The 144,179-nt window shown below is 43.1% G+C and overlaps 2 protein-coding genes and 1 long non-coding RNA gene across 3 annotated transcripts in view; 1 reads left to right on the forward strand and 2 right to left on the reverse strand.

Annotated features, from left to right (window-relative positions):
• ttc3 (tetratricopeptide repeat domain 3) overlaps nt 1–12,069 on the forward strand; it is a 190,832-nt gene extending 178,763 nt beyond the window's left edge. The window contains exon 48 of the mRNA XM_034177494.1: nt 11,532–12,069. Within this exon, the coding sequence (XP_034033385.1) occupies nt 11,532–11,642 (111 nt within the window). The 3' untranslated portion in view covers nt 11,643–12,069. The remainder of the gene's footprint in view (nt 1–11,531) is intronic.
• A 15,476-nt stretch (nt 12,070–27,545) lies between these two features.
• Nucleotides 27,546–110,262, reverse strand: vps26c (VPS26 endosomal protein sorting factor C). The gene is given in 10 exon segments (XM_034177492.1): nt 27,546–28,402; nt 31,170–31,216; nt 31,219–31,320; nt 51,099–51,249; nt 51,328–51,402; nt 56,857–56,937; nt 66,861–67,010; nt 77,072–77,215; nt 110,078–110,178; nt 110,212–110,262. Coding segments are annotated over 9 exon segments (891 nt in total). The 5' UTR covers nt 110,135–110,178; nt 110,212–110,262; the 3' UTR covers nt 27,546–28,318.
• Nucleotides 43,474–49,272, reverse strand: LOC117516661. The gene is made up of 3 exons (XR_004562513.1): nt 49,242–49,272; nt 47,634–47,635; nt 43,474–43,557 (listed from the first exon to the last, which is right to left on the reverse strand). It is a non-coding gene; the product is annotated as an uncharacterized LOC117516661 (long non-coding RNA).
• Nucleotides 110,263–144,179: the final 33,917 nt, after the last annotated feature.

Consider the following 144,179-nt stretch of genomic DNA (forward strand, 5'->3'; position numbering starts at 1 on the left):
CGCTGTTCTTCTAACGGTTTACTTTGTTATGGACATTAAAAGTCATGAGCCGCGTTTTTCCTCCAGTAATCGTGCATTAAGTGGAGCTAACGGGTTACGCGTCCAGCTGCTACAAATGCTAACGCCATTAGCATTCAGACAAGAGTTTAACTCTGTCTGCGAGTCAAACCACCAGATTAATGAATTTGAGCAACGGACTAAATTTTGTTTCAGGTGAGTGAGTGAAAATAATACGTGACGTTTGTGCTCTGCTAAAGTTTATCAGCTAAATTAGCTTTTAGCTGCAGAATCAATCACTGTCGAGCTGAGTTTTCTAATGTAAGAAAAGTTTTTAACTTCAAGATGTACAGTAATCAGAAATTGTTGAATTAAAAATGTATTTGTAAGGATTTTTAGGTGGCCAAGAATTTGAAAACAGAGATCATCAGTAGCTCCAAAGCTCCTGCCAGAACTGGGAAAACTCAGGAGTGAGTGAAGGTTGAACAAATTGATGCATTAATGTGCCATAAATACTCCTATTGTTCCATTTGCATTGATACTGAGAATTATTATTTTTGAGTTCTTTGAACTGTCATTTCTATTACGATGTAGTTTTCTGAACCACAGTGTATGTTTTTTGGATTAAAGTCTGGTAGCACAGTACAAGTTGTCTGAAAAGACGGCGTAGAAAAATTGACCTGACCCAACAAAAAAAAAAAAAAGTATTTATTTATTTATTGGTGGGTAAATGGACCAGAAACTGAACCAGAATGCATCTGAGATCTCACATCTTTCTGGGGGAGGACCCCCAGACCCCCCACCAGGGGCTTCGGGCCTTTGGCACTTGCCAAAAATTAAATTTTCAGGGTTTTTTTTTTTTTCTTCCATGGCCCACTTTGATCACTGATGAAGTGGAAGTTATATTCCATAGTAAAGGAAAGATATTCTGTGGTGGAGTTTACATCAGTGAAAAATTGATGTAACTCATGGAGTGTGTCCTTCCATATTAAGAGGACATCATCAGCACAGCTACGCCACCAAGAGATTTTGGAATGAAAAGGGTCGTTTTCCATGTTGGAAACATGTTTTTCTAACTGGAAACACATCACTAAACAGGCATACGATGGAGCAAAGGCATGGACTCCCCGTGGCAGTCCCTTGGAGTTGTAAATAAAATTGGAGTTTTTTTTTTAAAAGTTATTGATAAACTAATGTCAACATTTAGCAAGACAGAAAGACGCGACTTGTAAGCCTCTGTGGTGAGGTGAAGACACAAGGATATCATCACGTGCACAGCTCCAATTATTAATTCAGTTGAGAGCATCAGTTTTATCCCCAAGTTATGATGGTAGACTGTTAAGAAATTTTCTAAGAAAGAAACCAACACATTGTGAGAAGCTCAGGGAGACTCCCAAGGATGAAAAATCTGCTTTTTTTTTTTTGCCCGTTGCCTGGGTCATTTTTGAGATCAGAGTTGTTCAGTAGGAAGGTTCAGTAGGACTTTTTTTCCAAGAGGCAAGATGGCGCCTGTGTGTTTGGCATGCCGTCAGCCCTGTCTTTACCACTCGTCCAGGTTTTTGTTATTTGTTGCTGTGTTTTTGCTCTGTGTGTTCTGCTGGGACATCTCTGCCTTGCTTGTGTATAATCGTCAGTCTCTCTTGGACATTAATGCTCTTTATGAGCCGCTGCTGTCGTCTGGGTCCGGGCTAGGAGGGCCCCGCCCTGGTCTGCCACCTGTGCTCGCGGAGGTCCCGCTCCACCTGCTCCGTTTTCCTTGCGCTCCTCTCCGGAGGAGGCACCTTAGAAGGCACGGAAAGCGGAGCGGTGCATCAGTGAAATTTAAGTTTTACCTGGCAGCCTTCACTAGAGGGTCTGATCCTCGCCTCCTGTGGGATGGACGATATTTTTGGGCGTGGGAGCGCGCGCTGCGCACGAGAGGCTGCTGGATTCGTCCTGTTGTTCTTGGACTGTCCTCTCCGATGACCGGACCGGCTCCGCTAAAGCTGTGCCCGTTTGTGCCGCAGCTTCCTGCTGCTGCCTCTTGCCGGGCTGTGGAGTTTTTATACCGGTGCTGTCGTCTGCGGGCTCGCAGACGCGGCGTTTCACCTGAGCTCCTCCGGCCGCTGAAACACGCTGCGTCACTGGCTGCTGAGGAGCTGAACTTCCGCATGACTTCATTAAAATCTGTTGATCCCACCGAGATCCTTAGTTTGGGTCTCATTAACATCAGATCATTGTCTCTGAAGTCACTGCTGGTGAATGACTTAATTGTGGATCATCACCTGGATATGCTTGGATTATGTGAAACCTGGATTAAATCCACAGCTGTCCTTCCTCTGAATGAGGCCTGCCCACCGGAGTACACTTTTAGTAACGTTTCACGTGATGTGAGGAAAGGCGGGGGTGTTGCTTTTATTTATAAATCCAGGTTTACTTTAGTAACTGTTGGGGATCAGAAATATAATTCATTTGAGCATCTGATTCTCCGTTATGTCCATGATGCTAAGTACTGTCAAGGTCATAAAACTGGAAATCAGCTATGTTATATTGTCACTGTCTACAGGCCTCCTGGCCCATGCTCTGATTTTTTTAGACGAATTTGGCGCGTTCATCTCTAGTTTTTCAACTAGTGTAGACAATATTTTGATTATTGGTGACTTTATCATTCATATAAATAAGCCCTGATCCCCTCGGTAAATCATTTATGGAAATCATGGATGCACTAGGATTTCAGCAGTTCGTTCATGGTTCAATGCATATCAGTGGTAATACTCTGGATTTGGTTCTTGCACGTGGCCTTGCTGTCACAAATATCGACATCCTGCGTCTTGCATCAGCGGTCTCTGACCACTCGCTTATTAGGTTTACAATTACGCTGCCGCATTTAGTGGAGCAACAACCTTGCCTATCATTGCGGCGACGTATTAAACCATCAACTTTGACTGAACTCAAAGCGAGACTGCCAGAAATCTTGACTTCAAGCTTGATGAATTTTCAGTCGGTAGACAGCCTTGCGGATAGCCTGAATTTAGTGCTAAAGACCACACTTGATAAGACTGCGCCTCCTCTATTAAGGCCATGCCTTCCCAAGGCACAGACTCCTTGGTTCAACAGTTATTTGCGTGACCTTAGGCAGAAGGCTAGAGGGTTGGAACGGAAATGGCGTAGTTCCAAACGAGAGGTGTTCCACTTTGCATGGCGTGATGCTGTCTTAGATTATAATCATGCACTACTGGCTACAAAGCGTGCCTATTATTCTGATTTGATCAATAAAAACAAGCATAACTCAAAGGTTTTGTTTGAAACTGTGGCATTTCTCATTCATGGACAGCCATCTGTTATTCACTCTCCCTTTTCAGCACAGGATTTCTTGGACTATTTTGAGAAGAAAATTGAGGATATTAGGTTGAGCATATCTCAGCAGGCTTTGGTCCAACCACCGCATACTGCTATGGAGGTGGATGCACCCACTGAGGTGTTACCCAGATTTACAGATTTTGATGGTATCTCGCTTGGCGTGCTGACAAAGCTCATGACGTCTACAAAAAGTACAACTTGTTTACTTGATCCTATACCAACAAAACTATTTAAGGACCTGTGGCCCATTCTTGGACCGACTGTGCTGGAAATTATAAATCTCTCATTAACTTCTGGATCTGTTCCTAAATGTTTCAAGTCTGCAGTGATCAAACCATTACTTAAGAAATCCAATCTCGACCCTAGTGTATTGAAGAATTATAGACCGATATCTAATCTATCATTTTGTTCTAAAATCCTGGAAAAAGTGGTTTCGCAACAGCTCGTGGACTACCTCACTGAGAATAATCTTTTTGAGCCACTGCAGTCTGCTTTTAGAAAATATCATTCTGCAGAGACAGCACTTACTAAAGTAGTGAATGACCTTTTGCGAGCAATGGACTCAGATACCACTACAGTCTTGGTGCTGCTGGATCTTAGTGCTGCGTTTGATACTGTGGATCATCATATTTTACTCAATAGGCTGGAAAATCACTTTGGGATTACTGGAACTGCTCTTGACTGGTTGACGTCATACCTGTCCAGTCGCTCTTAGTGCGTATTGTGTAATGGCATCTCCTCTGATTGTAGGGACATGAAGTTTGGGGTTCCTCAGGGATCTGTTTTAGGCCCCCTGCTTTTTCCCCTTTATGTAGCACCTCTTGGGAATATACTGCGGCGCTTTGGGATTTCCTTTCATTGCTGTGCTGATGACACTCAATTGTACATGCCAGTAACTGCTGGTAATCTCACTCGCATAAAATCTTTGGAAGATTGCCTTGCATCAGTAAGTTGGATGTCTAATAACTTCCTACTTTTAAATTCTGATAAGACTGAAGTTATGGTTCTTGGTCCAGCGAGGTATCGGCATAAATTTGATCAGCTAGCACTTAGCTTAGGTCCGTGTGTTATACATCATACGGATAAAGTGAGGAACCTTGGAGTAATTTTTGATTCTACGTTGTCCTTTGATCTCGACTTTAGAGACATTACGAGGACTGCTTTCTTCCATTTGCGAAATATAGCGAAGATTCGTCCCATCCTGTCTATGGCTGATGCTGAGACTTTGATTCATGCATTTGTCTCTTCTAGATTGGACTATTGTAATGCTCTATTTTCTGGCTTACCGCAGTCCAGGATTAGGGGTCTTCAACTGGTTCAAAACGCTGCTGCCAGACTCTTGACACAAAGCAGAAAGTTTGACCACATTAAACCCGTTTTGGCGTCCCTGCACTGGCTTCCTGTTCCTGCAAGATCGGATTTTAAAGTACTGTTATTAGTTTATAAAATCGTTCATGGACTTGCACCTCCCTCTCTGGTTGACCTGGTAAGCCCTTATGTACCAGCTCGGGCCCTGCGTTCTCAGGGTGCAGGACTTCTGTGTGTTCCCAGGGTGAATAAAAAGTCTGTCGGTCACAGAGCTTTCTCCTACCATGCCCCAGCTGTGTGGAACGATCTCCCAGCACACATTCAGCAGTCGGATACTGTGGAGTTTTTTAAGTCACGTTTAAAGACTCATTTGTTTTCTCTGTTTTATCATTAGTATTATGAAGTGTTTTTATTCTTGTATTCTTTTATGGTTGTCTTTCTTTTAGGTCGTTTTTTTTTTGTGTGCGTTTTAAATTTTTTAATTGTTTTTGTGTGAAGCACCTTGAGACGATTTTATCCTAATTGGTGCTATATAAATTAAGAAATTTGAATTTGAAATTTGAGGAAGCGTTTAGTGCTGAATTTAGTGCTTTTAACATCAGGCACCTTGTTGGGCAACGACAGGGCCCTCAGGATAATAATATTGAGCCGTTGGCGCACTGTGATTCACTTGACTGACTGCATTTGTGATGAAGGTGAGTAAAAGGGCCTTTCACACTGCACGCGTTGAGGGCATTAGACGCGTTGCGGATCACTCTAAAAAGCACCATTTTCAATTAGATGCTTCCGGGAGCGCGCATTGCTGCTTGTCAAGTTGCTGGGGTCAAAGTTCAACCCAATCCAACTTTTGCTGCTGTGCGCTGTGACATAGGTTCACACTGTCCAATAGAAACAAGGCATCAGACCAAAACACAGAAGAGTACAGAAACGTCTCACAGAACAGCTCATTTCTACACAGCAGTTTTCTGAAGAAAATCCTTGCAAATGTTTTTTTTTAATAACCTCAAAATTAATTTCTGATTACTGTAAAAAAGAAAAAGTTTCTTATATCAGAACACTTGTAATTAAAATAGTAAAAAACCTTGATCTGGTAACCTATGTAGTGAATTTACAGGTCCTTCACACAGGCGCACCAGAATAATGTAGCGAAATTCTAACTGGAGAAAACGCAGTTAAATTAGTGTTATTTCTGAATCTGTAGGTAAAATAACAAAGCTTTTAACTGGAAAAGATGCAGTTAATCAGTGTTATTTTTGCAGCTTCAGGTAAAATAATAAGCATTTAACTGGAAAAGACAGTTAATCAGTGTTATTTTTGCAGCTTTAGGTAAAATAACAAAGCTTTTAACTGGTAAAGATGCAGTTAATCAGTGTTATTTTTGCAGCTTTAGGTAAAATAACAAAGCTTTTAACTGAAAAAGATGCAGTTAATCAGTATTTTTTCAGCTTTAGGTAAAATAAAGCTTTTAACTGGAAAAGACGCAGTTAATCAGTGTTATTTTTGCAGCTTTAGGTAAAATAAAGTTTTTAACTGGTAAAGATGCAGTTAATCATTATTCTGTAGCATTGGAATCAGTGGTTTAATTTCTGGAGTCGCAGAAATAAACTTGAGTCCAGACGAAAAGTAATTATGTGGAAAAGTCGCACTATAAATACTTTCGTTAAAGGCCTTAATACGTTTCCATGCACGAAATGAAATAAACGCTTAATTCATTCATAGAAATTTAAATTTTGTGACTGTTTCATTCAGAGAAAAGATTTTAAGAACGTCTCATGAGGGGTTAATCTGTGTCAGTCACAGAAACAAATGGTCAATTCTAGTTCAGCTCACACGGGTGAACCAGAATAATGTAGCAAAATTCTAAATCACCTCACACGGGGGTGTTACCAAAATACATGTAACAAAATTAAATTAAATTTAATTATTTGGAATGAATGGCACCTCACACCGAGGCACCAATGTAACCAAATTGATTTAGATTGGCCTAGACTTTATTTATTGGGTCACCAAAATAATTAACAATTTTAGGGTAATTTTAGGGTAATTATTATTTAATTTGAATAAATCTAATCCTCAGGGCACCACCTATCTATAACATATACAAGAAATGAACAGTTTACTGGCATTTTTGTGGACAGTGATTAAATAAGTTCATTTATGGACACAATTCGCTCACTCATGAGACGTTGAGAGAAAGAGAGATGAAGCTTAAAGACTTTAAATAAATCTGATTAGAATTTATTAATAAAATTTGAAGCCAATTATTTTTAAGATTATTATTATTATTAAACAAACATATGAATATGTTTAAAAAGAAGAAGCCAGTTTGTATCCATTGACAACAAAACCCTTTTTCTGGAACCTTTAACTGGGTCACTTAGCTGATCCGTTGAAGAGATGGTTCTCCATCCATCAATGTGTTGATGCTCTTTGCAGCGTGAGCTCACTTGGGTCAGGGGTTAACTCAGTGGTCTCCCTGCGTGATCCCAAAGGCTTGTGTTGGCTGGTTTTACCGACAGGATGGTTTCTGGTAGCTTTTAAAAAGTTTGTTGGAGCCAGATTAAAAGTCTTTGTGAATTTAGAAAAAAGTAAAAACTTTAAAAACAGCGTACAATTACAAAAAATAGGAAAGTCACTTTTCTGTAAATTCGCTATTATTTTGAAAAGTTCAGATCGGAAGTTCTCTTAAACTTTGAAAGACTTGACGCACCTTAAAGCGTCAGGTTAAAATTCTCAAAATTGAAACAAGAATAAAGCAATGAATGAATGCCACATGGTAGCTTTAGGTTAGCTTCGCGTGGGGACTTGTTGACCCAAAAATAAAATTGTTTTAGAGAACTGTTTTAGAGAAGAGGGAAGGCAGGCACTCCGAGAGGTTGCAAGAGAGATTGAAGAGAGAGAGCAGGCACAAAGGGGGCTTATGTCATTAAACTCTGCCCATTTAGGGTGTGTAACTTCACAGAAAACTTCATGTGCTCAAAGGCAGACAAAAAAATGATTCAATTATTTAAACACATGAACTATTTTGGCATAGTATTTGTTCTGAGACATTTTTGAGATGACTATAAAGTTATTAAAGGCTTAAACACATCCTACACACACCACTTGGTTAACAGAATAATCCCCGGTTATAAAAACATGGATAAATCAAACACATCACATTTAACACACATCAGTTACAAGGAACACGTGTCAATTAAATGGAATACATGCAAAGCATTTGCTTGAATAATCAGTACAAAAAAAAGTTTTTATACAAGTATATGAATAAAAGAATACTGATGCATTTTTTTTTAAGCAAAGGTCTTTCTTTTCACTTAGACCAAAGATAATAGCTGGTTGTCAAGCCTCAAAGTTTTATGCAATCAATCAATCAATCAACTTTTTTCTTATATAGCGCCAAATCACAACAAACAGTTGCCCCAAGGCGCTCCATATTGCAAGGCAAGGCCATACAATAATTATGAAAAACCCCAACGGTCAAAACGACCCCCCTATGAGCAAGCACTTGGCAACAGTGGGAAGGAAAAACTCCCTTTAACAGGAAGAAACCTCCAGCAGAACCAGGCTCAGGGAGGGGCAGTCTTCTGCTGAGACTGGTTGGGGCTGAGGGGAAAAAACCAGGAAAAAGACATGCCGTGAAGGGGGGCAGAGATCGATCACTAATGATTAAATGCAGAGTGATGCATACGGAGCAAAAAGAGAAAGAAACAGTGCATCATGGGAACCCCCCCACAATCTACGTCTAAAGCAGCATAACCAAGGGATGGTCCAGGGTCACCCGATCCAGCCCTAACTATAAGCCTTAGCGAAAAGGAAAGTTTTAAGCCTAATCTTAAAAGTAGAGAGGGTATCTGTCTCCCTGATCTGAATTGGGAGCTGGTTCCACAGGAGAGGAGCCTGAAAGCTGAAGGCTCTGCCTCCCATTCTACTCTTACAAACCCTAGGAACTACAAGTAAGCCCGCAGTCTGAGAACGAAGCGCTCTAATGGGGTAATATGGTACTACGAGGGTCCCTAAGATAAGATGGGACCTGATTATTCAAAACCTTATAAGTAAGAAGAAGAATTTTAAATTCTATTCTAGAATTAACAGGAAGCCAATGAAGAGAGGCCAACACGGGTGAGATATGCTCTCTCCTTCTAGTCCCCGTCAGTACTCTAGCTGCAGCATTCTGAACCAACTGAAGGCTTTTTAGGGAACTTTTAGGACAACCTGATAATAATGAATTACAATAGTCCAGCCTAGAGGAAATAAATGCATGAATTAGTTTTTCAGCATCACTCTGAGACAAGACCTTTCTGATTTTAGAGATATTGCGTAAATGCAAAAAGGCAGTCCTACATATTTGTTTAATATGCGCTTTGAATGACATATCCTGATCAAAAATGACTCCAAGATTTCTCACAGTATTACTAGAGATCAGGGAAATGCCATCCAGAGTAACGATCTGGTTAGACACCATGCTTCTAAGATTTGTGGGGCCAAGTACAATAACTTCAGTTTTATCTGAGTTTAAAAGCAGGAAATTAGAGGTCATCCATGTCTTTATGTCTGTAAGACAATCCTGCAGTTTAGCTAATTGGTGTGTATCCTCTGGCTTCATGGATAGATAAAGCTGGGTATCATCTGCGTAACAATGAAAATTTAAGCAATACCGTCTAATAATACTGCCTAAGGGAAGCATGTATAAAGTGAATAAAATTGGTCCTAGCACAGAACCTGTGGAACTCCATAATTAACTTTAGTCTGTGAAGAAGATTCCCCATTTACATGAACAAACTGTAATCTATTAGACAAATATGATTCAAACCACCGCAGCACAGTGCCTTTAATACCTATGACATGCTCTAATCTTTATGGTCAACAGTATCAAAAGCAGCACTGAGGTCCAACAGAACAAGCACAGAGATAAGTCCACTGTCCGAAGCCATAAGAAGATCATTTGTAACCTTCACTAATGCTGTTTCTGTACTATGATGAATTCTAAAACCTGACTGAAACTCTTCAAATAGACCATTCCTCTGCAGGTGATCAGTTAGCTGTTTTACAACTACCCTCTCAAGAATCTTTGAGAGAAAAGGAAGGTTGGAAATTGGCCTATAATTAGCTAAGATAGCTGGGTCAAGTGATGGCTTTTTAAGTAATGGTTTAATTACTGCCACCTTAAAGGCCTGTGGTACATAACCAACTAACAAAGATAGATTGATCATATTTAAGATTGAAGCATTAAATAATGGTAGGACTTCCTTGAGCAGCCTGGCAGGAATGTGGTCCAATAAACATGCCGATGGTTTGGACGAAGCAACCAATGAAAATAACTCAGACAGAACAACCGGAGAGAAAGAGTCTAACCAAAATACCGGCATCACTGAAAGCAGCCAAAGATAACGATACATCTTTGGGATGGTTATGAGTAATTTTTTCTCTAATAGTCAAAATTTTGTTAGCAAAGAAAGTCATGAAGTCATTACTAGTTAAAGTTAATGGAATACTCAGCTCAATAGAGCTCTGACTCTTTGTCAGCCTAGCTACAGTGCTGAAAAGAAACCTGAGGTTATTCTTATTTTCTTCAATTAGTGATGAGTAGAAAGATGTCCTAGCTTTACGGAGGGCTTTTTTATAGAGCAACAAACTCTTTTTCCAGGCTAAGTGAAGATCTTCTAAATTAGTGAGACGCCATTTCCTCTCCAACTTACGGGTTATCTGCTTTAAGCTACGAGTTTGTGAGTTATACCACAGAGTCAGACACTTCTGATTTAAAGCTCTCTTTTTCAGAGGAGCTACAGCATCCAAAGTTGTCTTCAAAGAGGATGTAAAACTATTGACGAGATACTCTAACTCCCTTACAGAGTTTAGGTAGCTACTCTGCTCTGTGTTGGTATATGACATTAGAGAACATAACGAAGGAATCATATCCTTAAACCTAGTTACAGCGCTTTCTGAAAGACTTCTAGTGTAATGAAACTTATTCCCCACTGCAGGGTAGTCCATCAGGGTAAATGTAAATGTTATTAAAAAATGATCAGACAGAAGGGAGTTTTCAGTCTTGAGAGGTTCTGGCTCTGGCATGAGGCCATAAAGATGGGTTCTTCAGGCTTGGGAAATTTCAGATTCTGACGTGAAGCCATTATAATGTCATGTAATTCACAGTGAAAGTTATCCAATAAACAGGCAAGGGCTCCTTTTGAAGATCTCTTGAGTTACAGTTCTGTTTTGATCTGGGCCACAGTGTGGAGACCCACGAGGGATGTCTCCACACTCATCTTCAGATCTCCAGATGGACTTAGGAATTTCTCAACTGAGAGTGAAAACACAGTCTGTCTTCAGTTCAAAACTCAGGTTTTTGTTGAGACAGCATTAATGTATTTAGGGCGAACTGAGGCCATGCGCTACACTGAGTAAGAAACCTTTCTTCATCAAGACAAATAAACTAGCATGAAAATGAATGCGTAGATGGTTCATTCATATCTGCATTTCAACCAGGACATAAATACAAATAAATACAAATGTTTATTATAAATGCAACAGGAGATGATGGAACGACTGCAGTGTGTGACATAAACCTCATGATGAAACCATTTTTTAATTGAGTCAACAGGATTAGCGATCCTCTGGCCCTAGCCGCGACTCGGGCTTAGCTGTACTGAGCTGTGATATTTGTTTATAAATACAAATAATACTGATACAAACCAGGAGTTTAGTTTCTAAAAGACTGTTTAAATGACTGTGCTGGTCGGGGACGTCGGTGGGAAAAACTCAGTAGTTTGAGGCCCGAGCACAAACTGGTGCATCACCAAGACGCTCTGTTGCCGTGGGTAACCACAGAGAAGTTGAACGTCCTGAAAGTTGTCCATGAGGCCAGTAAGATGTTGTGTGTTGTTCAGTGCATCAGGTCGTGGCTGAAGGAGCAGAGCACATGTCCAACCTGCAGGGACCATGCCCTGCTGCCCGAGGACTTTCCCGCGCTCTGTGGAAGGAGGCGCAACGCCCTGTGATGTCACACCTGCAGCCGCCAAAATGGAACATCTCTGATGCTCAGCTTGCAAATGATTATTTTTTAAAGGCCACGCATTCGTTTCAAGAGCCAAGTTCTCATTTTCTCTTGTTTTATTTTCAGTGCTGTGATTTGTGTAAATCTGGTGTTTGTGAACATTTTTACCTTCTGCTGGTGCACGTGGAAAGTAGCTTTAGCTGCTAACATTAGCATGGCTGGTCTGGCATTGGCTGTTTGTGTCTGTAACTCCACCCCATGTTGCTGTGGGAAAGTAACGTCATCCATGATGCCGCTGCACATTTAGCTGACAGGAAACACCGACGTGCATGCCGCACAAAGCTAATATCTGTGTTTGTTCTTCATGGCTCAGTTAATAATGTCTGAGGCGGAATGAAAACGTTTCAATAAAGTTCAACCGTGTTTTCTTTGGCGGCCGTGTGTGTTACGTTTGGGTTTTAAATAATCACCTTAAAAGTTCCTAAAGCTACACACACACCTCTGAAAGAGAAACAGTCAGTGATCATGTGACAAGTTTAGCTGTTGGTCAGAGTACAGCGCCACCTGCTGTCAGCTGCTGGAACAGTGGGAGAGTGAATCCAACAGGTGACAACAGACAATTCAGTTTCTTTATACAGCACTGAAAGGTTCCACCATGATCCACCCCGTGACCGAGGGTCCACCCTGACCCGACTCAGCCTGTGACTCGGCCCATCAGTGGGCAAATGCTCACATTTGATGGTGTCTGGCTGCTGATCAACGCTGAAGGAGATGTTTCACTGTGTGAGACCCACCAGATACTGACTGCATTTCTGACCCCACAATAAACAAAAAACTGCACGTTTCATAGTGGCCTTTTATTGTGGCCAGCCTAAGGCACACCTGTGCAATAATCATGCTGTCTGATCAGCATCTTGATCTGCCACACCTGAGAGGTGGGATGGATCATCTCAGCAAAGGAGAAGTGCTCACTAACACACATTGTAGACAGATGTGTCAACAATATCTGAGAGTAATAGGTCTTTTGTGTGTATAGAAAATGTTTTAGATCTTTGAGTTAAGGTCATGAAAAATGGGAGCAAATAAAGTGTTGCATTTATATTTGGTTCAGTGTAGGTACCGTGTCGCATTTTCAAAAAGTATCTCAATGAACTCTAAAGCATGGTTTTACACATAGACGGTTTTGTCGGCGGGTAGTACGTAGAACCGAAGTTCGCAGTAGTTCGGCTGTTTTCGCTGGTGGAAAGGGGCGGAGCATTTCGCTGGCGTTTTGACCACCGTACTAGCCGCATATACGCGGATAAAATGCCGCTAAATCCACCGAACAAGCGGCGTTTTGACGCAGTAGCATCCGGCACACGTCAGGCAACGGGGGTTAATACCCAGTTCTATCCTTTACAATCGCAGGTTAAGACGCGTGTGAGAACGGCGGTGTTCTGCTGCCGCCGATAATGCCCTGTGTACCGCTGGATTTATCCAGGCAAATCCTGCGTTACTCCAGGACTTTTGCATATAGGCACCGCCCCCAGAGTATAATAGGCTGAAGCAGCAGGAATACATGCCTCTGTCACTGCACGGGGAGGGAGATCATACTCAGCCTTTTCTTCTCCTTCCTTTTCCCCTCCTCAACGTGTTGCGTCCGTCTCCACCACAGGGCTACCCTCTGCTTCTGAACCTAGACCTCTTGGTAAGTCCTTGCCGCTGCCATTTTCTTTGAGGAGGCATACTGGAGCTTCTCTGCAAAAATATCTGGAGCTGGCCGCGAGTGAGAGGCCTGCATGCAGCGCGCTAGCATTTTTATACTGACCGCCGCCTATCGCCCGTTTGGAACACCGTTTACCAGGAGGTGGCGTTTAGAACGGCGTACTGTCCGCTAGTGCCGCCGTTTTGTCTGCCTCTGTCGCTGGTTAAAACACCCTTGAGGACGCCGATGTGGGCTCTATCGCCGTTTTACACGCCGTTGATTAGGGATACAAGCCGGCCGGCAATTACGGCGGTATAAACTGCAGCACTACAGGAAGGGGCAGGATGAAACGGTGATTAAAAAGTATCAAACGCGTTGTTCGCGTTGTCTCTGTTGTCACGCGAATTCTCCGGGAGCGCTCCCGGAATTATTCGACATGTCGAATAATTTTTTCAACGATTCCCGGTAAAGCCGGAACTACCCCACGCTCCCTAGTGCCGGCGTTAACAATGGCGTGTGATCCTTAAGACGGCCAAAAACTCTTCTGGGACGCTTCCGGGAGCTCTTACTGTCTTTGTGTAAACGGGGTTTAAGTCCTGCCCGTACTTGGATAAGTAGGATTCAGCATCACTTTATCAGCAGCGTTCTTCAGTACAAACGCTCGGGTTGACCGACGGAAGATCTCAGTCTACGGCTTGAAAGCCATCAGGTCAGTAACCTTTTTCCCTGTCAGTTGATTTTTACAGTCGGGCTTTCCTACATATTAAATGGGGGGGTGGGGGCTTGAGGAAAATTTGACAACATTTTAAGTTTGTTTTTTTAATCAAAGAACAAACATGGTTTGTGATCAAAACAGTGAGTGCAGACTCCCTGTGACCCCGGGGTGCCTCAGAATAAACATTAGTTTGGCTCAAGAGCTTACCCCCACCCCCAGTGCAGCGGGTTTTCAGTGTAAGTATTGTGTGCAAGTGATCGTTCCAAAGGCCAATAAAGGTGCATTTACAGTGGGGAAAATAAGTATTTGAACACAAACCAACCAGCAAGAATTCTGTCTCACACAGACCTAATTTTTCTTGAAGAAGCCCTCTTATTCTGCACTCTTTACCTGTATTAACTGCACCTGTTTGAACTTGTTACCGGTATAAAAGACACCTGTTTACACAATCAATCACACTCCAACCTGTCCACCATAGCCAAGACCAAAGACCTGTCTAAGGACACCAGGGACAAAACTGTAGACCTGCACAGGCTGGGATGGACTACAGGTAAGCAGCTTGGTAGAAGACAACTGTTATGATGATTTATTAGAAAGTGGAAGAAACACAAGATTCAATCAATTTTTTTATATAGCGCCAAATCACAACAAACAGCCGCCCCAAGGCGCTCCACACTGCAAGGCCATACAATAATTATGTAAAACCCCAATGGTCAAAACGACCCCCTGTGATCAAGCACTTGGCTACAGTGGGAAGGAAAAACTCCCTTTTAACAGGAAGGAAACCTCCAGCAGAACCAGGCTCAGGGAGGGGCAGTCTTCTGCTGGGACTGGTTGGGGCTGAGGGAGAGAACCAGGAAAAAGACATGCTGTGGAGGGGAGCAGAGATCAATCACTAATGATTAAATGCAGAGTGGTGCATACAGAGCAAAAAGAGAAAGAAACACTCAGTGCATCATGGGAACCCCCCCTAGCAGTCTAAGTCTATAGCAGCATAAATAAGGGATGGTTCAGGGTCACCTGATCCAGCCCTAACTATAAGCTTTAGCAAAAAGGAAAGTTTTAAGCCTAATCTTAAAAGTAGAGAGTGGTGTCTGTCTCCCTGATCTGAATTGGGAGCTGGTTCCACAGGAGAGGAGCCTGAAAGCTGAAGGCTCTGCCTCCCATTCTACTCTTACAAACCCTAGGAACTACAAGTAAGCCTGCAGTCTGAGAGCGAAGCGCTCTATTGGGGTGAGATGACTGTCAATCTCCCTCGGTCTGGGATTCCATGCAACAAGGTCTCACACAGACTTCCTGTTCCGGAGCACTGCGGTGTTTTTCTGTATCTGTTAGCTGTTTAATCTGCGCAGTTAGATTGATCTAGTTATCTAGATTACGATTTGTTTCCCAGTGTAATCTTTACGTGCCTTAACTAAAGCACTCCTTCTGCTGAATCACCTCTAATTATTTACACATTATTCACTTTGCGTGTTTTTAGGAATCCGCTAGCTTAGCGTAGCTACTAGCTCTTAGCCGATTTAGCATGGCGGCTTCTCCTGTCTCTCCCGCACTTTTCTGCTCTGGGTGTGAAATGTTTAGTTATTCCTCGGCCTCCTTTAGCAGTAACGGTACTTGTAATAAGTGTAGCTTATTCGTAGCTTTGGAGGCCAGGCTGGGCGAATTGGAGACTCGGCTCCGCACCGTGGAAAATTCTACAGCTAGCCAGGCCCCTGTAGTCGGTGCGGACCAAGGTAGCTTAGCCGCCATTAGTTACCCCCTGGCAGATCCCGAGCAGCCGGGGGAAAGCAGGCTGACTGGGTGACTGTGAGGAGGAAGCGTAGCCCTAAACAGAAGCCCCGTGTACACCGCCAACCCGTTCACATCTCTAACCGTTTTTCCCCACTCGACGACACACCCGCCGAGGATCAAACTCTGGTTATTGGCGACTCTGTTTGCGAAATGTGAAGTTAGCGACACCAGCACACATAGTCAATTGTCTTCCGGGGGCCAGAGCAGGCGACATTGAAGGAAATTTTGAAACTGCTGGCTAAGGCTAAGCGTAATTTGGTAAGATTGTAATTCACGTCGGCAGTAATGGACACCCGGTTACGCCAATCGGAGGTCAATAAAATTAACATTAAATCGGTGTGTAACTTTGCAAAAACAATGTCGGACTCTGTAGTTTTTCTCTGGGGCCCCTCCCCAATCAGACCGGAGTGACATGTTTAGCCGCATGTTCTCCTTGAATTGCTGGCTGTCTGAGTGGTGTCCAAAACAATGAGGTGGGCTTCATAGATAATTGGCAAAGCTTCGGGGGAAAACCTGGTCTTGTTAGGAGAGATGGCATCATCCCACTTTGGATGGAGCAGCTCTCATTTCTAGAAATCTGGCCAATTTTCTTAAATCCTCCAAACCGTGACTATCCAGGGTTGGGACCAGGAAGCAGAGTTGTAGTCCTACACACCTCTCTGCAGCTTCTCTCCCCTGCCATCCCCTCATTACCCCATCCCCGTAGAGACGGTGCCTGCTCCCAGACCACCAATAACCAGCAAAAATCTATTTAAGCATAAAAATTCAAAAAGAAAAAATAATATAGCACCTTCAACTGCACCACAGACTAAAACAGTTAAATGTGGTCTATTAAACATTAGGTCTCTCTCTTCTAAGTCCCTGTTAGTAATGATATAGATATTGATCAACATATTGATTTATTCTGCCTTACAGAAACCTGGTTACAGCAGGATCAATATGTTAGTTTAAATGAGTCAACACCCCCGAGTCACACTAACTGCCAGAACGCTCGTAGCACGGGCCGGGGCGGAGGATTAGCAGCAATCTTCCATTCCAGCTTATTAATTAATCAAAAACCCAGACAGAGCTTTAATTCATTTGAAAGCTTGTCTCTTAGTCTTGTCCATCCAAATTGGAAGTCCCAAAACCAGTTTTATTTGTTATTATCTATCGTCCACCTGGTCGTTACTGTGAGTTTCTCTGTGAATTTTCAGACCTTTTGTCTGACTTAGTGCTTAGCTCAGATAAGATAATTATAGTGGGCGATTTTAACATCCACACAGATGCTGAGAATGACAGCCTCAACACTGCATTTAATCTATTATTAGACTCTATTGGCTTTGCTCAAAAAGTAAATGAGTCCACCCACCACTTTAATCATATCTTAGATCTTGTTCTGACTTATGGTATGGAAATAGAAGACTTAACAGTATTCCCTGAAAACTCCCTTCTGTCTGATCATTTTTTAATAACATTTACATTTACTCTGATGGACTACCCAGCAGTAGGGAATAAGTTTCATTACACTAGAAGTCTTTCAGAAAGTGCTGTAACTAGGTTTAAGGATATGATTCCTTCTTTATGTTCTCTAATGCCATATAACAACACAGTGCAGAGTAGCTACCTAAACTCTGTAAGGGAGATAGAGTATCTCGTCAATAGTTTTACATCCTCATTGAAGACAACTTTGGATGCTGTAGCTCCTCTGAAAAAGAGAGCTTTAAATCAGAAGTGTCTGACTCCATGGTATAACTCTCAAACTCGTAGCTTAAAGCAGATAACCCGTAAGTTGGAGAGGAAATGGCGTCTCACTAATTTAGAAGATCTTCACTTAGCCTGGAAAAAGTCTGTTGCTCTATAAAAAAGCCCTCCGTAAAGCTAGGACATCTTTCTACTCATCACTAATTGAAGAAAATAAGAAACAACCCCAGGTTTCTTTTCAGCACTGTAGCCAGGCTGACAAAGAGTCAAGCTCATTGAGCTGAGTATTCCATGATCTTTAACTAGTAATGAGTTCATGACTTTCCTTTGCTAACAAATATTTCCACTATTAGAGAAAATAATTACTCATAACCAGCCCAAAGACGTATCGTATCTTTGGCTGCTTTCAGTGATGCCGGTATTGGTTAGACTCTTTCTCTCCGATTGTTCTGTCTGAGTTATTTTCATTAGTTACGTCATCCAAACCATCAACATGTTTATTAGACCCCATTCCTACCAGGCTGCTCAAGGAAGCCCTACCATTATTTAATGCTTCGATCTTAAATATGATCAATCTATCTTTATTAGTTGGCTATGTACCACAGGCTTTTAAGGTGGCAGTAATTAAACCATTACTTAAAAAGCCATCACTTGACCCAGCTATCTTAGCTAATTATAGGCCAATCTCCAACCTTCCTTTTCTCTCAAAAATTCTTGAAAGGGTAGTTGTAAAACAGCTAACTGATCATCTGCAGAGGAATGGTCTATTTGAAGAGTTTCAGTCAGGTTTTAGAATTCATCATAGTACAGAAACAGCATTAGTGAAGGTTACAAATGATCTTCTTATGGCCTCGGACAGTGGACTCATCTCTGTGCTTGTTCTGTTAGACCTCAGTGCTGCTTTTGATACTGTTGACCATAAAATTTTATTACAGAGATTAGAGCATGCCATAGGTATTAAAGGCACTGCGCTGCGGTGGTTTGAATCATATTTGTCTAATAGATTACAATTTGTTCATGTAAATGGGGAATCTTCTTCACAGACTAAAGTTAATTATGGAGTTCCACAAGGTTCTGTGCTAGGACCAATTTTATTCACTTTATACATGCTTCCCTTAGCCAGTATTATTAGACGGTATTGCTTAAATTTTCATTGTTACGCAGATGATACCCAGCTTTATCTATCCATGAAGCCAGAGGACACACACCAATTAGCTAAACTGCAGGATTGTCTTACAGACATAAAGACATGGATGACCTCTAATTTCCTGCTTTTAAACTCAGATAAAAATGAAGTTATTGTACTTGGCCCCACAAATCTTAGAAACATGGTGTCTAACCAGATCCTTACTCTGGATGGCATTACCCTGACCTCTAGTAATACTGTGAGAAATCTTGGAGTCATTTTTGATCAGGATATGTCATTCAAAGCGCATATTAAACAAATATGTAGGACTGCTTTTTTGCATTTACGCAATATCTCTAAAATCAGAAAGGTCTTGTCTCAGAGTGATGCTGAAAAACTAATTCATGCATTTATTTCCTCTAGGCTGGACTATTGTAATTCATTATTATCAGGTTGTCCTAAAAGTTCCCTAAAAAGCCTTCAGTTAATTCAAAATGCTGCAGCTAGAGTACTGACGGGGACTAGAAGGAGAGAGCATATCTCACCCATATTGGCCTCTCTTCATTGGCTTCCTGTTAATTCTAGAATAGAATTTAAAATTCTTCTTCTTACTTATAAGGTTTTGAATAATCAGGTCCCATCTTATCTCAGGGACCTCGTAGTACCATATCACCCCAATAGAGTGCTTCGCTCTCAGACTGCAGGCTTACTTGTAGTTCCTAGGGTTTGTAAGAGTAGAATGGGAGGCAGAGCCTTCAGCTTTCAGGCTCCTCTCCTGTGGAACCAGCTCCCAATTCAGATCAGGGAGACAGACACCCTCTCTACTTTTAAGATTAGGCTTAAAACTTTCCTTTTTGCTAAAGCTTATAGTTAGGGCTGGATCAGGTGACCCTGAACCATCCCTTAGTTATGCTGCTATAGACGTAGACTGCTGGGGGGTTCCCATGATGCACTGTTTCTTTCTCTGTTTGCTCTGTATGCACCACTCTGCATTTAATCATTAGTGATCGATCTCTGCTCCCCTCCACAGCATGTCTTTTTCCTGATTCTCTCCCTCAGCCCCAACCAGTCCCAGCAGAAGACTGCCCCTCCCTGAGCCTGGTTCTGCTGGAGGTTTCTTCCTGTTAAAAGGGAGTTTTTCCTTCCCACTGTAGCCAAGTGCTTGCTCACAGGGGGTCGTTTTGACCGTTGGGGTTTACATAATTATTGTATGGCCTTGCCTTACAATATAAAGCGCCTTGGGGCAACTGTTTGTTGTGATTTGGCGCTATATAAAAAAATTGATTGATTGACTTTGTGGAGTAAGGATGATTCTGAGAAAGCTCAGAACTACACAGGAGGACCTGGTCAATGACCTGAAGAGAGCTGGGACCACAGTCACAAAGATAACAGTAGTAACACATGATGCTGTCATGGTTTAAAATCCTGCAGGGCAGCAAGGTCCCCCTGCTCAAGCCAGCACATGTCCAGGCCCGTTTGAAGTTCATCAGTGACCATCTGGATGATCCAGAGGAGGCATGGGAGAAGGTCATGTGGTCAGATGAGACCAGAATAGAGCGTTTTGGAATCAACTCCACTTACCATGTTTAGAGGATGAGAACAACCCCAAGAAAACCATCCCAACCATGAGGCATGGGGGTGGAAACATCATACTCTGGGGGTGCTCTTCTGCAAAGGGGACAGGACGACTGCACCGTATTGAAGGGAGGATAGATGGGGTCATGTATTGAGAGATTTTGGCAAACAACCTCCTTCCCTCAGTAAGAGCATTGAAGATGGGTCATGGCTGGGTCTTCCAGCATGACAATGACCCCAAACACACAGCCAGGGCAACTAAGGATGGGCTCCGTAAGAAGCATTTCAAGGTCCTGGAGTGGCCTGGCCAGTCTCCAGACCTGAACTCAATAGAAAATCTTTGGAGGGAGCTGAAACTCCTAATCTGAAAGATCTAGAGAAGATATGTATGGAGGAGTGGACCAAAATCCCTGCTGCAGTGTGTGAAAACTTGGTCAAGAACTACAGGAAACGTTTGACCTCTGTAATGGCAGACAAATGTTTCTGTACCATTTGTTAAGCTCTGTTTTTCTAAGGGGTCAAATACTTATTTTCCCCACTGGAGATGTGACAATTTATTGGCTTCAGACTAATCCAGTGGGATTGATTGATTGATTGGGACAGACCAGACCAGCAACAAATCAGGAGTTGCATAATGGAATGCCAGAATCCTGTTTATTCCCATCAAGGGTCACTGGGAAGCTGGAGCCTGTACCAACCTGGACGGACCGCCGGTCTGTCACAGGGTCTTGATTTATTGAAGTGGCAAAATTATCCATCTGCACTGACAGATGTGAAATCTGGCAGAGCATCATCACCTGTCAGCAGTGAAAAGGGTCCACAGGTGAAGATCAGGGACCCAGGATCAGGGACGCCAACAACATGACGGCCTCGAGGTTTTCCAGGACGGCTTTCAGACTTAAAAAACAACACCCTAATTCTAGAAGTGACCCAGACAGCAGCTCCTGATCCTCCACGTGTTTTGCCGCCTCCAGCTCCTCACTGGAGGCGGCAAAACAAATGAGCAAAGAGCAAGAAAGCACGCGGACTACAGAGGTAACGTCAAGGCCCAGATTCCCAAATGGCAAAAATATTTACAGGAATGATGCCGTCTGCATTATGGACACAACCCGCCGGACATGCGCAGTTACAATAACTGCTGCACATTAACAGTTACCACGATGGCGGTCGGTGCATGCTGCTGGTTGTCTTCTCCAGCTTTGAGTGCTGATCATAAAGGCGTTGGACCTCCTAACCTGCCGTGTGGCTTCCTGCAGTGGAAAAGAGCTCCAGGCTGTAAAATGACCATTTGTAGGACAAAAATCTGAAGTTTACGTTTACTTGTTCACTGGTAATAAATTTACAGAAATATGAAAACTGAATTTGAAGTCAGAGTATTGATACGCCTGTGAAAAACATGTTCATAGTTCTATTTACGTAGATACTTTGATGGCTGTTTCTAGGTATGGTGGCTGGGAAGTGCAAACCAAATGGGCATGCAAGTCAAGAAAGTCAAAACCATATTTACAAGTTAGAAAACAAAATTAGTGTAAATGTGTGTCAGTGATGGGAGTTTTCCAGGAAATCCCACAAATCCAGGTATTAGTTGGTGAACGTTTCCAGGTTTCTGTTTTCCTGTTCTCGCCGGATTTAGTGTTGTGGTCACGATGTTTGTATTTGTAAAATCGTTGGGAAACGTCTCTGATGAGCCACCACGGTGGACATTAAGTCTCAGGTTTTCACTGAAGGATAAATGTCACATGCCGCCGCTCGTCCACACAGCAGCCAATGAGAGACGCCAGTACAGATTTTACCGCGAGCTCCGCGCCACGCTGAAACTACAAAACAAATGGATGAAACGTTCTGCTACTGGGAGACTATCAGGAATAAATACAAATACTAAGTCGATCTTATTATATCATGTTTGTGACGGAATTTGTTGGCAGTTGATGTTAAAATTATTTCACACAAATCAAATTCTGGGGTGAATTTACTTCAAAATGCAAATGTGATACGTTAGCCTGCTGACATGGGTGTGAAATATTCATGTGAATTAAAATATGATAAATGTTTAACTCGTAGAAGTCGGATATTGATGTGGAAAAACGTTTGTGCATCATTCAATTCAATTTATAAAACACCAACTCGCACAGCGTCATTTTGTGTGACATGCAAATTGTCAGTATCGGATGTGTCGGGGATGTTCTGCCTGTTGGTTCCCTCCAGGTTTGATATGGTGAGTGAACTCAAAAGACTGACAGGACACAGACTCCAAAAACCTGAAGTTGGATTGAAAAGTTGCGAACACTGAATGACGGAGTCAACTAAGACAGCGCTGGGGTCTTGGTACAAAACATCACATGCGTCGTGAACAAGCACCTCGACATTAAAGGGGAACAGAAATGCCCACAGATTATTAATAGCACGAATTTTTAAAAAAGCATTCTTTTGATATTTCAAAAAACACTAAAGACCATAAAACATCTACAGCAAACCTTGTTTTAGTTGTGGTCTGAGAGGCTTTGACACTGACTGACTACCGCCATTTATGCAGGTGAGACGAGCCAGGTGTGTTCAGGGGCCAACTGTCATTACACCTGTGAAGTTTCAAGTCAATCAGACTTGAAGGAGTTATCATGACTTGATGTTCCATGGCGAAGGTCCAAAATGGCGGCACCATAGCGGCCACACCCTTCGACATAGAGAAAAGCTTTCGACAACTTTTGATAAGTATCATCTCTGGATGATCTGAAACAAATCTGTAGTGCATTGGACAAAATCCCCAGGAGGAGTTTGTTCAAATACAACGTGGAAATTGCGCCAAAATGACCCGAAAATTCAAAATGGCTGACTTCCTGTTTGGAGTAGACCCATGGTGCAAGACTTTTTGTCTGTGCAAGTCACACGTGTACCAATTTTCATCCCCCTACTCCCCCCCCAAAAAAAAACGTGGAGGGGTTTTTGAACGTTTCAAGGGGGCGCTATTGAGGCATTTGCCCCGCCCATGGACGATGCCCCTATGAATTGTAAGAGGTTTCGTGCTTGACCTGTGTATCAATTTTCATGATATGACAAAATTAAAGCTGTCAAAAGGAAGAATGTAATTTCATGGCAAAGGCAATATTCGGCACGCCGCCACAGACGCTGTTATTCATAACTTCACGGCGTTCATCGCCTACGTTCACCAACTTGTTCTGCATGTTTTAGAAGTGGAATGAAGTTGATGGGGTTAACTGTGACATCAGTACTTGTTAAAGTAAAAATAGGTCATTTCCTGTTACCACCGGGGGAGCGCTATGTGTTAGGTGGAAGGTTCATATATGCAGACGTTTAGGGCGCAGCCCTCATCATGTCCAGCACGTTTGAAGGATCTACGATTAAGTATGTGGGCGTGACAGCCGTTCAAAGTGAAACGCTCGCCAAAGTTTGACGAACCCTAGCAGCCACGCCTTTTGACTTAATTACATTCTTTTGATAACTTTTGATCACCATGGGGTCATGATGATGTTGACCAAATTTGAAGACAATTGGATGAAATCTAGTTCATTCAAATGTAAGTAGTGGAAATGGCCAAAAATGGCAAAAATTACCTCAAAATTGAAACTTAAAATCAAAATGGCTGACTTCGCAATTTCACTGCGTCCATGAGTGTGACCTACAAAATATCAAATTTCGGATCTGGCCAAACAACTTTACAAAGTTTGGTGAGTTTTTGAGTGTGGGGGGAAAGAGGCCGAAATTGGGGCTTGAAAAGTGTGTGTCATAATAATAAATAAATAATAATAAACAGCACAATTACAACCGGGTCCTCGTAGGACTTTTTCCTACTCGGGCCCTAAATAAAAGGGTTGAGTTCCGCTTCCCTGAGCAGACTAAAACTGAATTTAACTGTCTTTTAAAACTTGCCTTGTTGCTAACTGACTAAGAGCTATAAGAAAAATGTCATATTTGATCTGAACAGCTCCAGACGTGTGGGACAACCTCAGCCCCCGAGACCAGACGCCGGCGTTCCATCTCTCGTCTTTTATGGTGACTGTGCCGTGAGGAACAAGGGCTGAATGAAGCAAAATGATGACAGAGTGGACAAAAGCACCAGAGTTTGTGGAGATGTAGTTTTGATATGTGCCACAGAATTAGTCTCAGCTGACGTTCTCATGTGACACGTAACGTGTGTTTGATTTGCTAATGGCTCATTTTTATTGATCAATTTCTTTAATTTTGACAAATTAAAGACAAAGAAATCCAAACAGACTATCGACAAAGAATCTGCATGAAAGAAGAGAAAATGAAGAACATATTTCAAAGTGAGCATGAAGACGACAGATGGCATCAATTATGGTCAACTTGCTCAGATCCATTTGCTTTCTGAACAAGTCTCTGCCAGCAGGTCACCATACAACTGTTTTTTAAAAAATGCACACCAAAGTAAAATCTATAATTAAACAAAATGCACGTTATCTGTCACCATGATCACTGTGTGATTGTCGTCCTGCCATCAGACCACGATGCTGAAAACGACATGCAAACTATCAAAACACCAACATCACTGATCTTCAGAATTATCAGAGGGCCATCTGACAATTTCTCTCAGGCTGTCTGTCCCCCAGAGACGTCCCTTTCATTGGTGTGGACTCCACAGTCATTCTTCACATTTGTAAGTTTACTAAAGTCCATATTGTTTTGTGTTCTTCTTGACATCCACCTGGACAGTCATAAAGTCGACTACTTTTACAGAGTGACCGTCATGAATGAAACCATCACGGACATGAACAAGTGAAGCTCTTCAGCAGCTCACCATGTCATTTAGGGCCTTCAGACATTTTTTTCAGTCAATGCTTCTGGGGAGCATTAGCATGGATAAAGACCTTAAGCTTCGCCCCACAGCCCCTCTATCTACAGCCCTCTTCACCCCGACACTAAGTAATTTTCTTTTTTTTTTAACGTAGAAGTAAATTCATGTTCACCTGAAAGTTCAGCTAATTTGGCCAAAGCCTGACAGTCAGGCTTTGGCCAAATTAGCTGAACTTTCAGGTCTTTTTATGAAAAGCTGTTTATAGTTTTAATTAAATTTATACCAGGTCGTAGAGATTTGCTATTAATGCGAGTTTAAGGAAGATCATTTTAGAAATTAGAAAACGGCCATTGACTCACCAACATAACTAGGAGTCTGTGGTTCAGACGATGTGTTCAAATTCAAAACTGGTTCAAACATTTTTCTTCTTCTAAGGTGGATTAGAACTTTTTTGTGGTAAACAGCACCAACTACTGTACAGGAGGGACCTAGCAGTCAATATGTGTCCCTGATTTCAAAATGGCTCTTCTCAACCAGACGTGTGGTGCTGTGACATGTCAATCATCCGGGTGGCACCTGGGGTGTCCAATCAGATTTTAGGGAAGTCCAGTGCAACCCAGCTACACCTATGCCAGGAAGCAATCAATATTTAACATTTCCTGTTTCACCGTGGACTCAAAATTTGGCACTTCCTGTTTCAGTGTGAGCTTGCCACTGAGTTCCCACAAGATTCCACGCGAGCTTGTCTGTCGATCCAGGAAGTGTTCAACATTTGTCATTTCCTGTTTCACTGTGGAATGTAACTTTTGGCACTTCCTGTTTCAGTGTGAACTTGCTACTGAGTTCCCGCGAGAGTCCACGAGATCTCGTCTGTCAATCCAGGAAGTGTCGATCCAGAAAGTGTTTGACATTTCCTGTTTCACCGTGGACTCAATTTGGCACTTCCTGTTTGGGACTGCCTGTATCATGAGCAAGCTTTGCACCGCTGTGTGCTGCTTCACTCGTATTATTATCTACAGTATTTTCACTATATTAGTCCACAGCCATCCTGAACACTGTGTCATCATTGCAGCCACAAAACCAACACAACATCCGTGTCACTTGGCATTCACATGCAAATCCTTGCACCTGCAAAAGTCCACCCAGTGCCACTCGATCTTTGCCGTGTGTGGCTCATAGCCTGTCAGCGGCTCTTACATGTGAGCAGACTGCTCAACATATTTTCGCCACCACTCCAGATGGAATTCAGTTGACAGTCAGCTGCCATGTACGAACATGTTGGGAGGACCAATTCAGTGAGCTGTTGCTACAATTTGGTGTCTCTGCCAACTCTCCACCAGTAATGCCCCACTGAGATACTACCCTTACCAGTGTTACAAGACCTCCCCAATCCTGTCAGACACACAGTGCAGTTCCACACCTCCTCCCTGTCTGACAGACCCCGTGGTTCCACCCCAAGGCACCCCCTCCGTCCCCCATGGTTCCACTCCACGCCACCCCCTCTGTCCTGTCTAACAGACCCCGTGGTTCCACTCCACGGCACCCCCTCCATCCTGTCTGACAGACCCCGTGGTTCCACTCCACGGCACCCCCTCCGTCCTGTCTGACAGACCCCGTGGTTCCACTCCACGACACCCCCTCTGTCCTGTCTGACAGACTCTATGGTCCCACACTACAATAGCAGCTCCACCCGACCATGAAGTTTTCTACTGACCGTGAGTTCAGTGTTCTGGTCCTTTCCGTTGCTGCTGGCCTGTGAGAGACCTGTACCTTCTTTCTGTAGGGTGCTCCTGATCTGGTTCCTTCGAAGCATTTCTTCCACAGATGAACACCATTGTTGGGTCTTTATGTTTTTTAATGTTTGGTTTTCTGTTTTTTCCCTATTCCACAGCACGTGTTCCTTCCCGTTTCATTATGAACAGCAAACTGGGGCACGTTTTGAAGCATCACAGTAACTTCTTGATTCTTGGTAGGGATGTGAATCGTACAACTCATGATTCAATTCAATTCCGATTCTTGGGGTGACGATTCGATTCAGAACCGATTTTCAATTCAAAGAGCTCTGAAAAATAGTTATAGTACTTAAAAAATGTTTATGTTTAAGAAAATGCAGCTTTACAAGGTTAATCAAGTGATTCTAAATGTAAATTTACTTATCTGCTTTGCTCGTTCAGAGTTGGCTGGCAGTTTAGCGAAGCGCTGGTCAGTAGTCGGCAGATACCGCTGCTCCCCTCTTTTAGCTCCGGGTGATGGCGTAGCATGTGGGCTTGCGGATTTGAAGTGTTTCCAAAGTACATGACTTTCATTTTGTAAATTTTGCACACTGCATAAGTCATGTCAAGCTCCTTACGCAGCAAATAATAAAATCCAAAATGCACCCAAACATTTGCCTTCAGCAAAGACGGTGCTGGCTGAATTAGCTCTTCATCCGCCATGCTAAGCTGCAGCTCACGAATGTTTGAAGCACCCCGGACCCTCCCCTCGCAGGGACGCTGCAGTACGGAAGCCGTTGCCTGACAAACAGTACACACAGCGAGTGAGCAAGAAAAAGTTTTAAAAATGTTTTTAAAAAATCGATTCTTGGACATTTTGGATCAATTCAGAATCATAATGAATAAGAATCACGATTTGGACGTGAATCGATTTTTTCCGGCACCCCTAATTCTTGGTATACACCGTAGTTACGGCCTTCATCGGCACCAGTTTTGAAATCAGGATGAGCTTTTTCAGCTGTTCAAAAATTTTATCCAGATTCACCAAATCGTTGTCATGACGCGTCACTTCCAGGTCTTCATAGTCTTAACAGCTTCAATCATGTACAAACCTCTTTAACGGGTTGTCCTAATGAGTCCAGCTTGATACTTGTTTGTTTGTGCACCATCGAGTTAAAATCTGAAGCAAAGCAGCGTTTGTTGGCCTTTTTCTGGATGGTGGGGGATCGTCGTTGAACGTTGATCGTTGGTGTCCTGTGGAATAGGGGTGTTGGTACCAACAGCATCTGATGTTTCTTTGCCATGTTAGGAACTATTCTCTGGACTGTAGTTCCTGTTAGTGACTGCTAACAGGAACTACAGATTTTAATTCCAACCATTAGAAATCAATGCTAAAGTTGTTTTTTTAATCTCTTGACTGAAACACGAGGAAAAAGGAATCTTTGTCCAAATACTGGTGATACTTCTAAACCTGAAGTCCAGACCCTTACAGTGCTGAAATCCCAACAATCTTGTCTTCGGCCTGCAGCGTGTTCGATCAGTGACCAACTGAAATTTTGTTGATCTGCTGATAATTTAAGAGTCAATGTCTGGCTCCCCGCTGGGACGTCCTGGAGAACAGTTTCACACTCTGCACAGCTTCAGGGAGAAATTCTCCGTGATCAGATGTTCATCCTGCAGGACCACACACAATGTTGACTTCAAACTCTGAAACAAAACAAAAAAAAAAAACACACGATTGTCCTGGTGTGGATCAAAACCAAAGCACAGGAACGACACACATGCACGCACACACACACACCAATTTTTTCACACCAGGACACGTCTCTGCAGAAAACAGTCTCACATAGTTCCTGACACTAAAACTTTAGACAGTGGCCTCTAATGTGACCTCCGACCTTTCACCTTGACATGATTTGCTGTGCATGAGGGAAGTCCACCGAGTTTGACTGAAATTGCTCTTGTCATTCTGAAGATATCACCACAGACAGACTGACAGACTGAGCCCGAGAGACCATCGTCTACAAACAAACTAACCACAATGATTAACTTGTCTCTTTTTTGAGAGATGAAGGACATGGGTCGGCATCTCTGGGTCGGCCGTAGATTGGTTTTTATCTCTCTAACAGGAGTTTCTCAATTGCTGCAGCCATCCATCCATTTTCTTCCACTTTATCCGGAGTCGGGTCACGGGGGCAGCAGCTCAAGCAAAGCCGCCCAGACCTCCTGATCCACACACACCTCCCCCAGCTCCTCCGGGGGAACCCCAAGGCGTTCCCAAGCCAGCCGAGAGATGTAGTCCCTCCAGCGTGTCCTGGGTCTTCCCCGGGGCCCTCCTCCCAATGGGACGTGCCGGACACCTCTCCAGCGAGGTGTCCAGGGGGCATCCGGAAAAGATGCCCGAGCCACCTCAACTGACTCCTTTCGATGTGGAGGAGCAGCGGCTTGACTCCGAGCTCCTCCCGAGTGACCGAGCTCCTCACCCTCTCTAAGGGAGCGCCCAGCCACCCTGCGGAGGAAACTCATCTCAGCCGCTTGTACTCGCGATCTCGTTCTTTCGGTCATGAGCCAAATCTCATGACCATAGGTGAGGATCGGAACGTAGATCGATCGGTAAATCAAGAGCCTTGCCCCCCTACTCAGCTCTCTCTTCACCACGACGGTCCGATACAGCGACCGCATCACTGCAGATGCTGCACCGATCCATCTATCGATCTCACGCTCCATCCGTCCTCACTCGTGAACAAGACCCCGAGATACTTAAACTCCTCCACTTGAGGCAAGGACACTCCACCGACCTGAAGAGGGCAAAGTACCTTTTTCCGGTCGAGAACCATGGCCTCGGATTTGGAGGTGCTGATTCTCATCCCGGACGCTTCACACTCGGCTGCAAACCGCCCCAGTGCACGCTGAAGGTCCTGATTTGATGAAGCCAACAGAACCACATCGTCCGCAAACAGCAGAGACGAGATTCTGTGGTTCCCAAAACAGACCCCCTCTACACCCTGGCTGCGCCTAGAAACATCCCTTTTCTGCAAATCCAGCCTGTGGTGTGCCCCAAGGTTCTGTTCTGGAACCTATTCTATTTGTATTGTACTTGCTGCCACTTGGACGTATTTGAGTTCCATTATGATGTCTCATATCAATGTTATGCAGATGATATACAGCTTTTTTCTCCACAAAATGTTTCTAAGGTATCTGTTTTTTTAAAACTGTATTGACGTCATAAAAAACTGGATGGCTGTTAATTATTTGTCACTTAATACAGCAAAAACTGAAGTACTTGTTTGTGCCCCTGAGGACTTTGTTCCTCAGTAATTAAGAACATTGGCTCTCTGTCCGCTTTTGGTCACTCAGTAGTCAGAAATTGGGTGTTACATTTGACCAAGCTCTCAAATTTGACGCACACGTTACCCGTCTTGTGCGTCATGTTTCTTTCATGCACATAACATTGCCCACTTTAGAAACATTGTGTCTCATGAATCATTCATGAAAGTTAAAGTTGCTCCAGTTTGTAAAAAGTGATGCAAATTAACAGTTGAGTTAATAAGCTTTAAAGGAATAGTTTGCACATGTGTCATGCTTAGTTGTGTTACAATGGGTCACATATGCCACATGTCATAGAATCCAATGGATGTCGACCTTGTTTGACCTTTACTTTGGAGACCATGTTGACCCCCCAAAACGTGAATCTGCTGCAAATCATAAATTATGTGCAAACCATTAATGAACATTAAATAGACTGCATTTATATAGCGCTTTCCATCTGCATCAGACACTCAAAGTGCTTTACAATATGCCTCACATTCACCCCGATGTCAGGGTGCTGCCATACAATGTTCTCACTACACACCGGGAGAAACTAGGGGATTAAGGACCTTGCCCAGGGCCCTTAGTGATTTTCCCAGTCAGGCTGGGATTTGAACCAAAAGATCTTCTGGTCTCAAGCCCGCCTTAACCACTAGACCATCACCTCCATTCCAACATTTACACAAACTGTCAATATCTGTGAACTGTTATGATTTGCTGCAAACCGTGAATAAAATATCCCACAAAACATGAATATCATTTATGATATATTTTCTTTCAGTTTAAGTAGTTTATGGATGTCAGTTTACAGATCAATTACTTCTGAAACCAAAACAAAAGTAAAACACCAGAAATTTCAAAAATAAAGCCGCATTCTGCTGGCAGCGGTACATGGCCACACCACAGTCCGTAGACAAAGTGGGTCAGATCATAACCAGCTGCTTTCATTCTCTGTTTAGTACAGTGACGGGGAAAGAGTGATGCATGCTTCAGTAACAGAGGGAGATCAATATATTACTCGTTTTACTTGTAGATAAGCAACGTTCTTGTACTGCATCACTTAGCCGGTTGGTCATTTTGGGAACTGTGGCACCTCTTCTTTTGGACTTTTCTGTGAAGCTAGAGTTCCACAGTGTCTGCTCACACATGCTTCAGTCTTACTCACCGACTTTGAGTTGGTTGTCTCCAGAGGGGGGCAGGTGAATAGCCGTGAAAGACCATGTAGATGGGAATGGAGAGACCATGCACAACATCACCTTCAGCTATCTGGATGTTTTGGATCTCAGTGGCATCTCTGGCGTATCCTTCAGCGCACCCTAAACACAGTGGACATTAACCCAGTAAGATCAGGCGCAACATACGTGTGTGTCTCCCTTTAAGATGGGTGAGAATGTTGGTGCTGATGGGACCTTCAAGGTACAACCAAACACTATCCCAGTTCCACCTACATGAAGGCTGCTGTACGACTGTAGGAGCTAATAATCAGCAAGCGTTTCTGGAGTCTGGACTTCAAGAATCAACAGAATCATATATTATTATTATGCCCTGCAAAGTGTCAAGTAAGGTGTTGTTTCCACTGGTGTGTGTGTGGTTGGTGGGGGAGGTGGTGTCCAAGATCAAATCATCAATCAAAATGGCTGGACAGACTTCTTTCAAACTTGGTGGAATATATCTAGAGGTGATTAGATTTTGGGGTAGAATTGCTTTAAGGTCAAGAATAACTCGGCCAGATGGGTGTGTGCAGCCAGTACACTCTGAGTCCCAGTCCAAGTCTGGAAAAATGAGCAGGGTTGCGTCAGCAAGGTCATCCAGTGCAAAATGTGCCACAAAAATTATACAGACCACAAATCAAATTTCCATACCGGACAGAGGCCCAGGTGAACAACCACCACCTACTACCCAACAGGGTGCCAGTGGGCTACTGCTGGACAGAGAAGAAGAGGAGGAGAATGTGTCCAGAGACCACGGGACAGGAGGAAATGTAGAAGTGAGAGTCAGGACTTTGAATGGTGGCAGTCTGACTGGTAAAGGGAGAGAGCTGGCTGACATGATGGAGAGGAGAAAGGTCGACATACTGTGTGTGCACGAAACCAAGTGGAAGTGAAGTAAGAGCAGGAGCACAGGAGGTGGGTTCAGGTTGTACCATGGTGAGGACAGGAAGAGAAATGGTGTTGGGTCATTTTAAAGGAAGAGTATGTTAAAAGTGTGTTGGAGGTTAAGTGAGTGTCTGACAGGGTGATGAGTGTGAAGTTAGAAATTGAAGAGATGATGACGATGATGAATGTCATCAGTGCATAGGCCCCACAGGTAGGTGGTGAGATGAAGAAAGAAGATTGTTAGTGAAGGGAACCAAGGTGATGAAGTAATGAGTAGATAATATCAAGGACAAGAATGTGGAAGGACAGATGGTAGTTGATTTTGCAAAGATGGAAATGGCTGTGGTGTATACTTGTTTTCAGAAGGACCACAGCAATGACTGTAAATGTTGCATGTTCTTTTAGTGTATAATGTGAGTGGGATGGGCTTTGAGGACATTTAACAACTTTGAATGAATATGACAGCAGTATGCATTGAAGTATTACTCATGTTGCTAAAATATCAGCTTAGTGTGTGCACTTTTTTCTATTTCTATTTTTGTAGTTTCACTCCAACTCAATGTTGTCATCTTGACTTACTGCTGCATTTTAGAAGTCTCATTAAAGGAGAAAGCATGCTCATGTTCCTGGCTTTTGAAAAGGAGTTTGGCTGGCTGTTTATCTACATTAACACTTCAGAAGTACAACACACAGAACAGCACAGTGAAAAGTCCTAGTATCAGCGGACAAGGAGGAAAAGTTGTCAGCAGTATCCCGTTCTAAGCACACATCCTCCACGTGCTCAGTGCCAGTGCCGCAATGAAAGCCAGAGCCCTACTTGGATCAGTCTGAACTAGAGCCACCTTCACACAAAAGGAACTAGAACTGAAAAAGCAGAGAGCCAGATTAGATCTAGAAAAGACTACACTAGAGGCAAACCTAGACGCCAAAGAACTTGAAAAAGCAGTAGCTGGTTCCAACACAGAAGCTGACATCTTTGAAGCTGAAGCAGGATGTGAGGATACACGGTGAGAGGAGTCACAGCACAGGAGACAAGACCGGAAACAGCGGTTCAGGCGTCTCACCAGGAGGTCTGAGCAGATGGAAAATTCGCCTTAAAACACACAGGGGGCACAGGGGGACTTTGCATTATGGGCTTATAAAAGGCCTTCGTTGTCTGTCTAAATATACCAAATAGCTCTGCAATTAACTTAATTAGGCCATAATATTTTTACCTTTTACATACCATGTTTCCAAAATACTGGACAAGCTCACAATAATGTTCATTCAAACTAAAGCAGTTCCATGTACATTTTTATCATAGATTTGATTAAAGAATGATCAGGCAGTAACGTCAGTTCTTTTATTCATCTTGGCCCAGTTGTTGCAAGCTGAGTGTTTCTGCCTTGTCTGCTTCAGTAGAACTCATGAGGAGGTTGTCCAGGGTTCCTTCTTCCAGTCCATTTCAAAGGGGGGTCTGCTGCTGGTGCCGTGTTGGCAGAAGAGTTATAAATCTCTTCTTTGTTCGCTTCGAGACTGTGACACCAGGAGCAGCGGCCGGGAGCAACTTCACAGTGGGGGGCACGAGGTGAGACGCACGCTGTTGTGTCATCCCACGCAAAGTAAACGGGCCCCGACGGCGACTCCAGACGGGCGCTGAAAGACTGTGCAGACCAGCTTGCTGGGATCTTCAACCGGCACTTGACACAGTCTGCTGTCCCGTCACACCTGAAGACCTCCACCATCGCCCCCCCCCCATCCAAGAAACCCCCTATAACCAGCCTCAGTGATGGCCTGCTGCACTCACACCGCTGGTGATGACGTGTTTTGAAAAACTGGTAAGACGTCACAGGATGTCATTCCTAACCCCACTTCAGACCCAAACCAATTCACTTACAAGGCCAACAGGTCAACAGAGGACGCCGTGACCTCTGCCCTCCACACCACGCTGACCCACCTGGACCAACAGGGTAACTACGCCCATCTTCTCTTCATAGATTATAGTTCAGCGTTCAACATCATCCTCCCCCACGGCCTCCTGAGGAACCTGCTGAACCTCGGTCTGCCTCATTCCACATGTCTCTGGATTAAGGACTTTCTGTCAGATGGCTCACAGAGAGTCAGGATTGGCCCCCACATATCCACAGCTCTCACACTCAGCACTGGTTCCCCTCCAGGCTGCATGCTGAGCCCACTGTTCTTCACCCTCTACAACTCTGACTGCACCCCATCCAAAACCAGTACCCCCTTCACTAAGTATGTGGACAACACCACAGTGGTCGGCTGTATCACTGGAGGAGATGAGTCCACCTACCAGGCGGAGGTGCACCAGCTGACCGTGTGGTGTAGAGAAGATAACCTACTCCTGAACACATCCAAAACCAAGGAGCTAATCATAGACTTCAGGAGAAACAAAAAACATATTCAAGTGCAGGTGACACAATATGCAATGTTTTTGTTGTATTTAAGACTAAAATTAAACAGCAGTTTTAAATTAATGCTTTCCCGGTCTGTTGTTACTGAAGCAGGGCTTGACATAAAATTTAGAAGTTAGTGGCCCACAGTGTGGGAGCACTGGCCCATGGTTTTGTGCGCGAGCGAGTGGGTGTGAATGTGTTTGTTTGTGAAACTGCGACAGAATGGCGTCCTGTCCTGGGTGTACTGCGCCTCGCACTCTTTGTCTGCTGGGATAGGCTCCAGCCCCCCGCGACCCTTGACTGGACTAAGCAGTTGAAGATGAGTGTGAGTGAGTGTGACAGTTCATGATATTCCACCTTGAAATCCTGCAAATAAAACTGCCTATATAATATAAACCAATCCAGAAAAAAACATAATAGTCTGTGGACCATGGAGTTAAAAAAAAAAAGAATTTATCAGAGGGTATTCTCAAGTGTAAAAAAATAAAGTGACTCCCATAAAATTTAGAGGGCATTTTTTTAGCAGCCCTCAGAGTTGGCTAACTCACAGTCAGAAATGTAAAATACAGATGTAGGTCCATATCAAAACTAAAAAGTACTGTATGCCTTGTCTGGATTGGAGTTATAGATCTAAAAATAGAAAAAAAAAATGTTTGGCTCCTTTGCTCATGTTGTCACCGTGGGGTTTCCACAAAGGCAAGCTGGTTAGACTTTTAAACTTCAAAACTTTAGCTTCAAAACAGCCAGGGTCTACCAGGACCAAGCATATACTTTACTTAGTTGTCAGCATACGATGGATAGGCCCTGCAGATTTGGCAGAAAACCTCATTCTTCTCTTGGTCATGACAAAGCCACAACCATTTCTGTGGCCAGGTTGGGACAAAACCTCTCTTCCTCTTGTTTCTTACATACAGCCTGTCTCTCTCCCACGCGTGGAATGTCTTAAACCTAAACCTACTTCTAGGCATCTTATATATCCTTAGACTGGGTCTCATTAACATAAGATCACTGTCCTCAAAATCACTGTTGAGCAATGATCTAATTATTGATCATCACTTAGATATGATTGAGTTATGTGAAACCTGGCTTAAACCTACAGCTGTCCTCCCCTTAAATGAGGCCTGCCCACCAGCTTATACATTTAGTCACGTCCCTTGTGATGCGAAGCAAGGTGGAGGTGTTGCTCTTATTTATAAATCTAGGTTTAGCTTATTAGTTGTTGGGGGTTACAAATATCACTCGTTTGAGCATCTGATTGTCCACTCTGCTCAGGATATTACACATTGCCAAGGTCAGAAGAATAAAATTCAGTCGTATTATGTTGTCACTGTATATAGGCCTCCTGGCCCATATTCTGAATTCTTACATGAATTTGGTGCGTTCATCTCTAACTTGTCAACTAGTGTAGATAACATTCTGATCATTGGTGACTTTAACATTCATATAAATAAGCCTTCTGATCCCCTCTGCAAATCATTTATGGAAATTGTGGATGCATTAGGATTTTAGCAATGCATTCGGGATTCAACGCACATTAGTGGAAATACCCTGGATCTGGTTCTCGCACGTGGTATTGCTGTCACGAATACTGACATCATGCCTCTTACATCAGTGATCTCTGATCGCTCATTTATTACGTTTACAGTATCACTGCCGTGTTTAGTGGAACAACAACCTTATATATCATTATGGCGATGCATCAACTCCTCAACTAAGACTGAACTCGAAGCTAAACTGCCTGATATCTTAGCTTCACATCTGACAAATACCCAGTCAGTAGACAGACTTGTGGATAGTTTAAACTCAGTGCTCAAAACTACACTCGACATGATTGCACCACCTGTGTTAAAACCGTGCTCCCCCAAATCACAGTCACCTTGGTTCAATGATTATCTGCGTGACCTCAAGCATAAAGCAAGAGGTCTAGAACGGAAATGGTGTCATTCAAAATTAGAAGTATTTCACCTTGCGTGGCGTGATGCTATCTTAGACTATAAGCATGCATTACTGGCTACAAAGCGGACTTACTACCCTGATTTGATCAACAAAAACAAGCATAACTCAAAGTTCTTGTTTGACACGGTGGCAACACTTATTCATGGACAACCACCTGTAGTTCGCTTTCCTTTTACAGCACAAGATTTCCTGGATTACTTTGGGAAGAAAATAGAAGACATCAGGTTAACATATCCCGGCATGCCTTAACCCAGCCACTACACCCCGCTATTGAGGTTGGCGCCTCCTTAACTAGCTGACCTAATTAAACCTTACGTACCAGCCCAGGCTTTACGTTCTCAGGTTGCAGGACTACTTTGTGTCCCTAAGGTGAATAAGAAGTCTGCGGGTCACAGAGCTTTCTCTTATCATGCCCCTGTTCTGTGGAATGATCTCCCTGCATCAATAAAACAGATTCTGTGGAGACTTTCAAGTCCAGACTTAAGATGCACTTATTTTCCCTTTCATATGGCTAGCATACTGGTACAGTTTAGTTTTATGCTTTTTACTCTTAATTTATTTATTAGTAATTGGAGCAGCCTGCGGCCTCAACTTTACCTAAATTCTGGGTCTTTTAGTGAAGTTTAGGGCTTGTGGCCGGCAATCACCTTAGTATTTCTCTGTTTTCCTTGCTGTTTAATGCTGGCAAATTATACAGTAGTTTTTGTCGTTCTGATGCCTGATTCTGTTTTTTCTCTGTTTAAGGTGCAGCTCCATCCAAATCAAATCAATTTTATTTATATAGCGCCAAATCACAACAAACAGTTGCCCCAAGGCGTTTTATATTGTAAGGCAAAAGCCATACAATAATTACAGAAAAACCCCAACGGTCAAAACGACCCCCTGTGAGCAAGCACTTGGCGACAGTGGGAAGGAAAAACTCCCTTTTAACAGGAAGAAACCTCCAGCAGAACCAGGTTCAGGGAGGGGCAGTCTTCTGCTGGGACTGGTTGGGGCTGAGGGAGAGAACCAGGAAAAGGACATGCTGTGGAGGGGAGCAGAGATCGATCACTAATGATTAAATGCAGAGTGGTGCATACAGAGCAAAAAGAGAAAGAAACACTCAGTGCATCATGGGAACCCCCCAGCAGTCTAAGTCTATAGCAGCATAACTAAGGGATGGTTCAGGGTCACCTGATCCAGCCCTAACTATAAGCTTAGCAAAAAGGAAAGTTTTAAGCCTAATCTTAAAAGTAGAGAGGGTGTCTGTCTCCCTGATCCGAATTTGGAGCTGGTTCCAAAGGAGAGGAGCCTGAAAGCTGAAGGCTCTGCCTCCCATTCTACTCTTACAAACCCTAGGAACTACAAGTAAGCCTGCAGTCTGAGAGCGAAGCGCTCTATTGGGGTGATATGGTACTATGAGGTCCCTAAGATAAGATGGGACCTGATTATTCAAATCCTTATAAGTAAGAAGAAGAATTTTAAATTCTATTCTAGAATTAACAGGAAGCCAATGAAGAGAGGCCAATATGGGTGAGATATGCTCTCTCCTTCTAGTCCCTGTCAGTACTCTAGCTGCAGCATTTTGAATTAACTGAAGGCTTTTCAGGGAACTTTTAGGACAACCTGATAATAATGAATTACAATAGTCCAGTCTAGAGGAAATAAATGCATGAATTAGTTTTTCAGCATTACTCTGAGACAAGACCTTTCTAATTTTAGAGATATTGCGCAAATGCAAAAAAGCAGTCCTACATATTTGTTTAATATGCGCATTGAATGACATATCCTGATCAAAAATGACTCCAAGATTTCTCACAGTATTACTAGAGGTCAGGGTAATGCCATCCAGAGTAAGGATCTGGTTAGACACCATGTTTCTAAGATTTGTGGGGCCAAGTACAATAACTTCAGTTTTATCTGAGTTTAAAAGCAGGAAATTAGAGGTCATCCATGTCTTTGTCTGTAAGACAATCCTGCAGTTTAGCTAATTGGTGTGTGTCCTCTGGCTTCATGGATAGATAAAGCTGGGTATCATCTGCGTAACAATGAAAATATAAGCAATGCTTTCTAATAATACTGCCTAAGGGAAGCATGTATAAAGTGAATAAAATTGGTCCTAGCACAGAACCTTGTGGAACTCCATAATTAACCTTAGTCTGTGAAGAAGATTCCCCATTTACATGAACAAATTGTAATCTATTAGATAAATATGATTCAAACCACCGCAGCACAGTGCCTTTAATACCTATGGCATGCTCTAATCTCTGTAATAAAATTTTATGGTCAACAGTATCAAAAGCAGCACTGAGGTCTAACAGAACAAGCACAGAGATGAGTCCACTGTCTGAGGCCATAAGAAGATCATTTGTAACCTTCACTAATGCTGTTTCTGTACTATGATGAATTCTAAAACCTGACTGAAACTCTTCAAATAGACCATTCCTCTGCAGATGATCAGTTAGCTGTTTTACAACTACCCTTTCAAGAATTTTTGAGAGAAAAGGAAGGTTGGAGATTAGCCTATAATTAGCTAAGATAGCTGGGTCAAGTGATGGCTTTTTAAGTAATGGTTTAATTATTGCCACCTTAATTAATGGTAGGGCTTCCTTGAGCAGCCTGGTAGGAAAGGGGTCTAATAGACATGTTGATGGTTTGGAGGAAGTAACTAATGAAAATAACTCAGACAGAACAATCGGAGAGAAAGAGTCTAACCAAATACCGCCATCACTGAAAGCAGCCAAAGATAACGATATGTCTTTGGGATGGTTATGAGTAATTTTTTCTCTAATAGTTAAAATTTTATTAGCAAAGAAAGTCATGAAGTCATTACTAGTTAAAGTTAAAGGAATACTCGGCTCAATAGAGCTCTGACTCTGTGTCAGCCTGGCTACAGTGTTGAAAAGAAACCTGGGGTTGTTCTTATTTTCTTCAATTAGTGATGAGTAGTAAGATGTCCTAGCTTTACGGAGGGCTTTTTTTATAGAGCAACAGACTCTTTTTCCAGGCTAAGTGAAGATCTTCTAAATTAGTGAGACGCCATTTCCTCTCCAACTTACGGGTTATCTGCTTTAAGATGCGAGTTTGAGAGTTATACTACGGAGTCAGGCACTTCTGATTTAAGGCTCTCTTTTTCAGAGGAGCTACAGCATCCAGAGATGGGAGTTGTATTCGTGTTGGCGATCCTCCTGTCCTGTGCGGCAATAGCATTTCTTGTATATTCGTCCATGAATTGTTCTGTGAATTGTTTCTGTAATTTATGTTTGTAGCATGGCCAAAGCAGAGGGTCACCCCTTTGAGCCTGGTCTGCTTGAGATTTCTTCCTCAGAGGGAGTTTTTCCTTACCACTGTTGCTCTGGGGGTTAGTAAGGTTAGACCTTACCCATGTGAAGCGCTTTGAGGCAACTCTGTTGTGATTTGGCGCTATATAAATGAAAATAAATTGAAATTGAAACCAAGCTTCCTCTTCTGGCCAATTCCTTTAGCAAAACTCTTTCCTGGTTGTTGTCCGGGTTTGGGTGGATGTAGTTTAAACATATTTCAGTTCGAATTTCAAAGCGTTCTGTTAGATTTGCATCTTGTTCGTCTTCGTTTCCTGTAACTTTCCGCGCATTTAAAGATGCTAACGAACATTGCAGAAGATCGGTGACGGAAACGGCCAAACGCATGCTCCACGCATCGACAACATACATTTCAATATGTGTGGGATTCTGCGGGAGCATGGAGCGTGGTTAGGGATGGGTATTGAAAAGATTTTATTGATATCGATACCATTATCGATTACGTTTATCGATGCAATTCCTTATTGATTCCCTTATCGATACCTCTTGTGAATTTTCTGTGTACTAAAAGTAGGCTTTAAAGGTTATGTATGTCAACATTTTATTGAGTCTTAAAGTAAATAAATATGAAATTGGTCACTGGATCCTTAAACACTGGACCTAAATAAACTCTACATGGTGGATCCTTGATCTCTGGACATAAATAGAAATAAACAAAATCTGTAGTTTTTGTCAAAAGCATTTCCTTTCAGACATTATTGGCATGAATGTCTTTCCATACCTCTGAGCTGACTTCACGTCAGTATCAGTTTAATTCATAAAGAATGCAGGATGTCTAATTTTGGGAAGAAAAAAATGTTTTAGTTGACTGTAGTTTATTTTCTGTATTACAGCGTTTGGAAAGAGGAGTCATTTTATTTAAAGCGGCAATTCGTTTTGAAGTTAGTAATTCCGACCGGACTGTCTCGGCCATGCAGCGTTTGGAGCTGTGCCAACGGAACGGAGGATGATTCTCGTTTCTTGACTGCAACAAGACAAGATCCCACACTTAGCGACTTTAATCTGCACAAAAGTGACTCACAGTCATGACTGTCATATTTTAATGGCTTTTAGAGGAGGTTAGAAGCAGATTTGCCACTTCTGAAGAGTTATTACTATTATTGCTGTTGTTGTTGCTATTATTATTATTATTATTATTAATATATACATAAAAGAAATCAATTAAAAATATTACAATTTTTAATACATTTGACTCTTATGACAACAAGCACTGAGCCATTAATTATTATACAGAAAACAAATGCACACAAACATGCTGAAATACCAACAGCTAATGCTAACTTTAACATTGAAAATGCCGTAGACTTGCTAACACGTTAGCATCGGTCCCGGAAAAATTAAGATAAAGTCCAACAACCCAGCTTCATGCTTCAAAGTGCAGTCGCTCTGCAGAAGCGGTTGATTACAGAGCCGCTGCAGGGTCTGCAATCAACGTAGAGAAATGATAATTTTCCCGACAAAGACCCTCAAAAACAACGGCCACTCTGAAGGACCGATAAGGGAAACGTTAAACAAAAAGACTATTGATAACGGTGGATTGAATCATTTCTTAATGATACCCAACCCGAGATGTGAGATGTGGTCTGTGGTGCGAGACCAACAAACAAAGAAGAAGAAGACCAAAACAAACATGGTGGACTCAGTGAAGTTTGATGACACGGAGATGTGAAGAAATTCGACGTTGCCACTGCAAAATATGGTAAAACCAGTGCTTAATTTGTAAAGTGGGAGGTCCTGGAGCGCAGAGGATGGGTGGCTCCGGTGCAGAAAAAAAAGAAGGGCGGGGGGGGGGGGGGGGGGGGGGGGGCTTGAGAACAATGCTGTGCGCCACACCAAAAATAAACTGGGCATGTATTGTAGTCCTAATAACTCTAGTCACACCAAATCCGGATAGAGTACAAATTCCTGTTTAATGATGTACAGTGGTCCCTCGTTTATCGCGGGAGTTACGTTCTAAAAATAACCCGCGATAAACGAAATCCATCACATTTTCTCACTTGTGTAAACACTCTTTTTTCTTCTGTGCGAGAATATTATAAACAGACACACGCAGAACACAATGCGCAGCTCTCCCTTCGCTCACTGCCTCCAGAGGTACAGATGCAGGACCCGCAAAGAATCCAATCCATCTCTCGGTGGCCACGGAGCTCTGCGGCTACGGTCAACATCCGGATCAAAACAGCGAGCGTAGCCTCTGGACCTGTTGCCAGATTTGGCGCAACTCCGCACAGCAGACAGGAGGGCGGTGGCAGTGAGAGCAATCGCGGTGATTTTTTAAAAAATATTTTGTTAGTCAAGAGAGGTGGCGGATCACCGGAAACAGTATAAAAAGCTGGCAGAGCCAACGTCCGAGGTTCCGGAGCACGCTCCGGCTTGCTCCCTCTCAAATTAAGCCCTGGGTAAAACAAATAGAATTTTGCGTATTTTTGTAGTGGACCTCATTTGATAAATTGTACTGGCCCGTAGTGGCCAAAATGGCGCTGGGCCAGCGGGCAAATTGCTATGTCCAGCCCTGTGAAGAGATAAATGTTCGGATTTTGAACTGCGCAACACTAAAAACCAGGAACGTCTGAGCGAGTCACAACACTGGAAATGAAAGAGGAAGTGACATCAGCGGGAGAACCATTTAATTAACAGCCCCATTTATTTGGTTAGCAATCAGATGTAGTTGTGTGTTGAAGTGCTTCATTTCTGGAGTTATGCCGGCTCCATGTGTTTGCTGCAAGTTTATGAAAACACTGTTGCAGGTGGAGTCCGGTGGTTTCAGTTTCCTGAGGATCATGTGCGGAGGAATGAGTGGATTGTGGACCAGCCCCACTTTATTTTCACACTCGAACACTGCGGCTTAAACAATGATGCAGCCAATTTATGGATTTTTTACAGGCTACTGACAGCCCTGTTTGCAGGATTGTTCAGGATTTTTTTTCCATCATTTTTAGTGATTATTTGTGCACATTTTTTGGTGTTACCTACACTTTCAGCCCATTATCATTGGGGGGACCTGTGCGGAAAGGGTCAGGGACTTCTGTTTCCTGGGAGTCCACATAGAGGAGAAACTGACCTGGGACAGGAACACCACACACTTGGTAAAGAAGGCACAGCAAAGACTCCACTTTCTGAGCATCCTCAGGAAAAATAACATAAACCACGATAGCCAACACCATCCTAAAGGTCTCGTCCCACCCTGGACACTCGCTGTTTGAGCTGCTGCCATCAGCAGACGGTAGAGGACCATTAAACAAGAACAAATAGACTGAAAAACAGTTTCTACCCAAATGCTGTTAGAGCTTTGAATGCCACTGGAACCAAACAGCCAGGTCACATGACACACTTGGAATGAGTGCAGTGTTTATGTGCAATATCCACAGTTTTGTACATACTTTTCTCTTTGTTTTTAATGTAATCTCTTTTTTGCTACTGCATTCTTATAATTTTGTTTTAAATTTGTGCTCTGGACCCACCTCTTTCATTCTGTTAAATTTTATGTTTGTTTTATTTTCTTCTCCAGACCTTTTAAGTCTGCATGTGGTTTACTCAGGTTTATATTTGCACTGAAAGCCTGCACCTTACCTTTTGTTGTACTTTGTTACAATGACACATAAAGTATCTGTGTATCTGTAAATGACTTGAAACTTCAGCCTTGGGCTGAAAGTCTCATCATAGTGCATGTGGACTGAGGCACTACATGTAAATACATTTTGGTTTTGTTTCAAGACGCTAATCATGTTGTCTACAATCTAAATTTCTTTAAGTCAATAGTATATGAACACCAGGTATAATATAATCTACAGTGGGTTGCAAAAGTATTCAGCCCCTTGATAATTCACGCATTTTAATTTGTTTATTTGTTTAATCAGGCTTCTCAATATAAAAATTTCTAAAATTATCTTCCTTAGAATCAAACTGAAAGTAAATCTCTACAACTTGATATAAATGAATTAAAAATATAAAAGCTAAGATGATGGTTTTTAATGCAGTGCCACCTGAGGGATTGAAGGTCACGGGCATTCAATGTTGGTTTTCGGTCTTGCCACTTACGTGTAGAAAGTTCTCCAGACTCTCTGAATCTTCTGATTATGGACTGTAGATGATGGAATCCCTAAATTCCTTGCAACTGAACGTTGAGAAACATTGTTCTTAAACTGTTGGACTATTTTTCACGCAGTTGTTCACAAAGTGGTGATCCTCGCCCCGTCTTTGCTTGTGAACAGCTGAGCCTTTTGGGGATGCTCCTTTTATACACAGTCATGACACTCACAATTAGTGTCCTCAGTTCCCAAATGTTTACTGAGTGTTGTTAGAAGGAAAGGTGATATAACACAGTGGTAAACATACCACTGTCCCAGCTTTTTTGAAACGTGTTGCAGGCATCCATTTTAAAATGAGCAAATATTTGCACAAAAAGTAGAGAAGCTTCTCAAGCTTCTCTACTATGGAAACCACCTGGACAACTGAGAGCCTACACAGAAACATTTGCACAAAAACAATAAAGTTTATCAGTTTGAACATTAAATATCTTGTCTTTATGGTGTATTCAATTGAATATAGGTTGAAGAGGATTTGAAAATCATTGTATTCTGTTTTTATTTACATTTTACACCATGTCCCAACTTCATTGGAATTGAGGTTGTAATGTAATATGCCTGAATGCATGTTTTACTCAATCACTGGTTGGTTGTTTTATTTATTTGTAAAAACCAACACACAAGTTACTGTAATGTGTGTGTCGGTTCTCACAAATAAATGTGTATTTGTAAATATGTAATTTTTTTCATTGTTAAAAAAAAGGGCATTTGCAAAACTGAACATTGTGTTTGTGAAGTATAATTCGCAATGAATAGCGACCAACGGTCACTATTCACACGCCTATCCAGTTGATGGCAGTGTTCTATTCATTTTGATGGAGGAGGGGAAGTGACTGAAAGAGACAGATTTTTCCCATAATGCCTTTTGGTGCACATGTCTGTTAACGCTCAAACCTTCACGATTAGCGCATTACTTTAAAAGATGTGCGATATTTTCACTTTGTAAAAATGACAGTTGCCGTTAATGTTGATAAACTATCAAAATTAGTATTGTTTATAAATGAAACCATGAGTGAAAAATGCTTTGTGTTTCATGTCTCCTGCTGACTGTCTGTGTCGTTGCATGTGGAAAGTAAATGGCACTTTCTTTTCGTTTTTAATTTAATTGTAACAGCAGCTGGCAACTGGCACGTCCCCTTCTGCTGGGGGAGGACTAAGCTCACAGCGGTCCGACTGTTGCAAAACACGCAACAGACAGGCACTAACATGTATGATTTTAGGGTTTACAAATGTTTTTGACTGTTAAGCTTTACTCACTATGCCAGCAAAAAAAATGTTACTGGACTGAAATTTAGCGGATCTATTTGGTCCAATGATGGCTTTCAAAATTAGCTGAAAAGCTAATCTGCTAACAAAAAGTTAGCACAGCTAATTAGCGGTTAGTGGATTATACTGTGCCCACCATCGGCCCTTAGATTGAAAGCATACGTGCACGAACACACACACACGCACACAGTCAGCCTCGTATATTAGATCACAGCCCGCTCACTAGAGCCCTTATTTTCACAGTTCACGTGGTTCTCAGGTCAGGTAGCAGCGTCACACTTTTCTTACTATGTAGTATCGGCTGGCTCGGGTCTGAACGGGCCAGCGTGCACCGTGTAGCAGTTAAAGTGCACATTTTTTCAATTAAAATGTCCCTGCTGTGTGTCAGAGTGTTGCAGTGATCTGACCTGCCGTCACCTTTTTATCATCTTTCACTTGAGTCTCATTAATGTCAATCAATCAATCAATCAACTTTTTTCTTATATAGCGCCAAATCACAACAAACAGTTGCCCCAAGGCGCTCCATATTGCAAGGCAAGGCCATACAATAATTATGAAAAACCCCAACGGTCAAAAATACCCCCTATGAGCAAGCACTTGGCCACAGTGGGAAGGAAAAACTCCCTTTTAACAGGAAGAAACCTCCAGCAGAACCAGGCTCAGGGAGGGGCAGTCTTCTGCTGAGACTGGTTGGGGCTGAGGGAGAGAACCAGGACAAAGACATGCCGAGAAGGGGGGCAGAGATCGATCACTAATGATTAAATGCAGAGTGATGCATACGGAGCAAAAAGAGAAAGAAACAGTGCATCATGGGAACCCCCCACAGTCTACGTCTAAAGCAACATAACCAAGGGATGGTCCAGGGTCACCCGATCCAGCCCTAACTATAAGCCTTAGCGAAAAGGAAAGTTTTAAGCCTAATCTTAAAAGTAGAGAGGGTATCTGTCTCCCTGATCTGAATTGGGAGCTGGTTCCACAGGAGAGGAGCCTGAAAGCTGAAGGCTCTGCCTCCCATTCTACTCTTACAAACCCTAGGAACTACAAGTAAGCCCGCAGTCTCAGAGCGAAGCGCTCTAATGGGGTAATATGGTACTACGAGGTCCCTAAGATAAGATGGGACCTGATTATTCAAAACCTTATAAGTAAGAAGAAGAATTGTAAATTCTATTCTAGAATTAACAGGAAGCCAATGAAGAGAGGCCAACACAGGAGAGATATGCTCTCTCCTGCTAGTCCCCGTCAGTACTCTAGCTGCAGCATTCTGAACCAACTGATGGCTTTTTAGGGAACTTTTAGGACAACCTGATAATAATGAATTACAATTGGACTATTGTAATTCATTGCCTAGAGGAAATAAATGCATGAATTAGTTTTTCAGCATCACTCTGAGACAAGACCTTTCTGATTTTAGAGATATTGCGTAAATGCAAAAAGGCAGTCCTACATATTTGTTTAATATGCGCTTTGAATGACATATCCTGATCAAAAATAACTCCAAGATTTCTCACAGTATTACTAGAGATCAGGGAAATGCCATCCATAGTAACGATCTGGTTAGACACCATGCTTCTAAGATTTGTGGGGCCAAGTACAATAACTTCAGTTTTATCTGAGTTTAAAAGCAGGAAATTAGAGGTCATCCATGTCTTTATGTCTGTAAGACAATCCTGCAGTTTAGCTAATTGGTGTGTATCCTCTGGCTTCATGGATAGATAAAGCTGGGTATCATCTGCGTAACAATGAAAATTTAAGCAATACCGTCTAATAATACTGCCCAAGGGAAGCATGTATAAAGTGAATAAAATTGGTCCTAGCACAGAACCTTGTGGAACTCCATAATTAACTTTAGTCTGTGAAGAAGATTCCCCATTTACATGAACAAACTGTAATCTATTAGACAAATATGATTCAAACCACCGCAGCGCAGCGCCTTTAATACCTATGACATGCTCTAATCTCTGTAATAAAATTTTATGGTCAACAGTATCAAAAGCAGCACTGAGGTCCAACAGAACAAGCACAGAGATGAGTCCACTGTCCGAAGCCATAAGAAGATCATTTGTAACCTTCACTAATGCTGTTTCTGTACTATGATGAATTCTAAAACCTGACTGAAACTCTTCAAATAGACCATTCCTCTGCAGGTGATCAGTTAGCTGTTTTACAACTACCCTCTCAAGAATCTTTGAGAGAAAAGGAAGGTTGGAGATTGGCCTATAATTAGCTAAGATAGCTGGGTCAAGTGATGGCTTTTTAACTAATGGTTTAATTACTGCCACCTTAAAGGCCTGTGGTACATAACCAACTAACAAAGATAGATTGATCATATTTAAGATTGAAGCATTAAATAATGGTAGGACTTCCTTGAGCAGCCTGGCAGGAATGGGGTCTAATAAACATGTTGATGGTTTGGATGAAGTAACTAATGAAAATAACTCAGACAGAACAATCGGAGAGAAAGAGTCTAACCAAATACCGGCATCACTGAAAGCAGCCAAAGATAACGATACATCTTTGGGATGGTTATGAGTAATTTTTTCTCTAATAGTCAAAATTTTGTTAGCAAAGAAAGTCATGAAGTCATTACTAGTTAAAGTTAATGGAATACTCAGCTCAATAGAGCTCTGACTCTTTGTCAGCCTGGCTACAGTGCTGAAAAGAAACCTGGGGTTGTTCTTATTTTCTTCAATTAGTGATGAGTAGAAAGATGTCCTAGCTTTACGGAGGGCTTTTTTATAGAGCAACAAACTCTTTTTCCAGGCTAAGTGAAGATCTTCTAAATTAGTGAGACGCCATTTCCTCTCCAACTTACGGGTTATCTGCTTTAAGCTACGAGTTTGTGAGTTATACCACGGAGTCAGACACTTCTGATTTAAAGCTCTCTTTTTCAGAGGAGCTACAGCATCCAAAGTTGTCTTCAATGAGGATGTAAAACTATTGACGAGATACTCTAACTCCCTTACAGAGTTTAGGTAGCTACTCTGCTCTGTGTTGGTATATGACATTAGAGAACATAAAGAAGGAATCATATCCTTAAACCTAGTTACAGCGCTTTCTGAAAGACTTCTAGTGTAATGAAACTTATTCCCCACTGCAGGGTAGTCCATCAGGGTAAATGTAAATGTTATTAAAAAATGATCAGACAGAAGGGAGTTTTCAGGGAATACTGTTAAGTCTTCTATTTCCATACCATAAGTCAGAACAAGATCTAAAATATGATTAAAGTGGTGGGTGGACTCATTTACTTTTTGAGCAAAGCCGATAGAGTCTAATAATAGATTAAATGCAGTGTTGAGGCTGTCATTCTCAGCATCTGTGTGGATGTTAAAATCGCCCACTATAATTATCTTATCTGAGCTAAGCACTAAGTCAGACAAAAGGTCTGAAAATTCACAGAGAAACTCACAGTAACGACCAGGTGGACGATAGATAATAACAAATAAAACTGGTTTTTGGGACTTCCAATTTGGATGGACAAGACTAAGAGACAAGCTTTCAAATGAATTAAAGCTCTGTCTAGGTTTTTGATTAATTAATAAGATGGAATGGAAGATTGCTGCTAATCCTCCGCCCCGGCCCGTGCTACGAGCATTCTGACAGTTAGTGTGACTCGGGGGTGTTGACTCATTTAAACTAACATATTCATCCTGCTGTAACCAAGTTTCTGTTAGGCAGAATAAATCAATACGTTGATCAATTATTATATCATTTACCAACAGGGACTTAGAAGAGAGAGATCTAATGTTTAATAGACCACATTTAACTGTTTTAGTCTGTGGTGCAATTGAAGGTGCTATATTATTTTTTCTTTTTGAATTTTTATGCTTAAATAGATTTTTGCTGGTTATTGGTGGTCTGGGAGCAGGCACCGTCCCTACGGGGATGGGGTAATGAGGGGATGGCAGGGGGAGAGAAGCTGCAGAGAGGTGTATAAGACCACAGCTCTGCCTCCTGGTCCCAATGTCAAATTGCTCTCTGAAAATTAATGATGACAAGATACACACAATGCAACTTACTACACCTTAACTAAAGGAACATGAAATATACAATGACATGGATACAATTCTTCTTTATTACCCGTGTGTACAACAGGGACCTCAGCTAGAATAATGTAATACAATACCAGGGTAAATAAAGAAAAATAATCATAAATGAACCTCTCAAAATACCAGCTGCTGAAACAGGAATGACAGCAGTTTAGCATTATGTGTTGATGTACAGACATCACTGACTTCACATGGTCGTTAGCAAATGTCAAAAGAAATTGAGAGTTTTCACTTGTAAAATGAGCTTCCAGTACCAGGACAGTTTAGTTGGTGAGGAGTCACGATCACGTTACTGTTGTCAGTTAAGTAAAGTTGGAAAGACGTTCAAAGATTCAGCCTTCTGGAATCAATAACTTCAAAGTGAATCATCGTTTTAAATCAAATGTCACCTCTTTCCAAATGCTGTAATACAAAGTACAATCGATCAAAATCTTTTGTATCCCCACCAAAGTACAACCAGAGGGAGCTCATTGATGTATGATATGAGTTTGTTGACACATAGATGTGACGTTATAGAGTTTTTAATCAAAGCATTTCCTTTCGCCGTGGTAATTTGTTGACGGTCCCTGAGCTCTGGTCTTGCAGCCAGCTGCACATCAAGATCGAAGTAATTCATAAAGAATGGAGGACTTCCCATTTTGTGGAAAACAGTGGTTTTGGTCAGTTGTAGTTCATTGTCTGCATTACAGCATTTGGAAAGAGGTGACATTCAACTTAAAACAGTGATATGCTTTGAAGGTATTGATTCCGGATGGTCGAATCTTTGATTATCTTTTCCAAACTTTACCTGGCAGAAAGCCACAGCATTAGGAGGAAAGAGGTTCAATCAGTCAAGTCCCACAACAACACATGGAGGATATTATTATTACTATTATTATTTTTCCTTTACATTAGGGACAGTAACTTCAGTTTATGAACCGGTGAAGAGGGAGATATTAATAGTCCAGTCCACGCCAGAGAAATTTTTTTAATAAGGAACGAATAAAATGTGTCAGGTGTGAAATGGTGGCCAATTCTCGTTTCTTGGCCACAACAATATAAACGAGTCCTAGTTAGTGACTTTAATCAGCAGAAAGGTGAGCCACGATTGACATGTTTAAATGGCTTTGACAGAGGTTGATGAATAAATTGTAGACCAGTGCTTCTGAATCAGAAGAAGCGGGACCATAGTCAATGTAGAGAAATGATCATTTTCCCGCTACACACCCTAGAAAACAACGTAACAGCCCACTTGCAGCATAATTTTTTCAGGCAGCAGCATAACGGGCCATTACTCTGTTATAACAATAGCAAGAACTATGTGGAACATCAGGCCCAGGTCAACTTCAACCCCACAACATCCAGCCTTCTCTTATTTTATTCATTCGTCAGCTCCTCAAAATACTCCCACTACCTTCTCAACACACTCTTCCCACTTGTCAGCACATTACCATCTGTATCCATTATCAGCCTAATCTTCTGCTCATCTTTGCCAGCTCGGTCCCTCTGTCTGGCCAGTTGAGCTGCACATCTGTATTGTAATTTTACTGGGATATTTTTATCCTGAAATACTGTGAGGAAACAGTGCTAACATGAAATAAACAAAACCAATGGGATGAAAAGCCATCAAGAACTGAAGGAGATGAAGCATTTTGGGTGAATTTCATTTTTTTCACCCCAAAAAGTCCATATGTTACCAAATTTTTAAATTCTGCAAGAAAGAATTGTGAACAACACTGAGACAAAGCAAACAAAACCCATTGGAATTAAAATACATGAAGAACTTAAGAAGAAGAAGCACTTTCTATGAACTACAGACAGAGTACAGACACTTCTCCATGACATTAGCTCATCTTGACCATCCAGATGAGCTAAAAACAAACAAGTTAAATAGTTATAGGTATAGTTGTGGAAAACAAATATAAATAGTGAAACAAAGTGTGAACATACCACAAGTCTCAACTCGTACAAGCTGCAGTTCAATACTCTTGATTGGAACTTCAGAGTCCTCAACCACCACCTCTCCAGTCAGCGGCCGGCTGATTACACAGTTTGTGGCATCTAAATGGCCTCTAATCAAAAACTTTGGCAGCAAATTCCTCTGGAAAAGAAAACCCCAAAACTGTATACTTCAAGTCAAGCAATAAAAATGAAGTTAATGGCTTACTTTTCTACTCACCTCACGGATGTTTTGCAGGGTGTCTGGAGTGATGGTGAAGTCAACTGGAGTGGGCAAAACCTGCACTTTCTGAGGCTGAGACAAATAAAAACAAGAGCCATCAGCTGCTGACATGTCTCCCCACCCACCTCCCATCCCCACAAATCAGTAACATAAAGTGTTGGGTCACTTAATTACACCCTTATGCCAAATGAATCAATTTTTTTTTTAAAGCAAAAAGAGAAAGAAACAGTGCATCATGGGAACCCCCCAGCAGTCTACGTCTATAGCAGCATAACTAAGGGATGGTTCAGGGTCACCTGATCCAGCCCTAACTATAAGCTTTAGCAAAAAGGAAAGTTTTAAGCCTAATCTTAAAAGTAGAGAGGGTGTCTGTCTCCCTGATCTGAATTGGGAGCTGGTTCCACAGGAGAGGAGCCTGAAAGCTGAAGGCTCTGCCTCCCATTCTACTCTTACAAACCCTAGGAACTACAAGTAAGCCTGCAGTCTGAGAGCGAAGCGCTCTATTGGGGTGATATGGTACTATGAGGTCCCTAAGATAAGATGGGACCTGATTATTCAAAACCTTATAAGTAAGAAGAAGAATTTTAAATTCTATTCTAGAATTAACAGGAAGCCAATGAAGAGAGGCCAATATGGGTGAGATATGCTCTCTCCTTCTAGTCCCCGTTAGTACTCTAGCTGCAGCATTTTGAATTAACTGAAGGCTTTTCAGGGAACTTTTAGGACAACTTGATAATAATGAATTACAATAGTCCAGCCTAGAGGAAATAAATGCATGAATTAGTTTTTCAGCATCACTCTGAGACAAGACCTTTCTAATTTTAGAGATATTGCGTAAATGCAAAAAAGCAGTCCTACATATTTGTTTAATATGCGCTTTGAATGACATATCCTGATCAAAAATGACTCCAAGATTTCTCACAGTATTACTAGAGGTCAGGGTAATGCCATCCAGAGTAAGGATCTGGTTAGACACCATGTTTCTAAGATTTGTGGGGCCAAGTACAATAACTTCAGTTTTATCTGAGTTTAAAAGCAGGAAATTAGAGGTCATCCATGTCTTTATGTCTGTAAGACAATCCTGCAGTTTAGCTAATTGGTGTGTGTCCTCTGGCTTCATGGATAGATAAAGCTGGGTATCATCTGCGTAACAATGAAAATTTAAGCAATACCGTCTAAGGGAAGCATGTATAAAGTGAATAAAATTGGTCCTAGCACAGAACCTTGTGGAACTCCATAATTAACTTTAGTCTGTGAAGAAGATTCCCCATTTACATGAACAAATTGTAATCTATTAGACAAATATGATTCAAACCACCGCAGCGCAGTGCCTTTAATACCTATGGCATGCTCTAATCTCTGTAATAAAATTTTATGGTCAACAGTATCAAAAGCAGCACTGAGGTCTAACGGAACAAGCACAGAGATGAGTCCACTGTCCGAGGCCATAAGAAGATAATTTGTAACCTTCACTAATGCTGTTTCTGTACTATGATGAATTCTAAAACCTGACTGAAACTCTTCAAATAGACCATTCCTCTGCAGATGATCAGTTAGCTGTTTTACAACTACCCTTTCAAGAATTTTTTGAGAGAAAAGGAAGGTTGGAGATTGGCCTATAATTAGCTAAGATAGCTGGGTCAAGTGATGGCTTTTTAAGTAATGGTTTAATTACTGCCACCTTAAAAGCCTGTGGTACATAGCCAACTAACAAAGATAGATTGATCATATTTAAGATCGAAGCATTAAATAATGGTAGGGCTTCCTTGAGCAGCCTGGTAGGAATGGGGTCTAATAAACATGTTGATGGTTTGGATGAAGTAACTAATGAAAATAACTCAGAACAATCGGAGAGAAAGAGTCTAACCAAATACCGGCATCACTGAAAGCAGCCAAAGATAACGATACGTCTTTGGGATGGTTATGAGTAATTTTTTCTCTAATAGTTAAAATTTTGTTAGCAAAGAAAGTCATGAAGTCATTACTAGTTAAAGTTAATGGAATACTCAGCTCAATAGAGCTCTGACTCTTTGTCAGCCTGGCTACAGTGCTGAAAAGAAACCTGGGGTTGTTCTTATTTTCTTCAATTAGTGATGAGTAGAAAGATGTCCTAGCTTTACGGAGGGCTTTTTTATAGAGCAACAGACTTTTTCCAGGCTAAGTGAAGATCTTCTAAATTAGTGAGACGCCATTTCCTCTCCAACTTACGGGTTATCTGCTTTAAGCTACGAGTTTGTGAGTTATACCACGGAGTCAGGCACTTCTGATTTAAAGCTCTCTTTTTTAGAGGAGCTACAGCATCCAAAGTTGTCTTCAATGAGGATGTAAAACTATTGACGAGATACTCTATCTCACTTACAGAGTTTAGGTAGCTACTCTGCACTGTGTTGGTATATGGCATTAGAGAACATAAAGAAGGAATCATATCCTTAAACCTAGTTACAGCGCTTTCTGAAAGACTTCTAGTGTAATGAAACTTATTCCCCACTGCTGGGTAGTCCATCAGAGTAAATGTAAATGTTATTAAGAAATGATCAGACAGAAGGGAGTTTTCAGGGAATACTGTTAAGTCTTCTATTTCCATACCATAAGTCAGAACAAGATCTAAGATATGATTAAAGTGGTGGGTGGACTCATTTACTTTTTGAGCAAAGCCAATAGAGTCTAATAATAGATTAAATGCAGTGTTGAGGCTGTCATTCTCAGCATCTGTGTGGATGTTAAAATCGCCCACTATAATTATGTTATCTGAGCTAAGCACTAAGTCAGACAAAAGGTCTGAAAATTCACAGAGAAACTCACAGTAACGACCAGGTGGACGATAGATAATAACAAATAAAACAGGTTTTTGGGACTTCCAATTTGGATGGACAAGACTAAGAGTCAAGCTTTCAAATGAATTAAAGCTCTGTCTGGGTTTTTGATTAATTAATAAGCTGGAATGGAAGATTGCTGCTAATCCTCCGCCCCGGCCCGTGCTACGAGCATTCTGACAGTTAGTGTGACTCGGGGGTGTTGACTCATTTAAACTAACATATTCATCCTGCTGTAACCAGGTTTCTGTAAGGCAGAATAAATCAATATGTTGATCAATTATTATATCATTTACCAACAGGGACTTAGAAGAGAGAGACCTAATGTTTAATAGACCACATTTAACTGTTTTAGTCTGTGGTGCAGTTGAAGGTGCTATATTATTTTTTCTTTTTGAATTTTTATGCTTAAATAGATTTTTGCTGGTTATTGGTAGTCTGGGAGCAGGCACCGTCTCTACGGGGATGGGGTAATGAGGGGATGGCAGGGGGAGAGAAGCTGCAGAGAGGTGTGTAAGACTACAACTCTGAATGAATGAATGAAACTAGTCAACTGGTTCTTGAGAATATCGCTCTACAAGACGGTTTTACAGTAGTGATGGACACACTGATGGCCGAGATTGGACAGGAGTCTTCATGGGCTATGATGTTTGCTGATGACATTGTGATCTATACTCAACCTGCGTAGAGAGCAGGTTGAGTCTAGCCTGGAGAGGTGGAGATATGCTCTAGAGAGAAGGGGAATGAAAGTCAGTAGGAATAAGTCTGAGTCCAGGTGTGTGAATGAGAGGGAGCCCAGTGGAATAGTGCGGTTACAAGGAGTAGAAGTGGTTAAGATAGATTAGGTTAAATACTTGGGGTCAACTGTATACAGTAATGGAGAGTGTGGGAGAGAGGCGAAGACGAGAGAGCAGGCAGGGTGGAGTGGGTGGAGAAAGGTGGCAGGAGTGATTTGTAACCGAAGGATATCAGCAAGAGTGAAGGGGAAAGTCTTCAAGACAGTAGTGAGACCAGCTTTGTTGGATGTCTTAGAGACAGTGGCACGAACAAAAAGACAGGAGGCGGAGCTGAAGATGTTGTGATTCTTTTTGGGAGTGACGAGGATGAACAGGATTAGGAATGAACATATCAGAGGGACAGCTCAGGTGGGACGGTTTGGAGACAAAGTCAGAGAGGCGAGATTGAGATGGTTTGGACATGTGCAGAGGAGGGACTCAGGGTATATAGGGAGAAGGATGGTGAGGATGGAGCCACCAGGCAGGAGGAGAAGAGGGAGACCAAAGAGGAGGTTTATGGATGTGCTGAGGGAGGACATGCAGGTGGTTGGTGAGACAGAGGAAGATACAGAGGACAGGGTGAGATGGAAACAACTGATCTGCTGTGGCGACCCATAATGGGAACAGCTAAAAGATGATTATGATTGTTAGTAATTGGTTCATTGGCTGGCTCAGTTATGATCAAAACCATAATTCTCTAAGGCTCAGATCTGTGTCTGTTACATTACTTAATTTAATTTTAGCAACATCCGGATGCCCCCTGGGCACCTCGCTGGAGACGTGTTCTGGGCACGTCACGCTGGAGGGACTACGTCTCTCAGCTGGCTTGGGAACGCCTCAGGGTTTCCCTGGAGGAGCTGGGGGAGGTGTGTGTGTGGATCGGGAGGTCTGGGCGGCTTTGCTTGAGCTGCTGCCCCCGCGACCCGACTCCGGATAAAGCGGAAGAAACTGGATGGATGTGCAAAATGCAACAAAATAATTTTTAAGCACATTATAAACCCTATTACTCACAAAAGAGCCACTCCGCTCATGCTAACGCTGGTCTGTTAGCACTATGTAATGTGACGCTAGTGAATTTTCACTCTAACTTTAGCCCATCAGCATCACGTTATGTGAAGCCTGTTAGAATTGTGGTATACGTCATGAGCACATTTTCATACTCATATTAGCATCATGTTAAATGATGCCAGTTGTTGTTTTCATGCTAATGTTACCATCACGTTATGTAAGACACCACAAGTGTCTTTTTTAAGCACAATATAAATCTCGTTGCTGACAATGAAGGCGCTCTGCTCATGCTAACGTTATGTGCCATGTTAGCGCCTTGATAGTTACACCTAATGCCAAGCTAGCACCAAACCAGTCATACGATGTATTATATAAAGACTAATTTTATGAAAATAAGGAAACAGTACTGCAACACAATGCCAGCAACTGAATTAAATATATATAATTTAAAACGACCTTGGGATATGTTTCCTCAGTATTTTCCTAATAATTCCTCTAATGAATTATAAAGAAATCTACTAAAATAGTTAACTATTGTTATTTGGGAGATTTTGGTGACTTCATGAATTAAAATTAAAATTTAAGTATTTTTAATTTGGGGAATTTCAACTATATTAGAGGGTATTTATTTGTGAGGATTGCGCTAATATCTTTTTCACAGAGACAAAGTTGTTGTATATGATATTACATTCAGCTTTTCTATTTATATGGACATCCATGTTTTAAATATGCCATTAAGGCTTGAAAATGACATTGTTAAATGTTTGCTTGATCATCACATCTTTGCGACACTTAAAGGACGTGTCTGCGTACAAGGACAAGTAGTCCACATACATGCATACATACAAGTCGTCTAACCCCCTGTCCACCAACATACCTGCTCTACACAGGATACAGAACCAATAAAATGCAGTCAACGCACATCTTACCTGACAGTGGACAATGAACTCACAGTTCCTGCTCAGGTCTTTGGCCAGCAGGGAGCGCTTCATATCACAGCGCAACGTATACTGGGAAGAAAAGCACAAATTCCAACAGTATTTTAACTGACACCACCCATATCTTAGACAAATTCAGTTTTTTTTTTATTAAACATCTTACATTAAAAACAAACAAAAAAGTAGGGCTGCAGCTATCGATTATTTAAGTAATCAAGTATTTTATCGATTATTCTGGCGATTAATTGAGTAATTGGATAAAAGGTACTTCTGCGTTTTTAAACAACAGTCCAGGACTCTCCCTAAGCAATGGCACGATGTTGCTGTGCCAGTGTTGACATTTTGCTGAAATGGCGATGGGATGTGGTTTTTGTTTTGGGGTTTTTTTTCCCCCAACTTGTAAAATTTAACCTTTTTTTTTTTTTTTTTTTAAAGCTTGCAAGACCTGCATTAATTTTTTTTAAAATCCCTTTCTCTGCAATTCAGCAGATACATTTCAGCTGGAGGTTGAATATGCAAGCCTCAAAGTCAGTTTATTATCATCACTCACTCATCACTCATCTTCAACCGCTATTCCGGGTTCAGGTCACAGGGGAAACAGCTCCAGCAGGGGACCCCAGACTTCCCTTTCCCAGGCCACATTGACCACCTCTGACTGGGGTATCCTGAGGTGTTCCCAGGCCAGTGTGGAGATATAATCTCTCCACCTAGTTCTGGGTCTTCCTCAGGGTCTTCTCCCAGATGGACGTGCCTGGAACACCTCCGTTGGGGGGCGCACAGGAGGCATCCTTACCAGATGCGAACCACCTCAACTGACTCCTTTCAATGAGAAGGAGCAGCAACTCTACTCCGAGCTCCCCACGGATGACCGACCTTCTCACCCTATCTCTAAGGGAGACACCAACCACCCTCCTGAGGGAGCCCATTTCGGCCACTTGTACCCGCGATCTAGTTCTTTCAGTCATGACCCAACACTCATGACCATAGGTGAGAGTAGGAACAAAGATTGACCAGTAGATCGAGAGCTTTGCCTTTTGGCTCAGCTCCCTTTTCGTCACAATAGTACGGTAGCGTGAATGCAATACTGTCCCTGCTGCGCCGATTCTCTGGCCAATCTCATGCTCCATTGTCCCCTCACTCGTGAACAAGACCCCGAGGTACTTGAACTCCTTCACTTGGAGCAAGGCCGTATTCCCTACACGGAGTAGGCAATCCATCAGTTTCCTGCTGAGAACCACGGCCTCAGATTTAGAAGTGCTGATCCTCATCGCAGCCGCTTCACACTCGGCTGCGAACTGATCCAGTGAGTGTTGGAGGGCACCTCTCCAGGAACCATCACCTTATCGTGGTGGAAAGGTTTGTGTGCCCCTATGAACCTGAGAGCTGTGTTGTCTGGAGCCTTTGTGCTCCTGGTAGGATCTCCCATGACAAATTGGTCTCAGGCGAGAGGTCAGACAAAGAATGGTTCACAAGACACCATGATGAAATGAAGTAGAGGACCCGGCCCGGAGGACGCCCGGACCCTCATCTGGAGCCAGGCCTGGATGTAGGGCCCATCAGCAAGCACCTGGTGGCTGGGCTTGCCACGGAGACCAGTCAGGCACAGCCCAAAAAAAGCAACGTGGACTTTCCATCTCCACTCTGTGGGCTCACCACCCGCAGGGGGAACCGCAGGTGTCGGGTGTGCTGTCCTTTGGGTGGCAGTGAAAGTCGAGGGCCTCAACGGACCAGACCCGAGTGGCAGGGGCTAGCTCTGGGGGTGTGGAACATCACCTCGCTGTGGGTGAAGGAGCCGGAGCTTATGCGGGAGGTGGAGCGATACCAGTTAGATTTGATGGGTCTCACCTCCACGCAAAGCTTCGGCTCTGGAACCACTCTCCTTGATAGGGGTTGGACCAGTTTATTATCATTATTTTTATTATTATTACTATTTTATTTAAGTTACAGTGTTTGTGTAGCGTTGTGTGCTGCCCAAAAAAGCGAAAATTAAAAAGTCAAACACGAGTCTGAGCAAAACACGGAAGAAAGAGTGGACGTTTGCTGAGAGGATCTTTCAGAAATTGTTTGTCAGTGTGGCCGGGGACAGAGCTGTGACTCGCCCGGTGAGTGCTGAGCCACTCACACCGGGCAGAGAGCGACAGCAGCCGGCCTCCAGGCAAGTCAGTCCCCACGTAGAGCGGACCGTGTGTTTTTTAAAAACAAACGCACTGCTTCTCTTTAAATGCACAGTCAGTCTATTTCAGATGATCAGTGTGGACCCTCTTTCGCTTAAAAGGCTTTATGTTACTCTGTGTGTCACGTTGGAAAGCGGTAGCTTTTGGATTTTGGATTTTTTGGATAAAGTGCTATGCCAAAGGGAATTTTTTGGATCCATACTTTGGATGCCCTACACCCTAAAGGCTTAAATGTGGACTTTAACATGAGTGTCATGTTATGATTGGAGGTATACATTTTGTGTAGTCTTGAAACTGCAGTTTATGAAGTTTTTGCTGATGTTTATGCAGTTATCTTGAACTTATACTGCTGGAATGTACGTGTGTTGACATGTAAATATATTTTTTTGTGGAGGGTAATTCTGTATTGGTGTAGATTTAATGCCTAGCTTCCTTGAGTAGAGGAATTATGAAAACAGGAAGTATGGGAAGAACTACAACTCCCACTACACTTGGACTACAACTCATCGGTGCAGGTGTTACTGAACACCTGATGAGTCTTAATTGATATGTGTGTTGTATGTTCCATTTGTGACTGAGCCCTGAGGAAGGTCTGTTGACCAAAAGCTTGGCCTTTAAATAAATATATAAAGGATTTAAGTATGCAGACATTTTTCTTTCTCTTTTAAGTCTATAAAAATAAGGCTGTAAAAGTCTATAAAAATAAAAGTACTTAATTCATTCACCAAAACATCAAATCTAGGCTTTCATCATAAATACACCACCTGGGACATTGTAGCTCAACTTTCAGGTCTCCTTTTTAAGAAAATCCTCATATGAATGAATGAATGAATGAAGGTTTCTTGTCATTACAAGTGCAATAAAATTATCTTCACACCCGATTACCTCAGACAAAATAATCCATGATTATGACTATTTGAATGTAATAATGGCACACATCAGAATTAAAACAACCGCACATATACATTTGATTGTTTATGTGCGCTAAACTTGAAATAGTCTGTCATCCGAATTGAGGTAGTGTGAGTGTGTGTGGGGGGGGGGGGGGGGGGGCTACAGCAACGGGGGGCGCGTCCATGTGCATATAAAATCAACAATAATGATTATAATAATATTAAAGAAAACAGAGCTCTGGTATCGGATCGGAAAAGTATCAGTATCGGCAGAGGTCCAAATTCAGGTATCGGGGGATAAATACCTTAGTCCTCCCCACTACTCCAGATTCATTTAGATCAGTGGTCCTGCTGAACAGACTTCTCGGGAAAGTCAAGAATGCTTATTTTCTGGAGCAGTGGCCTTTTAGCCAGCTCATCTGCGCATGTTCCTGGAGCGTGATGCTCTGTTCTATGGGCTCAGACTGCACAGAAAAGACATGACAAACACTTTGTCTCCAGTCTTAATTTTTGAGAGATTGTGTTTTTTTTTTGTTTTTTTTTTAAATCCAGAAGTGCGCTGAGTGATTAAAATGGCATTCACTGTAAAACAATGGAGCTGTTCCAGAAATATCTACCGTATGTTATTAATAGTGGACCATTTTCTGTTTCAGCTCTCTGCGTTCATTGTTTTTCTTATTCAGCTCCACCAACTCATTAAGAAAAAACGATTACTCATAACTTGAATAATGCAATCACAAAAAATGTTTGAGGCAAATTCTGTGCCTCGAAGCTTTGTTTAACATTGTAATACATATGCCAGGTCTCTGTGTGGCGCTGTAACGTCCCCAGAAAAAAAAAAAAGAAGACTAGAGCATGTACATAAACCATGTAAAGGCTAATCCAAAAGCTACCGCTTTCCAACGTGACACACAGAGTAACATAAAGCCTTTTAAGAGAAAGAGGGTCCACGCTTTTATAGTTTTTGTTTATGTTTGGCACCTTTTAATCGTGAGTGCGTTGTAATCCGTTTATATATAGACTTAAAAGAGAAAAGACAGCACTTTCTGTCTGTCTGTCCGTCTCTCGCTCGCTTTCTCTTTCACTCCGTCTCTCTCTTTTTCTTCCTCTCGAAAACAGCGGTTTTTGTGCTGCACAAACTTCAAACTATTTGAAAACACAAAGTCTTTCAACTGTAAAATAAATGTATCATCATCGGCGCTCACATGCAGGATTTTAATGGAGACATTTTTCCTTTCAGCAGACAGAGTCTCTGTTCACTGTCCTCCTCGGCTGGACGCTGAGCTGCTTTTCATAGCGTTTTACAGCCTGGGGAACGCTGAAGTGGCTAACATTTTAGCACACATTTTCAGCAACAATTCACTTAATTTTTTTGCTCAACAAACAGACAATTTGAACCCGAGAGCTGAGCAGAAATTTGCCACTAACTGCAGCTAAAACACTACGGCAGAGAGTGCTCTCAAACAGCCCGGCTTCAAAAAACTTTCCCCGTCCTCCTCCCGCTCAGCAAACAAAACAAACAAGCAGAGAGCAAACAACAGCAGTTGAGAGGACAGCAGTTCTCCGGTATCGGAAAATGTCGTGGGTTGGATCTCTATTTTCGGATATGACAATTATGTTGGTATCGGAACCAGATACCGATCCGGGATTGGATCGGTCCCACCCCTAGTTACTGAGGCTGAAGATAAAAAGAGTGCTCTGCAATCACAATATCCCCTGCTGGAAAATAATTTGCATCATTTGCACAAAGTTACATGAAATTATTACTCAAAATGTGAGAGGAGTTAATTTCAGAATGCTTATAACCTTTTTGAAAAAATGTCCTGACATAATCCCCCTTCAGACCTTTGCCAGCCAAGTTTGTCTGGACAAATGCCTGTGGAAATTTAAGGGATTGAAAGCCAGACTGGCATGCTAGCTGGCACCTTTGAGGCGCCTTTGAAGTCAGCGGCGGATGCCGGCAACACAAGTGTCAGGTCAAAGCTTTCACAAGGAGTAGACCCACAGAAGGCGGTTTTGGCAGTAAAGCATTGTGAAGTCTGTGTGTCCCACTCTGGTGTACATGGACCTCAGTCCCATTGCTTTTAAGACAACAAATCAGAGAATGTTCTGGCAGCATCTGTCTCTTTCAGCCACATGAAAGATCACCAGTCTGTGGGCAGGTGGGCTGTCTCACATGCCAGTCCCTTCCATTCACTCTGTTTCTGCCTTTATTCAATTTCTAAGAAGCATCAGTGGCATCACCATTGTCAGATATGTAGAGTGAGAAATAAGAATAAAAACCAAGCTGTTTCATGAGAAAACAGCTGTGAATTAGTCAACATGCACAAGAAACATCAGCCAGTGGTCTTCTATGCGTATCAAATGAATATGAGTGATCCATAATGTTCAGAACATGAAGTCACGTCGTCTGGGAATCAGTGTGAAATTTCAGGGCTCAATCGGGAAACATGCTGTTCCAAGTTCAGGTGAGCACATGAAATTTTAGGAAGTCTCGTCTGTGTGTCGTGGCACGCAGGAACCGCGTTTGTTTTTAAAGATACATTTATGTGCTGAATTAAGACAAAAGAAAAAAGGCCCCTTCACACATAACATGAAGTTGGGTGAATCAGGCCAAAAAGGGCAAAACCTGAAAAATTCCAGCTGCAGTCGGGGGGGACAGATGGTCGGACAGCCTGTATGGATGCCGTACGATCCCACGGTGACAGTTTCGTGCACGATCGTGTGCACGCGCATGAACAGAATGTGACCACGGTGAGAGGTGTGATAGCACATCGCACCGTCACAGCAGCGGAAGCAAATGTTCTTAAATCAAAGAAAGTATGTAAGTTCCAAATAAAGAGGGACTACAGAACATTATGAGAACAATGAAGGTCCTGTTCAAATCTAAGACAATCATGTTACTGGTAATTATGTTTAATTGATACCTGATGACTTGACGCTGGGAATCTGTGCTGGAATTGAGGAAACAAATGGATTTCATTTTGTCTGTTAAAATATCTAATTCCTGTTATAAAGAGCAGAAAATATACAAATCATCATCCGTCTGTTCCTTTTTGTTCATGAACCATGCCCATGGAAGTAAACAAGGAATTAATAGAATGACATGAATCAATCAATCAATCAATTTTTTGTTTTTATATAGCGCCAAATCACAACAAACAGTTGCCCCAAGGCGCTTTATATTGTAAGGCAAGGCCATACAATAATTATGTAAAACCCCAATGGTCAAAACGACCCCCTGTGAAGGAAAAACTCCCTTTTAACAGGAAGAAACCTCCAGCAGAACCAGGCTCAGGGAGGGGCAGTCTTCTGCTGGGACTGGTTGGGGCTGAGGGAGAGAACCAGGAAAAAGACATGCTGTGGAGGGGAGCAGAGATCAATCACTAATGATTAAATGCAGAGTGATGATATGATATGATGCATGAATGATATGAAGTGAAATAAATACATCCTTCCCTCCCTCGCAAACGCAGTGACCAGAGGTCAGGCCAGTGAAGTTCATGGCTGCTGCGGGTCACCCGCCTGGAGCAGCTCTGACTGCACGGACAGGAGGCGCCCACACGCTCACATCATGAACACATCAGCCGGCCACATGGAGGTGAGAGAGTGTCTCAGGCCACTTGCCATGTGGTGCACTGAAGGACACTGTGTCATGTGGATTATATCTTATGTGTTGGACGTAACATTAGTCTCACTAGCTGGCTGATCACTAAGGTCACACAAACAATTTCAGCTGACCCAGTCTGGCTGCATGATTATCAGCGTGCCCACTGGGACGTGGCTGGGGGCGATCCAAAGGTGATCTTGTTTGTTTTTATTTTCCCCCATTCTGTCATCATTTGCAGACACGCATGCACCACCGTGCCTTGTACATAGGTGGAGCATATGAGATGAGATATACTTTATTGATCTCACAGTGGAGAAATTACGTTTACACTCCAGTTACCTCAAACAACAATTAGTCCACAATTATTACTTGTTTACCGTAATAATGGCACACATCAGAATTAAAGGCAGCACAAACACATTTGACATTGTTTATGTGCACTAAGTTTGAAGAAGTCCGTTATCCGAATTGAGGCAAGTGGGTGAAGACCACGCAGCAACCCTGAGATGCGCCGCCGTCAGCTTGGGGGGAAGAACGGGGGCTGCAACTAAAACTCCACCACACCGTAGAAGGGGAAAGGAATGATGTAAGCAGAAGCTGGAGTGGGGACTGTTGTTTGATGGGGTGGGGGTGGGGTGGAGCATGCTTCAGTCCTATGAAAGCAGTTTACTGTCTTTGTGAGGTGATATAAGAAACAGCCAATGTTCCCCAGGCCGAAACAAATCCCTCTGGAGGAAAACAGTCGGACAATTTGACCTTCAGGCTTGATAAGCCTGTAATGTTATGGTTTGAGCAGTGAAAAACACTTTTTAACAGTTCCACTTGAACAACCAAATCCCAATTATGAATTAAGAATATTCACCGGCCTCTGAAATCTTCAGCTTCAACTGGAAGGCACGCATCTGCTCCAAGATGTCATCCAATTTGTGTCTGAGTTCAAGAGTCATCGCAGTCTGAGAATGCACTTCCTTGCCAACCTCGTTAATCACCACGGCCCTGTCTTGCCAATTTTCCGCTAGATCAGGTCAGCACATAAGCCAAAAAGTACCAGCCCTGCTACCATAAGACCAAAAATGAATAAATCCTCGAGGTCCTCAACGGAGAAAGGCGCCAAGCATGCAACACGCCAAGACCCCCAGGAGTCGAGAACATAGCCCACAGGATACGTTCCATCTGGGCAGGTAAGATATCCCGGTCCTGAACTTCTTGTAGAAAAAAAATGGTGTCAATAGCGTTCAGAGACCAGCTGATCAATTCCATGGTTAATCCAATAGTAGTCCAATAGATCCAGTATCCAATATAATTTGAGGAATTCACAGTCTGGTGAAGTAGGGACTTGAAGGTTAAAAGCAGAGAGCAGAGATAAGGGAGAGTGGAGGAGATGTGACCGCCCTCATCGGAGTCCCAAGCTGTAAAGGTGATGTGTGATATGTGACAATATGTGTTCCCCAGCTTTGTGGAGCAGCGCAAGCTGCAGGAATGCAGTCACTGGCTGTGGGCAGCTCCCTCTCTGCTTGATTTCGACTGACATCCAACCCATGACCATGAGAGCACGACACACTCGCATGCCAGTCATGGTGCCTGGAGGGTGGACACGACACACTGGCTGCCTTTTGAGCTGTTGCCACCTCGACAGTGGTGTCCTGGGAACTACATTCATGCTGGCCACAGGAATGGGCCGCATTTTCTAAGTGCCCAGCGACTGCTGTTGGAAGTTCGTGGGGGGCACCTCGACTCTGGCCAAGTGTGGGCCGAATGGCCATTCGTCCGCCATTCGCCCTCATTCATCCACTGGCGTAAAGGCTGGCTCAATCGCGACATTCGGGCAGGGTTTGACATGGCCAATCATTTCGTGCAGCCCCTCGACCATGGTCCACATGGTCTGACCTGTGTACGATAAGCTGTATGAATGGTGCGACCCCGGTCAGATGGCAGTACGAACTCATCTTGACGCTGTTCGATTGGGTTTCCAGCATGAGCGCAATGAGAACGTAGAGCGCATGTGCCAACTGGTTGTGGTTGTGCCAACTGCTGTACGAGGCGTTTGAGTGCGGCTCAGATTTTTCAGGAGTGCCATTCGAATCTTCCTTCATGCGCCATTCGGCCTCATTCATGTCATGTGTGAAGCTCAGTGTTTTATTCATGAGATGTTGATTTGATAACATTTTATTGACTGACGAGATCTCTGTTTGTCACAATAACCACAGACACGAAGAAAATCTATTTCTTCAAAATCTTCAATTTAATTTTTTAAGAAGCCAGGCTTAAAGGACTTCAACAGCCTCCCTGATTTTGACTTGGTGTCAAACAAGCGGTTTCTTAGGGAAGACTGATGAGGAGGATGACTTGCATTGTGAGAGAGTCTCAGATTTAACAATTTGGCAATGTGGTGCATTTCTCTGATCATGATCCAACACACCTCAGTGTTGATGACCCCAGCAGCTGGAGAAGGTCAGCAACACATTCATGCTTCTTCCTGAAGATCCATGGCACCATACAGACCGATGTACCAATGATGTATTTGTTGATATAATGTCAAATTTGGCCTCCCTTCATTCAGGAAAAGACCCAAATTAGTCCGTTCTTTCAGCTTCTCCTTTTCTGCCCAGGGTCAGCACAGCAGATCCAATAAGGATCTCCATGTTGATTCGAAACAGGTTTAATGTCCTTCCTGATGTCACTCCACATTACATGGAGAATGGGCAGGGGTGGACTAGAACCAGGAATCTCCTGTAGTCAACCCAAATGTACAAACCTGGCACAAACTTATTTTAAGTGTCCATCAGATCACAACCGAAAAATTGATGGTCTTTGAAGGCTTCAAATAAAAACATGACATCACTAGCAGGTTGTGGACCAAGGATGAAGCTATTAATGCAAAACTGACATTAAAAGAAGCTTGTTTAATGTCAGTTTTAAGAGTAACTGCTTTCTCCTTGAAGGAGTTGGTGGTAGGAGCTGGACTCTGCAGATATCTCCAATCACAGCCACAGAATGTACCACACAGTTCGTATTTAATGACTGATGGAAATGAAGTCAAAGAAAACTGTCATGTGTCCATCCACCAACTGGTCTAAAGTGGCTGAAAAAGTTAAGACTCACATCAACCATAATCCTTATATTTAGTCTGTCCAATTACTTATGAGCTCTGAAGACGGAGGGATGGGGAATAAAATGGCTGTAATTCCTAAATTCCTAAATCCTTAATGTGACAGGTGTGTTAAAGCCCTTGAATTCAAGCTAAAAGTCAACACTACAACATTTTGACTGTCCATATACTTGTGGACCCAGCTATAATGACAACCCCCGTATGTTTACCTGAATGTTGACAAAAACTCCATGGTAGGTCTCATACAGCTGTTTGTTGACCTTTGTGTGCAGCGGGAACTCAAACGGTATCTCCGTCTTGCCCGCTGGGATCTTTCCCGCCTTTGCCACCTCAATGTTTCTGCTGATCAGCTGAATAGGCTGCAACACACGAAAGGAATGTTCACACAGGAAGACGGCACATATCAGGTTCATACGACATCTCATCACATCAGAGTCACGGCAGGTAAACGCACCATAAACACTGAAATTACTGTTATGTTATCAATATTACTAATATTGTGCCTTCCGGAAAACACAAAGCGCCACATAGAATTTGGCTAAAATAAACACTTTCAAATAACTATATATATATATATATATATATATATATATATATATATATATATATATATATATATATATATATATATATATATATATATATATATATATATATATATATATGCTCTCTTGCTTGCCTCTACTGGTGGTTGGCTCTCACTGCGGTATTGTATCACTTCCTGTTCCGGAGCACAGCGGTGTTTTTCTGTATCTGTTAGCTGTTTAATCTGCGCAGTTAGATTGATCTAGTTATCTAGATTACGATTTGTTTCCCAGTGTAATCTTTACGTGCCTTAACTAAAGCACTCCTTCTGCTGAATCACCTCTAAATTATTTACACATTATTCACTTTGCGTGTTTTTAGGAATCCGCTAGCTTAGCGTAGCTACTAGCTCTTAGCCGATTTAGCATGGCGGCTTCTCCTGTCTCTCCCGCACTTTTCTGCTTTGGGTGTGAAATGTTTAGTTATTCCTCGGCCTCCTTTAGCAGTAACGGTACTTGTAATAAATGTAGCTTATTCGTAGCTTTGGAGGCCAGGCTGGGCGAATTGGAGACTCGGCTCCGCACCGTGGAAAATTCTACAGTTAGCCAGGCCCCTGTAGTCGGTGCGGACCAAGGTAGCTTAGCCGCCGTTAGTTCCCCCCTGGCAGATCCCGAGCAGCCGGGAAAGCAGGCTGACTGGGTGACTGTGAGGAGGAAGCGTAGTTCTAAACAGAAGCCCCGTGTACACCGCCAACCCGTTCACATCTCTAACCGTTTTTCCCCACTCGACGACACATTATTGGTTATTGGCGACTCTGTTTTGAGAAATGTGAAGTTAGCGACACCAGCAACCATAGTCAATTGTCTTCCGGGGGCCAGAGCAGGCGACATTGAAGGAAATTTGAAACTGCTGGCTAAGGCTAAGCGTAAATTTGGTAAGATTGTAATTCACGTCGGCAGTAATGACACCCGGTTACGCCAATCGGAGGGTCACTAAAATTAACATTAAATCGGTGTGTAACTTTGCAAAAACAATGTCGGACTCTGTAGTTTCTCTGGGCCCCTCCCCAATCGGACCGGGAGTGACATGTTTAGCCGCATGTTCTCCTTGAATTGCTGGCTGTCTGAGTGGTGTCCAAAAAATGAGGTGGGCTTCATAGATAATTGGCAAAGCTTCTGGGCATCCATCCCACTTTGGATGGAGCAGCTCTCATTTCTAGAAATCTGGCCAATTTTCTTAAATCCTCCAAACCGTGACTATCCAGGGTTGGGACCAGGAAGCAGAGTTGTAGTCTTACACACCTCTCTGCAGCTTCTCTCCCCCTGCCATCCCCTCATTACCCCATCCCCGTAGAGACGGTGCCTGCTCCCAGACTACCAATAACCAGCAAAAATCTATTAAGCATAAAAATTCAAAAGAAAAAATAATATAGCACCTTCAACTGCACCACAGACTAAAACAGTTAAATGTGGTCTATTAAACATTAGGTCTCTCTCTTCTAAGTCCCTGTTGGTAAATGATATAATAATTGATCAACATATTGATTTACTCTGCCTAACAGAAACCTGGTTACAGCAGGATGAATATGTTAGTTTAAATGAGTCAACACCCCCGAGTCACACTAACTGTCAGAATGCTCGTAGCACGGGCCGGGGCAGAGGATTAGCAGCAATCTTCCATTCCAGCTTATTAATTAATCAAAAACCCAGACAGAGCTTTAATTCATTTGAAAGCTTGTCTCTTAGTCTTGTCCATCCAAATTGGAAGTCCCAAAAACCAGATTTATTTGTTATTATCTATCGTCCACCTGGTCGTTACTGTGAGTTTCTCTGTGAATTTTCAGACCTTTTGTCTGACTTAGTGCTTAGCTCAGATAAGATAATTATAGTGGGCGATTTTAACATCCACACAGATGCTGAGAATGACAGCCTCAACACTGCATTTAATCTATTATTAGACTCTATTGGCTTTGCTCAAAAAGTAAATGAGTCCACCCACCACTTTAATCATATCTTAGATCTTGTTCTGACTTATGGTATGGAAATAGAAGACTTAACAGTATTCCCTGAAAACTCCCTTCTGTCTGATCATTTCTTAATAACATTTACATTTACTCTGATGGACTACCCAGCAGTAGGGAATAAGTTTCATTACACTAGAAGTCTTTCAGAAAGCGCTGTAACTAGGTTTAAGGATATGATTCCTTCTTTATGTTCTCTAATGCCATATAACAACACAGTGCAGAGTAGCTACCTAAACTCTGTAAGGGAGATAGAGTATCTCGTCAATAGTTTTACATCCTCATTGAAGACAACTTTGGATGCTGTAGCTCCTCTGAAAAAGAGAGCTTTAAATCAGAAGTGTCTGACTCGTGGTATAACTCACAAACTCGTAGCTTAAAGCAGATAACCCGTAAGTTGGAGAGGAAATGGCATCTCACTAATTTAGAAGATCTTCACTTAGCCTGGAAAAAGAGTCTGTTGCTCTATAAAAAAAGCCCTCCGTAAAGCTAGGACATCTTTCTACTCATCACTAATTGAAGAAAATAAGAACAACCCCAGGTTTCTTTTCAGCACTGTAGCCAGGCTGACAAAGAGTCAGAGCTCTATTGAGCTGAGTATTCCATTAACTTTAACTAGTAATGACTTCAAGACTTTCTTTGCTAACAAAATTTTAACTATTAGAGAAAAAATTACTCATAACCATCCCAAAGACGTATCGTTATCTTTGGCTGCTTTCAGTGATGCCGGTATTTGGTTAGACTCTTTCTCTCCGATTGTTCTGTCTGAGTTATTTTCATTAGTTACTTCATCCAAACCATCAACATGTTTATTAGACCCCATTCCTACCAGGCTGCTCAAGGAAGCCCTACCATTATTTAATGCTTCGATCTTAAATATGATCAATCTATCTTTGTTAGTTGGCTATGTCCCACAGGCTTTTAAGGTGGCAGTAATTAAACCATTACTTAAAAAGCCATCACTTGACCCAGCTATCTTAGCTAATTATAGGCCAATCTCCAACCTTCCTTTTCTCTCAAAAATTCTTGAAAGGGTAGTTGTAAAACAGCTAACTGATCATCTGCAGAGGAATGGTCTATTTGAAGAGTTTCAGTCAGGTTTTAGAATTCATCATAGTACAGAAACAGCATTAGTGAAGGTTACAAATCTTCTTATGGCCTCGGACAGTGGACTCATCTCTGTGCTTGTTCTGTTAGACCTCAGTGCTGCTTTTGATACTGTTGACCATAAAATTTTATTACAGAGATTAGAGCATGCCATAGGTATTAAAGGCACTGCGCTGCGGTGGTTTGAATCATATTTGTCTAATAGATTACAATTTGTTCATGTAAATGGGGAATCTTCTTCACAGACTAAAGTTAATTATGGAGTTCCACAAGGTTCTGTGCTAGGACCAATTTTATTCACTTTATATATGCTTCCCTTAGGCAGTATTATTAGACGGTATTGCTTAAATTTTCATTGTTACGCAGATGATACCCAGCTTTATCTATCCATGAAGCCAGAGGACACACACCAATTAGCTAAACTGCAGGATTGTCTTACAGACAAAGACATGGATGACCTCTAATTTCCTGCTTTTAAACTCAGATAAAACTGAAGTTATTGTACTTGGCCCCACAAATCTTAGAAACATGGTGTCTAACCAGATCCTTACTCTGGATGGCATTACCCTGACCTCTAGTAATACTGTGAGAAATCTTGGAGTCATTTTTGATCAGGATATGTCATTCAAAGCGCATATTAAACAAATATGTAGGACTGCTTTTTTGCATTTACGCAATATCTCTAAAATCAGAAAGGTCTTGTCTCAGAGTGATGCTGAAAAACTAATTCATGCATTTATTTCCTCTAGGCTGGACTATTGTAATTCATTATTATCAGGTTGTCCTAAAAGTTCCCTAAAAAGCCTTCAGTTAATTCAAAATGCTGCAGCTAGAGTACTGACGGGGACTAGAAGGAGAGAGCATATCTCACCCATATTGGCCTCTCTTCATTGGCTTCCTGTTAATTCTAGAATAGAATTTAAAATTCTTCTTCTTACTTATAAGGTTTTGAATAATCAGGTCCCATCTTATCTTAGGGACCTCGTAGTACCATATCACCCCAATAGAGCGCTTCGCTCTCAGACTGCAGGCTTACTTGTAGTTCCTAGGGTTTGTAAGAGTAGAATGGGAGGCAGAGCCTTCAGCTTTCAGGCTCCTCTCCTGTGGAACCAGCTCCCAATTCAGATCAGGGAGACAGACACCCTCTCTACTTTTAATATTGGGCTTAAAACTTTCCTTTTTGCTAAAGCTTATAGTTAGGGCTGGATCAGGTGACCCTGAACCATCCCTTAGTTATGCTGCTATAGACGTAGACTGCTGGGGGGTTCCCATGATGCACTGTTTCTTTCTCTTTTTGCTCTGTATGCACCACTCTGCATTTAATCATTAGTGATCGATCTCTGCTCCCCTCCACAGCATGTCTTTTTCCTGGTTCTCTCCCTCAGCCCCAACCAGTCCCAGCAGAAGACTGCCCCTCCCTGAGCCTGGTTCTGCTGGAGGTTTCTTCCTGTTAAAAGGGAGTTTTTCCTTCCCACTGTAGCCAAGTGCTTGCTCACAGGGGGTCGTTTTGACCGTTGGGGTTTTACATAATTATTGTATGGCCTTGCCTTACAATATAAAGCGCCTTGGGGCAACTGTTTGTTGTGATTTGGCGCTATATAAAAAAATTGATTGATATATATATATATAGTCATGAATGTCATATATGTCATGAACCATTTGTCCTATTCTCATCAGATTCTTCATAAGAAGCAAGCCTCATTTATTTTTCATTTTAGTTTGTATCTGGCCACCAGGTGGCAGCCTACAGCCAGAATGGCTTGCCATACTGCACTCAAACTTACAGAGGCCCCTTTACCCTGTTATGGGAGCAAATTCTGCAAGTTTCATGAAAATCGGAGGAAGTTGCCAGTTTACCATATCTGGACTCTTCGTGAAGTGGTCCAACAAAAATGGTGCAAAAAGGGTCAATACCAAAACCAGCCACAAAAAACCCTCTACCACTGAAACTAGAGATGCTGAGTGACAATATGAGCCATATTTCATCACTTTTGACTTAAGGCACATGGGGAAATCACATTGCAAAAAAGTGGTAATTTCACATTTTGGCAACAAAAAGCGCCCCCTGTACTTGTGCGCCCAAAGTCAGTTGCCAAAATGTTCATCAAAATCAAAGTAAGAGGTACTAATCTATCATCAAATGCATAAAAGATCTTGGCAGATGAAGGGCGCAGGCCACACCACCCCTGTGAAAATGTGCAGAATGACACAAAAAAAAAAAAAAAAAAAAAAAAAAAAAAACGATTTGCAGTGCCACCTGTGGGCTACGCCCTGAGTTAGCCACCAAACTTTTCACATTTTTGGACAGTCCATACCTGACAGACTAACAGTGATGAAAAAGAAAGAATTTGGCTCACTCAGGGCACTTGGAAATATGAGCATTCAAAAATCTAAATTTTATGATTTTGCCATTTTGACCCCAAATTTCCAGGACCCCATAAAACAGTGGACCTTATCAAGGATACAAAATGTGATTTCTGTTCCTTACTAATGTATGCCATAAACTAATGTAACTAAAAAATAATGTAACCCATAAAATCTTTTTGGGGACAAATGTGAAGGGGCCATGAATCACACTCTAATAGAAACCTGCCTGACACTTCTAAAAACTGGCTCTTAAAATATAAAAGGAAACAGCTTTTCCAAATAATAAAGTTGCTGCTGAAAGAGCCTTTGTTTTATTTATATAAGCGTAGAAGCAAGTGTGAGTTTGCAGAGATGACAGGTGAGCTGGACCCTCAGGACTTTTAACCAGATGAAAGTCTCCTCTGTAGCTTCAACCTCAAATTGATAGAATTTTTGGAGACACTTCCCTCACATTTTGAAGTGCAGAGATGTTCTCTTCTTCTGTCTGGACTTCACATTTTGGTATATTTAGACTGACAAAGAAGGCCTCTTATAAGCCCATAACGCCAAAGCTTCAGGGGGTGGGGGAGCCTACAGTAGTGTTGAGAATAACAGTAGTGCTACGTGACTAAAAAGATTAATCCAGGTTTTGAGTATATTTCTTATTGTTACATGGGAAACAAGGTACCAGTAGATTCAGTAGATTCTCACAAATCCAACAAGACCAAGCATTCATGATATGCACACTCTTAAGGCTATGAAATTGGGCTATTATTAAAAAAAAGTAGAAAAGGGGGTGTTCACAATAATAGTAGTGTGGCATTCAGTCAGTGAGTTTGTCAATTTTGTGGAACAAACAGGTGTGAATCAGGTGTCCCCTATTTAAGGATGAAGCCAGCACCTCATGAACATGCTTTTCTCTTTGAAAGCCTGAGGAAAATGGGACGTTCAAGACATTGTTCAGAAGAACAGCGTAGTTTGATTAAAAAGTTGATTGGAGAGGGGAAAACTTATATGCAGGTGCAAAAAATTATAGGCTGTTCATCTACAATGATCTCCAATGCTTTAAAATGGACAAAAAAAAAAAAAAAAAAAACAGAGACGCGTGGAAGAAAACAGAAAACAACCATCAAAATGGATAGAAGAATAACCAGAATGGCAAAGGCTCACCCACTGATCAGCTCCAGGATGATCAAAGACAGTCTGGAGTTACCTGTAAGTGCTGTGACAGTTAGAAGACGCCTGTGTGAAGCTAATTTATTTGCAAGAATCCTCCGCAAAGTCCCTCTGTTAAATAAAAGACATGTGCAGAAGAGGTTACAATTTGCCAAAGAACACATCAACTGGCCTAAAGAGAAATGGATGAATATTTTCAATCAATGAATCAATCAATTTTATTTATATAGCACCAAATCACAACAAACAGTTGCCCCAAGGCGCTTTATATTGTAAGGCAAGGCCATACAATAATTACGTAAAAACCCCAACGGTCAAAACGACCCCCTGTGAGCAAGCACTTGGCGACAGTGGGAAGGAAAAACTCCCTTTTAACAGGAAGAAACCTCCAGCAGAACCAGGCTCAGGGAGGGGCAGTCTTCTGCTGGGACTGGTTGGGGCTGAGGGAGAGAACCAGGAAAAAGACATGCTGTGGAGGGGAGCAGAGATCAATCACTAATGATTAAATGCAGAGTGGTGCATACAGAGCAAAAAGAGAAAGAAACACTCAGTGCATCATGGGAACCCCCCAGCAGTCTAAGTCTATAGCAGCATAACTAAGGGATGGTTCAGGGTCACCTGATCCAGCCCTAACTATAAGCTTTAGCAAAAAGGAAAGTTTTAAGCCTAATCTTAAAAGTAGAGAGGGTGTCTGTCTCCCTGATCCGAATTGGGAGCTGGTTCCACAGGAGAGGAGCCTGAAAGCTGAAGGCTCTGCCTCCCATTCTACTCTTACAAACCCTAGGAACTACAAGTAAGCCTGCAGTCTGAGAGCGAAGCGCTCTATTGGGGTGATATGGTACTATGAGGTCCCTAAGATAAGATGGGACCTGATTATTAAAAACCTTATAAGTAAGAAGAAGAATTTTAAATTCTATTCTAGAATTAACAGGAAGCCAATGAAGAGAGGCCAATACGGGTGAGATATGCTCTCTCCTTCTAGTCCCCGTTAGAACTCTAGCTGCAGCATTTTGAATTAACTGAAGGCTTTTCAGGGAACTTTTAGGACAACCTGATAATAATGAATTACAATAGTCCAGTCTAGAGGAAATAAATGCATGAATTAGTTTTTCAGCATCACTCTGAGACAAGACCTTTCTAATTTTAGAGATATTGCATAAATGCAAAAAGCAGTCCTACATATTTGTTTAATATGGGCTTTGAATAACATATCCTGATAAAAATGACTCCAAGATTTTCTCACAGTATTACTAGAGGTCAGGGTAATGCCATCCAGAGTAAGGATCTGGTTAGACACCATGTTTCTAAGATTTGTGGGGCCAAGTACAATAACTTCAGTTTTATCTGAGTTTAAAAGCAGGAAATTAGAGGTCATCCATGTCTTTATGTCTGTAAGACAATCCTGCAGTTTAGCTAATTGGTGTGTGTCCTCTGGCTTCATGGATAGATAAAGCTGGGTATCATCTGCGTAACAATGAAAATTTAAGCAATGCCGTCTAATAATACTGCCTAAGGGAAGCATGTATAAAGTGAATAAAATTGGTCCTAGCACAGAACCTTGTGGAATTCCATAATTAACCTTAGTCTGTGAAGAAGATTCCCCATTTACATGAACAAATTGTACTCTATTAGACAAATATGATTCAAACCACCGCAGCGCAGTGCCTTTAATACCTATGGCATGCTCTAATCTCTGTAATAAAATTTTATGGTCAACAGTATCAAAAGCAGCACTGAGGTCTAACAGAACAAGCACAGAGATGAGTCCACTGTCCGAGGCCATAAGAAGATCATTTGTAACCTTCACTAATGCTGTTTCTGTACTATGATGAATTCTAAAACCTGACTGAAACTCTTCAAATAGACCATTCCTCTGCAGATGATCAGTTAGCTGTTTTACAACTACCCTTTCAAGAATTTTTGAGAGAAAAGGAAGGTTGGAGATTTGCCTATAATTAGCTAAGATAGCTGGGTCAAGTGATGGCTTTTTAAGTAATGGTTTAATTACTGCCACCTTAAAAGCCTGTGGTGCATAGCCAACTAACAAAGATAGATTGATCATATTTAAGATCGAAGCATTAAATAATGGTAGGGCTTCCTTGAGCAGCCTGGTAGGAATGGGGTCTAATAAACATGTTGATGGTTTGGAAGAAGTAACTAATGAAAATAACTCAGACAGAACAATCGGAGAGAAAGAGTCTAACCAAATACAGGCATCACTGAAAGCAGCCAAAGATAACGATACGTCTTGGGATGGTTATGAGTAATTTTTTCTCTAATAGTTAAAATTTTGTTAGCAAAGAAAGTCATGAAGTCATTACTAGTTAAAGTTAATGGAATACTCAGCTCAATAGAGCTCTGACTCTTTGTCAGCCTGGCTACAGGCTGATGAGAGTAAAATTGTTCTTTTGGGTCCAAGGGCTGCAGACAGTTTGTGAGACGACCCCCAAACTCTGAACTCAAGCCACAGTTCACAGTGAAGACAGTGAAGCATGGTGGTGCAAGCATCATGATATGGGCATGTTTCTCCTACTATGGTGTTGGGCCTATATATCGCATACCAGGTATCATGGATCAGTTTGGATATGTCAAAATACTTGAAGAGGTCATGTTGCCTTATGCTGAAGAGGACATGCCCTTCAAATGGGTGTTTCAACAAGACAATGACCCCAAGCACACTAGTAAACGAGCAAAATCTTGGTTCCAAACCAACAAAATTAATGCCTCGCAGATGTGAAGAAATCATGAAAAACTGTGGTTATACAACTAAATACTAGTTTAGTGATTCACAGGATTGGTAAAAAAGCAGTTTGAACATAATAGTTTTGAGTGTCAACAGCAGATGCTACTATTATTATGAACACCCCCTTTTCTACTTTTTTTTACTAATAACCCAATTTCATAGCCTTAAGAGTGTGCATATCATGAATGCTTGGTCTTGTTGGATTTGTGAGAATCTACTGAATCTACTGGTACCTTGTTTCCCATGTAACAATAAGAAATATACTCAAAACCTGGATTAATCTTTTTAGTCACGTAGCACTACTATTATTCTGAACACTACTGTATGTATCTCTTGAACCCCCGGCTTTTTAAGGTGATTTTTCCATCCCATTACACTGAGAAAAAAAATCCTGCTATGCATATGTATAATGACAATAAAGGTTCTATTCTATTGTATTTAGATAATGTCAGAAATGAAATCATGACTCGATCTGTTGCTGGCTGTGTGAGCACTGGGTTCACCTTGACAGAGTTGTAAAAAGCCTCAAAGACACCAACACTCTTGGAACTCAGCTGTAGGTTAACCAGCCCCTCCATGGTCAGAGAGATGCCATGATGCTGCAGCACCTCCTTACACACCAACACAATGACACCAGCCACCACCTCCTACACAAAGAAAGGAGAGAAAAAAAAAAGTTCTGCCTGAATTCTGTGACATCGTGGAGCAGACACCTGAGGTAACAAAGCACTAAGCAGCTCTGGCACTGAAATCACACACTTCAATCTCATCACCTCCAACACTGTTGTGTGATGTTTTGTCTTCAACTAGCTTTTTATTTTTATTTTACAATGATAACAATGATTTTGCCTTCTTCCTGGTGTCCCTGCTGAGTGCTAACTGGTTCTTCTTTTTAACTTCTTACCTTAAAGCAGCAACATCTGACACCTAATTTCTTGCACACTGACAAACACATTTCTGGCCACTGCCAAGTCACAGATCGTTTAGTGAGCACTAAATTACAGCCACCGTGACAAAAGATGTTAAAAATAACTAAAAACCCCCGTGGAGGTGCATTCGAGCTCGTCACAGTGAATGTGCTGCTCTGAAAATGTTTGCCAGCTGTGCCAAGTTTAGTTTTGGGTTCCTCTGACTACAGACATGCTGCTGACCGGTGAGAGAAAAAGTTTTTGATTGAAACTTTTTTGGTGATGGACTGATTGTGCGGTAAAGCAGCACAACACGAGCATCAAAAGGTGCAAAGTCCTCTAGGGGAGTCCGCAATAGAGCCCGACCGATATGGATTTTTGAGGCCGATGCCGATAATGATATTTGGATGAAAAAAAATGCTGATAACCGATATATCGGCTGATTTGCTGATAGCCGACAAATCAGCCGATATTATTATTATTTTTTTTTTTTAAATCAATCAATCAATTTTCAATCAATTTTATTTATATAGCGCCAAATCACAACAAACAGTTGCTCCAAGGCGCTTTATATTGTAAGGCAATGCCATACAATAATTATGTAAAAACCCCAAAGGTCAAAACGACCCCCTGTGAGCAAGCACTTGGCGACAGTGGGAAGGAAAAACTCCCTTTTAACAGGAAGAAACCTCCAGCAGAACCAGGCTCAGGGAGGGGCAGTCTTCTGCTGGGACTGGTTGGGGCTGAGGGAGAGAACCAGGAAAAAGACATGCTGTGGAGGGGAGCAGAGATCAATCACTAATGATTAAATGCAGAGTGGTGCATACAGAGCAAAAAGAGAAAGAAACACTCAGTGCATTATGGGAACCCCCCAGCAGTCTAAGTCTATAGCAGCATAACTAAGGGATGGTTCAGGGTCACCTAATACCAGCCCTAACTATAAGCTTTAGCAAAAAGGAAAGTTTTAAGCCTAATCTTAAAAGTAGAGAGGGTGTCTGTCTCCCTGATCCGAATTGGGAGCTGGTTCCACAGGAGAGGAGCCTGAAAGCTGAAGGCTCTACCTCCCATTCTACTCTTACAAACCCTAGGAACTACAAGTAAGCCTGCAGTCTGAGAGCGAAGCGCTCTATTGGGGTGATATGGTACTATGAGGTCCCTAAGATAAGAAGGGACCTGATTATTCAAAACCTTATAAGTAAGAAGAAGAATTTTAAATTCTATTCTAGAATTAACAGGAAGACAATGAAGAGAGGCCAATATGGATGAGATATGCTCTCTCCTTCTAGTCCCCGTCAGTACTCTAGCTGCAGCATTTTGAATTAACTGAAGGCTTTTCAGGGAACTTTTAGGACAACCTGATAATAATGAATTACAATAGTCCAGCCTAGAGGAAATAAATGCATGAATTAGTTTTTCAGCATCACTCTGAGACAAGACCTTTCTAATTTTAGAGATATTGCGTAAATGCAAAAAAGCAGTCTTGCATATTTGTTTAATATGCGCTTTGAATGACATATCCTGATCAAAAATGACTCCAAGATTTCTCACAGTATTACTAGAGGTCAGGGTAATGCCATCCAGAGTAAGGATCTGGTTAGACACCATGTTTCTAAGATTTGTGGGGCCAAGTACAATAACTTCAGTTTTATCTGAGTTTAAAAGCAGGAAATTAGAGGTCATCCATGTCTTTATGTCTGTAAGACAATCCTGCAGTTTAGCTAATTGGTGTGTGTCGTCTGGCTTCATGGATAGATAAAGCTGGGTATCATCTGCGTAACAATGAAATTTAAGCAATGCCGTCTAATAATACTGCCTAAGGGAAGCATGTATAAAGTGAATAAAATTGGTCCTAGCACAGAACCTTGTGGAACTCCATAATTAACCTTAGTCTGTGAAGAAGATTCCCCATTTACATGAACAAATTGTAATCTATTAGATAAATATGATTCAAACCACCGCAGCGCAGTGCCTTTAATACCTATGGCATGCTCTAATCTCTGTAATAAAATTTTATGGTCAACAGTATCAAAAGCAGCACTGAGGTCTAACAGAACAAGCACAGAGATGAGTCCACTGTCCGAGGCCATAAGAAGATCATTTGTAACCTTCACTAATGCTGTTTCTGTACTATGATGAATTCTAAAACCTGACTGAAACTCTTCAAATAGACCATTCCTCTGCTGATGATCAGTTAGCTGTTTTACAACTACCCTTTCAAGAATTTTTGAGAGAAAAGGAAGGTTGGAGATTGGCCTATAATTAGCTAAGATAGCTGGGTCAAGTGATGGCTTTTTAAGTAATGGTTTAATTACTGCCACCTTAAAAGCCTGTGGTACATAGCCAACTAATAAAGATAGATTGATCATATTTAAGATCGAAGCATTAAATAATGGTAGGGCTTCCTTGAGCAGCCTGGTAGGAATGGGGTCCAATAGACATGTTGATGGTTTGGATGAAGTAACTAATGAAAATAACTCAGACAGAACAACCTGAGAGAAAGAGTCTAACCAAATACCGGCATCACTGAAAGCAGCCCAAGATAACGATACGTCTTTGGGATGGTTATGAGTAATTTTTTCTCCAATAGTTAAAATTTTATTAGCAAAGAAAGTCATGAAGTCATTACTAGTTAAAGTTAAAGGAATACTCGGCTCAATAGAGCTCTGACTCTTTGTCAGCCTGGCTACAGTGCTGAAAAGAAACCTGGGGTTGTTCTTATTTTCTTCAATTAGTGATGAGTACTAAGATGTCCTAGCTTCACAGAGGGCTTTTTTATAGAGCAACAGACTCTTTTTCCAGGCTAAGTGAAGATCTTCTAAATTAGTGAGACGCCATTTCCTCTCCAACTTACGGGTTATCTGCTTTAAGCTGCGAGTTTGTGAGTTATAGGCTCTTGCTTGCCTCTACTGGTGGTTGGCTCTCACTGCGGTATTGTATCACTTCCTGTTCCGGAGCACAGCGGTGTTTTTCTGTATCTGTTAGCTGTTTAATCTGCGCAGTTAGATTGATCTAGTTATCTAGATTACGATTTGTTTCCCAGTGTAATCTTTACGTGCCTTAACTAAAGCACTCCTTCTGCTGAATCACCTCTAAATTATTTACACATTATTCACTTTGCGTGTTTTTAGGAATCCGCTAGCTTAGCGTAGCTACTAGCTCTTAGCCGATTTAGCATGGCGGCTTCTGTCTCTCCCGCACTTTTCTGCTCTGGGTGTGAAATGTTTAGTTATTCCTCGGCCTCCTTTAGCAGTTACGGTACTTGTAATAAGTGTAGCTTATTCGTAGCTTTGGAGGCCAGGCTGGGTGAATTGGAGACTCGGCTCCGCACCGTGGAAAATTCTACAGCTAGCCAGGCCCCTGTAGTCGGTGCGGACCAAGGTAGCTTAGCCGCCGTTAGTTACCCCCTGGCAGATCCCGAGCAGCCGGGAAAGCAGGCTGACTGGGTGACTGTGAGGAGGAAGCGTAGCCCTAAACAGAAGCCCCGTGTAAACCGCCAACCCGTTCACATCTCTAACCGTTTTTTCCCCACTCGACGACACACCCGCCGAGGATCAAACTCTGGTTATTGACGACTCTGTTTTGCGAAATGTGAAGTTAGCGACACCAGCAACCATAGTCAATTGTCTTCCGGGGGCCAGAGCAGGCGACATTGAAGGAAATTTGAAACTGCTGGCTAAGGCTAAGCGTAAATTTGGTAAGATTGTAATTCACGTCGGCAGTAATGACACCCGGTTACGCCAATCGGAGGTCACTAAAATTAACACTAAATCGGTGTGTAACTTTGCAAAAACAATGTCGGACTCTGTAGTTTTCTCTGGGCCCCTCCCCAATCAGACCGGGAGTGACATGTTTAGCCGCATGTTCTCCTTGAATTGCTGGCTGTCTGAGTGGTGTCCAAAAAATGAGGTGGGCTTCATAGATAATTGGCAAAGCTTCTGGGGAAAACCTGGTCTTGTTAGGAGAGACGGCATCCATCCCACTTTGGATGGAGCAGCTCTCATTTCTAGAAATCTGGCCAATTTTCTTAAATCCTCCAAACCGTGACTATCCAGGGTTGGGACCAGGAAGCAGAGTTGTAGTCTTACACACCTCTCTGCAGCTTCTCTCCCCCTGCCATCCCCTCATTACCCCATCCCCGTAGAGACGGTGCCTGCTCCCAGACTACCAATAACCAGCAAAAATCTGTTAAGCATAAAAATTCAAAAAGAAAAAATAATATAGCACCTTCAACTGCACCACAGACTAAAACAGTTAAATGTGGTCTATTAAACATTAGGTCTCTCTCTTCTAAGTCCCTGTTGGTAAATGATATAATAATTGATCAACATATTGATTTATTCTGCCTTACAGAAACCTGGTTACAGCAGGATGAATATGTTAGTTTAAATGAGTCAACACCCCCGAGTCACACTAACTGCCAGAACGCTCGTAGCATGGGCCGAGGCGGAGGATTAGCAGCAATCTTCCATTCCAGGTTATTAATTAATCAAAAACCCAGACAGAGCTTTAATTCATTTGAAAGCTTGACTCTTAGTCTTGTCCATCCAAATTGGAAGTCCCAAAAACCAGTTTTATTTGTTATTATCTATCGTCCTCCTGGTCATTACTGTGAGTTTCTCTGTGAATTTTCAGAACTTTTGTCTGACTTAGTGCTTAGCTCAGATAAGATAATTATAGTGGGCGATTTTAACATCCACACAGATGCTGAGAATGACAGCCTCAACACTGCATTTAATCTATTATTAGACTCAATTGGCTTTGCTCAAAATGTAAATGAGTCCACCCACCACTTTAATCATATCTTAGATCTTGTTCTGACTTATGGTATGGAAATAGAAGACTTAACAGTATTCCCTGAAAACTCCCTTCTGTCTGATCATTTCTTAATAACATTTACATTTACTCTGATGGACTACCCAGCAGTGGGGAATAAGTTTCATTACACTAGAAGTCTTTCAGAAAGCGCTGTAACTAGGTTTAAGGATATGTTTCCTTCTTTATGTTCCCTAATGCCATATACCAACACAGTGCAGAGTAGCTACCTAAACTCTGTAAGTGAGATAGAGTATCTCGTCAATAGTTTTACATCCTCATTGAAGACAACTTTGGATGCTGTAGCTCCTCTAAAAAAGAGTCCGACATTGTTTTTGCAAAGTTACACACCGATTCAATGTTAATTTTATTGACCTCCGATTGGCGTAACCGGGTGTCATTACTGCCGACGTGAATTACAATCTTACCAAATTTACGCTTAGCCTTAGCCAGCAGTTTCAAATTTCCTTCAATGTCGCCTTGCTCTGGCCCCCAGAAGACAACTGACTATGGTTGCTGGCGTCGCTAACTTCACATTTCTCAAAACAGAGTCGCCAATAACCAGAGTTTGTTCCTCGGCGGGTGTGTCACCGAGTGGGGAAAAACGGTTAGAAATGTGAACAGGTTGGCGGTGTACACAAGGCTTCTGTTTAGGGCTACGCTTCCTCCTCACAGTCACCCAGTCGGCCTGCTTTCCCGGCTGCTCGGGATCTGCCAGAGGGAAACTAACGGCGGCTAAGCTACCTTGGTCCGCACCGACTACAGGGGCCTGGCTAGCTGTAGAATTTTCCACGGTGCGGAGCCGAGTCTCCAATTCGCCCAGCCTGGCCTCCAAAGCTACGAATAAGCTACACTTATTACAAGTACCATTACTACTAAAGGAGGCCGAGGAATAACTAAACATTTCACACCCAGAGCAGAAAAGTGCGGGAGAGACAGGAGAAGCCGCCATGCTAAACCGGCTAAGAGCTAGTAGCTGCGCTAAGCTAGCGGATTCCTAAAAACACGCAAAGTGAATAACGTGTAAATAATTTAGAGGTGATTCAGCAGAGGGAGTGCTTTAGTTAAGGCACGTGAAGATTACACTGTGAAACAAATCGTTATCTAGTTAACTAGATCAATCTAACTGCGCAGATTAAACAGCTAACAGATACAGCAAAACGCCACTGTGCTCCGGAACAGGAAGTGATACAATACCGCAGTGAGAGCCAACCACCAGTAAATGAATAAAATGTTCTTTGTTGGACCCTTAACAAAAAAGGTATGAGCTAAAAGCTGAAGATTTGTCTTCATATTTAGAGCCTGACCGGTATATCGGCCGATAGAAGCCCTTTTCAAAGTACTCACTATCGGCCAAAATTTTACCAATACAACGCCGATAACTTCTCATAAACAGAACAGTTACTGAAATAATGTTTGTGTCGGCAATGTAAAATGTCCAAGCACCATTTATCCAGTAGATGGAGCTCTGACTCCATTCAACTGAGAGCTGCTTACACCCCTGCTTAAATGTGTTCATCACCGGCCCCCGCCGTCACACTGCACTGATCAGCTGACAAAAGCATACAAGTAAGTTTATAAGGATGTTGTTTGTAATAACTTTGCGATTACATTCACCCCACATTTGTCCCGTTTCAGTTCAACTCAGTTTGATTAACTCAGTTTATGTAGTAATGTGTCAAATGTGCTTCATTGCGTCGGTCACGCTTTTTAGTAAGCCCACGTTGTGTAGACCTTATTTCTAGCATGAAAAACTTTCGTTTACTGCTAAGAGGTTGAAACATTCAGATTCACTGGTCATCTGGAAGGGTTATGGGAATTACTGCCGTTCGCCATTAACCCTCTGGGGCTGACGCCGTCGTATACGATGGCTGGGACCAAGCTTTACTAAATTGTAAATAACTTTTTAATGATATGAGATAGAAACGTACTTTTTTGCTGAAAAGTTAACTCGGTGGACTTTTGATCCACCGTCGGCCATCTTGGTACTCCTAATAGAAGATGTGTGATGACGTGCGCAATGTGAGTGTCAAATTGGAATTGGTTCTCCATCACATGGTTTTCCAAAATCCAATCTTAGGGTAGATTTACCTCATGTGATATGGCAAAGATCATTTTCAGGAGTGATATCTTATAGGTTGACCCATTTGAGTAGCCCCCTAACTGCTCCAATTGCATTTTTTGAACTTGAAAATTCTTCTCTGTTATAAAGTTAATCAATATGAGGACAAAGCTTCAGCTTTTAGCTCATACCTTATTTGTTAAGGGTCCAAAAAGAACATTCTATTAATTAAAAAAAAAAAAATAATAATAATAATAATAATATCGGCTGATTTATCAGCTATCAGCAAATCAGCCGATTTATTGATTATTGGCATTTTTTTTCATCCAAATATCATTATCGGCATCGGACTCAAAAAATCCATATCAGTCGGACTCTACTTATATTGATTAACTTTATAACAGAGAAGAATTTTCAAGTTCAAAAAATGCAATCAAGAATTAAACCTTTGTGAAATTAGCAAATACATATCCTTAAAAACAGTTGTGAAATACATCTGATCTTGTACCTCTTGTTGCTGCAACTTAGATATGGGTTCAGGATAAGGATATAGATCCTTATAAACTTACTTGTATGCTTTTGTCAGCTGATCAGTGCAGTGTGATGGCACACTACGGGGGCCGGTGATGAACACATTTAAGCAGGGGTGTAAGCAGCTCTCAGTTGAATGGACTCAGAGCTCCATCTACTGGACAAACGGTGCAAGGACATTTTACATTGCCGACACAAACATTTCAGTAACTGTTCTGTTTATGAGAAATTATCGGCATTTTATCGTCAAAATTTTGGCCGTTAGTGAGTAATTTGCAAAGGGCTTATATCGGTCAATATATCGGTCGGGCTCTAGTCTGCAAGCATGCCCCCCCACCGAAACCGTTTTTAAACTGGTGCATTTTGGTGCATTCTGGTAGATTCTTGACATACAATTCTTACTTAGAAAAATCAGTGTTCTCCGTTATATCTCAACAAGATATAACCCTAGAAAGTGATTTTTTTTTCCTAAGTAAAAAGTGTATCTTTGACTACAAGAAAAGTTGTATACAGTGATACATAGTACCAGTTTTTATGGTACCACCATTTTCCATTCTGGTGTGGTTACTCATGATTCTTAGTGTGCTTCCATATTGATGGGCAGAAAACATAAAAACAGCCTTGAAGTGCCAGTTATTTCTAAAGTGAGACAATGTTTAGATCATGCATGCCATTGGGGTGTACAAACTATTGGAGATGTAGGCAAGATTTCAAGAAGATTTTTGTCATTCTGACCATCATTACACATCAAGGATTAAGGACGGAATGGCTTTCATGTTCACGAAACTGGCTGTGGTTAGCTCGGATCAACAGAGCTAATTTGAACCCTGGCCCGAGAAAAGGGCATTACAAAATCTCAGAAAAGTGTTTTTGATGGCTAACTGGAATGAGCAAAGAGAACAAAGAATAGAGCCGTTGTCAAAGTATATGTACCTACAACTGTATGTATTGTCCTCTGCATTTAACCATCCTAATTACAGTTAGACACAATACGACCACTAGGGGCAGTAAGCAGCCACAGTTCAGCGTCCGAGGACCAACTGCAGATGTAGAGACGCTGCCTTGGTAAAGCCCCAGTCACACAGCACTGATGAAGGACACCAAAGCCAAAACGAAACAAGAAATCTGGACATACATTGATGATTTTTAGGGACGGTCCATTTGGTCTGCCACACCAGTCCTCATGTGAGCGTGTTGGTGTGTAATTATCAGCACGTGATGAGGGCATGAGCAGCCACCCACACATGTGCATTGTGTGTTCTCCAGCTGAGCTGCAGTACAGCGCACTACGCTGGGCAGCGACCGGACTCCAGGGTATGTCGGGCCGGACCCATGCGCGTATCCTGCCCTGACAAGCATGTCCTGTGAGCGGCGCACCGTAGGACAGACACCGTGTCATGTGGAACATAGCTCACATCAGTGACATTCATATCGCCTGCTGCATGTTCACATGATCTGACGGTCCATTTCACCTGGGACAGCCTGTCAATGTGCACGCTGTGCGCTCACTCCAGCCCATAGCAAAAGCAATATGTTTTTATGCATTTCCATGTGAGGACAGCAAACACACACACACACACACATCATGGTGGACAGTTGTAAGGTCATGACCTTCAAAACACGGTACATGTTCACCAGCTGTGACATCCAGAACCAGAGGTCTCAACAGCGGCTGCTGTTGCCAGCCAGCCATGCCCCCCTGCTCGTTCAGCACCCAGACGAAAGTGTCACTTTCTGTTTCTGTGTTATGTGGTCATTCATTTTAGTTATTTGGCCTGTAATTGTGTATACAGTTATTGTAGTACTTATTTATATACCTGCCCTGGATGTAGTCTCTTTGTTTTTAATGTGACACGTCGTGTGCAATGAGCCATCATTTCCAGCTATCAGTGAGTCCCTGGCCGGTGATCAGCTGGGAGGCGCCTTGCTGTGCTGCGTGCGCTCAGAGGTCCCCATCTGTACATACACAGGGTTCTCTCCAGACAATGGAACAACGGCGCCACACCGTTATACTGTCATCTCATGATATTTTAGTAGGTGACTTGGTGATAATCTAACGGTGTGCAAACCCGCTTTTGCGGGAAATTTCACATAAACAACTTCAGCTCTTTATTTTATCCTGTGTATATCCAGATGACAAAAAACATGACAAAATGCAAGTGTTACATGAAGCCAGATGATCAGAGGACAATCTCGCTGCATTTTTTGTTTCGTCTTGGCGGGACCACAGCCTGTGCGGGGCACAGCGATCGCTGGCACATCTGGGGAGGAGGCACGCCGGCACCGAGGCTCAAAGCTTCGTTTAACGTTGTAGTACATATGCCAGGCCTGTGTGTGGTGCTGTAATGTCCCCAGAAAAACAAACAGAAAAAGACTAACGGTCGTTTTGACCGTTGGGGTTTTACATAATTATTGTATGGCCTTGCCTTACAATATAAAACGCCTTGGGGCAACTGTTTGTTGTGATTTGGCGCTATATAAAAAAAAAAAATAAATAAATACTAGAGCATGCACAGACACGTGCACAGGCCGTGTAAGTGCTAATCAAATTAGCACAAAAGCTACCACTTTTCAACATGACACACAGAGTGAAATAAAGCCTTTTAGGAGAAAAACGGTCCATGCTGATCATCTGAAACAGCTTATTGCGCATTTAAAGCGAAGCAGTGTGTTTGTCTGTTTATAAAAAACACAGTTTTGACTGGGAGAGGCTATTCGCCCAGGAGCCGGCTACTGTCTCTCTCCGCCCGGAGTATGTGGCTCAGCAATCCCCTCAGACTGGGGAAGTCACAGCTCCGTCCCCGGCCACACTGACAAACAGTTTCTGAAAGAAGATCCTCTCGGGGGTTCCAAGATGGCGCGGGTGTAACTGGTCGCACATCTGTGTCTCTCCACTGAAACTGAACAAAAATCCTCATTATTCCCGAAAAAAAAAACAGAAAATACAGGAACGACACGTACTGTGGTATGGCAAGCTTGAGGAAGTCTATGAAAGCAAAAACTTCAATGACATCCAGGCAGCCTAAACTGACGGACTCCAGCCTCCGAGAGAAGTTAGCCCCACAAGCTAACGTTAACATGACGGAGCACACGTCTCCACGCAGCGGACTCAGGAATGAGGGGCCTCCTGCATCCGAGCCTGTGGCTGGGGAAGAGGTGACGAAAGATATGGCGCTGGACAAAATCATGGCTATGCTGGTCGAGCTCAAGGCAGAAATGGTGTCCATCAAAGCTGAACTAGAGACAGAATACAATGCGAGATTTGACCAAATTAACGCGGAGATAAAAGAGCTAAAAGGAGACCTGGGTGGGTGTGATCAGCGTGTAACCGAGACGGAGCAACGTATTTCGGACAACACAGACAGGCTGACTGAGTTGAAAGCTGAGGTGAAATCTCTGCAGGCTGAAAACAATATTATGAAGAGGAAACTTCTGGATCTTGAATCGAGAGGACGCAGGGGGAATCTAATACTTCATGGGATCCCAGAATCTGAGGAAAGGGGAGAGGATACTGAAGATTTTCTCGAGCGCATTATCCCAGAGATTCTGACTGGGCTCCGAGTTACGCCCCCCCCACTTTCACGATAGAGACAGCGCACAGACTGGGGCAAAAAAAGAAGAGAAACAGACCCACCCAGGCCACTGATCATGCATTTCCTGAATCATTGGGACAGGGAACGTGTACTGCAGGCCGCACGGACCAAGAAAGATCTCTTTTACAGAAATGGGAGAGTTTTCTTCACGCCAGACCTGGCAGATGGAGTGTGCCAGCAACACGCAGAATTTCGTCACGTCTGTGAGGAGTTTAAGAGAAGGAACCTCCGATTCGGCTTTGCATTTCCTGCTACTCTTTTGGTAACATTTGAAGGTAAAAAATACTCTCTTAAAACACCGAAGGAAGCAGAGGAATTCGTTAAGAAGATACTGAGTTCAGAGAAGTAGAATGTGACTTTATAACCCAGCAAAGCGCACTCATGGGCTCAGTTTACTGACAAATTTGAAACTTGTGCGTGTTTTTTTTCTATGGATATGGTTACCTATGTAACATTTTTCTTTTTCAACTAAGTTACACTCTATGAGAGACTTAAACTATATTCAATGTTATGCATAAATATATAGTGTTATTATGTTCAGCTCTTAAAGTCTTTCTTTTAAACTAGGGGAGGGGAGGTGATGATCTAGTGGTTAAGGTGTTGGGCTTGAGTCCAGAAGATCATGGGTTCAAATCCCCGCCTGACTGGAAAATCACTAAGGGCCCTTGGGCAAGACCTCTAATCCCCTATTGCTCCCGGTGTGTAGTGAGCGCCTTGTATGGCAGCACCCTGACATCGGGGTGAATGTGAGGCATAATTGTAAAGCGCTTTGAGCATCTGATGCAGATGGAAAAGCGCTATATAAATGCAGTCCATTTAAACTGACTGTCAGTTCAATTTAAGTAAGAGCTCCATGTTAATATCTAGAGACTAACCTAATAATAACTTGTTTCTGATCACTCTACACCAGTTCAAATGCTATACAAATTTGTTTGGGAATATATGAATGAAGTTAAGTGGAAATAGGCTGGAGAGCACAGCAGCTTAGAGAGAGGTTCTGCCAATTTTTTTTACATTTTCACTGAGAACTGCTGAAGGAAGTCTCCCTGGAGGGCCCTTCCTAGGGCAAGGTTTTCCCTCCAACTTTCTTTTTTTCCCTTTCAAACGTTTTTTGATCGGGTTTTGGATTCACAGTTTTTTTTTTGTTTTGTTTTTTTTTTACATGAATCCTTTTTCTTTCTTTTTTCACTATGTTCTACTTATTTACTGTTCCTGTGTTCATGTGTTCTATTTGACTAGAGAGTATCACAATATTGACAGAATAACAAAGGTGAAATTAACACAAGTACATCAATGGCATCTGAAAAAATACATATAGCATCCTTTAATGTCAATGGCTTATTGAGCCCAATCAAAAGGTCAAAAATATTAACGAAAATGAAAAAAAGAAAAGATAGATATCGTATACCTTCAAGAAACTCATCTAAATGAAATAGAACATTCAAAATTAACTAGATTCAGCTATACTAAATTGTACTCCTCCTCATACATGGGTAAACATAAAAGAGTAGTGGCAATTCTGATCTCAAGTCTATTATTTGAACAGAGTTTTATACATAAAGATAAGGAAGGCAGATATATTCTGATTAAAGGGAATATTAATGGAAATTTGATCACTTTGCTAAATGTATATGTGCCACCAGGAAGCGGTATCACTTTCTACACTAATGTTTTAGACTTAATAAGCAACTACTCTGAGGGAATCCTAATATGTGGTGGTGACTTCAACTTACATATTCAACCCTCCTTGGACGTATCAAACTCAAAGGTAACCACAAAAGTAATACATAGTAAATTCCACAAATCAATAAAAAAAAATATTGGGTTAATTGATATTTGGAGGGAAATGAACCCCAATACTCGCCAATATACCCATTTCTCCAATCCACACACAGTCTATACTAGAATAGATTACTTTTTTATTTTTAAAAACGATACAACAAAAATAACAAATGCAACTATACGAACAATAGACCTGAGTGACCATGCCTCAATCTACATTACAATAGAACTGGGAAAAAAAACGAAAAAATACACTTTGGAGGTTTAATACCAGTCTGCTCAATGATCCCTTATTTAAAACAAAAATGACAGAGAATATTAAGACATATTTAAAGGAAAATGATACGGACAAACCACTCCACCCATCCTTTGGGACACAGCAAAAGCGGTGATGAGGGGCCAAATTATTGCCATTGCTGCCACGAAAAAGAAAGACAGAAAAAGCTAAATGAACTGCAGGACAAATTAAAACTGCTGGAGGTTGAACAAGCCAAATATAAAAATCCTCTCTTGCTTCAGGAAATCAAAAAAATCAGAGAAAATTAATGATATATCATCACATGAAATAATGAAGAAAATCCTCTTCACTAAACAGAAATATTATGAAAGTGGGCCTAAATTTTCTAAAACACTAGCCTGGAAACTTCGGAAACAACAATCTTTAAAATAAGAAATAAACAGAATAATGAAATTTTAACTAAACAAGATCAAATACAATCTACTTTCAAAGATTATTACAAAAAACTTTTTTCCAAGATTTCTGCAGGTAAAGAAGATGAAATAAAAACCTTTTTGGGTGGTCTCAATTTACCCTCCATGTCTAAGGAACAGAATAAAAAGTTAGGAGCGGAAATAACGATATTGGAAATACAAAATGCGATTAAAATGTTAAAGAACAACAAGTCCCCAGGGACTGATGGATTCACTTCAGAGTGGTACAAGGCATTAAAAGAACCACTTATACCACTGCTTTTAACAACATTAAATTGGGCACTCAAAAAAATTCAAATCCCTCCTAGCTGGAAAGAAGCCATCATCTCACTTATACCTAAAGAAGGGAAAGATCTACTAGACTGTGCTTCATATAGGCCAATTTTAGTTTTGAATGTGGACTATCGTATATACACCTCAATTATGTCCAAGAGAATGGAAAGGATACTGCCAAATTTAATTGATAATGACCAAACAGGATTCATTTATAAACGACAGACCCAAGACAATATAAGACAAACCCTGCACATAATGAATCACATTCAAAAACAAAAAAACAAAGCAGTAATAATTAGTTTAGATGCCGAAAATGCATTTAATTCAGTAAGCTGGCCGTACTTATTCCAAGTGTTAAAGACATTTCAAATAGAAGACCAAATAATACAAAATATTGGGGCCCTATCATAGCCCAACCTCAAGAATCAAAATTAATGGCTATTTGACAAACACACTGACTGTGGAACGAGGAGTGAGACAGGGTTGTGCCTGGTCCCCACTTTTATTTGCTTTATACATGGAACCATTAGCCCAATATATTAGACAGACAAATACAATCAAAGGTATAGTAATTAAAAGTATAGAACATAAAATTGCATGTTATGCAGAAGACATCCTACTATTCCTGACCAATCCTGACACGTCTATACCCAATGTAATAGATTTCCTTCATTAAATGGGTAGCCAGGCCCCTGTAGTCGGTGCGGACCAAGGTAGCTTAGCCGGCGTTAGTTCCCCCCTGGCAGACCCCGTGCAGTCGGGAAGGCAGGCTGACTGGGTGACTGTGAGGAGGAAGCGTAGCCCTAAACAGAAGCCCCGTGTACACCGTCAACCTGTTCACATCTCTAACCGTTTTTCCCCACTCGACGATACACTCGCCGAGGATCAAACTCTGGTTATTGGCGACTCTGTTTTGAGAAATGTGAAGTTAGCGACACCAGCAACCATTGTCAATTGTCTTCCGGGGGCCAGAGCAGGCGACATCGAAGGACATTTGAAATTGCTGGCTAAGGCTAAGCGTAAATTTGGTAAGATTGTAATTCACATCGGCAGTAATGACACTCGGTTACGCCAATCGGAGGTCACTAAAATTAACATTGAATCGGTGTGTAACTTTGCAAAAACAATGTCGGACTCTGTTGCTTTCTCTGGGCCCCTCCCCAATCAGACCAGGAGTGACATGTTTAGCCGCATGTTCTCCTTGAATTGCTGGCTGTCTGAGTGGTGTCCAAAAAATGAGGTGGGCTTCATTGATAATTGGCAAAGCTTCTGGGGAAAACCTGGTCTTGTTAGGAGAGACGGCATCCATCCCACTTTAGAGGGAGCAGCTCTCATTTCTAGAAATCTGGCCAATTTTTTGGGATCCTCCAAACTGTGACTGTCTAGCGTTGGGACCAGGAGGCAGAGCTGTGGTCTTATACACCTCTCTGCAGCTTCTCTCCCCCTGCCATCCCCTTATTACCCCATCCCCGTAGAGACGGTGCCTGCTCCCAGACCACCAATAACTAGCAAAAATCTATTTAAGCATAAAAATTCAAAAAGAAAAAATAATATAGCACCTTCAACTGCACCACAGACTAAAACAGTTAAATGTGGTCTATTAAACATTAGGTCTCTTTCTTCTAAGTCCCTGTTGGTAAATGATATAATAATTGATCAACGTATTGATTTATTCTGCCTAACAGAAACTTGGTTACAGCAGGATGAATATGTTAGTTTAAATGAGTCAACACCACCGAGTCACACTAACTGTCAGAATGCTCGTAGCACGGGCCGGGGCGGAGGATTAGCAGCAATCTTCCATTCCAGCTTATTAATTAATCAAAAACATAGACAGAGCTTTAATTCATTTGAAAGCTTGTCTCTTAGTCTTGTCCATCCAAATTGGAAGTCCCAAAAACCAGATTTATTTGTTATTATCTATCGTCCACCTGGTCGTTACTGTGAGTTTCTCTGTGAATTTTCAGACCTTTTGTCTGACTTAGTGCTTAGCTCAGATAAGATAATTATAGTGGGCGATTTTAACATCCACACAGATGCTGAGAATGACAGCCTCAACACTGCATTTAATCTATTATTAGACTCTATCGGCTTTGCTCAAAAAGTAAATGAGTCCACCCACCACTTTAATCATATTTTAGATCTTGTTCTGACTTATGGTATGGAAATAGAAGACTTAACAGTATTCCCTGAAAACTCCCTTTTGTCTGATCATTTTTTAATAACATTTACATTTACCCTGATGGACTACCCTGCAGTGGGGAATTGAAGAAAATAAGAACAACCCCAGGTTTCTTTTCAGCACTGTAGCCAGGCTGACAAAGAGTCAGAGCTCTATTGAGCTGAGTATTCCATTAACTTTATCTAGTAATGACTTCATGACTTTCTTTGCTAACAAAATTTTGACTATTAGAGAAAAAATTACTCATAACCATCCCAAAGATGTATCGTTATCTTTGGCTGCTTTCAGTGATGCTGGTATTTGGTTAGACTCTTTCTCTCCGATTGTTCTGTCTGAGTTATTTTCATTAGTTACTTCATCCAAACCATCAACATGCTTATTAGACCCCATTCCTGCCAGGCTGCTCAAGGAAGTCCTACCATTATTTAATGCTTCAATCTTAAATATGATCAATCTATCTTTGTTAGTTGGTTATGTACCACAGGCCTTTAAGGTGGCAGTAATTAAACCATTACTTAAAAAGCCATCACTTGACCCAGCTATCTTAGCTAATTATAGGCCAATCTCCAACCTTCCTTTTCTCTCAAAGATTCTTGAGAGGGTAGTTGTAAAACAGCTAACTGATCACCTGCAGAGGAATGGTCTATTTGAAGAGTTTCAGTCAGGTTTTAGAATTCATCATAGTACAGAAACAGCATTAGTGAAGGTTACAAATGATCTTCTTATGGCTTCGGACAGTGGACTTATCTCTGTGCTTGTTCTGTTGGACCTCAGTGCTGCTTTTGATACTGTTGACCATAAAATTTTATTACAGAGATTAGAGCATGCCATAGGTATTAAAGGCATTGCGCTGCGGTGGTTTGAATCATATTTGTCTAATAGATTACAGTTTGTTCATGTAAATGGGGAATCTTCTTCACAGACTAAAGTTAATTATGGAGTTCCACAAGGTTCTGTGCTAGGACCAATTTTATTCACTTTATACATGCTTCCCTTGGGCAGTATTATTAGACGGTATTGCTTAAATTTTCATTGTTACGCAGATGATACCCAGCTTTATCTATCCATGAAGCCAGAGGATACACACCAATTAGCTAAACTGCAGGATTGTCTTACAGACATAAAGACATGGATGACCTCTAATTTCCTGCTTTTAAACTCAGATAAAACTGAAGTTATTGTACTTGGCCCCACAAATCTTAGAAGCATGGTGTCTAACCAGATCGTTACTCTGGATGGCATTTCCCTGATCTCTAGTAATACTGTGAGAAATCTTGGAGTTATTTTTGATCAGGATATGTCATTCAAAGCGCATATTAAACAAATATGTAGGACTGCCTTTTTGCATTTACGCAATATCTCTAAAATCAGAAAGGTCTTGTCTCAGAGTGATGCTGAAAAACTAATTCATGCATTTGTTTCCTCTAGGCTGGACTATTGTAATTCATTATTATCAGGTTGTCCTAAAAGTTCCCTAAAAAGCCTTCAGTTGGTTCAGAATGCTGCAGCTAGAGTACTGACGGGGACTAGCAGGAGAGAGCATATCTCACCCGTGTTGGCCTCCCTTCATTGGCTTCCTGTTAATGCTAGAATAGAATTTAAAATTCTTCTTCTTACTTATAAGGTTTTGAATAATCAGGTCCCATCTTATCTTAGGGACCTCGTAGTACCATATTACCCCATTAGAGCGCTTCGCTCTCAGACTGCGGGCTTACTTGTAGTTCCTAGGGTTTGTAAGAGTAGAATGGGAGGCAGAGCCTTCAGCTTTCAGGCTCCTCTCCTGTGGAACCAGCTCCCAATTCAGATCAGGGAGACAGATACCCTCTCTACTTTTAAGATTAGGCTTAAAACTTTCCTTTTCGCTAAGGCTTATAGTTAGGGCTGGATCGGGTGACCCTGGACCATCCCTTGGTTATGTTGCTTTAGACGTAGACTGTGGGGGGGTTCCCATGATGCACTGTTTCTTTCTCTTTTTGCTCCGTATGCATCACTCTGCATTTAATCATTAGTGATCGATCTCTTTTTCCTGGTTCTTTCCCTCAGCCCCAACCAGTCTCAGCAGAAGACTGCCCCTCCCTGAGCCTGGTTCTGCTGGAGGTTTCTTCCTGTTAAAAGGGAGTTTTTCCTTCCCACTGTGGCCAAGTGCTTGCTCATAGGGGGTCGTTTTGACCGTTGGGGTTTTTCATAATTATTGTATGGCCTTGCCTTGCAATGTGGAGCGCCTTGGGGCAACTGTTTGTTGTGATTTGGCGCTATATAAGAAAAAAGTTGATTGATTGATTGAAAATGGGTCCACTGTCTGGATACAAACTGAATATACAGAAAACTGAAATTCTTTCCTATTGGCAACCCCCTCTAGACTTCAGAAAAACATACCCTTTTAAATGGCAAACCACATCCCTTAAATATCTAGGTGTGGTGCTCCTTAAGGATCCAAATACAATGTTAACAAAAAACTATACTCCTCTTTTTAACAACATTAAGAAAGATTTGGAAAAATGGAATCTTATCCCTTACTTGAGCCGAAGCCAAAGGATTAAAATTATAAAAATGAATGTCTTCCCCAGATTTCTCTACCTGTTCCAGACCCTTCCAATTTCTATTCCAAATCAGTTATTCGATGAGTGGGACAAAACAATTTCAAGATTCATTTGGCAGGTATTCATTTTGGCCAAGTATTCAATTTAAAACTCAGAGCTCTGATATATTGGTGTGACTCAAAATACGAAGCTCAATGGAAAAACATTGAATGTAATATATTACCGGATGTTCATGTGCAGGCTCTGATGGCGGATGAAAAACAATTGGGTCAGATTGAACAGATTGAGAGTCCCTGGATATACTTAGCACTTCATACCTGGAAAAAAAAAGTAATCAAAACACACAAACTTAACAAGGATGTGAAAATCATAAGCTGGGTTGCTTACGATACAAGTTTTGTGCCAAATAAAACAGATCCAAGATTTAAGTTCTGGATAATGAAAGGCCTAAAAATGTTTTATCAAATTGTTAAGGAAAATTACATAGAAAGCTTTGAAAAGATAAAAGCTTAGAAAATAACGATTTTTACAGGTACTTACAAATAAGAAACTATTAATCAATCAATCAATTTTTTTATATAGCGCCAAATCACAACAAACAGTTGCCCCAAGGCGCTTTATATTGTAAGACAAGGCCATACAATAATTATGTAAAACCCCAACGGTCAAAACGACCCCCTGTGAGCAAGCACTTGGCTACAGTGGGAAGGAAAAACTCCCTTTTAACAGGAAGAAACCTCCAGCAGAACCAGGCTCAGGGAGGGGCAGTCTTCTGCTGGGACTGGTTGGGGCTGAGGGACAGAACCAGGAAAAAGACATGCTGTGGAGGGGAGCAGAGATCGATCACTAATGATTAAATGCAGAGTGGTGCATACAGAGCAAAAAGAGAAAGAAACAGTGCATCATGGGAACCCCCCAGCAGTCTACGTCTATAGCAGCATAACTAAGGGATGGTTCAGGGTCACCTGATCCAGCCCTAACTATAAGCTTTAGCAAAAAGGAAAGTTTTAAGCCTAATCTTAAAAGTAGAGAGGGTGTCTGTCTCCCTGATCTGAATTGGGAGCTGGTTCCACAGGAGAGGAGCCTGAAAGCTGAAGGCTCTGCCTCCCATTCTACTCTTACAAACCCTAGGAACTACAAGTAAGCCTGCAGTCTGAGAGCGAAGCGCTCTATTGGGGTGATATGGTACTACGAGGTCCCTAAGATAAGATGGGACCTGATTATTCAAAACCTTATAAGTAAGAAGAAGAATTTTAAATTCTATTCTAGAATTAACAGGAAGCCAATGAAGAGAGGCCAATATGGGTGAGATATGCTCTCTCCTTCTAGTCCCCGTCAGTACTCTAGCTGCAGCATTTTGAATTAACTGAAGGCTTTTTAGGGAACTTTTAGGACAACCTGATAATAATGAATTACAATAGTCCAGCCTAGAGGAAATAAATGCATGAATTAGTTTTTCAGCATCACTCTGAGACAAGACCTTTCTGATTTTAGAGATATTGCGTAAATGCAAAAAAGCAGTCCTACATATTGTTTAATATGCGCTTTGAATGACATATCCTGATCAAAAATGACTCCAAGATTTCTCACAGTATTACTAGAGGTCAGGGTAATGCCATCCAGAGTAAGGATCTGGTTAGACACCATGTTTCTAAGATTTGTGGGGCCAAGTACAATAACTTCAGTTTTATCTGAGTTTAAAAGCAGGAAATTAGAGGTCATCCATGTCTTTATGTCTGTAAGACAATCCTGCAGTTTAGCTAATTGGTGTGTGTCCTCTGGCTTCATGGATAGATAAAGCTGGGTATCATCTGCGTAACAATGAAATTTTAAGCAATACCGTCTAATAATACTGCCTAAGGGAAGCATGTATAAAGTGAATAAAATTGGTCCTAGCACAGAACCTTGTGGAACTCCATAATTAACTTTAGTCTGTGAAGAAGATTCCCCATTTACATGAACAAATTGTAATCTATTAGACAAATATGATTCAAACCACCGCAGTGCAGTGCCTTTAATACCTATGGCATGCTCTAATCTCTGTAATAAAATTTTATGGTCAACAGTATCAAAAGCAGCACTGAGGTCTAACAGAACAAGCACAGAGATGAGTCCACTGTCCGAGGCCATAAGAAGATCATTTGTAACCTTCACTAATGCTGTTTCTGTACTATGATGAATTCTAAAACCTGACTGAAACACTTCAAATAGACCATTCCTCTGCAGATGATCAGTTAGCTGTTTTACAACTACCCTTTCATGAATTTTAGAGAGAAAAGGAAGGTTGGAGATTGGCCTATAATTAGCTAAGATAGCTGGGTCAAGTGATGGCTTTTTAAGTAATGGTTTAATTACTGCCACCTTAAAAGCCTGTGGGACATAGCCAACTAACAAAGATAGATTGATCATATTTAAGATCGAAGCATTAAATAATGGTAGGGCTTCCTTGAGCAGCCTGGTAGGAATGGGGTCTAATAAACATGTTGATGGTTTGGATGAAGTAACTAATGAAAATAACTCAGACAGAACAATCGGAGAGAAAGAGTCTAACCAAATACCGGCATCACTGAAAGCAGCCAAAGATAACGATATGTCTTTGGGATGGTTATGAGTAATTTTTTCTCTAATAGTTAAAATTTTGTTAGCAAAGAAAGTCATGAAGTCATTACTAGTTAAAGTTAATGGAATACTCAGCTCAATAGAGCTCTGACTCTGTCAGCCTGGCTACAGTGCTGAAAAGAAACCTGGGGTTGTTCTTATTTTCTTCAATTAGTGATGAGTAGAAAGATGTCCTAGCTTTACGGAGGGCTTTTTTATAGAGCAACAGACTCTTTTTCCAGGCTAAGTGAAGATCTTCTAAATTAGTGAGACGCCATTTCCTCTCCAACTTACGGGTTATCTGCTTTAAGCTACGAGTTTGTGAGTTACACCACGGAGTCAGACACTTCTGATTTAAAGCTCTCTTTTTCAGAGGAGCTACAGCATCCAAAGTTGTCTTCAATGAGGATGTAAAACTATTGAGGAGATACTCTATCTCCCTTACAGAGTTTAGGTAGCTACTCTGCACTGTGTTGGTATCTTGCTTGCCTCTACTGGTGGTTGGCTCTCACTGCGGTATTGTATCACTTCCTGTTCCGGAGCACAGCGGTGTTTTTCTGTATCTGTTAGCTGTTTAATCTGCGCAGTTAGATTGATCTAGTTATCTAGATTACGATTTGTTTCCCAGTGTAATCTTTACGTGCCTTAACTAAAGCACTCCTTCTGCTGAATCACCTCTAAATTATTTACACATTATTCACTTTGCGTGTTTTTAGGAATCCGCTAGCTTAGCGTAGCTACTAGCTCTTAGCCGATTTAGCATGGCGGCTTCTCCTGTCTCTCCCGCACTTTTCTGCTTTGGGTGTGAAATGTTTAGTTATTCCTCGGCCTCCTTTAGCAGTAACGGTACTTGTAATAAATGTAGCTTATTCGTAGCTTTGGAGGCCAGGCTGGGCGAATTGGAGACTCGGCTCCGCACCGTGGAAAATTCTACAGTTAGCCAGGCCCCTGTAGTCGGTGCGGACCAAGGTAGCTTAGCCGCCGTTAGTTCCCCCCTGGCAGATCCCGAGCAGCCGGGAAAGCAGGCTGACTGGGTGACTGTGAGGAGGAAGCGTAGTTCTAAACAGAAGCCCCGTGTACACCGCCAACCCGTTCACATCTCTAACCGTTTTTCCCCACTCGACGACACACCCGCCGAGGATCAAACTGGTTATTGGCGACTCTGTTTTGAGAAATGTGAAGTTAGCGACACCAGCAACCATAGTCAATTGTCTTCCGGGGGCCAGAGCAGGCGACATTGAAGGAAATTTGAAACTGCTGGTTAAGGCTAAGCGTAAATTTGGTAATATTGTAATTCACGTCGGCAGTAATGACACCCGGTTACGCCAATCGGAGGTCACTAAAATTAACATTAAATCGGTGTGTAACTTTGCAAAAACAATGTCGGACTCTGTAGTTTTCTCTGGGCCCCTCCCCAATCAGACCGGGAGTGACATGTTTAGCCGCATGTTCTCCTTGAATTGCTGGCTGTCTGAGTGGTGTCCAAAAAATGAGGTGGGCTTCATAGATAATTGGCAAAGCTTCTGGGGAAAACCTGGTCTTGTTAGGAGAGACGGCATCCATCCCACTTTGGATGGAGCAGCTCTCATTTCTAGAAATCTGGCTAATTTTCTTAAATCCTCCAAACCGTGACTATCCAGGGTTGGGACCAGGAAGCAGAGTTGTAGTCTTACACACCTCTCTGCAGCTTCTCTCCCCCCTGCCATCCCCTCATTACCCCATCCCCGTAGAGACGGTGCCTGCTCCCAGACTACCAATAACCAGCAAAAATCTATTTAAGCATAAAAATTCAAAAAGAAAAATAATATAGCACCTTCAACTGCACCACAGACTAAAACAGTTAAATGTGGTCTATTAAATATTAGGTCTCTCTCTTCTAAGTCCCTGTTGGTAAATGATATAATAATTGATCAACATATTGATTTATTCTGCCTAACAGAAACCTGGTTACAGCAGGATGAATATGTTAGTTTAAATGAGTCAACACCCCCGAGTCACACTAACTGTCAGAATGCTCGTAGCACGGGCCGGGGCGGTGGATTAGCAGCAATCTTCCATTCCAGCTTATTAATTAATCAAAAACCCAGACAGAGCTTTAATTCATTTGAAAGCTTGTCTCTTAGTCTTGTCCATCCAAATTGGAAGTCCCAAAAAACAGTTTTATTTGTTATTATCTATCGTCCACCTGGTCGTTACTGTGAGTTTCTCTGTGAATTTTCAGACCTTTTGTCTGACTTAGTGCTTAGCTCAGATAAGATAATTATAGTGGGCGATTTTAACATCCACACAGATGCTGAGAATGACAGCCTCAACACTGCATTTAATCTATTATTAGACTCCATTGGCTTTGCTCAAAAAGTAAATGAGTCCACCCACCACTTTAATCATATCTTAGATCTTGTTCTGACTTATGGTATGGAAATAGAAGACTTAACAGTATTCCCTGAAAACTCCCTTCTGTCTGATCATTTTTAATAACATTTACATTTACTGTGATGGACTACCCAGCAGTAGGGAATAAGTTTCATTACACTAGAAGTCTTTCAGAAAGCGCTGTAACTAGGTTTAAGGATATGATTCCTTCTTTATGTTCTCTAATGCCATATAACAACACAGTGCAGAGTAGCTACCTAAACTCTGTAAGGGAGATAGAGTATCTCGTCAATAGTTTTACATCCTCATTGAAGACAGCTTTGGATGCTGTAGCTCCTCTGAAAAAGAGAGCTTTAAATCAGAAGTGTCTGACTCCATGGTATAATTCTCAAACTCGTAGCTTAAAGCAGATAACCCGTAAGTTGGAGAGGAAATGGCGTCTCACTAATTTAGAAGATCTTCACTTAGCCTGGAAAAAGAGTCTGTTGCTCTATAAAAAAGCCCTCCGTAAAGCTAGGACATCTTTCTATCATCACTAATTGAAGAAAATAAGAACCACCCCAGGTTTCTTTTCCGCACTGTAGCCAGGCTGACAAAGAGTCAGAGCTCTATTGAGCTGAGTATTCCATTAACTTTAACTAGTAATGAGTTCATGACTTTCTTTGCTAACAAAATTTTAACTATTAGAGGAAAAAATTACTCATAACAATCCCAAGACGTATCGTTATCTTGGCTGCTTTCAGTGATGCCGGTATTTGGTTAGACTCTTTCTCTCCGATTGTTCTGTCTGAGTTATTTTCATTAGTTACTTCATCCAAACCATCAACATGTTTATTAGACCCATTCCTACCAGGCTGCTCAAGGAAGCCCTACCATTATTTAATGCTTCGATCTTAAATATGATCAATCTATCTTGTTTAGTTGGCTATGTACCACAGGCTTTTAAGGTGGCAGTAATTAACCATTACTTAAAAGCCATCACTTGACCCAGCTATCTTAGCTAACTTATAGGCCAATCTCCAACCTTCCTTTTCTCTCAAAAATTCTTGAAAGGGTAGTTGTTAAAACAGCTAACTGATCATCTGCAGAGGAATGGTCTATTTGAAGAGTTTCAGTCAGGTTTTAGAATTCATCATAGTACAGAAACAGCATTAGTGAAGGTTACCAAATGATCTTCTTATGGCCTCGGACAGTGGACTCATCTCTGTGCTTGTTCTGTTAGACCTCAGTGCTGCTTTTGATACTGTTGACCATAAAATTTTATTACAGAGATTAGAGCATGCCATAGGTATTAAAGGCACTGCGCTGCGGGTGGTTTGAATCATATTTGTCTAATAGATTACAATTTGTTCATGTAAATGGGGAATCTTCTTCACAGACTAAAGTTAATTATGGAGTTCCACAAGGTTCTGTGCTAGGACCAATTTATTCACTTTATATATGCTTCCCTTAGGCAGTATTATTAGACGGTATTGCTTTAAATTTTCATTGTTACGCAGATGATACCCAGCTTTATCTATCCATGAAGCCAGACGACACACACCAATAGCTAAACTGCAGGATTGTCTTACAGACATAAAGACATGGATGACCTCTAATTTCCTGCTTTAAACTCAGATAAAACTGAAGTTATTGTACTTGGCCCCACAAATCTAGAAACATGGTGTCTAACCAGATCCTTACTCTGGATGGCATTACCCTGACCTCTAGTAATACTGTGAGAAATCTTGGAGTCATTTTTGATCAGGATATGTCATTCAAAGCGCATATTAAACAAATATGTAGGACTGCTTTTTTGCATTTACGCAATATCTCTAAAATCAGAAAGGTCTTGTCTCAGAGTGATGCTGAAAAACTAATTCATGCATTTATTTCCTCTAGGCTGGACTATTGTATTCATTATTATCAGGTTGTCCTAAAAGTTCCCCTAAAAAGCCTTCAGTTAATTCAAAATGCTGCAGCTAGAGTGCTGACGGGGACTAGAAGGAGAGAGCATATCTCACCCATATTGGCCTCTCTTCATTGGGTTCCTGTTAATTCTAGAATAGAATTTAAAATTCTTCTTCTACTTATAGGTTTGAATAATCAGGTCCCATCTTATCTTAGGGACCTCGTAGTACATATCACCCCAATAGAGCGCTTCGCTCTCAGACTGCAGGCTTACTTGTAGTTCCTAGGGTTTGTAAGAGTAGAATGGGAGGCAGAGCCTTCAGCTTTCAGGCTCCTCTCCTGTGGAACCAGCTCCCAATTCAGATCAGGGAGACAGACACCCTCTCTACTTTTAAGATTAGGCTTAAAACTTTCCTTTTTGCTAAAGCTTATAGTTAGGGCTGGATCAGGTGACCCTGAACCATCCCTTAGTTATGCTGCTATAGACGTAGACTGCTGGGGGGTTCCCATGATGCACTGTTTCTTTCTCTTTTTGCTCTGTATGCACCACTCTGCATTTAATCATTAGTGATTGATCTCTGCTCCCTCCACAGCATGTCTTTTTCCTGGTTCTCTCCCTCAGCCCCAACCAGTCCCAGCAGAAGACTGCCCCTCCCTGAGCCTGGTTCTGCTGGAGGTTTCTTCCTGTTAAAAGGGAGTTTTTCCTTCCCACTGTAGCCAAGTGCTTGCTCACAGGGGGTCGTTTTGACCGTTGGGGGTTTACATCATTATTGTATGGCCTTGCCTTACAATATAAAGCGCCTTGGGGCAACTGTTTGTTGTGATTTGGCGCTATATAAAAAAAATTGATTGATTGATTGATATAGGCATTAGAGAACATAAAGAAGGAATCATATCCTTAAACCTAGTTTACAGCGCTTTCTGAAAGACTTCTAGTGTAATGAAACTTATTCCCCACTGCTGGGTAGTCCATCAGAGTAAATGTAAATGTTATTAAGAAATGATCAGACAGAAGGGAGTTTTCAGGGAATACTGTTAAGTCTTCTATTTCCATACCATAAGTCAGAACAAGATCTAAGATATGATTAAAGTGGTGGGTGGACTCATTTACTTTTTGAGCAAAGCCAATAGAGTCTAATAATAGATTAAATGCAGTGTTGAGGCTGTCATTCTCAGCATCTGTGTGGATGTTAAAATCGCCCACTATAATTATCTTATCTGAGCTAAGCACTAAGTCATTACAACCTAGAAATTCAACAAAGCAACAAGGACCGTAATCCCCTAATTGATCATTTTATTAACTTTCTGGGGGGATAATATCTGAACTATATAACTCCATAAATAACCTGGACAATCATTCTACTATCTACATTAAAAATAAATGGGAAAATTAAGGTAATTTTGCTTTAACAAATGAGGAATGGGAAATGATATGTACATCTCAATGGAGGACCAGAAACTCTCATACTTGGAAGGAATTTGGCTGGAAAAGTGTATCGCGCTTTTTTTAACACCATGTCAAAGTACCCACTACTCACAAGGAAACACTCAGTGCTGGAGAGGATGTGGATGTCAAATGGCTCACCACTATCATGTGTTTTGGGGAATGTCCTGTAATTCAAAAATACTGGATGGAGATTAATAATGCACTACGACGTATCTATAACACCACCATTCCATGAGACTTCAAAACTATGTACCTGGGCCTGAAAACTCAGACAATGAACAAAATAAACAAATACTGTTGACAGCGGGAAAGAAAGCTATCACGAAGAAATGGATGACCCAAACGGCTCCGACTATCAAAGACTGGACTGACATACGAGGTCTGTCCAAAAAGTAAAGGACCTTTTTATTTTTTCAAAAACTATATGGATTTGAATCATGTGCGCTTGCATCAGCCAAGCTTGAACCTTCGTACGCATGCGTGAGTTTTTTCATGCCTGTCGGTTGCGTCATTCGCCTGTGGGCAGGCTTTGAGTGAGCACTGGTCCAGCCCCCTCGTCGGATTTTTATTGTCAGGGAAATGGCAGAGAGACTGCCGCTTTGCTCCATGAAATTTTTTTCAGAAACTGTTAGAGACAGCCAGGTGGAAACCATTCGAAAGATTCAGACGGCTTTCGATGGCTTTTCAGTCAAGTGAGTATCCGAGAAATTGTGTAACAGCTGGACATGCCACAACATGTCCTGTGAGATTTCCAACACGGAGGTGTTTTTTTGTTGCGCGCCATGAGCGGCTCCGTGCCGACGCGCAAAATCCTATGCACGTCTTTCATTACAAAATCTCCTGTAACAGTGGAATGTGCCGCAAAAGTGCTATGTCCAGCTCTCTTGCCATTTCTGTGGTAGTCACACGATGTCCTGGATCAACACAGCGTTCAGTTTAGAAATGATCTGGTCGTTCCAGCCTGTCGATGGCCACTCGGTGCGCCCTCCGCCACTGTGGGCCGTCTTTAAAAAGGTCTTAACACTCCTTAATCCAGAATCTTCACCGAAAGCCGTCTGAATCTTCGAATGGTTTCCAACTGACTGTCTCTAACAGTTTTCTGAAAAAAAATTTCATGGAGCAAAGCGGCAGTCGCTCTGCCATTTCCCTGACAATAAAAATCTGACGAGGGGTGGACCAGTGCTCACTCAAAGCCTGCCCATAGGCGAATGACGCCACCGACAGGCGTGAAAAAACTCACGCATGCACATGAAGGTTCAAGCTTGGCTGATGCAATCACACGTGATTCAAATCCATATAGGTTTTGAAAAAAAATAAAAAGGTCCGTTACGTTTTGGACAGACCTTGTAGTAATTGAATCAGGCAGATGGAAAAAGTAACTTTTGGGCTCAACCTAAACTTGGACATTTTCCATAAACTCTCGAACAAATGGGACCTGTATACATGATCACCTGGATGATTTTTTGTATGTTATTTATTTATTTTTTCTTCTACAGCCCACTCTCTATGTCAAAATGTTTGTTATGTGATCTGTTTTGTTGTGTTTTGCTGTAAGGAAAAGGGAAAAAATAAAATAAAATTAAAAAAAAGAAAGAAGATCCTCTCAGCAGAAGTCCACTCTTCCTTTTGTGTTTTGCTCAGACTCGCACTGAATGAGTCGCTTTTTAATTTTTGCTTTTTGGGGCAACACACAACACTTCACAAACATGGTAACTCAAATAAAATAATAATAATAATAATAATAATAATAATGATAATATTAAACTGACTGTGAGGCTTGCATGTTCAACCTCCAGCTGAAATGCACTGGCTGAATCGCAGAGAAAGAGGGATTTAAAAAAAATAAAAAAAAAATAAAAAAAATCACGCAGAGACCCAGTTCACCAAGCTCAAAAAAAAAAAAAAAAAAAAAAAAAAAAAAAAAAAAAAACTTAAGAATGGTTCAATTTTACGAGTTGGGGAAAACAAAAAACAGAAAGTCACATCACATCGCCATTTCAGCAAAATGTCAAAGACTTTGGCTGAGCTCCTGACACCAGGAAAGATCCAAAACTTGTAAAGATGTGAAAAAAATTAATTATTACCCAGGAAAACAGGGATCCACTATTTTTAACTATCTCCGCGATGATGCATCAACATTGTGCCATTGCTTAGGGAGAGACCTGGACTGTTGATGTTTTAAAACGCAGAAGTACATTTTATCCGATTATGCGATTAATCGCCAGAATAATCGATAGAATACTCGATTACTAATCGATAGCTGCAGCCCTAACCTGAACAGCCATCCAGTTGTGATTTCTAAAGTCCACTCCACCAAAAACAGCACGAGCACGCTCATGGAGGGACTAAAATAGTGTCCAGCGACACAAACAGTAACATGCTAGAATCCAAAATCTGACAGACACTGAAAAAATTAAGAGTTTTGGGGTGAAGTGTGTCGCCTCCTGTCTCCCTACAGCCTCTGTAAATCTGAACCTTCACTTTCGAATGAAAGCTCAGAAGCTTCGTTATCGGATGAAGCAGTGTTTGTTTCACTGTGTGTCAGCCATCGGGATGTTTCTGCTTTTCCTAAAATGTGCATCACACGCTGAGAAATGCTGACAAAAGCAGAGTAAAATGCAGAGTAATAAGACATTTTCCAGAAATGCACCTGCTGACTCGGGGAGGAAAGCTGGACCTTTTGTTTTTCTATTTTTATTAGAGCCCGACCGATAAATCGGCCGGCCGATATAAGCCCTTTTCAAAGTATTCACTATCGGCCGAAATCTTGCCGATAGAACGCCGATAATTTCTCATAAACAGAACAGTTGCTGAAATTATGTTTGTGTCGGAAATGTAAAATGTCCTTGCACCGTTTGTCCAGTAGATGGAGCTCTGACTCCATTCATCTGAGAGCTGCTTACACCCCTGCTTAAATGTGTTCATCACCGGCCCCCGTAGTTCGCCGTCACACTGCACTGATCGGCTGACAAAAGCAAACAAGTAAGTTCATAAGGATCTATATCCTTATCCTGAACCGATATCTAATTTGCAACAACAAGAGGTACAAGATCAGATGTATTTCACAACTCTTAGGATATGTATTTGCTAATTTCACATAGGTTTAATTCTTTATTGCATTTTTTTGAACTTGAAAATTCTTCTCTGTTATAAAGTTAATCAATATGAGGACAAAGCTTCAGCTTTTAGCTCATACCATTTTTAAGGGTCCAAAAAGAACATTTCATTAATTAAAAATAAAATAATAATAATAATAATATCGGCTGATTTATCGGCTATCGGCAAATCAGCCGATTTATCGATTATCTGCAATTTTTTTCATCCAAATATCGTTATCGGCATCGGCCTCAAAAAAATCCATATCGGTCAGGCTCTAATTTTTATTTTATTTTTTGACAGTATAGAGGGGTGTTAAAATCCAAATCACAAGGACAAGGTGAGATTTTCACAGTCAATGCCCCCATCCTGGTGATACTGTGACTTGGGAATTCAAACGTTTCAATTTGAAAATTATGCAGCGGAAACGTGAAAAGAGTCTGGAATATCCCACATTTTAAATTGTCTTTCTGTACATTCATTTTTCTTTCAAATAACTTTATTGCACATTTGTTACACACAGTGTGTCAATGAAACACAAACATTTTAGATTAATTTAACTAATCAACAATTCAGCACAGAATCAAACCAGAAACAGAACTAAAAGATTTTCATCTTTGTCTTTGGGCTTCAGGACACGGGGTCGAGTGGAAGCGTCGCGCGCGGTAATAGTTCCCAACAGCACCGCTATATTAAAAATTTCTGGGGAGAAGCCTCATACATATCAACGTTTCATGGAAGTGGGTGTGGGGGAGGTGAGACACACACACGCCAAGTGTTGAGGGGGGAGCCAACACTCTTGCACGCCACTTGTGTGTTGCTTGCCGACGTCACGCTTGTGGGGCACTTAAGACAATTTTCACAGCCATCTTGAAAGAAGTCGCCTGCTCTCTGTTTTCGTGCTGACTGCACATTTCCTAAGTGCTCTGTGAGCGGTATTGGATGCTCGTGTGTGACACTTGCAATTTGGCCGACACCTATCGAGAGAGGGATTGAATGGACACTCACAGGGCACACTGTCTTTCACCGCTGGTGTGCACGAATGGTTGTAGACAAGTGTATGAGGCGTTGGAGGTGGCTCAGATTTTTCACGAACGGCATGCAATTTCTCCTTCATGTGCTAGTTGGCTTCAATCGTGTTATGTGTGAAGGGGCCCTTAGGGAAAGCTCTGCTACTACTGATACTGATGAAAAACACAGAAGTACTTTTGAGCTGATTGCTCAATTAATCAATAAAATAATCAATAGAATACTTGATTCCAAAAATACCTGTTAGCTGCAGCCCTACTGTCAATCTCCCTCAGTCTGGGATTCCATGCAAGATCTCACTTTGTGGGGTAAGGATGATTCTGAGAAAGCTCAGAACTACACAGGAGGACCTGGTCAATGACCTGAAGAGAGCTGGGACCACAGTCACAAAGATTACATTAGTAACACATGATGCTGTCATGGTTTAAAATGCTGCAGGGCAGCAAGGTCCCCCTGCTTAAGCCAACACATGTCCAGGCCCGTCTGAAGTTCACCAGTGACCATCTGGATGATCCAGAGGAGGCATGGGAGAAGGTCATGTGGTCAGATGAGACCAGAATAGAGCTTTTTGGAATCAACTCCACTTACCATGTTTAGAGGATGAGAACAACCCCAAGAAAACCATCCCAACCGTGAGGACAACTGCACTGGTACTCATGGTACTTGTGCATGCTAAAAATAAATGATGCGCAGCAGAAGACACAAGGGAAGCATTTCATAGGAGGAAAGCAATGACAGACTGTAGTGTTTCCCTCTGTGTGCTGTCTGCTGTGCATCAATGATTTGTAGCACACACACGCACGAGCATGATGAATACCAGTTATGTGCACCCTTCTGTGTATATACATATTTATGTATATTTAAAAACACACACAGTTGTGCTCAAAAGTTTATATATTCTGGCAGAATTTTTTTTTTTTTTTTTTTTGGCCATTTTTCAGAGAATATGAATCATAGCACAAAAACGTCATGGTTATTGGTTGTGTGAAGCCATTTGTTGTCAAATAACTGTTTTCTCTTTTTAAATCATAATGATAACAGAAACGACCCAAATGACCCTGATCCAAAGGTTACATGCCCCTGTTCTTTACACCATGTGTTGCCTCCTTCAGTTACAGCTCGGAGCTTTTTGTGCTTTTTGTGGATGAGACTCTCTGATGGTAAAAGAGCCCACTGAATGTGTCTTGGACTTTATTTATTCCATTACATTCTATCCTATTAAAAGCGAGTGGAGTTATTAAAAGCAGGTTACACTGTTACTTTGTGCTCAGCAGAAAAAAAAAAAAGATTATATCAATTGCTTAGGCCTTAATGGTTTATTAAACTGGCTGTACGGGCAATGATACAAAACCCTTGTGTCATATTTACAGCATTTCACTTACAGTGCTGCGAGAGGACCTGACCCTGGTTGACCCCGGTTGACCTGCGTTGTGACGCACGTCACATGACCGATGTCCCAGATGTCTGATTTCCCACTGACCTGACAGGATCAAGTTGACGGTGACCGGTCACCGGTTTAAGACGTGCTGGTCAGAACACTAACAACAACATCAGCCAACAGAGATAAAGAGCCAAACGTACTTTTAGAAAGCGGAAGAAAAGCAGAGGAGAGGCGGTTTAGCGCTCCGAGCTAACCAGCGTCTATAAAACCAGAGAGAAAGAAGCCTGTTAGCACTTACCCCCTCATGGTAAACTTTGTTTGCTCTTTTCAGCTTTATATCCAAACTGACACTCATCTTCAAACAGACAGCTGAGAGGATGAGCCAAGAAGCTAATAAGACTAGTTAAGAATGGCTGAGAGGATGATTCAAACAAGTTAATAAGAATAGTTAGTAAGAACCGACTGACAGCTGCTGCTGCTGCTTCTTTAGGCTGGTACAGGCTCACTACCGCCACCTGCTGTATTGGAGGTATTGAAGGCTACTGTCTTACCAGCGAAAATTTCTTCTTCTTCTTCTTCTTCTTCTTCTTCTTCTTCTTCTTCTTCTTCTTCTTCTTTAATGGCGGTTGGCAACCAACGTCTAAGGAGCATTACCGCCACCAAATGGACTGCAGTGTTGGTCAGGAGGCTAACATCCCCAAACCAAAATTACAAAAAAAAAAAAAAAATAAAACAACAACAACAACAACAGCAGCAGTCGATTCATGCCCTGTGCAGTAATCCTGTGGTCTTCAGATATTCATAAAAGTAAGTGAAGCAGATCCCAGCAGACCCTAGCTGATGTTCTGTAAGCTGAGGGCCACCTGTCTCACCTGCAGCTGACTGGACAGTAGTTGTCTATGCTGTTGGTACTTTGGACACTGTAGAAGAATATGTTCCACGGTCTCCTGAGTGTCACCACAGTCACAGGTTCCGTCCACATGTTTACTAATCTTAACCAGTGAGCTCTTCAGTCCTGTGTGACCAAACCTCAGTCTGGAGAACACATCCTCCTCCCGTTTGTTTCTGTGTGTGCACCTTCTCCTGCCAACAGTTCACTGAACACCATAAAGGTGGCGCCCTGTGTGCCCAGCGTCCCATAGGTGCTGCCACTTGCTGATGCCTTTAGCTTTGATCAAACTCTTCAGTTCAGCTCTACTGTGTCTGATGTCAGTATCTATGGTGGACATCCTTGCTGCTCGTTTGGTAAACTTATCAGCCAGCTCATTTCCTCTGACCCCTGTATGACCTGGGACACATATGAATGCCGTGAAAGCTCCTGAGTTTGTGAGGTTATTTGTCATATAACAGATTCTGACTAGTGTCAGACTGTATGTTTTTAAGGCCGAGTAACGTGAGTCTGATGCTCTTACTGCATTGTTATGATCAGTCACCCAGTGCAGTGCAGCCATATCACCAGTAACTCAGCTGTGTAAACCGCAAGGTCGTCCATGATTTGTTTCGCTACTACAACAGTTAACTGAGGAATGACACAGGCCACTCCAACCCTTCCAGTACTTCTCACACAGAAAGCACATGACCCTACCGTTATCCACCACACTCTCACACTGTTCCTCCAGCAGCCCTAAGTCAACTTTTGGATCTGAAAACAATCAATCAATCAATTCAATCAATTTTTTTATATAGCGCCAAATCACAACAAACAGTTGCCCCAAGGCGCTTTATATTGTAAGGCAAGGCCATACAATAATGATGTAAAACCCCAACGGTCAAAACGACCCCCTGTGAGCAAGCACTTGGCTACAGTGGGAAGGAAAAACTCCCTTTTAACAGGAAGAAACCTCCAGCAGAACCAGGCTCAGGGAGGGGCAGTCTTCTGCTGGGACTGGTTGGGGCTGAGGGAGAGAACCAGGAAAAAGACATGCTGTGGAGGGGAGCAGAGATCGATCACTAATGATTAAATGCAGATTGGTGCATACAGAGCAAAAGAGAAAGAAACAGTGCATCATGGGAACCCCCCAGCAGTCTACGTCTATAGCAGCATAACTAAGGGATGGTTCAGGGTCACCTGATCCAGCCCTAACTATAAGCTTTAGCAAAAAGGAAAGTTTTAAGCCTAATCTTAAAAGTAGAGAGGGTGTCTGTCTCCCTGATCTGAATTGGGAGCTGGTTCCACAGGAGAGGAGCCTGAAAGCTGAAGGCTCTGCCTCCCATTCTACTCTTACAAACCCTAGGAACTACAAGTAAGCCTGCAGTCTGAGAGCGAAGCGCTCTATTGGGGTGATATGGTACTACGAGGTCCCTAAGATAAGATGGGACCTGATTATTCAAAACCTTATAAGTAAGAAGAAGAATTTTAAATTCTATTCTAGAATTAACAGGAAGCCAATGAAGAGAGGCCAATATGGGTGAGATATGCTCGGTGAAGTCAACCACGGTGAAGTCACTGAGGAGACTACAGTAGGTGAAACCTTAACTGTGGTCAGGTTCATATCCTCCACTTTCCGTTTGATAATCCACCCAAAGTTTCTGACAGCAGCCGTCTCTCTCTCTCTCTCTGACAGAGTGCTAGCGTTCACACCGGGCGTGACGCAAGCGACTGCAGCCACAGGTTGCCATGTAATCCCTATGTAAGGACGCGTTTTGGTGCCAAACCGCGCAGCACGACGCAATGGACGCGAGTGAAGCGATTTTGAGCATTTTGCGCATTTGTGGCGCGATATTGCGTCGCGTCACATCGCGTTGCCCTCCTCCCCAAGTTCAAAAATCTGAACTTTTTCGTCTCGTCTTGCCGCGATGACCAATCAGGGACTGAATATGTAGTAACGTGGAGATGTCTGGAGTTTGACTGAAGATGTGAACATGTCCTGTATCTGGTAGCAGCCTGTGAGCAGGACTTATGTCTCGTTTGTCCTTTATTTCACAATTATGACAGAGTTTTTGGAGCAAACAGCAGCACCACAGCAGCGGGGAGCAGAGTTTATTTTTATTTTTAATTTATGTGTGCGCGCGCACGAATCGTCCTGGAGATTATTTTACTTATTAACTACACAGCTGTATAATAAAGCAAATGGTGACTGGTTTCTAAACACAATAATGACAGAGTTTTTGGAGTGAGCAGCAGCCCTACTTGCAGCAGCGGGAGCGGAGCTTTTTCCTTTTCTTGTTTTTTTACGTGTGCGCGCGAGCGAATCGTCTGTAGAGAATATTTTATTAATTAACTACACAGATGTATAATAAAACAAATGGTGACTGGTTTCTAAACACAATTATGACAGAGTTTTTTGGGGGAAGAGCGAGCTGCAGCAAGCAGCTGAGTTTCTTTTTTTTTTTATTGTTTACATGTGCACGCGCGAACGGGACAGTTGATCCTCAAACTGGGTCCCGCAGAGGTGGAAGGACCGCTGAAAGTGGCCGTCACCCAGACACAGCTCCTGCAGCAAATAATGATACTCTCTGTATTGGGAGCTTTCCACAGCAAGTCGCTCCGTGTGATCAAGGTCCGTCATGTTAACTTGACTGACAACCGGAGCCGGCGAGTGGAATGGAAGCTCCTCCTATTTGATGACGCACCGGGGCGAATTTTCACAGCGAAAGTCCACCAAAGCAGAGCGACACACCGGGCGAAGGAGGTGCGTCCGTCGCCTGGCAACCCACGCGAATTTGTAGCGTCTGATCGCCCCCGGTGTGAACGTGGCACACTGACTGGGTCATATGTTTAGAGTCATGTCCCCTTAAGTTTGCCCAATACACTAGAGTCACTTGATCTCTCCTAAGGTGTAACACCATCTCTCCCATCTCAACCCGGATGGCTGCAACTGGAGTAGTTTTCCTGGCTCCGCAGCATAGATGAAGGGCTTGATTTTGAACTACATCTAGCTGTTTCAGTGATGTTGTAGAAGCTGACCGATACACCATGCAGCCATAGTCCAACACTGACCTTATCAGACCAGTATAAATGGCCTTCAGGGCTGACCTGCTGGCTCCTCAGTCCACACCGTACAAACACCTCATCACATTTAGTACCTTCTTACACTTATCATTCATCTCTTTCACATGTATGGTCCATGATAAAGTCCTATCCAACCATAGACCCAGGTACTTAAATGACTCAACCTTCTCCACGTTTTTACCAGCAAGTTGTAATTTCAGGTCCGGTAGTGTTCTTTTCTTAGTAAACAGTACAAATTTTGTTTTATCCACCGATATCCTAAAACCCATTTAAGAGCCCACTCTCTGACTGTATTTATGGCTTCTTGCATTGTATTCATAATGTAAGGTACAGTCCTCCCCCTTTTCCAGATCGCCCCATCATCCGCAAACAGTGCCACACTCACACGGCTTTGAATGTCAACAGACATTCCATTCACCATAACAGAAAACAGTAATGGACTGATAACAATCCCCTGTGGAGTACCGCTGTCTACTTGATAGCAGTTACTCAAGGTCCGATTTACATTCACTGTTATTGATCTATCAGACAGAAACTCCTTCACCCACCGAAACATTTGCCCCTTAATGCCCAACTGGTTTAATTTAATTAGAAGGCAATCCTTCCACAATATGTCATATGCTTTTTTCTATATCGAGGAAAACGGCTATCACAGACTCTCTGTTAACTTGTGCCTTTCTAATGTCATCCTCTAAACGAAGAAGCGGATCCATTGTCCCTCTGCCTTTTCTGAACCCACTTTGGTAACTCTCCAGTTTTCTGTTACTTTCAATCCAGTGTGTCAGTCTGTCAGTTATAATTTTCTCCATAGTCTTCCCCATATGAGACGTCAGTGCAACTGGCCTATAATTACACGGCTTCATAGGATCTTTACCAGGGTTTTTTATGGGAATAATAACAGCCATCTTCCACTCCACCGGAATCACTCCTGCCTCCCAAATGTTATTATACAGCCTTAACACCACATCCCTACCTTTACCAGTCAAGTCTCTCAACATAGAATAGCATGTTGGGGAAAGTGTAGTGACACGGACCCACAACAGGGGGTGCAAATGAATGGTCAATAGATGAGCCAAAAGGTAACAATTTAATGTTGTGAATGTGCACAACAAATATACAGACAATCTCAGAATCTGATAGCAGTCAATACACAAAGGTGACGTGTGGGCAGGCTCGAGGATAGAAGACGTCTGTCCTGAGAAGAGCCGGAACCACACGATTTCCGCCGCCACCGAACCTGGTGAATACTGGATCCGCCAAGTCCCGAATTCCCAGGTGATCACCGTCCCCGACTGTCAGATCTGGTACTGCTGGCGAGGAGCACAAACAGTGAGATGTGGGTGTGTGCACACCCAGTAACAAAAACAGTCAGAAGGTGGAAAGTCACCTCCACCTCTAATCACACACTCGTGCAGCTCCTGTTAACCACTTATCTGGTTGGGGTGTGAAGCAAAGCCGTTGCTGATCACACCAAAACGCCAATCCCACAGATAAGGCAACACCCACAGGAAAACGGCTGCAAAGAAGGTCAGACTATAAAGTCAGTGTTAAGTTCAGATACAGCAGAGAATACTGGAACCCCCGGCCCATCCGACGGACGTCCAGGAGCCGGCGCACCGTCCAAGCCGGCTCCCCATCGATGATCCGGGCAGGAGGCGGCACCGGTCCGGGAGCACAGAGGGGTGAGGTGTGGTGAGGTTTGAGCCTTGACACATGAAAGACCGGGTGGATCCGCAGTGAAGCCGGGAGTTAGAGCTTCACTGGGGCAGGACTGAGGACTTTGAGGATTTTGTATGGTCCGATATATCTGTCCTTGAGTTTCGGGGAGTCCACCTGGAGGGGGATGTCCTTCGTGGATAGCCACACCTCCTGCCCGGGCTGGTAAGCAGGGGCCAGGGATCGCCGGCGGTCTGCATGGGTCTTCGCCCTCGTCCGGGCCTTCAACAAGGCAGAACGGGCGGAGCGCCACACCCGACGGCACTTCCGCAGGTGGGCCTGGACCGAGGGCACACCGACCTCTCCCTCCACCACGGGAAACAATGGGGGCTGATACCCCAAACACACCTCAAATGGGGAGAGGCCGGTGGCAGAGGACACCTGGCTGTTATGTGCATACTCGATCCAGGCCAGATGTTCACTCCAGGCCGTCGGGTGTGCGGACATCACACAGCGCAGGGCTTGCTCCAATTCCTGATTGGCCCGTTCTGCCTGTCCATTGGTCTGCGGGTGATACCCGGACGAGAGGCTCACAGTGGCCCCCAGTTCCCGGCAGAAGCTCCTCCAGACGTGTGAGGAGAACTGGGGACCACGATCAGAGACGATGTCGGTGGGTATCCCATGCAGACGGACGACGTGGTGGACCAGGAGGTCTGCAGTCTCCTGGGCCGTGGGGAGCTTCGGGAGGGCCACGAAGTGGGCCGCCTTGGAGAACCGGTCCACTATCGTGAAGATGGTTGTCATGCCCTGGGACGGAGGGAGGCCCGTGACAAAATCCAGACCGTTGTGGGATCAGGAGCGATGAGGCACAGGAAGTGGCTGAAGAAGTCCCTGTGCCTTCTGATGGTCTGCCTTTCCCCTGGCACAGGTGGTGCAGGCCTGGATATATTCCCGGATGTTGGCCTCCAGGGACGCCCACCAGAAGCGCTGCCGGACAACTGCCACGGTCCTTCGCACCCCCGGATGACAGGAGAGCTTAGAACCATGACAGAAATCCAAGACAGCAGCTCTTGCCTCTGGTGGGACGTAGAGTCTGTTCTTCGGCCCTGTTCCGGGGTCCGGGCTCCGTGCCAGGGCCTCCCGGACAGTCTTCTCCACGTCCCAGGTGAGGGTGGCCACGATAGTGGACTCCGAAATGATGGGCTCCGGTGGATCCGACAGCTCAGTCTTGACCTCATCTTCATGCACCCGGGACAAGGCATCCGATCTCTGGTTCTTGGTCCCGGGGTGGTAGGTGATTCGGAAGTCAAAACGCCCGAAGAACAGTGACCAGCGGGCTTGCCTGGGGTTCAGCCGCTTGGCGGTCCTGATATACTCCAGGTTCCGATGGTCAGTGAAAACCGTGAAAGGCACAGACGCTCCCTCCAACAGGTGTCTCCACTCCTCAAGAGCCTCTTTCACCGCAAGGAGTTCTCGATTGCCGACGTCATAGTTCCGTTCAGCTGGGGTCAACCTGCGAGAAAAGTAGGCACACGGGTGAAGAACCTTATCGGCCTCTCCGCTGTGGGATAGCACGGCTCCTATCCCTGAGTCAGAGGCGTCCACTTCAACCACAAACTGGCGGCTAGGGTCGGGCTGCACCAGAACTGGTGCAGACAAAACAGGCGTTTCAACTCCTTGAACGCGGCTTCGCACCGATCCGACCAGGTGAAGGGGACTTTTGGAGAGGTCAGGGCTGTCAGGGGGCTAACTACCTGACTGTAGCCCTTAATGAACCTCCTGTAGAAATTTGCGAAGCCGAGGAACTGTTGCAGCTTCCTACGGCTTGTTGGTTGGGGCCAATCTCTCACCGCCGCAACCTTGGCTGGATCAGGGGCAACGGAGTTGGAGGAGATGATGAACCCCAGGAAGGACAAAGAGGTGCGGTGAAACTCACACTTCTCACCCTTCACAAACAGCCGGTTCTCCAACAACCGCTGCAGGACCTGACGTACATGCTGGACATGAGTCTCAGGGTCCGGGGAAAAGATGAGTATGTCATCCAGATATACGAAGACGAATCGGTGCAGGAAGTCCCGCAAGACGTCATTAACCAAAGCTTGGAACGTCGCGGGGGCGTTAGTGAGGCCGAACGGCATGACCACGTACTCAAAATGACCTAATGGGGTGTTAAATGCCATCTTCCATTCGTCTCCCTTCCGGATCCAAACCAGGTGATACGCATTCCTAAGGTCCAGTTTGGTGAAAATTTGGGCTCCATGCAGGGGCATGAACACTGAATCTAACAGGGGTAAAGGGTATCGATTACGAACCGTTATGTCGGTCAGCCCCCTGTAATCAATGCATGGACGGAGTCCACCATCTTTTTTACCCACAAAAAAGAAACCTGTACCCATCGGGGAGGTGGAATTCCGGATCAGCCCGGCAGCTAATGAGTCCCGGATGTAGGTCTCCATTGATTCGCGCTCAGGACGTGAGAGGTTGTACAGCCTACTGGACGGGTACTCAGCGCCCGGGACCAAATCAATGGCACAATTGTACGGACGGTGCGGGGGAAGGGTGAGCGCCAGATCTTTGCTGAAGACGTCAGCAAAATCGTGGTACTCAACCGGCACTACTGTCAGATTGGGAGGGACTTTAACCTCCTCATTAGCATTTACACTGGGAGGAACTGAGGATCCTAAACACTTCCGGTGGCAGGTTTCCCTCCACTGAGTCACAACCCCAGACGGTCAATCAATCCGGGGATTGCGTTTAATCATCCATGGGAAGCCCAAAATCAGGCGGGAGGTAGAAGGAGTTACAAAAAACTCAATCTCCTCCCGGTGATTCCCAGACACTACCAGGGTTACAGGTAGTGTCTTGTGTGTGATAAAAGGGAGAAGAGTGCCATCTAGTGCTCGCACCTTCACTGGCGAAGAAAGCGCCACAGGAGGGAGCCCTACCTCCCTTGCCCACCTGCTATCCAGCAGATTCCCTTCTGACCCCGTGTCCACCAGTGCTGGGGCTTGAAGGGTTAAATCCCTGCTCAGGATTTTAACTGGGAGTCGTGTTGACAGATGTGTATGACCCACGTGAATGTTTTGACCCCCCCTCAGCCCAGTCTCTAAGGGCGGGCGTTTGTGTTTTGACCGTTTGAGGCAGTCTCTCTGCTGATGCTCACTCGAGCCACAGACAAAACACTCCCCGCGGACTAGCCTCCTCTGTCTGATTGTGGCCCTGCTCGTGTCCCTAGCACCGTCAGCAGGGGGAGCTGTAGCCACACGGAGCGCTGTGGCTGTGGAGCGTGGGGAAGACAGCTCTCTTTCGGACCCGGGAGGAAGAGGGACAGCTTGTGCCTGACCACGCCCTTCGCCTCGCTCCCGTCGGCATTCTTCTAACCGATTGTCCAATCGTATAACCAAATCGATAAGCTCAGCCAAATCCCGTGGTTCCTCCTTAGCCACCAGGTGCTCCTTCAGGACCGACGACAGTCCGTTTATGAAGGCGGCGCGGAGCGCAGTCATATTCCAGCCGGATCTCGCAGCCATGATGCGGAAGTCGACTGCATATTCGGCTGCGCAGCGGCGCCCCTGTCTCATTGACAGCAGCAAGGTAGACGCGGTTTCGCCTCTGTTAGGGTGATCAAAAACAGTTCTGAGCTCCCTCACAAACCCAGTATAAGAGGCGAGGAGCCGTGAACTCTGTTCCCAAAGCGCTGTAGCCCAAGCGCGTGCCTCACCTCGAAGCAAATTAATCACGTAAGCCACCTTGCTGGCGTCAGACGTGTACATCACGGGACGTTGTGCAAAGACGAGCGAACACTGCATAAGAAAGTCCGTGCATGTCTCCACACAACCCCCGTACGGTTCTGGGGGGCTTATGTATGCTTCAGGGGATGGTGGGGGGGGTCGTTGAATGACCAGTGGAATGTCTGTATTCGGCACCGGGTTGGCCGGAGGAGGAGCTGCAGCAGCGCCCTGAGCACGCGCTTCCACCTGCGCAGTGAGAGCCTCCATCCTGCGATTAAGGATGACGTTTTGCTCGGTTATCAGGTCCATCCGAGCGGTAAATGCGGTGAGGATGTGCTGCAACTCACCAATCACGCCTCCAGCCGACGCCTGCGCACCCTGCTCTTCCATTGGCTGTCCAACAGATGGTTGACACCCCTCGGGATCCATGACATTGGCCAAGATATCCTGTTGGGGAAAGTGTAGTGACACGGACCCACAACAGGGGGCGCAAATGAACGCTCAATAGATGAGCCAAAAGGTAACAATTTAATGTTGTGAATGTGCACAACAAATATACAGACAATCTCAGAATCTGATAGCAGTCAATACACAAAGGTGACGTGTGGGCAGGCTCGAGGATAGAAGACGTCTGTCCTGAGAAGAGCCAGAACCACACGATTTCCGCCGCCACCGAACCTGGTGAATACTGGAGCCGCCAAGTCCCGAATTCCCAGGTGATCACCGTCCCCGAATGTCGGATCTGGTACTGCTGGCGAGGAGCACAAACAGTGAGATGTGGGTGTGTGCACACCCAGTAACAAAAACAGTCAGAAGGTGGAAAGTCACCTCCACCTCTAATCACACACTCGTGCAGCTCCTGTTAACCACTTATCTGGTTGGGGTGTGAAGCGAAGCCGTCGCTGATCACACCAAAATGCCAATCCCACAGATAAGGCAACACCCACAGGAAAACGGCTGCAAAGAAGGTCAGACTATAAAGTCAGTGTTAAGTTCAGATACAGCAGAGAATATTACCTTCACAGGTAGATGATATCTCGGCAACGAGGTGGAGATGACGTCCGGTCTTTATGGAGTGAGATGATGTAGTGTAGATGGGTGACAGCTGTCAAGAGATAATGAGTGACAGCTGTCACCACCGGCTGTGTCCGTGGCGGCAGCGCCCTCTCGTGCCTGAAGCCCGCACTTCAGGCAGGGCGCCCTCTGGTGGTGGGCCAGCAGTACCTCCTCTTCTGGCGGCCCTCACAACAGTAGCAGATTCCATGCTTTCCTGGTGTGGTGTTTCCTAATTTCCTCGGAGCCCTACTAAGCTCAGATCTGGAGAAATCCACATTAAGAGCACCATCTGCCCCACCTTCAGCCCCAAACTCAAACCAATAAGACCTAACAGTGCCCTCTCTACCACTACTATGGGTGCCCACTGGGTACCCATATACTTTTCCATTCCCCTTCAGTTTCCTGATCATTCCCCAGATTTTCCCCACTGAGGTCATTCGGCCGATCGAGTTACAGAACTTCCTCCAATAGTCCTTTTTTAGCATTCTTAACAGTTTTCCGCACCATTGCCTGAGATTTCTTATAGTCAATTGGAAGTTGTGTGTCCTTTTCAAAAGTCTAAAATCTTTATTTCTGTCTTTGGTAACCTGCTTACACTCCGCCGTCCACCATGGAACAATTCTATTGAGTGTTTTAGGCCTAGTTTTTGGGATTGCCAACGCAGCCGCAGTTGGTCGCTGTGCTTAAATGATCAATATCCAGACTTATCAGTATCCACCCTTAGCAACAACTCTTCACTGACCGCCTTAAATTACCTCAGTCCGCCTTGTCTATAATCCACTTTTCCCCACTCACCCCAGAATCACATACAAACTGGACTCTTATCTGAGTTTCAATTGGGGGAGGTGATGGTCTATCAATCAATCAATCAATCAATTTTTTTTTATATAGCACCAAATCACAACAAACAGTTGCCCCAAGGCGCCTCATATTGCAAGGCAAGGCCATACAATAATTATGTAAAACCCCAACGGTCAAAACGACCCCCTGTGAGCAAGCACTTGGCTACAGTGGGAAGGAAAAACTCCCTTTTAACAGGAAGAAACCTCCAGCAGAACCAGGCTCAGGGAGGGGCAGTCTTCTGCTGGGACTGGTTGGGGCTGAGGGAGAAAACCAGGAAAAAGACATGCTGTGGAGGGGAGCAGAGATCGATCACTAATGATTAAATGCAGAGTGGTGCAAACAGAGCAAAAGAGAAAGAAACAGTGCATCGTGGGAACCCCCCAGCAGTCTACGTCTATAGCAGCATAACTAAGGGATGGTTCAGGGTCACCTGATCCAGCCCTAACTATAAGCTTTAGCAAAAAGGAAAGTTTTAAGCCTAATCTTAAAAGTAGAGAGGGTGTCTGTCTCCCTGATCTGAATTGGGAGCTGGTTCCACAGGAGAGGAGCCTGAAAGCTGAAGGCTCTGCCTCCCATTCTACTCTTACAAACCCTAGGAACTACAAGTAAGCCTGCAGTCTGAGAGCGAAGCGCTCTATTGGGGTGATATGGTACTACGAGGTCCCTAAGATAAGATGGGACCTGATTATTCAAACCTTATAAGTAAGAAGAAGAATTTTAAATTCTATTCTAGAGTTAACAGGAAGCCAATGAAGAGAGGCCAATATGGGTGAGATATGCTCTCTCCTTCTAGTCCCTGTTAGCACTCTAGCTGCAGCATTTTGAATTAACTGAAGGCTTTTTAGGGAACTTTTAGGACAACCTGATAATAATGAATTACAATAGTCCATATCCTGTGTTGTGTGGGCCGCTGAAGAGGAGGTACTGCTGGCCCACCACCACCAGAGGGCGCCCTGCCTGGAGTGCGGGCTCCAGACATCAGAGGGCGCTCCCGCCTCACAGGAGCAGCCAGGACGACAGCTGTCATCCATCACGGGAGACAGCTGATCCCAATCAAGACGGAGGTATATCAGCAGGACGGCATCTCCACTTCATTTGCCGAGATATCGCCATACCTAAAGAGGTAACGTACTCAGCCGTTGTGTTGTCTTTCAGACAGTGAACATTGTTGCTTTGTGTTTTGACAGTAGTCAGTGAGTACTTGCAGCTGGAGACTGAGTTGGACTTTTCATCAACCTTTTTGATAAGTACTCATACTCCTGCACATACCAGTTGTTGACGAGAGGTGGAGGTGGACTCTCCACCCTCCGTGTTGTTGGGTGCAGCTGCATCCACACCTGACTGTTTCTGTTTCCTGCCAGCAGTACCGGATCCGGCGAGCGGAGGCAGTGGCCACCTGGGAATTCGGGACTTGGCGGCTCCAGTATCCCCGGGGTCCGGTGGCGGAGGAGATCGGGTTGGTTCCGGTTCGACTTGGACAGACGTCTCCTATCGTCGAGCCTGCCCACACGACACCTTTGAATTAGACTAAATCTCTCTATTGTTATCAGTTGTATTTGTTGTGCCCTTTTTCCACAACAGTAAAAACAGTGTTATTTGATTCCTCCATTGTCCGTTCATTGTCGCCCCCTGTTGTGGGTCCGTGTTCCTACACTCTCACAACAGGATATCTCGGCCAGCGTCATGGATCCCGAGGGGCGTCAACCGGCTGTTGAACGGCCAATGGAAGAACAGGACGCGCAGGCGTCCGCAGGAGGGGTAATCGGTGAGTTGCAGCGGATCCTCACCGCTTTCACGACTCGGTTAGATTTGATGACTGAGCAGAACGTCCTCCTGAACCGCAGGGTGGAGGCTCTCGCGGGCGCCGCTGCGGCTCTCCCTCCCGTCGACCCTGTGCGTAACAGTGACGTTCCACTGGTTGTTCAACGACCTCTCCCACCTTCCCCGGAAGCATACATAAGCCCCCCAGAGCCGTACGGAGGCTGTGTGGAGACGTGCGCGGATTTTCTGATGCAGTGTTCGCTCGTCTTCGCACAGCATCCCGTCATGTACGCGACCGATGCTAGTAAAGTAGCTTATGTTATAAACCTGCTTCGCGGTGAGGCACGCGCTTGGGCTACAGCGCTCTGGGAGCAGTCTTCACGGCTCCTTCTGACATACGATGGGTTTGTAAGGGAGCTCAGAACCGTGTTCGATCACCCTAATAGAGGCGAAACCGCTTCAACCGTGCTACTGTCAATGAGACAGGGGCGCCGGAGCACAGCTGCCTATGCAGTCGACTTCCGCATTGCGGCTGCGAGATCCGGCTGGAATAGCGCTGCCCTCCGCGCCGCCTTTGTAAACGGACTGTCTTTGGTTCTTAAGGAGCACCTGGTGGCTAAGGACGAACCGCGGGATTTAGATGGGCTCATCGATCTCGTCATACGGTTAGACAACCGGTTAGAAGAACGACGGCGGGAACGAGACGAAGGGCATGGCCGGGCACGTGCCGTCCCTCTCCCTTCCGGTTCCGACCGCGCTCCGCCTTCCCCACGCTCCACGGCCCCTGCACTCCGTGGGGCCACAGCTCCCCCTACTGACGAAGCTATGGACACGAGTAGGGCAACATTTAGGGCACCAGATGCACAGAGGAGACGGGCCCATGGAGCTTGTTTTGTTTGTGGTGCAATAGAGCACCATATGAGAGACTGCCCCGAGCGGTTAAACTCCAATGCCCGCCCGTAGAAACTGGGCTAGGGGTGGGCCGAGACATTCACGTGGGACACACCCACATTGCCACACGACTCCCGGTTACGATCCTTTATGAGGACTCAACCCTGAAGGCCCCAGCACTGGTGGACACGGGCTCTGAGGGGAATCTGTTGGATAGCAGATGGGCCAGGGAGATAAGGCTCCCTCTGGTGGCGCTTACCTCGCCTGTGCAGGTTCGGGCACTAGATGGCTCCCTACTCCCTCCGATCACACATAAGACACCACCTGTAACGCTGGTGGTGTCAGGAAACCACCGGGAGGTGATTGAGTTTTTTGTGACTCAGGCCACTTCCCGTGTGGTTTTAGGTTTTCCCTGGATGTTGAAGCACAATCCCCGGATTGATTGGCCGTCCGGGGTAGTGGTTCAGTGGAGCGAGACCTGCCATCGGGTGTGTCTAGGTTCCTCGGTTCCTCCCGGCTCCCAAGCTAAGGAGGAGGTCAGAGTCCCGCCCAATCTGGGGACGGTGCCGGTGGAGTACCATGACCTTGTCGACGTGTTCAGCAAGGATCTGGCTCTCACGCTTCCCCCCCACCGTCCGTACGATTGTGCCATTGATTTGGTTCCGGGCAGTGAGTTCCCATCCAGTAGGCTGTACAACCTCTCACGGCCTGAGCGTGAATCAATGGAGACCTACATCCGGGACTCGTTAGCTGCCGGGTTGATCCGGAATTCCACCTCCCCGATGGGCGCAGGTTTCTTTTTTGTGGGTAAAAAAGACGGCGGACTTCGTCCATGCATTGATTATAGGGGGCTGAACGAAATCACGGTTCGCAACCGATACCCGTTGCCCCTGTTGGATTCGGTGTTCACGCCCCTGCATGGAGCCAAAATTTTTACCAAGCTTGATCTTAGAAATGCGTATCACCTGGTTCGGATCCGGAAGGGAGACGAGTGGAAAACGGCATTTAACACCCCCTTAGGTCACTTTGAGTACCTGGTCATGCCGTTCGGCCTCACAAACGCCCCCGCGACGTTCCAAGCCTTGGTTAACGACGTCTTGCGGGACTTCCTGCACCGGTTCGTCTTCGTATATCTAGACGATATACTCATCTTTTCTCCGGATCCTGAGACTCATGTCAGGCATGTACGTCAGGTCCTGCAGCGGTTGTTGGAGAACCGGCTGTTTGTGAAGGGCGAGAAGTGTGAGTTCCACCGCACGTCTTTGTCCTTCCTGGGGTTCATCATCTCCTCCAACTCCGTCGCTCCTGATCCGGCCAAGGTTGCGGCGGTGAGAGACTGGCCCCAACCCACAAGCCGTAGGAAATTGCAACAGTTCCTAGGCTTTGCTAATTTCTACAGGAGGTTCATTAAGGGCTACAGTCAGGTAGTTAGCCCCCTGACAGCCCTGACCTCACCAAAAGTCCCCTTCACCTGGTCGGATCGGTGCGATGTCGCATTTAAGGAGTTGAAACGGCGCTTCTCGTCTGCACCTGTTCTGGTGCAGCCCGATCCTAGTCGCCAGTTGGTGGTTGAGGTGGACGCCTCGGACTCAGGGATAGGAGCCGTGCTGTCCCAGAGCGGGAAGACCGATAAGGTCCTTCACCCGTGTGCCTATTTTTCCCGCAGGTTGACCCCAGCCGAACGGAACTATGACGTCGGCAATCGAGAGCTCCTTGCGGTGAAAGAGGCTCTTGAGGAGTGGAGACATCTGTTGGAGGGAACGTCCGTGCCGTTCACGGTCTTCACTGACCACCGGAACCTGGAGTATATCAGGACCGCCAAGCGGCTGAACCCCAGGCAAGCCCGTTGGTCACTGTTCTTCGGCCGTTTTGACTTCCGGATCACCTACCGTCCCGGGACCAAAAACCAAAGATCGGATGCTTTGTCCCGGGTACATGAAGATGAGGTCAAAACGGAGCCGTCGGATACCCCGGAACCAGACCGAAGAACAAACTTTACGTCCCACCAGAAGCCAGGGCTGCAGTTTTGGACTTCTGTCACGGTTCTAAGCTCTCCTGTCACCCTGGGGTGCGAAGAACCGTGGCAGTCGTCCGGCAGCGCTTCTGGTGGGCGTCCCTGGAGGCCGACGTCCGGGGTTACATCCAGGCCTGTACCACCTGCGCCAGGGGCAAGGCAGACCACCGCAAGACACCGGGATTGCTACAGCCGCTGCCCGTGCCTCATCGCCCCTGGTCTCACATCGGCCTGGATTTCGTCACGGGTCTCCCGCCGTCCCAGGGAAACACCGTCGTCCTCACGATAGTGGACCGATTCTCCAAGGCGGCCCACTTCGTGGCCCTCCCGAAGCTGCCAACGGCCCAGGAGACAGCGGACCTCCTAGTCCTCCACGTCGTCCGTCTGCATGGGATACCATCAGACATCGTCTCCGATCGCGGTCCCCAGTTCTCCTCGCATGTTTGGAGGAGCTTTTGCCGGGAACTGGGGGCCACGGTCAGTCTCTCGTCCGGGTACCACCCCCAGACCAACGGACAAGCAGAACGGGCCAACCAGGAGATGGAGCAAACCCTACGCTGTGTGACAGCCGCGCACCCGACGGCCTGGAGTACCCACCTGGCCTGGATCGAGTACGCCCACAACAGCCAAGTGTCGTCCGCCACTGGCCTCTCCCCCTTTGAGGTATGCTTGGGGTATCAACCACCGTTGTTTCCGGTGGTTGAGGGGGAGGTCGGTGTGCCCTCGGTCCAGGCCCACCTACGGAAGTGCCGTCGGGTGTGGCGTGCCGCCCGTTCTGCTTTGTTAAAGGCCCGGACGAGGGCGAAGAACCATGCAGACCGGCGGCGGGCCCCGGCTCCCACGTATCGTCCTGGGCAGGAGGTATGGTTGTCCACCAAGGACATTCCCCTACAAGTGGACTCCCCGAAACTGCAAGAACGATACATCGGCCCCTACAAAATACTCAAGGTCATCAATCCCGCCGCAGTGAGGCTCCAGCTTCCGGCCTCACTGCGGATTCATCCGGTATTTCACGTCTCCAGGATTAAACCCCATCACACCTCACCCCTCTGCACTCCGGGTCCGGCGCCGCCTCCTGCCCGGATCATCGACGGAGAGCCGGCCTGGACCGTACGCCGGCTCCTCGACGTTCGACGAATGGGCCGGGGCTTTCAGTATCTGGTGGACTGGGAAGGGTACGGCCCCGAAGAACGCTCCTGGGTGAAGAAGGGCTTCATCCTGGACCCGGCCCTCCTGGTTGACTTCTACTGTCGCCACCCTGACAAGCCCGGTCGTGCGCCAGGAGGCGCCCGTTGAGGGGGGGGTCCTGTTGTGTGGGCCGCTGAAGAGGAGGTACTGCTGGCCCACCACCACCAGAGGGCGCCCTGCCTGGAGTGCGGGCTCCAGACATCAGAGGGCGCTCCCGCCTCACAGGAGCAGCCAGGACGACAGCTGTCATCCATCACGGGAGACAGCTGATCCCAATCAAGACGGAGGTATATCAGCAGGACGGCATCTCCACCTCATTTGCCGAGATATCGCCATACCTAAAGAGGTAACGTACTCAGCCGTTGTGTTGTCTTTCAGACAGTGAACATTGTTGCTTTGTGTTTTGACAGTAGTCAGTGAGTACTTGCAGCTGGAGACTGAGTTGGACTTTTCATCAACCTTTTTGATAAGTACTCATACTCCTGCACATACCAGTTGTTGACGAGAGGTGGAGGTGGACTCTCCACCCTCCGTGTTGTTGGGTGCAGCCGCATCCACACCTGACTGTTTCTGTTTCCTGCCAGCAGTACCGGATCCGGCGAGCGGAGGCAGTGGCCACCTGGGAATTCGGGACTTGGCGGCTCCAGTATCCCCGGGGTCCGGTGGCGGAGGAGATCGGGTTGGTTCCGGTTCGACTTGGACAGACGTCTCCTATCGTCGAGCCTGCCCACACGACACCTTTGAATTAGACTAAATCTCTCTATTGTTATCAGTTGTATTTGTTGTGCCCTTTTTCCACAACAGTAAAAACAGTGTTATTTGATTCCTCCATTGTCCGTTCATTGTCGCCCCCTGTTGTGGGTCCGTGTTCCTACACTCTCACAACAATCCTGATCAAAAATGACTCCAAGATTTCTCACAGTATTACTAGAGGTCAGGGTAATGCCATCCAGAGTAAGGATCTGATTAGACACCATGTTTCTAAGATTTGTGGGGCCAAGTACAATAACTTCAGTTTTATCTGAGTTTAAAAGCAGGAAATTAGAGGTCATCCATGTCTTTATGTCTGTAAGACAATCCTGCAGTTTAGCTAATTGGTGTGTGTCCTCTGGCTTCATGGATAGATAAAGCTGGGTATCATCTGCGTAACAATGAAAATTTAAACAATACCGTCTAATAATACTGCCTAAGGGAAGCATGTATAAAGTGAATAAAATTGGTCCTAGCACAGAACCTTGTGGAACTCCATAATTAACTTTAGTCTGTGAAGAAGATTCCCCATTTACATGAACAAATTGTAATCTAATAGACAAATATGATTCAAACCACCGCAGCGCAGTGCCTTTAATACCTATGGCATGCTCTAATCTCTGTAATAAAATTTTATAGTCAACAGTATCAAAAGCAGCACTGAGGTCTAACAGAACAAGCACAGAGATGAGTCCACTGTCTGAGGCCATAAGAAGATCATTTGTAACCTTCACTAATGCTGTTTCTGTACTATGATGAATTCTAAAACCTGACTGAAACTCTTCAAATAGACCATTCCTCTGCAGATGATCAGTTAGCTGTTTTACAACTACCCTTTCAAGAATTTTTGAGAGAAAAGGAAGGTTGGAGATTGGCCTATAATTAGCTAAGATAGCTGGGTCAAGTGATGGCTTTTTAAGTAATGGTTTAATTACTGCCACCTTAAAAGCCTGTGGGACATAGCCAACTAACAAAGATAGATTGATCATATTTAAGATCGAAGCATTAAATAATGGTAGGGCTTCCTTGAGCAGCCTGGTAGGAATGGGGTCTAATAAACATGTTGATGGTTTGGATGAAGTAACTAATGAAAATAACTCAGACAGAACAATCGGAGAGAAAGAGTCTAACCAAATACCGGCATCACTGAAAGCAGCCAAAGATAACGATACATCTTTGGGATGGTTATGAGTAATTTTTTCTCTAATAGTTAAGATTTTGTTAGCAAAGAAAGTCATGAAGTCATTACTAGTTAAAGGTAATGGAATACTCAGCTCAATAGAGCTCTGACTCTTTGTCAGCCTGGCTACAGTGCTGAAAAGAAACCTGGGGTTGTTCTTATTTTCTTCAATAGTGATGAGTAGAAAGATGTCCTAGCTTTACGGAGGGCTTTTTTATAGAGCAACAGACTCTTTTTCCAGGCTAAGTGAAGATCTTCTAAATTAGTGAGACGCCATTTCCTCTCCAACTTACGGGTTATCTGCTTTAAGCTACGAGTTTGTGAGTTATACCACGGAGTCAGACACTTCTGATTTAAAGCTGTCTTTTTCAGAGGAGCTACAGCATCCAAAGTTGTCTTCAATGAGGATGTAAAACTATTGATGAGATACTCTATCTCACTTACAGAGTTTATGTAGCTACTCTGCACTGTGTTGGTATATGGCATTAGAGAACATAAAGAAGGAATCATATCCTTAAACCTAGTTACAGCGCTTTCTGAAAGACTTCTAGTGTAATGAAACTTGTTCCCCACTGCTGGGTAGTCCATCAGAGTAAATGTAAATGTTATTAAGAAATGATCAGACAGAAGGGAGTTTTCAGGGAATACTGTTAAGTCTTCTATTTCCATACCATAAGTCAGAACAAGATCTAAGATGTGATTAAAGTGGTGGGTGGACTCATTTACATTTTGAGCAAAGCCAATAGAGTCTAATAATAGATTAAATGCAGTGTTGAGGCTGTCATTCTCAGCATCTGTGTGGATGTTAAAATCGCCCACTATAATTATCTTATCTGAGCTAAGCACTAAGTCAGACAAAAGGTCTGAAAATTCACAGAGAAACTCACAGTAACGACCAGGTGGACGATAGATAATAACAAATAAAACTGGTTTTTGGGACTTCCAATTTGGATGGACAAGACTAAGAGTCAAGCTTTCAAATGAATTAAGAGAGGAGAGGAGAGGAGCCTGAAAGCTGAAGGCTCTGCCTCCCATTCTACTCTTACAAACCCTAGGAACTACAAGTAAGCCTGCAGTCTGAGAGCGAAGCGCTCTATTGGGGTGATATGGTACTACGAGGTCCCTAAGATAAGATGGGACCTGATTATTCAAAACCTTATAAGTAAGAAGAAGAATTTTAAATTCTATTCTAGAATTAACAGGAAGCCAATGAAGAGACATGATCAAAACAAAATGTGGTCTTGTTGAAACCATTGCCAAACCCTTATGAAAGGGACTGGTGGCAATGGTGGGACTTTGTACATACCATCATCTGTTTCAACAACAACAACACTATTGTGTACATACAGTATGCGTAAACTTTAAGAATACTTTAAGGAGTATATTTTCAGTATATAAATAGTAAGCTACAAGTAATATGCCAAGCAAAATTAAAGTATAAAAAGTAAAATAGTGAAATAACCAATGTGTATAACAGTATACTTTAAGTATACAATAATAAACTAAAAATAGGGACTCAAAGTATACAACTAGTACAATGGCAGTATATCGATAAGTGCACTTGTGATATACTTTAAGCATAGGAGAGGGATATATCAAGTACATTGATAAGTGTACGTGTGGTATACTTTAAGCATACAAGAGGGATATACCAAGTACATTGGCCAGATTTCTAGAAATGAGAGCTACTCCATCCAAAGTGGGATGGATGCCGTCTCTCCTAACAAGACCAGGTTTTCCCCAGAAGCTTTGCCAATTATCTATGAAGCCCACCTCATTTTTTGGACACCACTCAGACAGCCAGCAATTCAAGGAGAACATGCGGCTAAACATGTCACTCCCGGTCCGATTGGGGAGGGGCCCAGAGAAAACTACAGAGTCCGACATTGTTTTTGCAAAGTTACACACCGATTCAATGTTAATTTTAGTGACCTCCGATTGGCGTAACCGGGTGTCATTACTGCCGACGTGAATTACAATCTTACCAAATTTACGCTTAGCCTTAGCCAGCAGTTTCAAATTTCCTTCAATGTCGCCTGCTCTGGCCCCCGGAAGACAATTGACTATGGTTGCTGGTGTTGCTAACTTCACATTTCTCAAAACAGAGTCGCCAATAACCAGAGTTTGATCCTCGGCGGGTGTGTCGTCGAGTGGGGAAAAATGGTTAGAAATGTGAACGGGTTGGCGGTGTACACGGGGCTTCTGTTTAGAACTACGCTTCCTCCTCACAGTCACCCAGTCGGCCTGCTTTCCCGGCTGCTCGGGATCTGCCAGAGGGAAACTAACGGCGGCTAAGCTACCTTGGTCCGCACCGACTACAGGGGCCTGGCTAACTGTAGAATTTTCCACGGTGCGGAGCTGAGTCTCCAGTTCGCCCAGCCTGGCCTCCAAATCTATGAATAAGCTACACTTATTACAAGTACCGTTACTGCTAAAGGAGGCCGAGGAATAACTAAATATTTCACACCCAGAGCAGAAAAGTGCAGGAGAGACAGGAGAAGCCGCCATGCTAAATCGGCTAAGAGCTAGTAGCTGCGCTAAGCTAGTGGATTCCTAAAAACATGCAAAGTGAATAATGTGCAAATAATTTAGAGGTGATTCAGCAGAAGGAGTGCTTTAGTTAAGGCACGTGAAGATTACACTGGGAAACAAATCGTTATCTAGATAACTAGATCAATCTAACTGCGCAGATTAAACAGCTAACAGATACAGCAAAACACCGCTGTGCTCCGGAACAGGAAGTGATACATTACCGCAGTGAGAGCCAACCACCAGTAGAGGCCAGTAGAGGAGTTATACATCATTATGATGTATAACTGTGTGTCGTCTGCATAGCAATGAAATGAAATCTTGTGTTCACGGATGATTTGACCAAGGGGGAGCATGTAGATGGTAAAAAGGGTTGGACCAAGGACGAACCCTTGTGGCACTCCACAGCTGACAGTATGGGTTTTGGATTTGGATTGTCCGAGTGTAACACATTCTGTCCTGTTCATGAGATATGAGCAAAACCAGTTGAGAGTTGTGCCAAAGGGTGCCACCATTGTGACAAGTTTTTAGTGTCTGTTTTTTAGACACGTGATAATCCATGGGCCTCCTGTATGACTATTTGTGAGAGACCGGCATGCAATACTAGCCTCCTGTCACCTGATCTCCACAATCCATCCTTCTCATATGCTCCATGAGCTTTCCACACATTATACTCATAGATTCCTGCTCTGTCTTGCAAAGTCTCCAAGTCAGCTCTAGTCAGGGTAGGTAAGTCCAAATCTAACTGTTCTTCCATCAGGGGCATGATAGGCTCGCCCTGATAACTGGCTGCTTGTTTGGCTGCCTGATCTACTACTTTATTTCCAGCATAAATGACTTGCTGTTGGTCTTTACTGTGCCCTTTACATTTGATTATTCCAATCTCCACTGGGCCCATTAAGGCTTCAGCAATGGCAGTTACCTCATTATAGTGTTTTACAGGCTGTCCAGATGATGTCAAAAAATCTGTCCTGTACCACTTTGCTAGCTCATAGTGCGCTGCCCCATGTGCATATGCTGAATCTGTGTAAATGTTTGCTCTTTGATCTTTAGCCTCCTTCAGTGCTTCCTCCATTGCTACTAATTCTGCTTTTTGTGGTGATGGGTAATGAATGATTTTCCAATAACGTCTCACAACATGTTCTTCCCCTGTCTCCGGGGTTCCCATTAATTCTACTACAGCCCATCCGGCCTGTAGGCCTTCGGTTGGATGTCTGAAACAACATCTGTCTGTGAAGAACGTTCTTATTGATTTTCCTACCATTGCTTCAGTTCTCAGATCCTTTCTGAATTTGACATCTGTCTGAACTTTTTTCCTCACGCCTATGTGGGGGCAGAGTATCCATAAAATCTGCCATGTTAATAGCCCCTGCAACATACGTTACGTGTGGTTGCAATAGGATGTTTTCAAGTCTGGACCGTCTCAAACTGGTCATTGTGAAAGCCTTGGATGAAACATATGATGCCACAGTGTGAGAGGTCAGTACAGACAAAGGATGTGACATCACAATATGTGCAGTTTTTGTGATTGCTGCTGCATGTCTTGTACATGGAGGTTGACTTTGCTTGATGGTATCGAGTTTCAAACTATAGTACATTAGTACTTGTCTGCTACCTCCTCTCTTCTGAAAAAGGGCTGCATTCACAACACCCCCTTTTTCAGAAACATCCAAATAAAACGGTATCAGATAGTCTGGAACTGCAAGAGACGTTATCTGTGTCAATAACTGTTTAAAACTGATAAACTGTTGTTCAACTTCAGTAGTCCAAAACTAATTTAACAGTGAGGTTTCTGTGTCCCTGTTCTTTAATCAGTCATCTCAGCAATGCTGTGTTATCAACATAGGATGGGATGTAATTCCTACTATAGCCCATCAATCCCAAAAATGATAACATTTCCTTCACTGTTTGAGGTTTTTTGTGGTGCAAAATAGACTCCAACTGGGAGGAGATGGCAGAAGCATTCTGTGAAATCACCCGTCCTAAAAAAGTGACTTGATGTCTGCATAGCTGAAGTTTTTGTTTGCTGACCTTGAAACCACATTCACCTAACTTTTTCAGTAAGACACGTGTTGCTTCTAAACAGGATGCCTCATTTGTAGCTGCTAGCAGCAAATCATCTACATACTGGATCATTAGAACATCTTCAGGTAATTGCAGGCCTCTCAGCATTTGTTTGAGAGCATGATTAAACAAGCCAGGTGAGAGTACGAACCCTTGAGGGAGAGAGGTGTATCTATACTGCACTCCATTATATGTGAAAGCAAAAATATCACGTAGATATTCTGACAAAGGAATGCAGAAAAATGCATTAGCCAAATCTATCACAGTGAAAAATTTATGCTGTGGTGTTATTAAACTCAAAGCTAGGTATGGCTTTGGCACTGGTAAACACGACGTCCGTATGATGGCATTAATTCTCCTCAAATCATGAACCATGTGAAATTGATTAGAATTTGGTTTTGTAACTGGAAGTATAGGAGTGTTCCAGGGTGAATCACACTGCTCCAACACTCCAGCTGCAACCAGTCCCCTTACAGTAACAGCAATTCAGTCATTGGCTGCCATGAGTTTCTCTGTGAATTTTCAGACCTTTTGTCTGACTTAGTGCTTAGCTCAGATAAGATAATTATAGTGGGCGATTTTAACATCCACACAGATGCTGAGAATGACAGCCTCAACACTGCATTTAATCTATTATTAGACTATTGGCTTTGCTCAAAATGTAAATGAGTCCACCCACCACTTTAATCATATCTTAGATCTTGTTCTGACTTATGGTATGGAAATAGAAGACTTAACAGTATTCCCTGAAAACTCCCTTCTGTCTGATCATTTCTTAATAACATTTACATTTACCCTGATGGACTACCCAGCAGTGGGGAATAAGTTTCATTACACTAGAAGTCTTTCAGAAAGCGCTGTAACTAGGTTTAAGGATATGATTCCTTCTTTATGTTCTCTAATGCCATATACCAACACAGTGCAGAGTAGCTACCTAAACTCTGTAAGGGAGATAGAGTATCTCGTCAATAGTTTTATATCCTCATTGAAGACAACTTTGGATGCTGTAGCTCCTCTAAAAAAGAGAGCTTTAAATCAGAAGTGCCTGACTCTGTGGTATAACTCACAAACTCGCAGCTTTAAGCAGATAACCCGTAAGTTGGAGAGGAAACGGCGTCTCACTAATTTAGAAGATCTTCACTTAGCCTGGAAAAAGAGTCTGTTGCTCTATAAAAAAGCCCTCCGTAAAGCTAGGACATCTTTCTACTCATCACTAATTGAAGAAAATAAGAACAACCCCAGGTTTCTTTTCAGCACTGTAGCCATGCTGACAAAGAGTCAGAGCCGATTGTTCTGTCTGAGTTATTTTCATTAGTTACTTCATCCAAACCATCAACATGTGTATTAGACCCCATTCCTACCAGGCTGCTCAAGGAAGCCCTACCATTATTTAATGCTTCGATCTTAAATATGATCAATCTATCTTTGTTAGTTGGCTATGTACCACAGGCTTTTAAGGTGGCAGTAATTAAACCATTACTTAAAAAGCCATCACTTGACCCAGCTATCTTAGCTAATTATAGGCCAATCTCCAACCTTCCTTTTCTCTCAAAAATTCTTGAAAGGGTAGTTGTAAAACAGCTAACTGATCATCTGCAGAGGAATGGTCTATTTGAAGAGTTTCAGTCAGGTTTTAGAATTCATCATAGTACAGAAACAGCATTAGTGAAGGTTACAAATTATCTTCTTATGGCCTCGGACAGTGGACTCATCTCTGTGCTTGTTCTGTTAGACCTCAGTGCTGCTTTTGATACTGTTGACCACAAAATTTTATTACAGAGATTAGAGCATGCCATAGGTATTAAAGGCACTGCGCTGCGGTGGTTTGAATCATATTTGTCTAATAGATTACAATTTGTTCATGTAAATGGGGAATCTTCTTCACAGACTAAAGTTAATTATGGAGTTCCACAAGGTTCTGTGCTAGGACCAATTGTATTCACTTTATACATGCTTCCCTTAGGCAGTATTATTAGACGGTATTGCTTAAATTTTCATTGTTACGCAGATGATACCCAGCTTTATCTATCCATGAAGCCAGAGGACACACACCAATTAGCTAAACTGCAGGATTGTCTTACAGACATAAAGACATGGATGACCTCTAATTTCCTGCTTTTAAACTCAGATAAAACTGAAGTTATTGTACTTGGCCCCACAAATCTTAGAAACATGGTGTCTGGATGGCATTACCCTGAGCTCTAGTAATACTGTGAGAAATCTTGGAGTCATTTTTGATCAGGATATGTCATTCAAAGCGCATATTAAACAAATATGTAGGACTGCTTTTTTGCATTTACGCAATATCTCTAAAATCAGAAAGGTCTTGTCTCAGAGTGATGCTGAAAAACTAATTCATGCATTTATTTCCTCTAGGCTGGACTATTGTAATTCATTATTATCAGGTTGTCCTAAAAGTTCCCTAAAAAGCCTTCAGTTAATTCAAAATGCTGCAGCTAGAGTACTGACGGGGACTAGAAGGAGAGAGCATATCTCACCCATATTGGCCTCTCTTCATTGGCTTCCTGTTAATTCTAGAATAGAATTTAAAATTCTTCTTCTTACTTATAAGGTTTTGAATAATCAGGTCCCATCTTATCTTAGGGACCTCGTAGTACCATATCACCCCAATAGAGCGCTTCGCTCTCAGACTGCAGGCTTACTTGTAGTTCCTAGGGTTTGTAAGAGTAGAATGGGAGGCAGAACCTTCAGCTTTCAGGCTCCTCTCCTGTGGAACCAGCTCCCAATTCAGATCAGGGAGACAGACACCCTCTCTACTTTTAAGATTAGGCTTAAAACTTTCCTTTTTGCTAAAGCTTATAGTTAGGACTGGATCAGGTGACCCTGAACCATCCCTTAGTTATGCTGCTATAGATGTAGACTGCTGGGGGGTTCCCATGATGCATTGTTTCTTTCTCTTTTTGCTCTGTATGCACCACTCTGCATTTAATCATTAGTGATCGATCTCTGCTCCCCTCCACAGCATGTCTTTTTCCTGGTTCTCTCCCTCAGCCCCAACCAGTCCCAGCAGAAGACTGCCCCTCCCTGAGCCTGGTTCTGCTGGAGGTTTCTTCCTGTTAAAAGGGAGTTTTTCCTTCCCACTGTAGCCAAATGCTTGCTCACAGGGGGTCGTTTTGACCGTTGGGGTTTTACATAATTATTGTATGGCCTTGCCTTACAATATAAAGCGCCTTGGGGCAACTGTTTGTTGTGATTTGGCGCTATATAAAAAAATTGATTGATTGATTGATTGATTTAGACATAGGATACTGAGGACACCAAATTGGTGCCACTGGTTCTACCTCAAATTCTACTGGTGGAACCGGACATCTTCCCACATCTGTTGGACCCTCTGACCACAATTTAGGTGGGAGAGAGTCCAAAAGAGCAGGTGTGTCTTCATGATTTGTTTGTTCAGCCCCGTGATGTCTTTCCAAAAACTGTTTTTCCAGAGTCACCACATCATGAGTGGAATACGGGATTTTGTAAGCTTTCTGAGAGGGTGAATAAAAGACCTGTGGCAGCTGTGATTGTTGCCAATCAGTAGCAGCTAGCAAACGTTTTGTCATTGGTCCTAATGCTTTGGCTTGGTGACCTGGATGTAAAGCCAGAGAAACATGAGGATGAGAAATATCTGACAGAGCAAACCATGATTTTTGCTCTCTGTCAGATCCACCACTGCAACCACTCCTTCTGGTCCAATCAATAGCCCAGGGGATAAAATGTGCCAATGCACCCCCTCAGTTTGCTCAGAAAAAGCATCATCATACACGAGATCAGGCTGTTGTGTGTAATTTAGGGTCATGTGAAAAGGGTCAGGTGGAGAGGAATAGGGCCGCAAGAAATGAATCCAAGGCTTCCACTGCAGGAACAATGACAACAGTCCCCCTTTTTCATGTGGTTCAGGATCGAGTAGCCCCCAGCAGATCTCAGCATGTTCTGTAAGGGCAGTTGGAGATGAGTCAGCTTGCAGCACCATTTGTTGTTGTAGGTTGACAGCAGTGGGAAGACACACCAATACTTTACCAGACGGGAACCTGACTCTGGTTCCCGCTGGAAGACAGCATACTTCAGCTCCACACTTCAATAAAATGTCTCTCCCCACCAGATTCACTGGACAGTTCAGGGCGATCAGGAATTTGTGCATGAACCTCTGATCCCCCAGTGTGGTGGGCAGGGGAACAGTGAATGGTAAGGCCTCTTTCCTCCCAGAAAATCCAACAACAGAAACAGTTTCAGATGACATGGGAAATGCATCATCTTTAGACTTGATAGTTGAAAAGATAGCACCAGTGTCCACCATAAAAGACATCGCAACAGTATCTACAGTCATAGACTGCAGGGGAGCGGCCATTCCTCCCCGCTGAGGATTCTCTGGGCCTCATCAGTATATCTGGTCTTCTTCACCTTGAAGCCAGAACTGACCAGGTACCGATGCCGGTAGTGGTGACTGTTGTTGGGCCTGCTGAACATCTTGTTGTCCTCTGAACAACAGACAGTCTTTTATCCAATGTCCAAGTTGACAACATCCAAAACAATCTCTTCTGGCTGTCCTGGGTGGTCCTCCTGGTACCCCTTCCTCTACCCCTTTGACCCCCCACGTTGCATTCATTGTCTACCTTGTCCATCCAGCTTTCTAGATGGAGGAGGAACATATGGCCATTGACCGGGCCAGGAAGGTGGCAGTGGATATGGACCCAAACCAAGGGGGTATGGCCTTCCCCATGGTTCCTGAACCATACATCTCAACCTTTGGTTTTGCATTTAGCTTTTGTTTTTGATCAGAAATTTTCTGCTCGGCATCTTTTAGCTGGATTTTTAACAATCTCAGCTCCAGTTTGTTCTTATCATCCCCCTCTGCTTTGTTTATTTTCATGTAATTGCAAAAAATGAATCACATGTTTTCATTTCCATAATAGCATGCTCAGGTGTTGCAATTAATTTTTCTCTAACCCACATTGGGAGACCAGACATGACCGCTTGGCGGAACAACACCTGATTCCCGGGGTTACTGTCTCCCTCAGGGTGTGAACCTGTTATGTCTATCCAATCAGCAATAGCCCTCCTCAAAAATGCCTCACCAACTTCTGCTTCTTTAGGGGAGTACACTGTATTTTTTCCTGTAGGTATTTTAGGTGGAAAATGTTCCCTTAATGCCTGATTGTACTTCCCCTATAATCATCAAACAAATCAGAGTTTGGGGCACCAGCAGATCAGACTGTCTGTTCTACAGCAAACAAATCAGCTGCTGATGAACAGGCGCTCACCAGGGCTCTGATATCGCCCAGTGCCAATTGAGTTCCCATTGACAAATCTTCCAGTGTTCTTATCCAGGGGCCTGCACCATTCCGGAGGGAAGGGAGACGATCCTGGAGCACAATCATGTCCCTTGTTTTCCAAGGCTCATAATGTGCTCTTTGTCCTGGTGCCGTGGACACCAAAGGAGACTGTACCACTACCTGTTCCCAAACAGTGTCACTTAAATCCCCATCATCATCTTCCTCATCCCATCCTCCCTCTTTATATTTTTGAGATAATAAAGCTTGCTTTTTTCTTTTGCTAACAAGGTTTCTGATTTTGCAGCACTCTTACTCCTGGTTACAAGAGGTGTATATGTGACATCATGAGCAGTTCTCTTTTGTGGTTTAGCCATTAGTTGGTCATGTTTAGCCCCCCCCTCTGCCTGTGAACTCTCTCTCTTTCACTTCATTTTTTCTCTGCTGCATTCTCGCTTTCTGCCATGCATCTGGATCATAACATGTCACCCCTTCTAGCTGTTTATCTCCTCTATCTTCACTTTCCTCTACACCCCCTATTTTCACTTTCTTTGTCATTATCACTCCTGTGCATGTCTTGTCCTCAGGGTCAATCAGATCAGAGCCTTATGGGTGATATTTAGTACTTAGAGTCCGTGGAGTACTGGCAGTCGGCAGTGCTGTAAAGGAAGGAATACTCCCAATTTCATCTTCCAGCTCACTACCAGGTTCAATGTCAAACTGGTCTCCCTTTTTATCTTTCTAATCTCCTGTAAGTGGGCTTGGTTGTCCAATTCAGTATTTAACAATGCTGTGATGTGTTTTAAGCAATTTGTCAGCTCCGCCTGCTTATGTCCCGAACCAGAAATGATCTCATCCTGACATTCTAGATGACCTCCTTTTATGATCATCACTGAGCTTCAAAAACCTGCTGAGGTGTAATTGGATTTTTAATCTCCTGGACACTTGGTGCTGATGGCATTGAAGACCTGTAAGGTGGACAGGGATCCGCTGGACTACATCCCTACAGAGATGGATATAGTCCAGCGGGTGCCTTTTTGTCTCCCATTTCGGTTTTGTCAAGTGGTTTCTCCTCTATTTTTTCCTGTAGCTGTTCCCCCTGCTTTTTATCCTTTGACTCATTTTCCCATGCACAACACTCACGTGCATGTACCAGTAAATGATGATACTTTGCCAAACTCTCCTGTGACTCCTGTCATGCAGATTTAGATTTACTTCTTATCTTATTTTTGCTATCCTCATACTCCTTACGTTTAATCTTTTCATCATCCACAGCCTGAAGGTATTTATTATGACATGCAGTAACAAAAGCGCTGCGTGTAGTTACATCTGAATCTTTAGGCCATTGTTCAGCCTTCTGCATTTCCTGTTTTATTGGGTCCAATTGTTTTTGCATTTTTTTGGAATCTTTTTGCGATACTCCTTTCAAGTAAAATTTAATAAATGAATTCCACAGATCAACAAATGACCTAGGTTCAGCCATTGTTCCCACACAGAAAATAATGTATTAACACGTGAGAATGTGGACTCCTATTGGACACAATGCCCTGATTGGAGACCTTACCAGCAAGCTTCTACCAAGACCCTGTGGTCCGGGCGGCCAGTAACTGGGGATCCTATCCCAGTCTCACAATCAGTTTTAAATAAAACTCCACTTCTCCAAAACACACAGGCAATTCTGTCTGTACTGTCTTCACAAAGCAACCAGAAATATAACAATTTAGATTTTTCTGAGCAGTATTCACTACATCTCCTGCAGAACTGATGCACAGAAATGCTTATAACATAAATTCTTTATTGCCTATATGAGCCTGTTTCCTAGCGAGGTTTTAACACCCCGCTGGAACTCATTAAACTAATCGGTCAGTTCCACAGTAGCTCATGGAAATTACTGAGGCAAAAATAAGCCAAATACTGCTTTGTTCAATTAAAACACTCAATCCAAATTTTATTTCCAGACAGAAAAGAACCACCCTCTACATGCACAACCCAAAAAAGAGAACAATATAATACCAAGACACTCAATTACATCAACAACCACTACACCTCATTATATTTTGTAGAATTATACAGCTCAGCAACTTATGACAACTTACTGTTATGTGTCGGACGCGGTCGGAGCACTGACCCAGCGTTTAACAGGACCCAACACGAAATAAGCAGAGCACGGTTCAAAAGATAACAGAATTTAATAATCATAATAAGTGCAGTGATAAACAACCAAAAATGTCCGTGGTCTGGTGAGGTGGAAACACGGCGCGCTCTCAGCAGCGCAAACGGTCCGGAGCCACAGCAGTTCGGACCCAGGGACCCCGCCGACACCCCCCTGGTGGCCGCGACAAACCGAGTCTGTGAAGAAAGAAAACATGAGGTGAGTCCAACACTCTCCACCCAGAGAGACACAACTCAAAGGTGCACACAATCAGCAAACACTTCCTGGCTTAAATATATATATCAGCTTCTCACCCTGCAGGCACGGAACAACTCAGTTCAAATCTCCACTGCAGCAGAAGCTAATTAGACAATTAGCATAACGTGACAGCTCATACCATAACCCAAAAATAACCTATTTTTTTCTCTGCTAGGGGTCACCACGACCTGCTTGGGTTACCAAAACCCTCTTTAAGAATTTATAAACTCTCACTCACTCTATTTTAACAATGGGACATTTGCCTCACTTACAGACATCAATTTTCTTGGAATATTCAATGTGCACAATTTTATTAAAAGGTTTGTGCTTACCTTTTAGTTGTTAGGCACGCCTTTTGATGTCTGAAGGGATTCTATGTCTTTCACGTTTGGCTCAGTCACCATCGCAGAATCTTCATGGAGTCATCCGTGGAGGCCCAATCACCAAAAGAGAACTTCAACAAATAATCATTAGAATTCAATAAACTAATTACCTTCTTCAAATCCCCGTATGGGCCACCAATTATTGGGATATTTTGGGGGTCCCCTGTGACCTCCTTTTATCCCGTGCGTCCGTTGATTTGAAAGAAGGTATTAACCAGTCATTTAAATTTGAACACAATTACTCTGAGGGCTAGTCCATCACTCAGAGATTTATTGAACAGGATTTAAATGTCACAAATTTTGACAGAATTTAAGTTTTACAGAATGAGTGACATAAACAAAAACATACCCAGACATTCTAAGGGTCCCAGGAGCTGCGAGCTTTCAACCAGCAATCTGGTGTCCCAGCAAGCTGACAGCAAGGAGGAACCCACAACAGTGGGCTGGCAATTAAATTTATACCCTAAGCTACTACAACATCTTTCTGTTAATCTTGGGAGTTGTCCTTTGTCTGGGTGGTGTTGATCCCTCTTTTTCGTGACATGGTCCTGCCCACACGCGCTGTGAAGTCTTCTGATATAGTTTTTAGGCAACAATCACTAACTGAAAAACTGTCAGCAAGTTACATCACAAGAATGTTTGCACATTTCAAAAACAGTATTCAAACATATAACTCAAAATGTATTTAAACCTTAGCTATTGTTTACATGTTTAATAAGCATTAATATTTGTTAATCATTATGCGCATATGATTAATGTACCTTTCTACAGCAATATCCTCTATTAAAATGTAAATGATCACTTCAAAACATTTGAACACACTCAAACAATATATATATATAGTTTATAATATATTCTTAGCTCAATAAAGGATAAAACAGTAAACTGATTCTAAATAGAGAAAGGAGCACAATTGGTTAATATTAAAACATTCAAATAAAACAATATATCCTTCAGAGTCCAGTTTACAGAATTGTGTGAGCCCAGTTTACAGAACCCTGTGGGTACAGTTTGCAGAAATCTATGATCCCAGTTGACAGAAACCCGAGGGTACGGTTTAGAGTAACCTGTGTGTACAGTTTATAGAAACCAGTGTTTACAGTTTACAGAAACTAGAGGGTACAGTGTCCAGAAATCTGTGAGTCCAATTTACAGAAACCTGTGGGTACCATTTTTAGAAACCTCTGAGTACAGTTTACAGAAACCTGTGAGAACAGTTTACAGAAACTCGAGGGTGCAGTTTACCGAAACCTGTGGGTCCAGTTTACAGAAACCTGTGAATACAGAACACAGAAACTTGACAGTGTATAGATACTTATAGATACATGGGTCCAGTTTACACAAACCTGTGATTACAGTTTAGAGAAACCCATGAGTACAGTTTAGAGAAACCTGTGAGTACAGTTTACAGAAACCATTGGGTACAGTGTCCAGAAACCTGTGAGTCCACGTTCAGAAGCCTTTGAGTCCAGTTTACAGAACCCCGTGGGTACAGTGTCCAGAAACCTGTGAGTCCACGTTCAGAAGCCTTTGAGTCCAGTTTACAGAAACCTGAATCTGTGAGTACAGTTTACAGAAACTCAAGGGTATAGTTTATAGAAATGTGTGTGTACAGTTCACAGAAACCTGTGAGTCCAATTTACAGAACCCTGAGAGTCCAGTTTCCAGAAACCTGTGAGTACAGTTTACAGAAACCAGAGGGTACTGTTTCCAGAAACCTGTGGGTACAATTGAAACGTGAGTCCAGTTTACATAAACGTGTGAGTCCAGTTTACAGAACCCTGTGTGTACAGTTTACAGAAACCTGTGAGTCCAGTTTACAGAAACCCAAGGGTACAGATAATGAGGTTGTCATCATCATCATCATCATTTTCTGTCACTTATCCGGTCTGGTTCACAGTGGCAAGAGACCAGGCAGCTCATCCCACACTTCCCTATTCTCTGCAAAGTCCTCTAACTCCTAGGGATCCCAAGAACTTCCCAAGCGAGCTGGGAAATATAATCCCTCCAGTCTGTCCTGGGTTTTCCCCAGGGTCTACTTCCAGTTGGATGTGCCTGGAAATCCTCCCTCGGGAGTTGGATCAGGGACCAGATAGACTTATTAGACTAGATTCCTGAACCACCACAGCTGGCTCCTTTCGATGTGAAGAAGCAGCAGCTGTGCTCCAAGTCCCTCCCGGATAATCAAGCTTCTCACTCTGTCCAGGAGTGTAAGTCCAGATACCCAATGGAGAAACCTCATTCCCACCGCCTCCATATGTGATCTTATTCTGTCAGTTATTACCCAAAGTTCATGATCGTAGGTGTGGATAGGAGCATAAATCCACTGGTATAAATTGAGTGTCTAGCCTTCTGGCTCAGCACCTTGTTCACCATGGCGGTCCAGTACAACGTGCATAAAACATCAGAAGTCACACCAATCAATCTATTGATCTCAGGCTCGAACTAACCCCCTCCCCCCCACTCGTGAACAAGACCCCAAGAAATCCTCCACTTGGGGCAGTTCTCATCCCAGTTACTTCAGACTCGGCCTCAAACCTGCTCAGTGCACATCAGAGGTCACAGTCTGATGAAAATAACAGAACATAACATCATCTGAAAAAAGCAAATCAAATCAATTTTATTTATATAGCGCCTCTGCATTTAATCATTAGTGATTGATCTCTGCTCCCCTCCACAGCATGTCTTTTTCCTGGTTCTCTCCCTCAGCCCCAAC

Source organism: Thalassophryne amazonica, chromosome 9 (assembly GCF_902500255.1).
Source record: "Thalassophryne amazonica chromosome 9, fThaAma1.1, whole genome shotgun sequence".
Lineage (NCBI taxonomy): Eukaryota > Metazoa > Chordata > Actinopteri > Batrachoidiformes > Batrachoididae > Thalassophryne > Thalassophryne amazonica.